At 39.1% G+C, this 121,896-nt stretch overlaps 7 protein-coding genes across 9 annotated transcripts in view; 5 read left to right on the forward strand and 2 right to left on the reverse strand.

The window, feature by feature from the left end:
* LOC135474937 (uncharacterized) overlaps positions 1–18,911 on the forward strand; it is a 26,274-nt gene extending 7,363 nt beyond the window's left edge. The window contains exons 2-4 of the mRNA XM_064754632.1: positions 11,268–11,419; positions 16,299–16,449; positions 17,476–18,911. Of these exons, the coding sequence (XP_064610702.1) occupies positions 11,268–11,419; positions 16,299–16,449; positions 17,476–17,674 (502 nt within the window). The 3' untranslated portion in view covers positions 17,675–18,911. The remainder of the gene's footprint in view (positions 1–11,267; positions 11,420–16,298; positions 16,450–17,475) is intronic.
* Positions 18,912–21,943: 3,032 nt separating this feature from the next.
* LOC135475329 (sperm microtubule inner protein 8-like) lies at positions 21,944–29,274 on the forward strand. 2 transcript variants are annotated; one of them, XM_064755181.1, is made up of 8 exons: positions 21,944–22,212; positions 23,154–23,799; positions 24,633–24,694; positions 25,220–25,278; positions 26,698–26,783; positions 27,369–27,430; positions 28,076–28,140; positions 28,593–29,274. In XM_064755181.1, exons 2-8 carry the CDS (start codon positions 23,577–23,579, stop codon positions 28,660–28,662), a joined length of 627 nt encoding a protein of 208 aa, XP_064611251.1. In that variant the 5' UTR covers positions 21,944–22,212; positions 23,154–23,576; the 3' UTR covers positions 28,663–29,274. The 2 variants fall into 2 exon arrangements, with proteins under 2 accessions (XP_064611251.1, XP_064611250.1); XM_064755180.1 differs by lacking the exon at positions 21,944–22,212 and having other exon boundaries at positions 22,625–23,799.
* A 1,161-nt stretch (positions 29,275–30,435) lies between these two features.
* On the reverse strand, positions 30,436–41,073 carry LOC135475846 (uncharacterized). Its single transcript, XM_064755787.1, has 11 exons — positions 41,025–41,073; positions 39,749–39,926; positions 38,585–38,754; positions 37,392–37,465; positions 36,639–36,688; positions 36,020–36,086; positions 34,802–34,894; positions 34,171–34,242; positions 33,445–33,500; positions 32,593–32,696; positions 30,436–31,606 (listed from the first exon to the last, which is right to left on the reverse strand). Exons 1-11 carry the CDS (start codon positions 41,071–41,073, stop codon positions 31,416–31,418), a joined length of 1,104 nt encoding a protein of 367 aa, XP_064611857.1. The 3' UTR covers positions 30,436–31,415.
* A 7,905-nt stretch (positions 41,074–48,978) lies between these two features.
* On the reverse strand, positions 48,979–70,927 carry LOC135474938 (heat shock factor protein-like). Its single transcript, XM_064754633.1, is given in 15 exon segments — positions 48,979–49,911; positions 50,119–50,176; positions 51,568–51,612; positions 52,354–52,492; positions 53,288–53,417; positions 57,176–57,362; positions 59,017–59,151; positions 60,078–60,242; positions 61,492–61,567; positions 62,115–62,242; positions 62,897–62,928; positions 62,931–63,020; positions 65,641–65,734; positions 65,736–65,750; positions 70,673–70,927. Coding segments are annotated over 15 exon segments (1,629 nt in total). The 5' UTR covers positions 70,784–70,927; the 3' UTR covers positions 48,979–49,687.
* A 291-nt stretch (positions 70,928–71,218) lies between these two features.
* LOC135474939 (ribosome biogenesis protein bop1-like) lies at positions 71,219–89,185 on the forward strand. Its single transcript, XM_064754634.1, has 18 exons — positions 71,219–71,290; positions 72,687–72,965; positions 74,312–74,463; positions 75,809–75,926; positions 76,802–76,903; positions 77,390–77,500; positions 77,885–77,995; positions 78,808–78,969; positions 79,996–80,076; positions 80,456–80,525; positions 81,235–81,367; positions 82,025–82,211; positions 82,651–82,761; positions 83,218–83,292; positions 85,475–85,577; positions 85,868–85,952; positions 86,575–86,682; positions 87,090–89,185. Exons 1-18 carry the CDS (start codon positions 71,219–71,221, stop codon positions 87,241–87,243), a joined length of 2,214 nt encoding a protein of 737 aa, XP_064610704.1. The 3' UTR covers positions 87,244–89,185.
* A 1,945-nt stretch (positions 89,186–91,130) lies between these two features.
* On the forward strand, positions 91,131–100,681 carry LOC135475245 (uncharacterized). Its single transcript, XM_064755069.1, has 2 exons — positions 91,131–91,227; positions 95,212–100,681. Exon 2 carries the CDS (start codon positions 95,284–95,286, stop codon positions 99,898–99,900), a length of 4,617 nt encoding a protein of 1,538 aa, XP_064611139.1. The 5' UTR covers positions 91,131–91,227; positions 95,212–95,283; the 3' UTR covers positions 99,901–100,681.
* Positions 100,682–105,248: 4,567 nt separating this feature from the next.
* On the forward strand, positions 105,249–119,813 carry LOC135475139 (low-density lipoprotein receptor-related protein 12-like). Of its 2 annotated transcripts, none has more exons than XM_064754904.1 (11): positions 105,249–105,893; positions 107,802–107,870; positions 108,406–108,553; positions 109,241–109,437; positions 110,692–110,823; positions 112,173–112,340; positions 113,205–113,546; positions 115,515–115,634; positions 116,230–116,352; positions 116,962–117,087; positions 118,748–119,813. In XM_064754904.1, the coding sequence occupies exons 1-11, from the start codon at positions 105,878–105,880 to the stop codon at positions 119,752–119,754; spliced, it is 2,448 nt and encodes an 815-aa protein (XP_064610974.1). In that variant the 5' UTR covers positions 105,249–105,877; the 3' UTR covers positions 119,755–119,813. The 2 variants fall into 2 exon arrangements, with proteins under 2 accessions (XP_064610974.1, XP_064610975.1); XM_064754905.1 differs by having other exon boundaries at positions 118,751–119,813.
* The last annotated feature ends 2,083 nt before the right edge of the window (positions 119,814–121,896 follow it).

Here is a 121,896-nt window from a genome sequence, read left to right on the forward strand (position 1 = left end):
TCTGAAGACTCTGCGACCCTTAAAAAGGTTCTGTCCTTGGTTTCGTAACTATCTTCTTCCTTTGAAGCCCATAAATCTTCAAAGAATAGTACCAGTAAAAATAAAGTTGACATGGGAAGAAAAAAAACATCAAAAACTGTCCAAGAAGATAGTTTGTTCTATTTTCTAAGAATTTGGAAACATATTTGTTGGATTTGTTAAAATGTTGGATTCTATCGCTGCCTGTTGCAACTACAAACCCAAGTGAGGCCATAAGAAATGTGTTTTTTTTTTAAACCTCTTGTTACTTGGATATGTTGCTTGCAACAGGCAGCTGTAGAAGATGATGTTGTCAAGTATCAACAAGTTTTAAAAACCTAGCTACTTTTCTAGACAGCTTTGGGTGGCCTTTCTGTCCACATAATCTTGTATTTTTGTGTACATGCACGTGTGCTGGTAATTTAACGCAACAGATACACATAGTGAACTTCTATTGTGTGGCTTGCTGTTTGTGACGGCCAGAGGGACAGAGATTTAAATAGGCTAAGTTGAAATTTCTTCGTTTCCCGTCTGTTTAATACCACATTCAGAATGCCTCACAATCTTTACATGTACAAACCTAGCACTGTAAATGTCTCATCCCGTGGAGAGTGGTTGAGTTAAAATGCTGTAGTGGGTTCGTGCATTCTTACTTTCCTGTTCATACATGAAGTGTTGTCATGGTAACGTCAAGGATTAAAATCTGGTGAACTGATGTGATATTGGTATAAGTCCTTAACACTGCCACACTTTTCAATGATAAGATTCCTCACTTTGTTGTGAGAAGGTCAACAACAAAAAAACACCTGATCACATAGACGAAGGCACAGCACTATATGTGCTTGTTGGTTATGATTATAGTGTGAGTTTTCTTTTTATGCATGTAGCTCAGTTAATAGAGTACAAGATTTCAGATCAGGAGATCCAAGTTCAAATCCCAGTGTGGCAGAAAATTTTTTCACCCATTAAATTTGAGTTATGGTTCAGTGTTGTCTTGACAATTTTGCTGTTCCATCTAGAGGCCAGTATAGATAGGTAGTAGGAAATATACTATCAACCCTCTGATTACAACCCAGGATCACTTGTTTTTATCTGAAAGTACTTAATAAGACCATGAGAACAAGGATTCTGACAGGCTGTTGGATGTGAAATGCTTGATGTTTACATTGATTATTAAAATTGTTTAAAAAAAAATGAGTTTCTCTTCAGCAGTCAGTATTTGAACATTGGATTTTTTGATGACATGCATATTACTTGAAACAAAAACGGCTGCTGTACACACATATCATCAGATATGTGTCGCATACACGATACGTCCCGTATAGATACATGTACCTGCTTCCCGTGCCAAATTCAGCCCTTAATTCTGTCATAGTTTAGATATACAGAGGATCCAAGACCCGTTGCTGAGGGCAAAATATCCCATTTAATTAGCACCACTGTATACATATTCTCCCCCCACCCCCTCAGTCATTAACCAGTTGTATTGACAGTTACATGCCTTACAGTGGCTTACTTGCACCAGTTGCTTACTTTCAGCAGTTACATATCAGTGGTGTGTGTATGCTGAGCCTTATATCCAAAACCCATGGGACAAATTGTTTACATGTCATGTCTACATGTCTTGTCTACATTGAGTACAAACAGTCTGTCAGTGACATAACAACTAAGCCCCCATGCATCACTGAGATACTATTATTATTGTTTTGCCGCGGAAGCCTGGAATCAAGTGTCAGGACCAGAACAGTCTGTACTAAATAGTGCTTCAACCAGCCAATTGTTTTGTGCAGGACAAAATTAAATATTGTATGTTTGGTTTTACAAGCCTTTTTAATAGCAAATGAGGGTAGGTAGGTTTTTTTTTTAACGTTTTTGTTTTTACTTTTTTGTTTTTGTGGGGGGGGGGGGGGTTTCTAGCAAAAGGGAAGAACAGTCCCCATTAGGCTCTTTATGTGGTGTTGCGTGAAGATTGAAGGATGGAACATATCAGCTTTGTCTTTGTATGTGAGCTTCCCTGCATCCATTCAGAAAGGCACCAGCCCTTTTTAGTGTCACTGCCTTCGTTTCCACTTCATGACAGTGTATCAGTAAACAGATACAGTCTCTGTCCACCAAACTTTTCTCAACATCTGGCGGTGGTGATCTCATCGACAGTTCAGGAAATGATACCATGATATTCCCAGCTACAGGTACATGCTCCTAAGCATGGAGTTTTGATGGGGAGAAAAGGTACCCACACACCAGGCTAACCTTTTTTTTTTAAAATTTTGGGACCTCCAAGGGTGTCTCTTCATGTCAACAGAAGGGGCTCATGTGGGGACCTCCGATACATGTGAAATGAGAGTAACACAATAGTGGGTGCCTACATAAAAGGGGCTCTGTTGGGGATTCTTAGGTAATGTTGGTTTAAAACAAAAATCTTATGTTTTGATCCTGCTTCAGCAGATAGTATTATGCAAGGTCTGACCATCTGCATTTGTCACCATGATTATGCCAGTCCATGACTGAAGTAATTTAATTCACAAAAAAATAAGCAAGGGGATTTACTTAGAACATAGAATGTCGGCTAAACATGTAGCTTGGGCGACTTGTCCTTGAAGGTAGACCTGTAGGCCTGTTATTAAGTTTTGTCAGTGTTTGTAAACATTTCATGCCGGTCATAACCAGAGCCACACAATTCTCAGCAATTCAGTTTCGCTAGATTAGGTCTGTTTTTAAGGTATAGCGTGACGAATATAATTGTATTAGGAGAACTCTATATCTCGTCATTGAAAGATGAAGACAGCTGTGATGTTTACAAGATTTTCGTGAACATCTATTCTTACAACGATTATCTCATAAAATGAGTATTTAATTTGAAATCTCTACTCTTTATGGAAAAAAAGCTGTTCTATAGATTGGAATACTTAAATAACGTGATGTATTTTTACATGGTGTCAGATTATCAATAGAAATCAGCGTGATAGACGTACCAATTTTGGTTAGTCAGGTAGACAGCATCACATGGTGAGTAGCTCAAAGCAGATTTTGAATTTAACTGAGATTTTCTGTGGAAATATCAGATAAAATATCAGTATCAATGGTTGCAAAAGGCGCATAAGTATCTTAGCCATGTATTGAGTGGTTTTGGACAATAAGTATGCTAGGAGATATTTGTTGATGGGGTAGCTGATTACAGATACAATGTCCTAATCGGGTGCACATGTCATCAGGGCTAAGGATGGCTGCCATCTTTGGGTATCAGTAAATATAAACCATCCTTGTTAGACTGGATTTTTGGAAATTGTATATCTCAAAAAAAGTGCCAGTCAGCTTTATAAACAGAATGACAGTTCAAACAATCTGCAAAAAAACATATATTGAATGAAACAAAGTAATTTGGCATGTGTAAAAACACGATAAAAGAATTTTGGTTGGGGATCTTTTTGAAAGGTCGTTCGTGTAACATTAAACATATAATACTTTAATTTTGGCCTTAATGTAACTCTTTTAATAATGTTAATATCTGGTGGATTTTCGAATTTCCATTGTGTCCTGCACCTGAGTTAAAAACTATTTCCGGCTTGTTGTTAAAGCTTCCATCAAAACTGTACCAAAAAAAACTTGTATCATTGATCAGTTTGTTGCATGTAATAATTATTTAGTTTAAGGGTAATAGTGTCATAAATCTGTTTAATTTTGTACAGTTATATGAGATATTATGATTGAGATAATATGTACAATTTAAGATAATGTAGGATTTGAGATAACATGTACAATTTGAGATAATGTACAATTTGAGATAACATGTACAGTTTGAGATAATGTACAGTTTGAGATAACATGTACAATTTGAGATAACATGTACAATTTGAGATAACATCTAGTAATCAGTCATTTATTCACCCAACAGATACAGTTTCTGTCCACCAAAGTTTTCTCAACATCTGGCAGTGTTGTGGCATTATTGAAACTGCCTGGTAGGCTCTCTTAGCATTTTTCTAGAGTTATGGTGCCTTCAGTTGCTCCCTATCTTACTTCAGCAACCATGCACATGGACTTGTAATTAAATCCCCTTGACAAGTTGTATTGGGTGCACATTTCTTTGTTGGAACAAGGACTCCAAACACTGGTCCATGGATGTGAGACCAGACTGTGGCATTTTGTTTTGGCCTGTACCTGCAACCATTGGCCCAGTAGGGCTATGATCTATCCACGTTTTATTTAGATACAAGTGACCATACCACATTACACTTACATTTACGACCAATTTTCTGTAAAATATCACTTCTAGTGAATCTTTCATATTCAGATGAAAAATTAATGCGGCATTAAACAGCTTTATATTGTTTTCCATCTATTTGAACTGAAGGACCAGTAAATGTCGAAGGACAAAATTCAAACACACTTGCAATTAAAATGTTCTCCTACAGGAAGCTTACAAAGAGTACGCTGATTGCAGCAGAACATTGCGTCCATCACATTTTGAGTTATTTCTTGTTTTGAGTTTGACCTTTTTAGCACTTGGAATTTATGACTGAAGTGTTCAGTTGCTTAGTAAATATAAGCCCTGGTATAGGGCATTTTTGAACCTATCAAAAGGGCTTGGATGTCAAAAGTATGGGATCCAAAAATGATAAAATTTTCAAACTTTTGTGTCATTTGCATACATTAATTTGGGGAAATTAGTAGCTTTGCACATCCCATTGTTACCCTGATGCTCTATAGCTACATCAACCCCTGCAGGCATATTTTAGTTATGGTATCAACTTAATTGTTACATAGAAGTCATGCTGGAGATAAAGGACAGAGGACTGGTTATGTTTAGTGTTTATTGACCAGTATGTTTATTCAAGTTATCAGGTTTTGGACTAGCCAGTACTATTCAGTTTTGTTGTTCAGGGGTAAGGTTTTATGTTTGGGTCAGATATTCCAAACATTTTCTCATCATCTTTATGATACTTGGTGAGATTGATGAACTGGATTTGGGCATTTACTCATTTTGAATAATTAGGTAAACTTGCATATTAAGCTTGCCATTACGAAGTAAGTTGTTTTGTTTGGGTCAGCTGTTGTCAAAGTTTTCACGATATGTTCATTTAACTTATTGGGCTTGATATCAAAACATGCTTTGAAGATGTTGGCATTATCCACCGGGCATAAACAGAGGTACAGTGCATCATACACTCCAAGAACTCTTGGTTGTCACATGATGAAAAATTGGTAAGCCTTCGTTAAACCCTGAGGACTCACTCACTCACTCACTTACTTTAAACATGGTGCGTGCACAAGTGTTCACACTATGTGCACACCATGAAGACACTGCCTGCTCAAATATGAATTAAAATTCTGTTTGAATCTGCCTGTCAACTGACTCAGTACATACTGCAAACAATGTATGGTGTAAAAATGACACCAAAATTAGGTTTAACCTGTGGATTACCGTTGGTTAATTTCCCCCATGCTCTGCCCGGTACACTACTGCTCCTCTATAAATGCTACTGTCATTGTATACAAGAAATATTCTTGAGTAGGTGAAACACCAGTGAAATAAATAAATCACTCTGTGCTTGTTTTAAGTATTAATTCACAGATATGAAAAGTCCTACACCGTCATTCAGATTAGAAATCTGTGCCTGTTAGCACAGGAGGGTCTAAACTTCTGCAGTAATGTGAACATTGTATTGTGCATAAAGCCAGGTTCATGCATGGCAGCATGTTAAGACCATTGTACTGGGTGTTATAGCGGCTGCAGCTGCTACTGCTGCTGCGACTGCTAGTGCTGCTGAAGACTGTGTAGAACAGACATTTGCATGTTACAAAACAGTCCTCGCTGACTACAATAACTTGAATGAAGGTTTACTTCAGCGAATGGGTGCATTGCACAATAGGTGTATTCTTAGAGCTTAGCCCTGCAGTGCATGGATAACCTCTAGCTCCATATGACAATCTGTCACAGACCAAACTGTTATGTCTACGGCGGCATTAAAAGCCCCACTGCAATTGCCTTCAAAATTTGCAGGAAAAAAGGCTAATGAAAGGTTATAAAGAATTACTTTTAAGTGGGAAAAAACACATTTTGCCCGTGGAATATCATTGTACCTTCCAAACAGACTATACACAATGTTTGTAAGATAAATTGGACTCTCAGAATAAGACAAAATAAATAACTTACATGCAGTGTAATCCTGTTGTAAATTTTGAAACAAATGCCAGAGATAAATGCAGACGCAAGTTCATACGGACCAGGGGTAGTTACAGTCTGGAAATTTCTCCAAAAATCCAGCCTTGATGTTTCCCTTACATTGATAAATCTCCTTTAAATAGTCTTTCAATTTATTTGATGTTGGAAGTTTGTCATCTTCTTCACATCAATTCTTGAGTATGGTGTCACACAGCAATCAAATAAATAAAATCTTGCTAAGATCTTGTATCTTGTATTTCAGTGCATTTTGACAGTGGAAAATTAATAAAATAATACATGAGATATAGTCCTGTATTTGCCCCTAACTGTGTGAAGTATTCAGAGAAAGCCCTGTATTTGGCCCTGAATATATCTGTACATGCAGTATACACAGGAAAAGCCCTATATTTGGCCCTGAATATATCTGTAGATGCAGTATACACAGGAAAAGCCCTATATTTGGCCCTGAATATATCTGTACATGCAGTATACACAGGAAAAGCCCTGTATTTGGCCCTGAATATATCTGTACATGCAGTATACACAGGAAAAGCCCTGTATTTGGCCCTGAATATATCTGTACATGCAGTATACACAGGAAAAGCCCTGTATTTGGCCCTGAATATATCTGTACATGCAGTATACACAGGAAAAGCCCTATATTTGGCCCTGAATATAGCTGCACACGGCCAGGTGTGTGTCAGTCATGTCAGAAACTGACTGCCCATTTCATTCATGTCATGCACATGCAGTCAGCAATTTGAGAGGAAGGCAGCATAAGCTGGACTGGAACTCCCCGCTGTCACATCGACTCCTCGATCCTTGTGCTACGCTAACCACTAGGCAACCTCCTAGCAACTGAAAGACATGCAGATAGGGTGTGATTAGCGACATAGTGGGGTTGGGGTAGGGGTGAGGCTCAAACCAAGTATTTAACCTAAATGTATGTGTGTAGAAGTCTGCAAATCAGTCTGGCTCTCCCAATGTAGGGACTGTGTAGTAAGGCTGTAGCTTGGATTTGGCTTCCCGCCTTATTGGCTACACTGATGTGTTAGCTTTAAAGACTTTGGTGAAGAAATTCATCATTAGTGATTCATATTAGATAGGGGATATTGCATATGACTGTGTTCGTATTAACTTGTACTTTGTCGTCATTGTTATCAGCTTGCAGGTGGAATGGTGTTTAAGAAGTTATTGAGAATTTACAGTAAAATTAAATAGTGTGGTTTCATAGCGTTTAAATGAGGTTTAGTTATAAAAGTCGAGGTACAGGTAGTAGGTTTTTCATATTTTGCATACCTCTGGAGTATAAATAGTGGATTAAGTAGCAGTTAAATGTTCTTACATGTACCTTATAGACTTTTTTTTAAATGCAGTGTTTCCAATGTTTTGGCAACACAAATCTTACTTAAGTAATGCACAGAGTAGACACCCACAGCTGGGTAACTAAATGCTTTGTCTCAGGTCCCCACTGGGGCTATAAAAGACCAGCCCTAATGTGAACAGTGTAGTGAGGAGTTAGTCACCACCTTGGAGGGTCATCAGCCTGGCTGGTCACCCAGATGGCAGCAAGACATATCACTCACCCTGCTTTGGTGTTTGTGTCAGTTATTTGCCTACCACCCAGCATCCCCTAATGTTAGTCATAGCTGATGTGTTACCTCGCCTGGAGCAAGGTTACAGCTGCATGGTAACTACAAATGTGTTTGTGTGGATAATTATAAAACATGGTGTAATGCCAGATACATGCGCAGAAATTACAGGAGTGAGGGTCACGATATGTGGGCATCGCAGAAGCATTTGCTGGCTTTATATGTCTGTGTATTTATTTATGCTGAAACGGCTCACTCAAGTGAATTTCATGTCTCTACGACATCGCAGTACATAGCGGACTTAATATTTTCCAGTATTCCTGTCTAGATATCACAAGCTGGCTGACCAATGAGATGGTTACACATTCTGGTATCAGTTCCTGCATGGATTCCAATGACCAGGAGTCTGGGATACAGATTGTTACCTGTGGGAAGTGCAGCTCTCCACAGTTCAGTACTTAACATTGTGTTACAATACTTAACATTGTGTTACAATACTTATCAGATATACAAGAGGGTCATAAATTGTCGTAAATTTATTGCAGTATATAAATAATGCTTAAAGAATGCATTATACCCAAATTTCTCAACTTTATCGCATACGAAAGAGCAACTTTCAATGCAATTTATACACATGTTTAATTTGATTCTGGAGACAAAACTACATGGTCGGGTTCACCAGTTTGAGAGCTTCACCAGAAGTCGAATTTTATCAGTGTACGCAGAATAACGCCTTGAGGATATGCTTGAGTAAACACCTGACAAACATGCGAAAAGGTTGAATTACGCTAATACAGACAACATCATTTAGAAACCAAGAAATTGAAACTTTCACATGTTCCTGTAAATACAGCTACCTTTACATAGTGGTGTGATGCTGGCAGTATCATTCAAATTTAGAAGTGAATGACTGGCATTTGGTGGATGTACGCCTTGCAGTACTAAATACCACAGCAGTCCGGACAGTGGCCCAAGTGCGGGTAGAGTATGTCTTAATTATGTTATACCTGTGACTTCTGTGGCAAATAGCAGTTGATGCATTTACAAAATTAATGACTTGGTTCATATGTATTTTATGTAAATTGAATAAAAATATTCTGATTTTTCCTATTCTGAGCCACTGATTCGGTGGTGTAGTGGTTAGTGTCCACCTTAGTCAGAAGACCTCCAGGTTGGGTCATACCAAAGACTTTAAAAATGGTACATGTGATTGCTGATGCCTCGCTTAACATTCAACACGCAGAGGTTAAAGCAAGGAGACATTTCAGAGACAGGGTGGGTGTCATGTCTGCATGGTGTGTTTGGCATGATGCTTCAGTGGCGGCAACAATTTGTGGAGAGAGATACATGGTTATTCTGTTTCATAATTACTCTGTTGGATCTTTTTATAGGGATACATGGTTGTTCTGTTTTTTAATTACTCTGTTTGATCCTTTTATAGGGATACATGGTTATTCTGTTTTTTAATTACTCTGTTGGATCCTTTTATAGGGATACATGGTTATTCTGTTTTTTAATTACTCTGTTGGATCCTTTTATAGTTGGTACATGTAATAATGTACAGACTGTGAAGGCATGGTAAGTACATGGAGTCTGTGTGGTGGCCCTGAGAGGATGAGTCAGAAGTCTGACCCAGAAAGCCATACCCAGCTCACAGTAAGCTCAGTTCCCATCCTAGGGCATCTGTTTGATGCATACATAAATTGAGGGTTCCTGTCGAGATCAATTGAAGCCTGAAGTCTGTGCTTTGATAGACTGCCAAACTTGAACTAGGCCATCAGTGTATAAACAAGTGCTCAGTGATTGGGAAGGATTTTTAGTGAGAATGAAAGTGCTACAATCTGTCAATTTACCAACATCCATTCATGGCCCATTTTTAGTGAAAACAGTAAATGATAATTGCGGCTGTAAAAAAGGCAGAAAACACAAATTGTCATTACAGTAATTATCCCACACAGCCTATGTGGATAGACCTACAGTAGTTGCCTCTGCCATTATGATAATTTCATTATGTTATGATCAACTGTAACATAATTAACATAGTGATATTTTGCTTGGTAGAAGTAAATTGATTGGTCTCGCAGGGCAATACTAGAAGGCACACAAACAAATATTTCACATGTGCAATGGGCGTTGTCATATGACTGCAAAATTGTTAAGTACGACTTTAAACCCCAGGCACTCCCTCACTCCCATGTGCAACGGCTCTAGCCTACTTACAGTATACCCGGCATCATGTATGTTTGTTCTATGAATACTAGAACAGGGTACTGGGTTGGGGCGAACTTCGCAGGCTGAATCATGTGGTAGGTTGTTGCAGCAGCTTATTGGCTCATGATCATTTAGGTCACTGGCTTGAATCCACCACTCACTGGTTCAGTATCGGATTCATGTTACAAAGAATATCTGCTTCTTTTGGGTGTTGCTGTTTACAAGCCAGTCCAAAGTTCCATTAGCAAGTATTTATTGTGGAAAAAAAAAAAAAAAAACACCCCTTTCTGTTGTAGTCCAAAAGCTAGTAACCATTAATCTCACGCTGCTAGATTAATTGTGGTAATAAATTCATTGCACCAACCCATCACTCCACCCTCCAGCTTTGGGAACCTCTGTGGCGGTGGGGGTTAGCATGCCAGGGTGGCATGATGAGCCTCTCACAAATGCAGTCGCAGTGAGTTCAAGTCCAACTTATGCTGGCTTCTTCTTGGCTGTACTTGTGAAAGTCTTGCAGCAACCTGCAGATGGTTGTGGGCTTTCACCGGGCAGAGCCAGGTTTCCTCTCCCCATAATGCTGGCGATCAGGTGAAATATATTTGAGTGTGGCATGAAACACCAATCAAATAAATAAATAAATCATTGCAACTGCAGCCTTTTGTCAGTTTGCCTCAGTGAGTTTTATTCTTACTGTTTATGTAAATGCTAAAATAATTGCAAATTACACGCCTCCTAGCACCATGGCTTAAGCAGAATTAGGTAAAAGAAATGCAGTGCAGTCGGTTGCAATTTATATTAGGTGTCACTGGTCTGGCTATACGAGGGGAGACTGAAAAGTTTGACCTGAGGTACTTAAAGAAGATTCGTCTGACTCTGTGATGTTTCTTGTTCAATTTCTCAGAGTATAATGATATTAATGACTTATAACTTTCTTTATATATGGGTAAGGAGATGCTTAATTAGTAACCTACATGTACATAATGAGCTTATGGTATGACTTCCAGTACTTCAGGCTGAGAACTCCCCTCATACTCAAATTCATCACATTTTAAACATACAGTAACATTAAAACAATGGCTAGGAACTTGATCTTGGGGATGCTTAGTCCACCACAGAGTTCTGGGTTATGGAGGAATACAATATAATTTAAGACGTACAGCATAGAAAGTAAAACCAAAGTATTGGCGACAGGGTAATACCTGATCCCACATAACCAGTGAAGTATTGAAGGCAGTTGACTGCGTTAACTTTTGTTCACTTCCACTTTCATTTTGTGTTTGTAGTGATGGTACATTGGACAGTGCACTAGGATGTGTGGAGGAAATCGTGAATGATTGCAAGGCTGAGAATGAACAACTGGCTCAAAGCCTTAACAACGCCATTAGCATCAGCAGGCTGAGAAGTGGCTTGAAATACATGTGTGACAACATCCAGTGTAAGTCTAGTTTCATTTGTGTGTGTCGACTTACCATGCAGTTCAAGCAACAGTTTAAATGACAGTTCAGTTACATGTGTAACAACTTGCATGGCAGTTCCAGCTTCTAGTGTATGCATGTGTAACAACTTGCATGGCAGTTCCAGCTTCTAGTGTGTGCATGTGTAACAACTTGCATGGCAGTTCCAGCTTCTAGTGTATGCATGTGTAACAACTTGCATGGCAGTTCCAGCTTCAAGTGTATACATGTGTAACAACTTGCATGGCAGTTCCAGCTTCTAGTGTATGCATGTGTAACAACTTGCATGGCCGTTCCAGCTTCAAGTGTATACATGTGTAACAACTTGCATGGCAGTTCCAGCTTCTAATGTATGCATGTGTAACAACTTGCATGGCAGTTCCAGTTTCAAGTGTATACATGTGTAACAACTTGCATGGCAGTTCCAGCTTCTAGTGTATGCATGTGTAACAACTTGCATGGCAGTTCCAGCTTCTAGTGTATGCAAGTGTAACAACTTGCATGGCAGTTCAAGCTTCTAGTGTATGCATGTGTAACAACTTGCATGGCAGTTCCAGATTCTAGTGTATACATGTGTAACATCTTGTATGGCAGTTCAAGCTTCTAGTGTATACATTTGTGACAACTTGCAAGACAATTTCAGTTTTTAGTGTATCCATATGTGGCAACTTACATGGCAGTTCCAGATTCTAGTTTGGCCATATGTGACAACTTGCAGGACAATTCCAGATTCTCGTGTGTCCATATGTGACAACTTACATGACAATTCCAGATTCTAGAGCATACATGTGTGACAATTTACATGACAATTCCAGATTCTAGTGTGTCCATATGTGACAACTTACATGACAATTCCAGATTGTAATGTGTCCATATGTGACAACTTACATGACAATTCCAGATTCTAGAGCATACATGTGTGACAACTTACATGACAATTCCAGATTCTAGAGCATACATGTGACAACTTATATGACAATTCCAGATTCTAGTGTGTCCATGTGTGACAGCTTACATGACAATTCCAGATTCTAATGTGTACATATCTGACAACTCACATGACAATTACAGATTCTAGCGTGTCCATATGTGACAACTTACATGACAATTCCAGATTCTAGAGCATACATGTGTGACAACTTACATGACAATCCCAGATTCTAGTGTGTCCATGTGTGACAACTTACATGACAATTCCAGTTTCTAGAGCATACATGTGTGACAACTTACATGACAATTCCAGATTCTAGTGTGTCCATGTGTGACAACTTACATGACAATTCCAGATTCTAGTGTGTCCATGTGTGACAACTTACATGACAATTCCAGATTCTAGCGTGTCCATGTGTGACAACTTACATGACAATTCCAGATTCTAGTGTGTCCATATGTGACAACTTGCATGACAATTCCAGATTCTAGTGTGTCCATATTTGACAACTTACATGACAATTCCAGATTCTAATGTGTCCATATGTGACAACTTACATGACAATTCCAGATTCTGGTGTGTCCATGTGTGACAGCTTACATGACAATTCCAGATTCTAATGTGTACATATCTGACAACTCACATGACAATTCCAGATTCTAATGTGTCCATATGTGACAACTTACATGACAATTCTAGAGCATACATGTGTGACAACTTACATGACAATCCCAGATTCTAGTGTGTCCATGTGTGACAACTTACATGACAATTCCAGATTCTAGAGCATACATGTGTGACAACTTACATGACAATTCCAGATTCTAGTGTGTCCATGTGTGACAACTTACATGACAATTCCAGATTCTAGCGTGTCCATGTGTGACAACTTACATGACAATTCCAGATTCTAGTGTGTCCATATGTGACAACTTGCATGACAATTCCAGATTCTAGTGTGTCCATATTTGACAACTTACATGACAATTCCAGATTCTAATGTGTCCATATGTGACAACTTATATGACAATTCCAGATTCTGGTGTGTCCATGTGTGACAACTTACATGACAATTCCAGATTCTAGTGTGTCCATGTGTGACAATTTACATGACAATTCCGGATTCTAGAGCATACATGTGTGACAACTTACATGGCAATTCAAGTCTCTAGTGTGTCCATATGTGACAGCTTACAGGGTAATTCCAGCTTCTGTTCTTTACATGTGTGAGAACTTAAAGGACAGTTCCAGCTTTGAGTGTTTACACGTGAAATTTACTGCCATCCTATGAGTAAAAAATTCTCGAGTGTCATCAAACACTCCAGTAAATACAGTCACGGAAAAAATTATTAGACCACCCTTGCTTTCTCCCATTTCTTGTTCATTTTAAAACCTTGCACAACTGAAGGAACATTTGTTTGGGCAAAGAAAGTGATGAAAACAGAAATAGTTCATAAGGGTTTTATTTAAGAGGTGATATCTATCAGTTCTCTATGACTTTCATGACCAAAATCACTTAAGTTCATACATCTGTAGATGTGGCAACTGTATTCTCAAAAACATTTTGGCATTTCATTTTTTCTCCTGTCTCCTAGTCACGTAGTCACATGACTCTCAGTCTCACACGGGAGTTAGTACTTGATTGCATGCCCATTGTTTTTGATGACTGCAGCCATGCGCCTTGGCATGCTCTCCACCAGTTTGTTACATTGCCCTGCAGTCACAGCAGCCCATTCCTGTTGCAAAAATTCGCCCAAATTTGCTTTGTTTTTGGGCTTGTGGTTCTCCATTTTGAACTTGATAATATTCCACAGGTTTTCAATTGGATTCAGATCAGGTGACTGAGCAGACCAATTCATGGTTCGAATGTTCCGGTTCTCTATCCAGGTTTTAACTGACCTTGCCGTGTGGCAAGGGGCATTGTCTTGTTGGAAAATCCAGTCATTCGAGCCAGGAAAGAGTTTAGCAGCTGATAGAAGAAGACTGTTTTCAAGAGTAGCTCTGTATGTGACTTGGTTCATTCTCCCTTCACACAACTGCATCTGTCCTGTTCCACCCATACTGAAACAACCCCAGATCATCACTGATCCACCCCCATGCTTTACAGTAGGAGCAAGGCAGTCTGGTTTGTAGGTTTCCCCAGGCTTCCTCCTAACCAGTAAGTTGGCTGGAGTAGGCATCAACTCAAAATTGGATTCATCACTGAAGACAACTTTAGCCCAATCATCAACAGTCCAATTCTTGTGATCCCTCGCAAAACGCAAGCGGGCCTTCCGCTGCCTCTCGTTGATGAAGGGCTTCTTCCGTGCCCTGTGCGACTTTAGACCAGCTTCAAGAAGTCGGTTTCGAACTGTTCTTGCTGAACAAGTCACATTTGTTGACAATGCCCACTCATTTCTAAGGTCTCTGGAGGTCTGACGACGATTCTTGATACAGGACCGGATGAGTGCTCGGTCATCTCCTGGGGTAGAAAGACGTTTCCTGCCTCGACCAGCTAGCAGTTTTGTAGTACCATGTTCGGCTTGCTTTCTCTTGGTGTAATGAACTGCTGTCTTAGAGATCTTCAGTTTTTTGGCCACTTGTCACTCGCTCAATCCAGTATCCAGCTGTGCCAAGATGGCTGCCTTTCTGGCTCCACATAATTCTTTCGTTTTAGGCATTATGAGAGCTGACAACTACCGAGTTGTGCTGCGTCTTAATATATAAACAAGAGACCCCTATTTATGTAAGCCTACATGTAAACAGGAAACCACTCTTTATGTAAGTCTGCATGTAAATGGAAAGCATGAAATTGCCTCGCATACACCCTAGGAATACAACTGACCTTAAAGCATATCAAATACGACAAAGTATTGTGGAACCAGCTGGATTTTTGTCGTATTCATTGTAATCTTCGGTTAATACACCTTTAGGGTTGCCAGGCATTAAAATGAACAAGAAACCAAAGAAAATATGAGTGGTCTAATAATTTTTTCCATGACTGTACATGTAAATGTTGAAGTAATGACATCCATGTGACATGCATAGCTTACGTCACACTGTGATCATCGGTGTTGTTGTCCAGTAACCTGGAGAGCATTGTTAAACAAAATGTTGGGGCTGGTATCTTAAAAAGTACTGCCGGTATTGAGATCAGGTTTAGCACATGTATAGAGCACCCAGGGGGATATTCCATTGTTGATTTGGGGTGTACATATTAAATGCTGTAAATTACTGAATTCCTGATTTAGTGTGTTGTGTATTAAAACAAAATGTTAGATGTGGCTTCTCTAAAAGTGCTTCATATATTGATCTCGGGGGTTTGCATGATGCAACAGGTGTGTGCATGTTAAATTCCGTAAATTACCAAATTCCTGACTTAACATATTGTGCATTAGAATCAAAGTTAAACAAAATGTTAGTGGTATCTCAAAAAGTACAGCATGAATTGACATGCATTTTTAACATACATATAAAGCATGGACAGTGACGCTAGGGGGGATGTTCCATGGCTGATGTTCTCTGTGCATGTTAATTACCATAAATTACCAAATTGACGATTTCAGTGCTTTTATGTATTGAGCTGAAGTTTTGCATTCATGTGTCTCCTACAGGCAAGCTCTTTGCTAGACTTGCTACCAAATCTAAGTTTGGACCTGAATCTAAGACCTGAAATTTCATTCAAGTTACTGTTTTTGGCCTAACCAAGTTCTTTGGATCATAGAAAGGTAACATTTCTTTGGAAGTTGCTATGCAGGCATGGTATCCTGATGAGAAAATATGAGTTATATTAAGATATTAGTACTATTTTATGGCCTTCCTTAATCTCTAAAAGGGATCTTGAGCAAAATACCTAATCTCTAAAAGGGAACTTGAGCAAATTTTAAGTATTAATAGTTAAAGGAACTGTGGGATGATTGGTGTAATCAATGTGCTTGTCTACATTTCAGTGATTATTGACAACTCAGAATGTATAGGGAATCAGGTGGGTCCCATCTCGAGCTGCGTCGAGCTGGAGACAAAGTGGTTCCAAGCAGAGATGCAGGCTATGCAGGCCAAAGGTCAACCAGATCAGGACGACATCTGGAGAATCACTTGCGGGTTAGTATTGCCGTCCGATCTGGCTCTTCTGGAATTCACTCACTTATCAAGTTTTACCTCCGGATTTATGATAGCCATCTTTGATTTCATTATCTTGTTTTTCTATAATCTCGGTTTTCATATCGTTTGACATATCTATTTATAAATTACTGTCATCAATTCTACACCCAATCTTAAGTGATCTAACTTCTACACAGAGATTTGCTGCTCCTCTGACACTAGTTCTACACCCAAATTGTACATGTCTGACACCAGTTCTACACCCAAATTGTACATGTCTGACACCAGTTCTACAGATTCAGTACATATCTCTGACACCAGTTCTGTGTCCATATTTGGCACAACCCTGGCGCCGGTTCTGCACCCAAATTGTACATGTCTGACACCAGTTCTACAGACAGATTCAGCACATATCTCTGACACCAGTTCTGTATCCATATTTTGCACAACTCTGGCACAGGTTCTGCACCCAGTTTTGACACGTGACACCAGTTCTACACCCAGTTAGGGCACATGTCTGTGACACCAGTTCTACACTCAGTTTTGGCACATCTGACACCAGTTCAACTCCCAGATTTGCATTAGTTCCACAGTACATGAATCCAAAACACATGTGGTAGTTGTATGGTCAGAATAAGATTTTGATGCAAATTTTTTTTTTAAATCACTTTATTTTTCATCAAACAGAATTAGAAAAAAAGAAGCATTCTCTACTGACCTACTCACTTTATTTATAGGGTTGGGTTACGCCTGCAGAATTCTTTTGAATTCATGTGGAACTTGTACTGGCAACGCCTTAGCATATATGCAAAAAGAAATATATATAAAGCTTGCAGTTTTAGTGACACAAATAAGTCATTATTAGTGTCATTTTCAGAATAATTGTATGCATAAATTCCATTGAATGAAGTGCTTGTAAATTTATAGTACCTCTTTTCTCTCTCTCTCTCTCTCTCCCTCTCTCTCTCTCTCTCTATATATATATACACACACACATATGTATCTGGGTTTGTGAATTTCTCATAGGTTCATGGACAGAATATTTGGATGCCAACATAAAGTGTTCAAAGAGAACTGTGGTCAGGAAATTGCTGATGTGATGACCAACTTCATGCAGTCTGTCAAACCACCAGTATGTGCAGATTACTCGGGGGCCGTCACTGTTTCTGTGTCTTGGACGCTGTTGGCCGGTCTGCTCAGCCTGCTTATGTATCTGCGAGAGTAACATCATCAGCGCATCCTATTCGAAATGCTTTTCTCCCACTACAGCCCATTAATGTACCAAAATTGATGCTGTAGAACCTTCTTTAGAACTGACCTTATATCTGGAGTGTTATGAAAGTGTATGCATTTTTCTTTTTGTTTTTCTTTCATCAGTTTTTTCCAAACCATGTTGTAAAATAAAACACTTGGAATTGACATGTACGTGTAAGTGTTTTGGTGAAAACCATTTCCGTAAGGGTATCTGTTAAATATGAAGAATGCTCGAACGCAATAGTTGGAACCATCCCAATAGGGGAATGCTCAGTGTCACTAAGCCCAGACATTATATAGATCACCAGACTAATTGCTACCTATCTCAGTGTGGTTCACCAGCCGTCTTAAAAGGAAAGCAAATCTTGTAATACACCATTGCCCTATACCTACTTGAATAACAATAACAGCCATGATTATTCATGATCGAAATCTCTTGTACTGTTATTCAAATACTTGTAGGCAGGGGGCGCTGCTGTTTTATGAGTTGGAAGATTTGCTTCCGTTTTGTGGAGAAGTGGTTGGTAAACTCCAGTGGCCATCTGTACTATATTGCCAGTAAATGCGTATGATATACAGTATGTAGATTTTCAGAGAGGTATTTAGTAACATTGTATACTCTGAGTATAGAACAGTCATTAACTGTCATGCTAATCCAGTAGTCCAGCGTACCTATTTAATCTAGCAATTAGTCTCAAGCCACAGGGAACCTGAGCAATGAATGCCCTCCAATAATGTGAATGAAAAAGGACCCTAGCAGATGTGAAGAGAGATAACTCTCTTGTATAAGGTGGCTACGGAAACTCTTGTGGGGATGCAAGTTTTAATTAAACATATAAAATCCTCTCAGGGATTGGTATTTTGTATACATGTGGCGCTGTTATTAACAGTTGTACTTTGAACGTTAATTTGTTGATACTAAAACTTGGTGTTATTGTTTGAGTTGGTGCCCCTTTTTCGGGTTCTGCCTTTGACTTGATATCTGTATACCCAGACTGCTCATGCAGTCGTTTTCACAACTTCACAGTTTATGGCAAATGCCTGATATTTTGTAGCTCGTTTGGGTTGTATTCATTAGCAGATTTTCTAAGCTTGGCAGTAATTCATTTATAGATTGATGGACCTAGCTGGTATACATTATCTCAAATTGCTGAAGTTCAGTGCTATTGGAAGGTTTTATCCATTTTTATTTTGTTCAGGGATCAGGGAAGGGTGGGTGGGGCGTGAGGGGGGGGGTTGTTTTTTTTGTTTATTTTCTAGAACATCTGAATCTACACTGTTTTGATGTAAAGTTTGGTCATATGATGTCTGTTAGTCTGGTTGCCCTTTTATCCATAACATGGTCCAAATGTCACTTATTAAATTTTTAATTTGGAACACTACTGTCACCATGTAGATAAAAGTGTTAAACAAGCTAAGCAACTGGACTTGTTGGCTGATGAGTCCTGATTCATTGTACAACTTTCTTGATACCATGGGCCTTGCCACTTGTCAAACAAAGTGTACATGTAAGTATCGGGATGCTTAATAATTGCTCACATGGATGGCAGTATTTTAATGAACGGCATATTAAAGTTGTGCATAATTAGAAACATTAAGACATTGTACATGATGTGTAGGAAATTTCATCAGGGATGGCGCTTCCCATTTTTCATGTCTGTTTTCTTTATTAAGTGAATTATTCCTTAATGCTTGTTAGTCACATTTTTCTTTGAATAAATGTTTGTCTTAGGTTTGATAGGCGTAAAATAAACTTTCTGTTATTAAAAAATGAACTGACTTTTTTTTTTTTTTTTCATACTGGTGACCTACATGTACCAGACAGCCTTCTCACTACCCAGCCCAGTCTGTACGTCTGGGACAGATAACCTTCTCACTACTTAGCCCAGCCTGTACATCTACCGCAAACAACTTTTCCACTACCCAACCACAGCCTGTACCTCTACCACAGACAAGCTTCCTACTACCCAGCCCAGCCTCCTACTACCCAGCCCAGCCTGTACATCTACCACAGACAGCCTTCCTGTTACCCAGCTCAGCTTGTACCTCTACCACAAACAACCTTCAGACTACCCAGTCCAGGTTGTACCCCTACCACACCCACTACCCACCCCAGTTTGTACCTCTACCACAAACAACCTTCCCACTACCCAGCCTAACCTGTACCTCTGGCACAGATGAACCTCCCACTACCCAGCCCAGCTTGTACTTGTACCAGAAACAACCTTCCCACTACCCAGTCCAGGTTGTACCTCTACCATAGACAACCCTCAACCCTAACCTGTACCTCTACCACAGACAATCTTCTCACTACACAGCCCAGCCTGTACCTCTACCACAGACAACCTTCTCACTACCCATATACGACGGTCTACTTAAAATCGTAAGGTACTGGATCCAACTAGACAAAGTCATTGTTAAAAACTTTGACGAAATCTTGCCGAAATGAGCAACTCTCACCAACTGGATGGATAGAGCAGTATGTTTAGAGTGAAACATGTTCAACTCCGAGAAACTCCTCGGTCAACAGTTGTCCGTGGTCTGCTTTGATCGACTGAAACCAGCTCCTGATCGGATGACGATCCCGTCAACGAAATCACTGTACCGAGGACAAAGGAGTTTATGGGTAAAGCCAGAAATTGCCAAAAATCCTTCACACAACGTCAAAACATTTAATCAAAATTGACTTTTAAACCTATTCACCGTCTCTCTAGAAAACAATCTGCTAAATTTAACACAAAGTTGTTATCTGAGAGATGCTACAATGTATTGTTATTGCAGTAGATTATTCTGTTAAATAGAACACATTTTATAATTCAACATAATGATTCTATTAGTATGTTGTAAGGGTACCACTATGGAAGAGCAAAGATGAGAAACAGCTGGCTTGTTTTACTCTTAGATCAGCGAAAGGCCCTACACAAGATAAAACAATTCGGGACCAGTAGATCCAGGATCAATCCTTGATAGAGTCACACCTAAGACTTTAAAAGAGGAAGTTGTAACTTCCTCGATTGGCGTTCAGCATGAAGGGGATAGTGCAACAACTGGTTGACCCGTATCAGTATGATGGCTCGGGCGGGGCGACTTGCTTGCCTTCACTAAGTCGTCTCAGTGAAGCAGCACTAAATTAAAGAGCGGTGGAAATCCGTCCTGCAACAAGGAGGCACATTCCACGTACGTGCACCCTAATGATTCCTTCTTCGTCATATGACTGAAAAATTGTTGAGTACGACGTTAAACCCCAAGCACTCGCTCACTCAAGATCAAACAAGGACGCGCGAAGAAGCTTGAATAAGTTCAGTACATATATTTGAACCAAACAGACAATACCACTGATAATAATGTACAAAACAATACAAATAAGTACTAGTGTTTATATATAGTATCTCTTAGCGTCTAAATCCGGATGGAATTTTCAGGTTTCCAAAGGCGAGACAGTCCACGTAAAAAATGTTGAATCCACAGTTAAGATGAATTCCTCAATGTGCAATTGATAGTCCGATAAGGGCTTCCCACGTTGGACGGGTTGACTGAAGCATCCGTGATGCCGAGCTGTATGTTTCCTCGGAAATATACACAGGTAAACTGGAATGAAATGTACATAACAGCACAAAGAGACAATGAGCGATACCAGCTCATGGTTTCCAAAAAATGGCATCTGGGGAAATACAAGCTCGCAAAGTGCTTTGTACAGAAAATGGAGTACGAATGTCGAACTGCATGAAAGCCGATATTTGCAAACGCAGCAAAATCCTTCACAGTGACCGACAGTAAATATGCCTGCTCTCAAATGGACTTGAGTAAATAAATGCTCACAAGTAGATGTGAATAAATGACTGCGAACTTCACAACTCCGTCGCTCACATTTATTGACTAACGTAAAAGAAAATTCTGCATGGTTTGATCTTAAAAAAGTTTACAACACCGATACATATTTCCAGAGTGTACACTCTATTTACAATAAAACTAAACTCGTGAACACCGAAGCTTCGAGAACGTTGGACCGAATTACAGGCTATATCGTAAGCAAAAGGTGAAAACGTAGGTCAGACAATGAAGAAAAAAAAGATAATACAATATAATACAATGTTTAAAGACGAGGTTCGTAACAATGTTGAATATGACTGAATGTTGTGTTAGAATACATTCTAGCATCACTTAAACAACAGACTTCCGGTTAAATTTAACAGATTATAATTGAAACTCGTATATCTCACTTCCATTTATTTTTTATGACCTGTAGGTTTGCAGGAGTAGGACTGTAAGCTCTCGTGTACATGCTGAGCTTAAAGACGCCACCTATTGGACACTCCCAATTCCAGTTCTTCACGTTTCTCTGAGTTGCTTGCAGTCGCAAAAAACCCAGCCGCAAGGTCGATCTACACCTGCCTGAATTCCCCACTCCTCTGCACCATACATGAAATCATTACCACATATACGCGCAAACGACATTCAAGTTCCGAGCAAATGCTGGAAATATGTAACCGTACAACGACAAAGTAGTATGTAAGTATATGCCAAACAGACTACTACACAGTATTAGTGGAAACTGATAAAATGCCCACAAGGACTTAAAAATCTTGTCTCACAATTTGTATAAGTATATATGTATAGGCCTACAATCGTTCACCACTACTTCTTGTTAGACGAGGGCGGCGCTGATTAAATTCTTATATGCCGATAGAGGCACCCGTTCTCGATTACAACAACAATGTGTTGAACACCCCAATATTTATTTATTTATTTATGTATTTATTTGATTGTTTTTTGTTTGTTTGTTTGTTGTTTTTTTTTTTACGCCATACTCAGCATGAGCTGGAATTGAACTCACAGGGACTGCATTGGTGAGAGGCTTCTGGGTCATTGGGTCGCGCTGGTGAGCCAATCTCCTTCCCAATATTAAATCTAAAGAGATTTTGAAGGCAGTAAATGAGAGAAAACTACGTAAAAGTTCTAGTGAGGATGTCATTAGCAATGAACTCGTCAGTTCTCATTAATATATATTGAAGTTCCTGTTTATTCAGTATTATTATAGAGCCCGACATAACTCTACTATGATTCCAAAACATCCTGGTATACATTTCTTGGTAATGCCCTTGGCAAACTTTGTTTTCACCAAGATTATAACAAGAAGATGATGCAGGCGAAGGCCTACTAGCTGTAGGCCTATACTGGATGCAATTGTCCTACCTCGGATCATTTACGTGTATTTACGTTGAGAACGGCCAATATTACATGCATGCTTTGTTGACTTTTTTAAACCTTTTGGCTTAAGAAATAATTGGATATAGACCTGTAATATTAGACTAGGGTTCCGCTAGACCTATATGTAACATTTAAAATCACTGCACAGAGACAGGCTAGGCCTATATTTTAAAATGAATCTCCGATATAGGCCAAGGCTTACGCATATCGGTTCAACAAGCCCAATCAATTGCATTATATAGGATATCCTCCCACAGGCGAAATATCGAACAACTTAGCCTACAAGGAACATGCAGAGTATCGACTGCGGAATAAATTGCTTGTAAATCCCCCCAACATAAGCCATAATGTGCTGCATACAACGTCGGCCCCGACAAGACACGCCAAACTTTTTTTGTAACCAAGCAAAGTGACAGGGGAGGTAACTCGTCCATGACGCGCCACAACACGCTTGTGCGTCGCCAGGGGAAACGTTTGCATTCACAGCGGTGATAAATGAGGCGACTTGACGAAGGTCGTTCACTTTATGAGCTAGAGCTGTGTTGGGACATTTGACCTGATTTTCTTTTTAATATACGTTACGCAAAGGACAAACCATCATTTTTTAAAAAAAAGTCTCAGAAGATTCGGCACTGACCTGTTGCACTGAAGTTTTTGTCTGCACAATGACGACGATCGGGTCTGAGAAGCTCTCCCAGGATCGGCTGTTACCGATGAATATGCCGAGCTATTCCTTTAACTACCCAGGATTCAAACGCGTGCAGTTAGCAGCCGTGAAGGAGGGTATCTTTCACCCTAACCTGCCTAGTTTTCGTCGGATGGACATGGATGCGGCTCGACACAAACTTCCTGATGAACATTGCCGCACCACAACTACGAACGGACCCGGTAAGCTAGGTTTAGATTTAGCCCTATCAATCTATCTGCCTGTAACCTGGGACAGATTCCACCAGGACATTTCTGACCTATATTAAAATGTAAAGGCTCATTCCAAGACGTAGTCTTTAGAAGTTTGAAATTTTTATGTATTTGCCTTAATATAACATTTGTAAGGTGGTCCAAATTTTCATTTTAATGACCCTCAAATAAGCTCTAAATTCATATTTTAATAATTTTGAATTTTGACCTGGACCCAAATCAAAAATAGCTTTGTGGAATTGGCCCCTGAAACTGAAGGTAGTGTCGTTGATAGTTGTACATGTATAGATACAGCTAGTTAGGTTGTATATACTACATTTTACGCCATTCCCAAGAATACTTCATTTATATTTTAGTTTTAAGTGATATGTTAGTCGGCCTATGTGTACAGTAGATAAGAACGGCTTATATGTAGTCTACCCGTATACATGTACAGTAGGTGACCAGTATTTGCCCTGTCTGCTTTTCTTCGTGCCCTCGCTATCAATTTAATTGTTACTGTATATTAAAAGTGTGGCACAATTAGGCTTCATATGGACAATATGAATAATTTATAGTTCTGATTTGACACCTGTTGCTATTTCCAGGTTCTCTGTTCCTTGTCGAAAACTATCTAGGCTATCTCTCGATAGAGGATATCGCCCAAACCATGATAAATTTATAGTGGTGGTGTAAAGCCAAATAGCCAATGCATCGATCCCGGTCAGCCACAGTTTCAAGCTGATGTTTTGAAACTGTTAAATATACGACTTGTTTATATGAATAATTTGGTAGTTTCGATAATTTTCTTTTTAACCCTACAGGCGATTTCCAGAAGGCTACAAGCACCTTATTTACCCCGCCATCTAAGAGGCTTTCCAGTTTGGTGAGTAAGCCTTACAATTAATTACGGCTTTATGTGCGTTTTTTTATCTGACCGAATGAAAACAAGCACTCACATCATTTGACCATATGTATTATAAATGCTATATACTGCCAGTAATTTAACGTATATAGACCTGTTCATGTTACCGTTTGTAAAATAACGAAACGTTTAAATGGAAACTGAAGCGACAGATCTGAGGGTGATACGGCTGTAATCACGAAGGTCTATTTCGATTTACCTAAGAAAACACGCTCAAAAGATGTTATATAGTTGTAGCAAGATCACATGATCAATCATTATAGATTATAGTGGTAACTCTATTTATTACGTATGACAAACAAATTGTATTTCCTAAGGTATAAATGCCAGTACCCATTTTGGCTTATTTAAGCAGTTGTTGCTGTTGTACGACTCCTGAGAGCACGCATTAAATTCCAATCAAATCATTGAAGTAGGCCTATACAAATAATATATATTTGTAAGCTTATATATATGTAAGCATGGAATTTTTCCGTATCTTTGTAGGGTATCACAGAAACTGGCAAACAGATACATCGCTATTATACAACTCCGGACGAACTCAAGTAAGTATAAAATAAAAAGCCTCCTGGAGAGTTATCGGAAATGCATGTAGTCTGAAATATATCCTAAAGAGCAGCCGGTCTCTTTCTTCGGGCCCTACGTTATTGGGCACTTGGCGGATTCCACTAAATCTAGGCTCATCAGTCAGCTTTAGGTCTGGCCTGAAACCAAGTGCGGTTAACATTTGCAACTGTTTAGGTACGAGTCCCAAAGCCGTGATTTAAGCTGTGATATGAACTCAAAACAACCTCAAGTGAGATTTATACCGGCAACCTGTTGATTTTTATACTATGTAGTGAACATGTTTCTTGTCATGTTGTGGACTGACTTTGTCTTCGTAAAGATATACCCTTTTTGTTTTATAGTCCCATGCATGAAATTGCTTCATTCACGAAAGAAATTCTTCATAGACGAAATTTGTGGCAATTTGCCCGAAAAAATGTTGGAAGACCAGGGTATATTATAGCTTTTTACGGACCTTTCCGTTGACGTTATAGAGACCAAATTGTTCGCAAATAATCAGAACAGTCGCGTCTTCATCTAGACGTTAGACCAAACAGACGTAAATCAGTCGTCAACCAAAATGGTCGTTCCGAATCAATAATCGCAAGATCAGGTTTAGAAACAATGTTCAACATAAACCACCAAAGAACTAAGAATTAGGACGGATTCATGCAAAGTGTAGCCGTCAGTAACGTTGGAAAGATGCAAGAAATGTTCCACGTGAATGAATTAAATTGGTATCCATATTTATAGACTGTTTAAACCATTTTATAGACTGTATGCTATGTAAGTTGTGTTGATGGCTAATAAAAAACACATGCGTAAATAAGCATGTATAGCCAAATGCCACCAACGTGCATGATGTCAACGGGGAGATATAGTTATTCTTTGGGATGTATTTGAAGAATATGAATGGGTTTTTGCTCTTTCCTTGGAATGTGTTTGGAGAGTATAGAGGGCTTTGCACTTTTGCCTTGGAATGTGTTTGGAGAATACGAATTGATTTGTGCCTTTGTCTTGGAATGCGTTCGGGCGTGCATACGTTTTCCAGCATATGACCATGGCTTAAGGTTTCTCTCAGTACTATATATACGCGTACTGTTTGAAGAATACCGATGGGTATAGGCCTACTCTAGACCACTGACGTCTAATAAATTGCAATTAACTTCACCGCATTTGTTTGGGGGGGGGGGGGGGGGGTTTGGGGGGGGGGGGTTGTTTTGTTTTGTTTTGGGTTTTTTTTTGTTACCAACTTTGCTTAAGCCATGATGCCCGGTCGTCGCTGCTCTGGTCTTTACTGTCATTGCGGTATGTCTTTAATTATATTATATATACTTTCGCCTAGGAAATGTGTTTGATCTTTAAGGCGTTTCCCAGGTTTTGCGATTCTCTAAGCATAGATACATTTCTTATTTTAGGAAAACCCGACAAGAGTGGTCAGATTTCCTGAACAAATCCCCAGAGAGATATAACATCAGGCTACCAGAGTTACCCGACAGTAAAGGTACATCTCACCCCCAAGCCAACCCTGTCTGGGTGTATATGAGGCTAGTCTCGCTAAAGTCTGCAGTCATGCTTTAAAATCCAACAAATCTCTTGCATACAATTTACCGTTCAAGTTCAAACAGTTATGACAGATTTTGTCTTGGAATAAGATTTGTTATATGATCCTGATTTTAACTTAAAGGATGCAAAAATAAACATTCATGTTGAATTTGAAATTTTGACTCTAGTCAAACCAGGCTTTGTATACGGAATATGCCGAAGATCTAGTATAGGTGCTTCATGTCCCAGAATTGTAGGTGACCACATCTAAGTAACGGTTGACCCTATTCGGTCAGTGCGCTATAAAGAGGCCCAAGCTTTGTTCCAAACAAATGAAAGACCTCCACTTTCCAAAATAGGGATGCCAAATTTATTTAGGCCCCAGCCAAGGGTATATAGAGGTTTCTGTGGATGTCCTCAGCGACAATTAAATCACCCCCACTCTACTCCCAGTTTTATATGGTAACTTCCCAAACCAGAATGGAGTTGATCTTTCTACAGGGTCACTATATCGTCTCCAGCATGTCTGTGTCTTGTGTTGCAGATTTTCACTTCACTGGTTATGCCGTTAGGTACCTCCGACCCGAGGTGACTAAATCCTGGAAGGTAAGCTGCGGTCTACCCGACCCAGTTGATCAGAAGTGTATCAGCAGTTAATCCCAATATTAACTTTACTCTTTACTTTAAAATGCAATTAGTTTTGAACAATGTATTGGTATTACCTTTACTCTTTACTGTAAAGTGCAATTAGTTTTGTACAATGTATTGGGATTGATATGGAGATCTAAGGCTGGCTTAATTGTTAATACACTTTTGAACATGCATGGAGACGACTCTTCTCATTCAAGACCATTTGTTCTCCATGAATATAGCGTGCAAAGTCACATGTGCGCAATTGACCTCCACCATAGAAATAAAACATTGTGCAGTATAGCCTTAAACAACCATCAAATAAACGAATAAATAATTGAGGTAGTTGCCATACGCAAGTGTGATATGCATGTGTGAAATCTGATCCCACTTTCACAAAATTGTGTAAATCAGTTTTTCGGAGCTTTTGTCGTAAATCACGTCGGTTTATGGCGCGGTAATCTATTGACAACACCTTGTAGCAAGATTTTTTCGAGAAATATGACGATGGGAGGTTTGTAAGAGTGCAGTTGTAGGCCTACTCTCGTCTGTTCGTAACTGTGTTTTACCATTATAACTGTTGTATGGGAAAAGGTTAATGACATTTCCTTCACGTTTCAGTACACCCTCCGCCAAGAACCAATGTTGAGCCAGTATGACCAGAGGCCCATTCCAGCTAATATCTAGTAAGTTCTAGCTTTTGAAATATGTGATTTATTTAGTTAGCTTTGGTTATTTATTTGAGTACTCTTTATAGAGGTGTGATGATTTTAAGATTTGTATATATATATATATATATATATATATATTTTCAATGCACGATTGCCAAAGATTGCCTGTAACTTGTCAAAGACTTCCTGTAGTTGTTTACTTAATTGATTGGTCGTCATAAATATGATTTGTGTATGTATGTGCGTGGCTTTTCACTGCACGATTGCCACAGAAAGTCCAGCCTTCAAACTCTTTCCTTTATTTACTTGATTCTTCTTCACTAATACTTGAAGGTTTCATGATTTGTATGTTAAACTTTGTATTTACTGTATAGCACATAATGTCTCGCTTGTCAAATTAAGTGTTATTTGTTATTTGATTTGCCTTCACAAAGACTTGATGGTTTTATCATTTTGTGTATTTTTAGTGCACGATACCGGGACAGCCACCCTCAATACAGCAGGAATATTAGTACAGAAGCCTGGCGTAACCCATAGGCAGAGATTCCACTAATACATCCGAGTACAGGGGTGGGGCTTGGGTATAGGGATAGGGATAATGATGTATATTCAGTCGAATTTAAGGAAGTGTTATAAAGAAAAGTATCAGTTGATCGAAATCCACCCGAACGTTGTTCAAACGGTAAACCTCTTCGCTCACTTAAAATTTAGCCTGGTGAAAAAAAGACTCTTTCTTTTCGCGTTTTTTTGTCTTTCACCATTGGTCATAATGAAATTCAGTATTCCACACGATGCCTAATATAAAGCGTGTGGATCGATTTACTGCGAGTGGTAATATTTGTGTACTCTGCTTTGTATTGATTGTTTCGTTTTTTTACTTTTTATTATTATTTTTTCGTTGATTTAATTTTGGGCAGAAATGTCGAAAATTTCGCGAAGGTAGTTCATGTTAGCACTCTTATTATGGTTGAAGCAATGTTTGAAAACTTTACCTTCAGAGATTTGCCCTGCTCAAATGTGAAACAACATTAAGCTTAAATGTAAAGGTATAGGGTAAGCAATTTTTGAAGGGTAAAGCTTAAGTGGAAGGGAGTATAGTATATGTTTATTTATTTTGCCTATTAAGTCTTATTTGTTCTGTACATGCAGTGGACGACGTCATAAATGACTTTTTGTTTTGTTTTGTTTTTTTTGTTTTTTGGAGGGTGGGAGGGGGGAAATACAGTATTAAACAGTTCATGAAAATGACCATTCCAGTATTAAGGTATAGCACAGCTATACTTGTTCGGGTTATGCTATACGAATGTTGTACTTTGCCATTTTCCTTACCAAAACCCTTTATATATATATATATATGCATATACATTTTACACCCTGGCAATAAAATGTTTTCCTTGTATACGTTTATGTGTGTCGTTCTTTTTTATGTTATTTACATATGCTAGTGCGGCTACTGGGTCCATAGTTACCACATGGGGTAAACTATGACTTGTCCACTTCTTACAGTTTGCCTCTATGACGGTGTTTTCCTTTTTTTATGTTATTAACATATACTAGTGCCGTTCCTGTTAAAAATAGTCCATATCTCTCACATTGTGTAAATGGCATATCCACGTGAATTCGTATAGTGCTAACTCCACTGCTGAAGAACAGAGATTCATCCGTTTTGAGGTTTCAGGAATATAGGTTTTGTTTACATTCCTGGTGTGTGCCCGTTGAACAGATTTTCTTACCAGTTTTTATCTGTAAAATGAATATAACTTTTCCCCCTATTTTTGCCGCAACATATCTGGTTGTGAAACAGCAATGAAGTTCCGGACCAGTTCAGCCAGACGAGTCACATAGTTGAATATTTGGCCTCCTAACCTTAATCTGCCAGCCGAACTATCAGGAGGTGAGTTCGAACCCAAGTATACCTGCATGAAAAGGGCTGGTGTAAAGGCATACATACTTCAGTTTGAAGCCTTTATTCCTCTCCTCCAGCGAGAACACCAGTTTCCACTCATAAGCTACTAGCCACCATAAAGTTAGGATGACGTCAGAACCTGAAGTCGCGTTGCACTGTGGGATTAGAACGTCTGACTAATGTAACTCCTTTTCCGTCAAACATAGTAGTACTTGGCTTTGTAGTCAACGGATTTGTGAAAATTGTATAATTTACATGTACAAGTCTACATGCTTATGAAGTTACGCCTTGTATGATGCACGAGCAAAATTGGTCGCTATGGAAACTACGTGCAGGGAAAACCGTGGTCTTTATTTCAGACATGGTCGATAGCTAACACATGATTTGAGCTGACATTTGGATATATTTTGTAGTACACAACACGGGGATATAGCAAGTCAGAAGACATAGGCTATATTCTATATACGGCCATGCATTCATTTACATATAGTTGAAACCACGTCTTTCAGTATTATCACTATAGGTATATATAGGAACAGGGAATGTAAATGGTACAAAACAGAGCCAAATCGCACGGTGGTCACGTGATTTTAGTAGAAAGCTCTCGTCGTATATGTTCATACAATCAGTTCTTACTGTAAATCTAGCAAGTAAACACAGCGTAACGAAATACTTACACACGAAAATGGAACACATCTAAATTCTTATAATTATGAAAATTCCCTGAATTCAGAAGGATCCACATTCTAATGAGCTGAATGGTAAACTAGAAATGTATCGATACATTATAGGCTACGTGTACCGAGGACAGTATCTTATAGAAATGACTGGAATTATATAGGACGGTGAATTAAGCATGCGTAATAAAGCCATTACTTGGCACTTTATACTTCGCCGATTATGGCGGCATGTAAACACATTAAATTATCTAAGGCCCGTTTACAGGGTGTCTTACTTTATTGTAGAACCGTGTAACATCTAGCAATCAACCACGTGTGAAGAGCCATTGGAGTCCATTGATGCGAGTAATAACGATGAAGCAAATGACACAGGCATGCACCTTTTAAGCATATGCTTGGACGCAAAAAAAAAAAGACGCAACTTCAAATTTTTAATTTTCTACTATTAAATTAAACAATTAGAAACGCATCCACACATACATGTACATGATTTTACGTACACATGCCTGGAGCAGAATCTAAAACTTCAGGCTGTAAATGCGCACGACCGTTTCTGATTCAGAAATGAGTATACATATATCCACTGCACGATATGAGACATGATGTTTATATGCACACAGATGTATCCCTGCCCTTAAAAATCGTCGAGTTGCATGATTCAAAAACAATAAGTCTATATGTATATACGCTATGTAAACTACACGCTACAACTCTTGATGGAGATCATCGTGTTGAACGTGATCGGATTTCTTGGCCTTGTTTTGTTTGTTTCCTCTCACAACCCTGACGGTTTCGCGATCCCCATCGATCAGCCTCATGGCCATCTCATCCACAAAGCGATGCAGAATATTCCTCTTTCTCATCAGATCATCCTTCTGCTTCGGAGTCAGTTCACCTGCAGATAAAACAATTATATATAGCATCTGAGGCTTTGATGCAAACAATGTTTCATAAGAATGAGTGAATTTTCAGTTTTATGCATGGTTGAATCACCGATCGTTGGAAAGACCAATTTTTCCACATGTGACGTACAAATATGCACACAATATTGATGGAAAATAACTAACCTAAAACGTACGTTAGACAGCACAAACGGTTAAACGAGCGGCGTCGTCTGCTTATTGACCCCCATACCCCGCAAGCAGTCAGAGAGGGAGAATGTTCAAACTCCCATGTTTCCTCACCAGGTTTGAACTCACACCTCGTGTAACAGTGATAAAAAGACAAATATCTTAACCATTATACCACGCGGTTAGGTCTCTCAGATACGTCATCTGCATTTAATCAAGCTACACTCCAAAAACTGATCTGTTAATATTAACAGGATGTCTGTTGTCTGAGTGATGCTAGAATTATTTTGTTACTGTAACAGAATATTTTGTTACTGTAACAAAATATTCTGTAATATTCAACATAACATTCCTTTTACTCTAATAGAATCTTTATATTAAATTAATAGAACATGTGTGTTACGTTTAACAGAACAAGCTGTTGCAATATCAGAATACATTCTAGTATCACTCAGATGACAGATTTTCTGTTAAAATTAACAGATTATTTTTTTTTAGTATATAGCGATGTCCAATACCTATAGCACGGTATCACCCTTGCTGACAGGAAGATGCATGAGTGCATGAGTTGTATTTGGTCGATTGTAGAATTTGAAAACAATGAGAGTTGACGACAAAACAGAAACGAAAGTAACTGTGTGATGAGACAGCACTTAACATTATCACGTCCAGTTATTACTGTCGTTCACACATGGGCCTATTATAACTACCGCTTCTAGTTATTACCGTTTCCGGTCCTTATGATCGCTTATTATCGATTATTATAGTGCATGCACAGGCGAGGTTTATAGCGGAACATGGCGATACTGACCTATTGTTAACAACTTGACCTGGTGGTCTCTCTCCTCGTCTATCACTTCCACTTTCCCCGCATCGTTGATCTTCTTCAGCAGAGTTACATAGTAAGGAGCGTACCTAGGAAAACAGTGACCAGGTTATACAGGCATATGTTTCTGATTGATTTATTGATTGGTTGTTTGGTTGATTGATTGGTGTCTAACGTGACTTTAAAATTATATCGGTCATATCACAAGAGCATTTACTTACATCAGTTAGGCCAGTTCCAGTGTTGACACGTTTAAAGTGCTACCTCACTGGATTTCTATGCTGAAGACACAAGAAATGACAATCCCTCAACCGGTAAAAGTACACTGATCATCGACGCACAAATACCTACCCACGGCCATTCATGATTGGTGACAAGCGAAGAACACAGGTATTAGATTGTCGCCAATTTCACATTTTGTGGTATGACCCATATATGCATGTACAATCCAGTAATGTCAAATCAATGTAAAATCAACCAAAATGTATAGTACAGATGAATAGAGCTGCTTTTGGGTGTGCCAGTTTACATATTCGTGTAGACGTGCTACATATTCTGGTAATTCTTTTGCATTTTGGGGGGATTTGACATTTTCTGTTAGTTTGGGTCATAGCCTTCAGTGCCGTTAAGACTGTTTACTAGTTTGCTGCTCTAATGATTCGTTTCCGGTTTCATTGTTTGAAAGTCCCCTGAAGGTACACAAGTATACACAAGTAGGCAAATACGTTTGACTCATTGTCCTTTTAATATGTTTAGCCAAGATGTAGATTATAATCTAAGGATAACATTTTCGGCAACAGAATTTTCTTTCAAAAACCATCATTGTACGAAACTCACTTTCTGTTGATTTTAGCGTTCTTGGCGTATTCCTTAGCGTCAGCAATAGCAGCTTCCTGTGATAAAATACAGAACGAAGATGTTGGGTAAAGGTTTAGAACTCCTAAACGCAAAATCATTGCTCATTGTGTGCCAAACAAATTTATAGTTTTTTCGCCACCTTTGGTTCTTCATTGAACAGCGTGGCTGACACCTGGCTGCAATGACAGATTGTAAACGGACATCAACGATACTTTACACGATGACAAATACATTTAAAATAATGCCTATTTAAACCAAAATTAACACCCGTCCTTACTTACCATTTCGTATATGTGGTTTAACAACGACAGGGTGGTTTGGAAGAAGTGCTTGATATGATGCTATATATAACTCACGTGTAAAATTGGGGAAGTATAAAGCCTGAGCACACATTGGACAACATTTCTGACATAAAGCTATTGAGATGCCAGCTGCAAGTGGATTCGAGCCGGGGTACTACTTCGTCGGTGAATACAGCTCTGCAGTGTGATGCGTCTTTATTGAGAGTTTGAATTATTTCTGCGTTTATTAAACTGGTGTTTTAAAGCTTGAATTTTTCACTTATACACCTGTAGGCTTTATTGACGGGAGACAAGTGGTCTTCACCGAATTCGAGCTCTTATTCTAACCAAAAACCCATGGAGAGTGGTATAGTGGAGTGGAAGAAAGGGGATGCAGTGTTGGCTACTGTATATCAGCCCTTACCAATTCTACGCCTTCCATGATGTCATCGATGTACATTGCCACCAGTGTATCCAGCTCTGGGACTCGACCGGCCTATGAATTAATAATATAAGCAATGACAATAATTTCACTGACACAGGTACATGTAATCAATTTTCTCGTTGTTGTGTCGTTTAGTACCGTAAAGGAAAAATACAAAAGATATTATTTCGTTTTGAAATTTTCTTTGCTTTCCCATCAAATTTCCATCAGCTACATGAGCTATCCCAATGTATAATGTCTATTTATTTATTTGATTGGTGTTTTACGCCGTACTCAAGAATATTTCACTTATACGACGGCAGCCAGCATTATGGTGGGAGGAAACCGGGCAGATCCCGAGGGAAACCCACGACCATCCGCAGGTTTCTGACAGACCTTCCCACGTACGGCCGAAGAGGAAGCCAGCATGAGCGGGACTTGTATAATGTACTAAGCCTTTGTTCTGTTTACCGGATTCTTAATTGTGTCTCCGTGTATATATATATATATATATATATGTATATATATATATATATATATATATATATATATATATATATATATATATATATATATATATATATATATATATATATATATATATATATATATGCTTGCTATTGCGACTTACGGATTCCATCAGTTCTCCGCCCAACTTCCGGTCAAGGTTTGTCTGGTCGTTAACAAATGCGAGCAGCTCATCGATATCCATTCTACCGCCATACTGGAGGGAAAGAGGAGACGGGTCAGTGATGCGAGTAAAATGCCAAGATAGGACACATAAGACAAGAGATGACAGACCATCGGTGCCCATTCTACCGTCATACTGGAGGGAAAGAGGAGACGGGTCAGTGATGCGAGTAAAATGCCAAGATAGGACACATAAGAAAAGAGATGACAGACCATCGGTGTCCATTCTACCGTCATACTGGAGGGAAAGAGGAGACGGGTTGATGGTGCGAGTAATAGGTCAAGATAGGACACATAAGACAAGAGATAACAGACCAACGGTGTCCATTCTACCGTCATACTGGAGGAAGGAGGAGACGGGCCGATGGTGCGAGTAATAGGTCAAGATAGGACACATAAGAGAAGAGATAACAGACCAACGGTGTCCATTCTACCGTCATACTGGAGGGAAAGAGGAGACGGGTCGATGGTGCGAGTAATAGGTCAAGATAGGACACATAAGACAAGAGATGACAGACCAACGGTGTCCATTCTACCGCCATACTGGAGGGAAAGAGGAGACGGGTCGATGGTGCGAGTAATAGGTCAAGATAGGACACATAAGACAAGAGATAACAGACCATTGGTGTCCATTCTACCGCCATACTGTAAGAAAAGAGGAGACGAGAGAAAAGAGATAAACAGTCAAGAACAAACAGAATGGATCATGCAAATGGGGGAAAAATGTTAAGAATAAACAGAATGAATCGTACAAATGGAAAAACAATGTCAAGAACGAACAGGACCGATGGATTATGCCAATGGAAAAGCAATGTCGAGGAAAAACAAGATGGATTATGTAATGAAACAATGTCGAAAACAGTCAAAATGGGTCATGCTGTAGGAGAAATAATGTCGAGAACAATAAGAATGGAACATGCAAGTGGAAAAATAGTGTCGAGAAGAAACAACGGATCATGCTAATGGAGAAATAATGGCGAGAACTAATTGAGTGGGTCAGGCAATTGGTGGAACTATGACTAGGGCAAACAGAATGGATCTAACAATAGAAGAAATAATGTCGAGGACAGCCAAAATAGGTCAGGTAAAGAAAGTGATATTGTCTGGATGAGACACTGAAATTGCTTATATACTCGAATATAATGCGAGGAAAACATACCCGTTTTCGGATTGACTTGTCACCTTTCCCATACCAGTAGAACGCCGGGTACCGTTTGACAGCGAAACTGAAAACAATGATTAATGGCTGAATTATATTTCAGTCCATTGTTTTGACCCATGTAACCAGAGGCGTAGGCAAATATTCTTGAGTATTTTACACAAAATTGTTAAAAGACAAGAATAAACCAAATGTATGTGAACCAAAGTTGATGTTTGGACGCAGCTGTTTCCGCTTACGTCACCAGCGTTATGTCAAAAGTGCTACGTCACCAGTGTTACGTCAAGAGTGTTTTGCCATTTAACCACATGTACGAAGGGTATACGAGTGACATGAATCGTGCTTCCGGTTGTTTTAATATAGCGCACCCTACGGCTTGGTAAGAATTTCTGATTAAAAGTTGATTTATTGAGTTACCAAGTGTCCACCCCTCTCCCTAAATAATCCAGGTTATATTATTTGTTGCACAAGAATGTATTATGCTGACATGGAACTTCTAGGACAACCGCCATTCCTTTGAATTTGTACAAGCAAACGGTAAAACAAGTTTACGTTTTAGAAGAGAAAAAATATTAAAATCAAACTAGTCAGATTTTATATAATATGATCAAATACTTACTCTCCCGCAAGCTTAATCTCTTTTGTAGCGTTGATGCTGCCAATTAACAACTGAAATTTAGAGAAGATTAATCTTGTTTTTAAAAAGGTGGGTCTATGTGGTATATGAAGAATTTTACCTGTAACAGAAGGGCGTTGTTACACATCATCAGTTGATCCATCAATAATAATGTGTGATGGTGACAATGGGGCATGTACTACATATATATATACATATTTTACCTTTTATACATTATTAAGGGTAGGTCTCTCTGCTGTACCTTAATTATACCACATGTATATAGAGTACCTACTTTCTCGTGGTTATCACACCGTGTAAATACGTTAGCCTACTCTCTCATAGTTGTCATTCGTCAACACGACAGCCTAATTCCTCACAGTTAGCACGTGTCAACACGACAGTCTACTTCTAATAGTTACCATGTATCACCATCAGAGCATACTTTCTCATAGTTATCACATGTCAACACGAGAGCCGACCGTCTCATAGTTACCAATGTCAACACGAGAGCCTGTTTTCTCATAGTTATCATGTATCAACACGAGAGTCTACTTTCTCATAGTTACAATATGTCAACACGAGAGCCCACTTTTTCATAGTTATCATGTGTCAACACCAGAGCCTATTTTCTCATATTTGGCATGTGTCAACCTGAGAGTTATTATTATCCTTATCGCAGCTAAAAGACATCTTTGATATAGAATGTGTTGAAACAAACGACTATATAGAAACCAACAGCACCTATTGGCCTACCTCTTCGTCATGCTTAAACGTCATTGCAAGATCTTCAAAAAGTTTTAGTTCCGCTTCAGCCGTTGACGCCGAATCTACAACGAGAAGTTGCAAAGACCGATATACATGTACTAAGATGCACTTGCTTCCAAAAATTAACGACATTTAAATTAAGCAGGCATTGATTGAGTGCTTGGAGTTGAACGTCGTACTTAACAATTTTTCAGTCATATGGCGACGAAGGAATCCTTAGAGTGTATGTAATGTTTCTCTTTGTTGCAGAACGGATTTCCACAGTTCTTTTATCTAGTGCTGCTTCACTGAGACGCCTTACCGAAGGAAAGTAAGTCGCCCAGCCCGAACCGTTATACTGATACAGGTCAACCAGTCGTTGCACTATGCCCTTCTTGCTGAACGTCTTACAACTTCCTCTTTTAAGATCTTGGGTGTGACTCGACCGAGGATTGACCCTGGATCTATCGCTCCCGGAGCGAACGCTCTACCAACTGTGCTATCGGGGCAAGTCCATGGATTATAGGAAATGATTACTCAAACAAAACAGATCAATGTAAACTGCACCTGAAAACACCTTCAACCATTTTCTTTTTAAAAATATTACAAATCTTGCTTCACGGTATGCTGATTTGATGGAAGAAAGTGGGTGACTCCGATGGTGTCATTTATAGACCATAATATTTTGGTAGTGCTAAAGGCATCTCCATTTTACTTATATTTGCGAATTCTCGTGAATAGTATTCATGTAATACATGCAAATAGGCACTCTGTTAAAAATCCTGAGTCACGGGGACTATCAGTATGGTAGAGTTTTCTGCCCATCGCAGTTTATCGCAATTTCATTGACGTTAATTGTATTTTAAAACCTCATTTTTAAAAGTGGTCTCAGGGTTTTTTAACGTACAAAAATGAAGTGTATTCTGAGTGGCCTTTTGCATCACGCAAACTAACCCCTATTTCTTTCAGGCAGGTGTATTGTAGTTGACTCGGTCAATTTTCAGCACAAGAATATGTGCTTCAGCCAGGAAGTGTAATTGACAATGGAGGTATTCAAGTGCATGTAAACACAGTCAGAATTGAAGAGGAGAATTCATTTTACTTTGTTTTATTTATGACAGTTCCGTTACAGTACTGTCAATTTGGACAGTTAACCCTCAGCAGTATGGGATTCTGAGGGACAATACTGAAAGCCCACTTACCTTTGTCATAGACGATGATAAAAGCATGTTGCCTAGGATTGGCGATACACTCCTCAAACGTACTGTCTGTTAGCGGTACGGTGTATTTTATTTGGATGTCAGAAAAATCACCTCTCATTCCCTTCTTAACCGTGCTCACGAGGTTGTCTATACTTATATCACCCAACAGCCTGGAACAAAACCATACTCATATGGGTTAGCGGGAACAGGGTTAAATTAATGAACCGAACAGCTGGCAATCAAACGTGACCTCTGCACGAGATCGACTCCACAAAAAGCCATTTCTAACCTAAGATTTTAGAGGTTATACAGATGCACTCAACCTCACAATACAGATGTGCCCAACCTCCTAAACCATATGTGCCCAACCTCATAATACAGATGTGCCCAACCTCACAGCACAGATGTGCCCAACCTCACAATACAGATGTGCCCAACATCACAAAACATATGTGCTCAACCTCATAATACAGATGTGCCCAATCTCACATTACAGATGTGCCCAATCTCACCTTACAGATGCGCCCAGCCTCACAATACAGATGTGCCCATTCAACCTCACAATACAGAAGTACTCAACTTCATAATCTCATAATATTGATTGCTATACATGTACTTGAAAGAATTTTTGCACGTTTTCTCTCGAACCATCGGAAGCTGAATTCGAACACGTGACCAAGTCTTCCGAGGAAACCATCTAATATAGTTCTGCTGGTGATGGTTACATACATATGGCCTATACTTGTGAGTTCCTATTGATCTCTCGAAGAGATGGATCAATAATGACCGCTTGTCTCCGCTGTTATAAACTGATATCAGAAATGGTCCGAATCTTGAATGTGTACTTGTTTATGCTAGGATATTATATCTGCTGGGCAACATTGCAGCATCTCAGATAATAAACAAAAATGTAGGCTACATCAGCTTTCGTGTAACTTATGGCAGGCAGTTGGTACTGACCGGCAGATTCATTTATCGATTAACTGATTGATTGATTGATTGATTATTTGACTAGTTTGATTGATTGGTTGATTGATTGTTCAGTTTGATGGATTGATTGATCAGTTTGACTGCTAGATCAGTTTGATTGATTGATTGTTCGATCGATCGATTTATTGATGGATTGATTGATCAATTGATTGATTGATTGATTAATTGACTTACGGTTGATGGGAAGCACTTCCATGCTCATAATACACTACGGATGGAAACTCCTTAATATCCAGCATATCAATGAGCTTAGAGTCTGATACTTTACCAAAGAATATGTTCTTTTCTCTGGCAAATAAACTAGCTACAGTGATAAATTCTGGATACAGATCAGTACAAGCGTCACAGTATCCTGTCAACAAGAACAAAAATAATTATAGGATGAACCGCATACATAGATCTCTATAGTATATTTCTGTTAGAGAGTCGCCTATTTTCAGCAATCATACTCGCTACCAAAATTGCCTTTAGTCAGTGACACGTAACAACACAAGCTCTACACATTGATATATTTGAAGTTCACATTATTGCAAGGATAATGAAATCAGAGCACTTTTTCTAATTCCTAGTCCATAAGCTCGGTTTCAACGGCAAGAACCCATTGCATCGAGTCACGTCATAATTATTAAAAATCCAGTGTAGCGTAGTTGTGTTACTGCATGGAGTTTGTTCCCACCGTATGTTGGTGCACCTATTGTAAAACAAATTACTCACCACGCCCATTCCCTCAGAATGCCACTTCTTTTTGAGTAATTATGACGTTACCCGAGGCAACGAGTTCTTGACGTCGAAACTGAGCTTATGCAGCTTAACGTTATAAATTAGAAAAAGTGTTCTGACTTGATTTTCTCTGGAAGAATATGGACTTCCAACATATCCATGTGTGGAGCCTGTGTTGTTACGTATCAATGACTGAAGGCAATTTTGGTAGTGAGTGTGACTGGTTTTACAGACAGCTGAATATAGGTGAATCTCTAAAAGGAACAAACAATAAGAAATAGAGATAGAAATTTAGGAAAATGACATACACATATGTACAATATAATATAGCATGCAAACAATATAAATCTGATCTGATTGTTGTTCAATGTCGCATTCAAAAATTCCTTACCTTTACGACACAGAGGTCAGGTTTGTATTTATTTGATTTATTTATTTGATTGGTGTTTTACGCCGTACTCAAGAATATTTCATGCCGGCCAGTATTACGGTGGGAGGAAACCGGGCAGAGCCCGGTGGAAATCAACGATCATCCGTAGGTTGCCGCCAGACCTTCCCACGTACGGGTCAGGTTTATAGATGTGCAAGAAGTAATTAAAGAGTCAAGAGCTGGATCTGAACCATTTACCTCACTGGTGAGACCGTGGGTTTAGCCGAAAAGCCAAGAAAACTTGGGAGAAGTAGGCCTACAATACAACAATCAAATCAGCTAAACTTAAAATTAACTTACCATCTGCTGAAACAACATATAAAAGTATAAACTTCTTCCCGTTTGTCATCTGGGGATCAGAAACATACAAAATTGTTTATACACACGTATATATGAGAAGTGTTTTTATCATCAGATACATCACTTGAGGTTTTTGCACTACATACCACGGCATGGAGCTAAATAGTTAAGGACACCAATAAAATTCCTCACTACGAAGAGGCGTTTGTCTTGGATTGTTATACATGAACATGGGATATACAGTTTGGAGCAAAAGTCTGGACCCATAGGCAATTTACTATATAACAATTTACAACAAGAGTTCGAACTGACTTCCACCTTCCTCCAAACACTGTGTTACTTTCTTACATTTCCAAGCATAGAGTTATTCCATGTTATAGTTTCAATTTCTTGTGTGATGTTATCTTTTTGTGCTTGTAATGTTCTTGGTTTGTTAGCGTAAACCACACTTGCCTATGGGTCCAGACTTTTGCTCCACCCCGGCCGTAAGTGGGAAGGTCTGCCAGCAACCTGCGGATGGTTGTGGGTTTCCACAGGGCTCTGCCCGGTTTCCACCCACCATAATGCTGGCCGTCGTTGTAAAAGTGAAATATTCTTGGGTACGATGTAAAACACCAATCCAATAAATAGAGGATATTGAACAGTGAAGGTTGAATATCATAAAAAAATTTTCGAGTGATAGGTGAAAAGGATAACCCACGAGACGCGAAGCGTCGAGTAGATCATCATTTCCACCTTTCACGAGAAAAGTATTTATGATATTCAACCTTCACTGTGCAATATTCTATTTAGTATTTATATTTTGACAACATCATGATTTTGTGCATTTGAACAATGTTTAAGCAATGTTTTTAGCTGTAGGCCTTCACCGGCTTATGTAAATAGCATGACGTCGCACACGACATCTTGTATAACGTCGAAATGTTAAAGTTGACTGAACTTGTATTATGACGTCATTCTGCTAAGCTCGGATTGCTCCACCCTGTATGTGAATTCATGTCTATGGTGGATGCATGGAAAACTTCAGTTTGAATGAATATCCACGTACCTGTATGGTTAATTATCCGGTTTATGACTACATTTCTGAAGTGAATTTGCCGGTTTATGACTACATTTCTGAGGTGAATTTTCCGGTTTATGACTACATTCCTAAGGTGAATTTGCCGGTTTATGACTACATTTCTGAGGTGAATACATATACACAAAGTGAGTATATATGAACATACACGAATTTATCGTCAACATGTATTTATTATTTATTTGATTCTTGCTTTATGCTGTACTCAAGAATATTTCACTTATATATAGTGAACATGAGTTTACATGAATACATACCGGTATCTATAATCAACACATATACATGACGTGAGCAGATACAGATTTATAATTATGAAGAAAACACGCAAAACCTGAGTATAATTGAGACTGGACGTCTATATGGCGAATGTATGTATGGACAACGTGCGTGATTTATATAGGCTTACACATATATATGTACATAAATATTTGTTTTATTTATTTATTTATTTATTTATTTATTTATTTATTTATTTATTTATTTATTAAATATAAGCCCACACAAGACAGCCCCATCGACCGCTTCTTGTTACCGTGGCCAGAGAATTAACAATACAGAAGCATGCAGGAGGATCTTAAAAATCCGCTGACAAATTGAACCCATTTCTCGAGTGCCTTTTTCTCCGTTTTAAATGATTATTGTGCGGGTAGAATATAAGGACTGGAGTGCAAGGGCTTCATTGAATTTTCGTGTAAATTTTCTTTTGAGTGGTTGGTAATATGAGGGTGAATTTGACTGAAATGTCATGCAGTGGGTGGTCGTGCAAATAGCATCATTTTGGTGACTTCAAGGCGTCTTGCGTTCGTTGAAGAACAGTAATATATCTTGCAAGTCTGTACGTCAGAGAGGAAAAGTTCGTCAGTAATTTAACAGGGGTGAGTGTTTAATCCAGTGTGCTTTATACCCCCATCCTACCCATAAAATGCGCCACTGCCTCACATGTATGTAAGAGACATACCACATTTCTGTACCAACACCTACTCGTCAAATCAAATGGACTTGTGAAATTCCTTGCTAGCTGAATACATACAAACTTATCCGCTACACTTTGGTATCAGCATTTATTCGGTCACCGGATGGAGTTGTGCAGGTTTACTTACGCCCTGTACTCGCCCACCAAATGAAGTTGTACAAGTGCAGATTCACTTGCGCTTTGCACTAGCCCACCAAATGAAGTTGTATATGTGCAGATTCACCTGCGCCCTGTACTATAGCCCACCAAATGAAGTTGTACATGTGTAAATTCACTTGCGCCCTGCACTAGCGACCAAATGAAGTTGTACATGTGTAAATTCACTTGCGCCCTGTACTAGCGACCAAATGAAGTTGTACATGTGTAAATTCACTTGAGCCCTGCACTAGAGACCAAATGAAGTTGTGCATGTGCAGGTTTACTTGCGCTCTGCACTAGCCCACCAAATGAAGTTGTACATGTGTAAATTCACTTGCGCCCTGTACTATAGCTCACCAAATGAAATTGTACACGTGCAGATTCACCTGCGCCCTGTACTAGCCCACCAAATGAAGTTGTACATGTGCAGATTCACTTACGCCCTGCACTAGCCCACCAAATGAAGTTGTACACGTGCAGATTCACTTGCGCCCTGCACTCGCTACCAAATGAAGGTTGTACACGTGCGGATTCACTTACGCCCTGCACTCGCCTACCAAATGAAGTTGTACACGTGCAGCTTCACCTGCGCTTTGTACTATACCCCACCAAATGAAGTTGTACATGTGTAAATTCACTTGCGTCCTGAACATAAACATATTTTGCCCGCTACATTTTGGCTTTAGCATTTACTCGTCCACCATGTGGAGTAGTGAATATCTGGTTGTTCCCTAAATACAAAACATAACTGTCTGCTATGTTTTGGTATCAGGGTTTATTGGTGCACTAAATGGAGGTTCGTTTTACTTTTCTACTATAGACGTATTATATAGCACGTTTAACTGAAAAAAATGAGAGAGCTAAAAGCAAACCATCAACATTCAAAATGTGAGTTTAACGTTTGAAGTACAATAAAAACACAGATCAAACTGGGAGTAATGATTGGAATATGACGCTACAATAGTATTTCCAATAATTCCGCCGCATCATGGCGACCGATCAAATAAAATCAATCAATAAATTAATCAATCAGTCAATCAATAATATACCCCTAGGTCTTATAAATAAATAATGACACAGTAGTTGTATACGAACACGAACATTGTTAGCAAAAATGACGCCACACAGCATTCACAGGCCACGCCTACATACATATATACGGTTGGCACTGTTACTCCATGTTGTGGGCCCAGTATACAAAGCAAGATGACTTTTAAGTACTAATCATGGTACGTACCTGTTCGAAGTTGCATTTTTCACCTGCTGAATATCGCTCAGCACAAGAGCTGTGAAGCTCAATAAAACAACCGTGATGAATTGGACGATGGGAGTCATATTTTGGCACGACGATTAAAATTTGATGATTTTTTCACCCCCGAATGGATTATTGAGCACTCCGCTCAGATATTGTGGCCAGTTTTTCTTGATTTCCACGGAATATCACTGTGTGTATAAATACATATATAAAATGGCTTGTCCTATAACGGAATTCTTCTCATGGTACTATAACATCCTATATAATGTCCGCTGCGTCCGCCGGTCTTCTCGTCACTGAGATATACGTGGAGAGCGTGAGCTCAGAGGGGCCCTGTTGGGGACGGTGGGTGGTAGGTGCCGTACGATAGATCTATGCCCGTCACAAGAACAGCTTCCTCAGAAGTGTGATATATGCAAAAGTCATTAATCTACAACGCAGAATCGCTGATGTTTTTGTCTACCGTTACCTTATACATTAATTGCATTCATTTAGGGCTGGCGTTGAAATTTTGCAACAGTATATATACAAGTAGATATATATGAATATGAAGCAAGAAAATCTCGATTATAACATTTACTTTGTACGGGTGGTCCTTAACCCTATATGCTAAACCATCTGTTACACGGCTGGAAACCCCCCTTCGGAGACCTCAATAGTCAAAATATCGACGTGTGAGAGGGAGGGCTGATAGCTTCCTGACGGGCGGGCCACTTAATTCGGGATCAGCTGTTACCCGTGGATTCGATCTGTCACCGATGGGCCTTCTACCGACGCCGTAGAGTGTGTACAGAAGGTACAGGTATGACACTGGCATTCTCTCCGCTCGGTCTTAGACACGTGGGATAACCTTGTGTATTTATAACAGTCCTGACAATAAGCATAATGGATGTGAATATGCTTTATCCGACATGAGTGAGCTTGAAAATAATGACTTTTCATCAAGTACAGTATACAAAAATGTATATTTATACACAAATGTCTTAGTTATGTTCACTTAAAGAAAATATGAAAAGTTTGGTTTTTATTTTATAATATGCAGCTTAGGATGTGTGTGGCATGCGGTAGCAATCTGAAGCTTTCCTGTCTAGCTTACATGCTTAAACGTTCGTCAAACGACCGAATATCAAGTAACGACTGATAGTATATTTATTTATCTATTTATTAATTACATTGCTGTATAACGCCACATGCTGAAGAACTTTTCGCTTTCACGATGGTGGGCAATTTGTAAGGGTGGAGACCGGAGTGCCACCGTGCGTAAACCAACGACTTATGGCAAGTTACTAACAAACTTTCCCATACGTGATGTACAGATACGCACATGTATGCACTATTCCATTAGAGGAAAATAAGTAGACTGCACAAACTACCGCAAAAGCTTCGCCCAGTGGTTATTGTCATCAAGATCTCGCAAGCTGTGAGAGTGAGGGAATCTACAAATTCCCTATGCCAACAGCCAGGTTTGAACCCACACATCGCGTGTCACCACCAGACCATACTACTCCAATGACGACTTTTCGTTATCATTATGAACGACGACAACAACAACAACAACAAAGGACTCTTTAATGTTGAGTAACAAGTTTATTTATATAACAATCGCACTGTTCAGTACACATGTACATTGGAAAAGCCCTGTGAGCGTTTCCTCAAACACGGAGAGGAATACAGAGAAATCACTGACCGTTCTACAATACTCAACTTTCAAGACAGAACCAAATAATACGATTTACAGAGAAACTTCTTACCAGTAAGCGATAAGACAAAAAGTATGTTCTCAAACTGTGGCCCACCCCTGGATCTTAGTACTAATTGTTGACAGGGCTCCTTGTTGAATGAATGAACAATTTTACGCCATACTTTACAGCAGTATTACAGATCGGATTGAATTTATACCCCATGTTGAATGGTATCAATGCTGCCGACAAACCGTACGTGAAGCAAAACACCGATATACAGCGCCACTACACACCTATACATGAAATAATGGCAGATTAAAGATTAACTGGCGGACTTCCATTAGCGGTGATCGTACATGTACTTTGCAGATTTTGTGTTTATTACACACAGGACGCCAGTTGTTTATTTATTTATTTGATTTGTGTTTTACGCCCTCCTCAAGAATACGTCTGTTGTTAATATTACAATTATTTTCAGAAAGCTTGGCAAGTACACGTTCTTATGGTGCACAGCTTTTGCATGCTTCCAGCGAGCTACAGCAGATATATACACACTTTAGTCTCTTTGGCTTACAGGCTAGTGTGCATTTCATTCTCTTAGGCTTACACGCCACCTTTAACTTACACACTTCAGTGGCTTTAGCTTACAAACTCGCGTGTACTTCAAGTCTCCTAAGCTTACAAACTAGCTTCAGCGCACACTTCCTCAGTCTCTTGGCTTATTAGCCAGCTTCCGCACACTCTTCCTCACTCAATGACATGCCTCATCGGCTCGAACCCTTTCGACCACACAACAGTTTCAATGTAATGCTATACTTCTCCAGTCGACTACACACACATTTTTATCAGTCTGTCCATCCGTTAATCTAAGACATATTTTTTTCTGTGCATCGGGAGACCTGAATACACACTTCATCTGATCTGGTCTTAATTTACATGTGCGCACATAGTTTGAAAACTTTATTACTTCTGCCACAAATGACATTTCACGTTGGGTATGAGGTCAGCAATGTTATTTTTATGAATTAACCAACACTTGCTTTGAAACTTGAAGGTGTGCATTTCCTTGTTTTATACTATTATTGTCATATATACATATGTGACGACTCAATGCCATAAAATATCAGCTGCATTGGTCCAAAGTACAAACAGGACCAATTTACATAAATTAGGCTACAAAATGCTGTTACGAGTCCCAATGAAATATGGCACTCTACATAACACGAATCATTGAAATACATATGGGATAACACAAAAACAGATATACAAATATGGCATCAAAGAGGAAATGCAGAATGAAAAAGTCAACTATTTAGCTGAGTACAAGTTGTCTTGTCTTGCCAGGTCAGTTAGTGAGTTGGACGTGTCATGGAGGGGGTTTGAGGGCTAAAGTGTTTGATTAGGACATCCCACAAGCTTTGATCACTTCATTCTACTTTGCTAATGCAATTCTGTATATGGAAAAACATTAATCCACTCATGATTTTACAGACCTACAACGCAAGGAAACTACTAAAACCTGGGGCAAATTTACAAACTAAAGAAAGTGGGCACATGCAGTGAAAGGAATTTACAACAGGTGTTGCTGTTGCATTTTTCAAAAATATATTCAAACAGAGAAATGACATTTTAACTTCAGACTAGTTTTACTTCACAAAACTAACTAAACTAAACAAAACATTAGAATAATATCCTAAATACTCTTTATTTTATACACACCATGTATACAACGATGTTAGACTGAAATTATCATCTCTTGGCTTGAAATGCAGCGCTTTACGTGTTATGTCTGAATAAAGAGGCCGTTCCTGGGAAGTGTTTAAAATGTGGGAAGTGTTAAAATGTGGAAAGCAAAACCAAAGAATTTCCAAAACTGTGACTACATTAACCACCGTTCACTTTTAAACACACCAGCTCCTGATGTACATCTGGCAAGATTTAGCTTCACCTTTTCTTCCCAATTTTTTTTGTCCTCACATCTACCTGTCTGTTTAATGGATTTTCTTACCAGTTATCTTCCCTTTCGACTACCTCAATGCCCACTTGCCCATTTAATGGGTTAACCCACGAGTTAGCATTCCTTTCAGATAGCTCAATAATTATCTGTTTATTTAAGGGGTTTTATCAACGGTTATCCTTCCTTTTACCAAGCTCAGTGTATGCCTGCCTATTTAATGGATTAACCCATAAGTAATCTTTCCTTTCAGCTAGCTCAATGTCTGGCAGAGTATTTCATGTGTTTACCCACAAATTATCTTTTCAGCTAATCCAATGTCCACAAGTTATATTTTCAGCTAATCCAATGTCTGCTAGTTTATTTAATGGGTTTATCCACAAATTATCTTTTCAGCTAATCCAATGTCCACAAGTTATATTTTCAGCTAATCCAATGTCTGCTAGTTTATTTTATGGGTTTATCCACAAGTTATCTTTCCTTTCAGCTTACTGAATGTCTACCAATCTACTTAATGGTTTTTCCAACCATCTTGTATCATGGTCACTTTTGCGGGGCAATTTTCCATGTACCTGTAATAAGATCCTCGCCACACTGTTGTGCGTGTCCAGCATGAGATTCTGCATATCATTAAAAACACAGACCACAATCAAGAACGCGCTAGTTATCAGAATTAATACTACACCCATACAACAGTGTAGCACATACAGTTTAACAGGATTAAATCAAGTCCTGTGAAACAGACAGGGGCGTTCTTTTGATCACCCCTATACAGCATATCATATAATGCTAGGGACTAAAGTTATGCATCCGCATGCGAGTTACAGGCATGTGGGGTGTATGTGTATATATATATATATATGTGTGTGTGTGTCGGTGTTTTGTACATGTCGTGTTAATATAATGGATAAAACATGTCGTAATGTTTGGTAACATGGAAAAAGGGTTGTAACTCTGTATATCATAGCCCAAAGGGGTTGATTTCCCAAAGGGTAAGTCGCTGAAATTTTGTAACTATACTACAGGAGTCTGTGGGTAATGATACAGAGAAAAGGGCTATAACTCTTGTGAGATTTGGCATGAAAGAATAATTCAGGTCTAATGCTACACTTGTGTATTTAAGCTGTACTGTGTCAAGAAATTTGGCCTGAAGAAGTCGGAATTCCAAACAACAATAGTCACTAAAGATAAATTTCTTCTTGTTTGCTTCATGATATCATATCCATTAACATGAAAATATTTTATAACAAATATGCTATGATTTCCTTAACATACTTTCTTAATTTCTACCTGTTATTCAGATGTCATCAACTGCACCTTGGATGCTGCACTTCAATCAATTAAAGCTATTTACAGTAACGATAATAAAACAATCCAGTAACATTTTAAGAGCTGCTGTCGAGGAAATGCATCTCCAATCCATCCCACAAAGTAGAAACAAACGTCACCCATTAACATCCCACCTGAAGATCACAAAGACGAACTCCATCACACACCCAATGCTTGTTTATTTACAGATCACAATGAGGGTGCCAAGAGTGTGGATACCTGGCAGGAGGGTATCGAGTGGGGGTGTCGATGTGCTAGTCCAAATCATCCGCGCTGACCCCTGGATCAGGTAGGTTCAGTTTGAATTCCGAATTATCCTCCGCCGGCATTGGCGTGTTGAGGACCATGTCAAAGTCTATAAAGGGCTGGGTAGAGCCGAGGACATCACTGGAGTTGGGGAGGAGATTGTCGCTGTCATCTGCAAGGTCCAGTAGCGAGGGCACATCATCCAGTGGTGTGTACTGGACCAGCTCATTGCCTGAGGGGGGAGGAAAAGAGGACAGGTTTGAGAGGGATATACAACTGTCATGTTGATGAATACAGCTTGTCTGTCAGAAAATGGGACATGACCCTGTCAGACAGAAGCCTGTAAACAAGTAGTTGACATCTTTTTTTTTTAACACACCCATCTGAGAATTTGGTAAGACCCATGTTATATTTAATATGGTTAGCATGGTTAACTTACCCACTGGCTGCTCTGGGACTTGTAATGATGATGTGGAAGGTGATGCATGATCCTTTGTCTGTAATCAGAGCAAATACTATTAAAATTACATGTTTAATATCCAACAAATTACTGCAAAGTGTTATCAATAAATAATATCCTCACTCCTCAACCTTTTTTCTGCATGAAATAGCTACTTTCAGGGCTTCACAAAACGTATAATTTTATCAGTTTACACAGAATGCCTGCAAAAAGGTTGAATTACAGTTGTAAAATACAGCAAATATCTTCATCAATATTAAATAACATTCCTTGATTTATTTGTTTATTTGATTGTTGTATTACGTCATACTCAGGAATATTTCAGTTTCAGCAACCGCATTGGTAAGAGGCTAATGGGTCACCGTGCTGTGCAAGCAGGCTAACGACTCAGCTACGAAAAACTCAGTACATTCAAACAGAAAACATTTCACTACTGACTTTCTTTTTCTTTATGCAGCTGCTTTTACCACAACAAAACCACATAACTTTCTTTTTTTTTTCGTATTTTATGATTTGGAATGTACACACTACCAGAGGGAGTTTCTCTATTTCATTTAATAGCTCTATTAGCTTTGATTTGACTGCAAATAAACATCCTGAACGTTGCTCCTCTTGGACCCATGATTCCTAAATATTAACAATTTCAAATTTCTTAGCTCTTTCCAGGTCCAGAATTCACACTCAATAGGAAACTTGGAATAAATCTTTAACAGTTATACAAGTTTAAGAAAATGTAAAAGAGTCATAATTTTTATTAGTAGAACTTCCACATAAAGCTGTGCATCAGGGAATACAACAGAGAATTTGAAGGCAAAGACCTCTCCAAATCAAAATATGGATCACTTAACAGACCACTTAAAACTATGCATAAATATACTTTCATTTATTTTTTCAGATTTTCATTCAAACATTTGAATTCTAAGGTAGGCTTTAAGGCCCATACTATCAGAGTTTAGGAAATCTGATGTCACAGGAAGTTTTTCCAACGTTAATCAAGTTTAAAACAATTTAAAACTATCAGTACAAAGAGATTAAAATAAAACCAGCAGAACTGGGCAAATGTGTTAAACTTTAGATGTAGACTAGTCCATAAATACACTATTCGTCCTCCTCATCACAACGTTGTTGATGGGGGACAAATCCGCCTACAGTGTGATAAGTAAAGCGCATTGTATGAAGTTTGTTAGCTACTGAGTCTGAGACATGCGTAAGATGTTTTACAGGCATATTTGTAAAGCCAAATCAGTATGATAACTAAACTTTTGAGTCCAAAATATTAGCAAAATCATAAAAGTTTTCTCCACAGGCATGACAGGAACAAAAACCTCATGAAAAATCTGACCCATTGAGTCACGAGTTGTAATAAAGCGTGTTATAACGAGGAAGAGGTACACTGCCACATGTATGTGGCCTAAGTACATTACTTACCTCATTGGTGCCTAGTGGAGAGAGCGGGGAATCTACATCAAACAACTGAAGAAAAAAACAGACAGGTGTATCAGCCTTAAATGCAACAGGTGAAACAAATACAGGTAGGATCACTGGAAAAAAGTGCTAGAATTGAGACCAAAATATCTGGAGTAAAAATATGAATTTAGAGTAAGTTTCTGAAGTTACCCCAAAACACAAATGTCAAACATCTGTAGTGAAAATACGAATTTAGAGTCAGTTTCTGAAGTTACCCCAAAACATAAATGTCAAACATCTGTAGTGAAAATACGAATTTAGAGTCAGTTTCTGAAGTTACCCCAAAACACAAATGTCAAACATCTGTAGTGAAAATACGAATTTAGAGTAAGTTTCTGAATTTAGCCAAAACACAAATGTCAAACATCTGTAGTGAAAATACAGATTCAAAGTTAGTTATTGAATTTAGCCCAAAACACAAATGTCAAACATCTGGAGTGAAAATACAGTTTCAGAATGAAACAGAAGCCAGCCCAAAACATCAGTTAAACATTAGGAACTACACTGTTCACAGATTTTAGAAATTTTCCGTGGACAAATAAAAGAGTTGGGATCAGAAGTATCATTTAAAAGCCCTTAAAAGCACTAAACTCAAGGTGAAATACAGAAGTTTTGTAAGCCTTTTTGCATCACATTTTGAATGGCACGGACACATTTACATTCGCTTTAAACTTCCAGCTTTAAAATGAGTGGTTGACACTAGCCGGACCAGTGCTTTCCCAAACTAACCCATCCCTTTGTACTCACCCCCATCAGAAGATTTGGGTCCAGGTTATAGGTTGGGCTTCCGAGAATATCCTTCAGGTTGTTGATGTCCATCTGAATGTCTTCAAGGTGGTTGGACATCTCCAGGCTGAAAACGAACCAGATCAAAACATCAGACAAGCTGAAGCCCACGAAAGCTTAGTGTGACACCCACTACTGTGCCTCACCCTGGGTGGTGAGGAAGAGAGGCAGGACTTCTGATACACCCGTTTTTACCAGCAGTGGGCATTTCTAACATTACATTCAAGTACTTGAAAGCTTACCACCTTTTACTGGTACCCCATCAGGGTCAATTCCAGAAAAACAATTCTTACTTCAGTTAAAAATTTAAAACCTTTGTCACTGTGCTAAATTTTCGGTCATGGAAGTTGAAAATTTTGAATCTTTTTGAATAAAGATAACATTGATGAGGTGGTCTCAATTTCAACTCACAGGGTCAAAAAAAAAACATTAAGTCCACAATCCTATTTCATATCGTTTCATATCCCTCCCCCCCCCCCCCCCCCTCATGACTAAGATGCAGGCTTTGCTTGATTGTGGGAGTTCTATTGATCTGAGAAAGGCTTTTTTTTGAGATTTATTTGGAAGATAACATTTTATCCTCCTGAGAAAAAATGTATGTTTCAGCACCAAAAATAGTGTTTTTTTTAGCCTCTAAAAATGCACTCCATAAGGTGAAATTTCAGGTCATTTTCCAGGTAATGTAATGGTTTTTCACACATCTCCCCCAAAGGTCCCCCCCCCCCCACACACAAAACCTCATCCTTACTAAATAGCCTGACCAGAAATGTGAAATCTTGAGACAAAAAAGAAAAACAAACTAATTTTGAATTATGGCACAGCGATAAAAATCTGGATGTACCAGAAATCCTGGACAACTCGTCCTACAGCCAGCTCTCAACCACAAAAGCTTTACATGGCAAATTTCTGGTTTTCACAATGATAACGACGAACGCGTATGAAGAACGATCTAGGTCCACGGAAATAATTACCACATTTCAGGAGGCACAGGGTGATGAGGAGGTAAAGACTCTGTCTTGTAAAAGCTAAAACACGAAAACATCGCAAAGGTCAAATAATAAAGGTCACCTTCATATATGCCACCTCGCATATCCAGCAACTATATGTATGTACTTAAACGCTATGAACGTGACATATCTAGCTACATGCATAGAGTCACCCTGGATATGATCCGACCACTTCCATAACCACAACCAAGTGCATGTAAACATTATGCATTATGAATGCCACATGCCTGTATGTTAGAGGATTCTTTGTAATTTCAAAGTATCAGGTCGAATCTTTCAACTTTAACAGAATTCCTGCCATTTCCTCTATTATCATTCCATGAGACACTGAACACATCCTACTCTTTTGTCGACCTGAACTTGGAATATACGTTGAACTTTCTTTGACTTTAGAACAGGAAAATTAATACAGCAATATATATATACATATTATATATATATATATACATACATATATATATATATGTATATATATTATATATATATATTTATATACAGTGTAGCCTCGTTATAGTGCACTGCTTTGGGGACAGGTTCCTGAGCGTGTTACAGGCTACCTCGTGCTATAATGAAATCACCTTGGGATCCAGTATATACGGCTACAGTCTATCTTACAGGTCAGGATTTTGATATCAAAAGAAGTTTTATCAATGCAAAATATGTTTTGTCAAAGGCGTTCTTATTGTTAGTTTAAGAAGTTAGCCTCGTATCACCGTAATCACAGGCCTGAGCTGATCTGAACTCCACAAGCTGAATTCAAATAACATAGTTTCAGTCACTTTATTTTCAAATAAAAACAGCTACAACGCATTTGGTATCCAATTCGTCCATGTCTACTTATATCAGAAGTAACTCATGGAACTTACAAGCCTCAGATTCAAAATGGCGGACTGCAGACGACTGCTAATCCGATCACGTTACCATGTTATAATTACTGCACAAAAAAAAAAAGACAATGTTCACCATTTTAATGTATACCATGCTAAATCAATGTCTTAAATGAAGGAAAGAGGAAAAAAATTTTTAAACACTTGAGTGAGTTCATCTCAACTCTTGCATGTCAGCATGCCATGCCCTGCATGGAGGTATATATGGAAGGAGGAACAACTCGCCCAGTAAGTCCAGCAGGCCAGCCAGACACACCTGCTGTGTCTTTGAATGATCTCTCCCGTGGCGCTGGGTTTGATGTCCAATGTATGATACAGTGCCACACAGGGCGTCCACGAGCGGAGCTTAGGATGAGCTACCCCAAAAAGGATTCCATCATGCGCGCTTATTTTGAGTAAAAAGCGTCAACTCTAAATTCAGCACACAACAAAGATGTAGTAAAGTCTTATTTGTGCGTCTAAGTGGACAGTTTAATCACATTTATAGGACTATTGTATCAGAAGTTATAGTATGTAAAGGACAGCGATATTTACTGAGGAATCAGCAACACTTTTTATTTTTTTCATTATTTTCCGGCATACACAGTGCGATACAATTATGTTTGCAGATAGCATTAGTTTGTGCCTTTTACCTGGTCTTGACAGATTATTGGCCCCGGAGATCATTTTTTTTTTAAAGGATGACTGAAAATAAGCAATTTCTTAACAAGTTTGATTTTTGAAAAACACTACATTCCTGTATTTCTCGAAAAACAAGAAGAGTGGTGAATTGAAATGGAATATGGTCAAATCCAACTCCCATTGGACAGGAATGTCATCCCTGTTTAAACCTCCACAGTCATAGTATATGTATTAGCCTTCCTCCCCGGCCGTACGTGGGAAAGTCTGGCAACAACCTGCGGAAGGTCGTGGGTTTCCCCCGGGCTCTGCCCGGTTTCCACCCACCTTAAAGCTGACCGTCGTAGTATAAGTGAAATATTCTTGAATACGGCGTAAAACACAAATCAAATAAATAAAATAAATATGTATTGGTGGCATGTTGCATTATGATTATTCAAAAATGGCTCTTTATGGTGAAATGGGACAAGGGAATTCTAATTAACAGCATGAAGTTGAGTTTTCTCTGTGATGTAACAAATTAGAAACTGTTGTCTTTATGAGACATACAAACCATGGATCTGCGGTCATTACTAATCAACTACCGACAACATGTGCTTGTTTATAATGTTATTTACTTTTAAATATGATATTCCCAAGGAAATTGGCAAATTGGTTTGACATTCATTCTGTTGTTCTGAATTTATTATTCACCAGCTGAACAGGGTGGCTCTGTTGTGAGCAAGCCACATTTTAAGTACCTTTTGCCCCAGGTGTCAAAAGCTGCGATAGTCTCACAAGCACATGCGCGAGGACCCGCCACGTGGCAGACAACCTAATCCCCTGTAAAAACAAAGTCCTGGCTGTGTCGGTAGCGTACAATGAACACTTTGATGAGCCTGAGTTGTTCCCCCTTCGATATATACCTCCACACTCCCTGCAGTTTCACCCCTCGCTTTATAACCATTCATTTTAAGTTATAAGCATGTTATGAAAGTGTACAAACATTACTCCATTCATGAAGTATGCCTATCACAGTGAGCAAAAGGTATTCTGCATTGCTGACAAAGCCACATACAAGTGGAAGTAATGCAGCGCGACAACAACGCCACACTGGCGTTTGGAATCAAACTCACTCGCAAGGAAATGTAACCAGTTACAACCTCGTCCATTACTCATAGAAAAATCCATTTCTTTTTGCTTATACACATGGTTCACACCAACAGGAGGAAATGAAGCAAATGATGTTGCAGGATTTACGTATATTTCTTTGAAAAGTCTTTATTCGTCTGCAGTTTTAGCTGTTCTCTCACAAAAGTACATCACAGAGTTTTGGAGGACACGATTTGGGTCGTGTTATATCCGATTGTGCGCTATATCGAGGCGTCTTATAGCGAGGCTACACTATATGTACATACAAAAACTATTACAGGCAGAAATCAAATACAATACAACAAAAATATATCTGAATTTTCAAAAAAAACATAAAAGTCACAAATAAGAAATCACTACTGTCATGCACAACTTGGAAGCACTGCTTAAACTTGAATAATTAACAAAAAGCCAATATTACTCCGTTAACTCAACTAAAAACATGTATTTCTTTTCCTTGTCACATCACTTCACACCACACGCACATAGCAATGCAAGCCAGACAATACATGAAAGGACTCATGTTGCCGCACCAGTTATCTCCCCTGATTAACTCCACAATACACTTGTGCCCACAAGTATTTGTGATAGCATTCTATTTCTCAGAATCACTTTGCTGCCATATCCACGGATAAGCTTCACAAACTAAAGTGGCGGCTTGGAATTTCTGAATTATGAACAGCGTTCCATGTTGTGTGAGAGTTACCAAAATAGAGTTGCTACTTCAGCAGACTGGACACTTACGGTTATGTTCCAACACTGAATACAGTAAATGACCTTCAGGAAATTTCGCCTATGATTAACGGCCACATCTTGTGTGAATCTCAGAAATTCTATTGATCTCAGAATGGTTCATTGATGTTTAATCAGATGGTAGGATTATATCCTACTAGAAAAATATAAATTTGAGGATCAGAGATCATATTCAAGGACATTTTTTAACCTCCCAAAATGCAATTTTTTAGGGAAAATTTATTTAATCATTTATCTACAGCATTTTCTCTTGCATTTAAAGCTGCACTTTTGGGGCAAAAAATTAGATCGTTTTTAAACCCTGTCTAGATCTATGCCTATAGGATGCTCTCTTTATGCATCTTTATCAAGTGACAAATCTCCCTTGGCTCCTTCCACACAACTCACCTGGGGTCACTAAATCGGGGCAGTGAATTGGTGTTAGGCTGAGGGTTAGGGTGGGTGTGGCTGACCGAGACTTGATGGGTGTGGTTGAGCGGGATCTGACGGGAGAGTCAGGCACCTGAATACACGGAACAGACTGTACAGGCACAGGGGCACTGTTAGATGTAGAACTGGACTGGTCTGTGGACTGCTGACAGAAAAATCAAGAAAAATTAAAAACGATCCTCTTGAAAATAAATACACAATTTTCATCAGTGAAATATTTATCTGACTGGAGTTATACTTAACAATATTTCACACGTAAAATGTACGATGGCAGCCAGCATTAGAGTGTGAGGAAACCACACAGAGCCTGGCAGAAACCCACAACTATCTCCAGGTCGCTGACAGATCTTCCCATGTACGGCCAGAGAGAAAGTCAGCATGAGCTAGGCCCACTTGTACGAAGCCCACTTTAATTTATGAGCATGTAATGGCCATGGTGATGTAATGTCTACACAGCTGGTTGCTATGGTAGTTACATGCTCATAACATTAAGTGGGCTTCATACAAGCAGGTCCTGAACTTGACCTCACAGCGATTGCACTGGTGAGAGGCTCCTGGGTCACTGTGCTGGGCTACTATGCTAACCATTAGGCCATTGAGACGGTCATCAATGAAATACATTAATTTTGATTTTTTTTTCAAGAGTTCTTTTCACTCTTAGCTGGGCAGTCAATTGCCATGTCCACTGCCAGGATTGAACCTGCACCTCATGGGTACCAGTGACTCAAAGACAAGTGTCTGAAAACCACTTTCTTAAAACGGTTCAGAAAACTTTCAGCAATTATGTCATACCAACAAGAGATAGATTCAACACTGCCAGCTCACTGGGATACAATTGTTATGAGTACAACACCTAAGCTGAAAGACCCAGGTTGTGCTGACAATACCAGTACAGTACTGCCTTAATTCCTCGACCTTTTCACACAAGAAAGCAACTTTCAATGAAATTCATGCACCTTTTCGATTTGATTTCTTGGAGATGATTTATCAATTTTACTGCTACACAAAAGTACAATGTCATAGCTCACAGAACAATGCTCTCTGAATATGCATTAGTACTGCAAAAAGGTTGAAGAATGACATATACAGTATAGCCTCGCTATAGCGCACCATTTGGGTGGGGGGGACAGGTTCCCGGGTGTGTTATAGGTTACCTCACACTATAATAAATTAACCACTACAGTTCATGATTCTGAACTAGTATCCAACCGCCTAAAAGTTTTCATGTATAAAACACAAGCATCTCAGCACCACCCTACCAGTCACAACCCGCGAAGCTACATGTACAATGGTATTGCGTAGTCACGGGCCTAGGCTGATCTATCAATCTCAGGCATGTTAACCATTTCTCAAACTCTAACATCTGGGTGAGTTCATCGCATTTCTGACATGGCAAAATGCATGTAAGCCAAATCTAACTCTTTGCAGTTTCATATCTTGCTTTATAGCCCTTCAACAATCTCAATAAAGTTATTGGCATTTACTGAAAGCATACAAAAATAGCCCCAACCCCCCTCCCCTTCCCCCATCTTCCACCCCACCCCACGTCATTTCAGGGAAAATATTTAAAGTTTTCTCAAACCAGCAAACAATTTATGTCATTTTCCATATACACTTAATACTTATCGCAGGACGTATGTCCGCTGGGCTTTTGTTTGCAGGTTTTTGTCTGTTGAGGCCTTTGTTCGCACTCCCATAAAAATGATACCACTTTACAGTGAGGCTACACTGTACATGTATGGTAGTCATTAGAAGTAAACCTTTAAACACTGTAGTTGATGACAGAGATGAGCACTTACAGGAGTAACTGTGATGGTTGGGCTACTAATGTTACTGTTAGAAGGAGCTCCATTATCCACTTCGCTCATGTTGAGGAAATCTGTCACATCATGAATAATCGGGCCAGACGAAGTAGGGGACGAAGATGATTGGGGCTGAAAGCATGAAATAATTAAACTCAAGTCATTAATACAGGACAACCACAACAAATGGTGCCAGTGAACATGTGTTGGAGAGTGAACAAGTCTCGCAGAAGTACACAAATAAAATTGTACAGCACATCGCCTATAAATTCAAGGAACTTTTCACTCACTAATAGCCCTCTAGCACAAAATGTAGTGCAAAAAGGTGATTAGCGGGTGATAAGCCATGTGAAGTTTTCTGTGAACTACTGTCAATCTCACAGAATATATGTCTATATGCTTGGGGTTATACATTGTACTTAACAACTTTTCAGTCAATATGACAACGAGGATTCAATAGGTGGGCTTACATATACTGTTTCTTCATGCGGCATGGCGTATCTATGACACCAAAGTAGTGCTGCCGCCACTGAAGTACCATGCCAAAGACACCAGGCATGACACCTTCACCCAGTCACATAATATTGACACCTCTAAGAGGTTTTAACCTCTCACTGTGAGGCAGCAACAAGTACCATATTTCAGGTCTTTGGTTTGAGTTTATCACATAAAATTTTTCACAAAAACACATACAGGGTGTATAGTTGGTGAAAAAAATCATAAAATTAATGATGATTTACTGCATATGAACTTTTTTTTCTAAAAAAAAAAAATCATCTTTAAAGCCTCATTTTTGTTCTATTCTCAGTAAGTGGTGCACCAATCTACAACAGGAGCTTACACCTGTAAATCGTACCCCAAGCCCAAAATACATATCTCAACAGTTGCCGGTACACCATAAAACTTTTATTTATAGGGTTCAAAAGCTCACATTCCAATTTTTGACAGAAGCCAGATTTGGTTTTATGGAATAGGCCCCTTGAAATTATGTCAGCCTCTATACAGGCGATTCGGTGTGAGCACAAAACATCGGTCAGCCAACAGGCAAAATCACTCACAGAATCTATGTTGTATTCCGTAGGGGTCTCATCGATGCTGTAATCTTTTGAGAATTTGGGAGACTTGGCTGCCACCTGGCTGGCGTCCGGTAACATCAAGGGCATCTTTCTTTTGAGACCTGCCCGATGGCTTCCTCCCACCAAAGTAACAAGGAAGCCTATCAGCTACAAAAAACAAGGGGCAATTGGGGTTATTCATTTCCCTATAAAATTAGGTGTTTTGTGACATGCTGTACTTCTGAAGTACATACAGAAACTATTGATGAACGCTTAAATGATACATGAAATGCTTTGGTTTTAGTTCTTAGTGTGCAGTTTAACAGTGCATTAACAAATTTCAACCTTCTTTTCGGGGGGTAAAAATGACATCAAAGTATTGTTTTCTTAAGGCCCCAGCAGTCAGTCCGGAAATTAAGTACCTTGTAGTGGCGACCTCAACGATGATCCCCTTTTAAAAGTGGGGACAGACTAAACGAGGTGTGGGGGGGGGAGGGGGAGGGGGAGGGGTGCTAAGCTGGCCTGGCAAACCCCTGCAGTGTCTGAGTATATCAGCTTGCCTACACTGTCTATACATGTATATAGACGTACATACAGTCAGCCAACAAAAAAATCAGGTGCAATGTATATTAGCATACAGAGACCACTGAATGAAATGTCACTGAGTATACAATGGTATCAGTTTGAACCAAAAATCTACAATCTATTTGGGCATGACTGAGAGCGATCGCTCACCTTTCATCGAAAGGACTGCTATAAGGTGGATGAATCAAACAAAATGTGTTCTTCATTATATTTTTGAAGTGTTTCTACAAATATACTAAATGATATCAATGAATGAATGCATGCTTGGTGTTTTAAGCCGTACTTAGCCATTTTTCAGTCATATGACAATGAGAAAGCGTGTGTATGTACATTGTGTCTTCTTGTGACGGGGAGTCCAGGGCAAGGCTGCCTCCCTCAATTATCAGGGAGGATATTACACCAGACACCTCCCCTCAGTGTTGAGAGCCAAGTAAGGCAGCAACAAGTACCATTTTAATGTCAATGGTATGACCAGACCTGGGTTTGATCTCAGTCCTCCTGATTTCAAGGCAGAGGCTCTAACCATTTAGCCACCTAAGAGGGCCCCTAAAGAATATGAAGGAAATCTACACCCAACATCATCTGTGGATATACGTCAGTGATGTGTTTTTTCCAGGCGTCACACCAGGCAAAATGGAAACAGAAAACTTTTTTCTGTATTTATATTGCGAGAAATTTACATTTTTTTTTTTGAACAATTTAAAAAAAAAAAAAATACTCAGACTACCTTGACCCTGATTACTTAATCATGGATTTTAAGAGGCCAAGGTTTTGACACTTTTCTAGGTCAGTAAGTTTCCCAAAAAGGACGACATACTTCAACTGGCCATACCTTGTTGATAATCTGCTGCTGTTTGGAGTGTTTTTGTCTCAGGTTGGCTACTTCTCGCCATAATGCTTCGTTCTCTCTGGAGCAAAAAATACCCACATCATTAATAAGTGATGTTAGGTTACACAAACATACACGTACATTATGGGCAAATAACGTCTGGATTACATGTATCAGGTAAGGTCTTTATCAGTACAATTCTACCACCGTTCACAGGGTCCTTGCTGACAACAGCCATTAGACTGCACTTGCAGGGATATTCGTGCAGTCTTACGCACGTCGATGACCAGTTGTCTCCCACCAATAGATAAACAGCCCATGTTTTAAGCAGATTATCCCTGGGTTATGACATAGAAAGGCGTGTCCAAAATAAGACATGCCCAAATTACACATACAGAAGCAAAAGAATAAGAATACTTTGTAAATTTAAAAAAATAAATAAATAAATAACTACTAACACAACATGTGGTCATTTTAACATTACGTACACAGCTGGCAGGTCCAATTTGGCTTGGAATATAGACATTGCCTACTACAAATGGGAAATGAATATAGTCGTTATGCCCAAATTAAGATAACCTTGAGCTCTGACTGACCTTCAGTTTACATATTTGCACAGTATCTACCTTTTCATGTTGTCTATTTTGACATTCATATGATCCTGTTTGCCCCGTAGGCTGGTAACATCTGTCAGCACTTTGCTGATATCCTCGGACTTGACCTTCATCGCATCTACAGGTGTCAAACTCACCATCTACAAATTCAGAACACTGGCACTTTTACATTTCGTCATTTTCTTACAAACATTTCAGACCACATTGTTCTATGCATTATTTCCCCCTGCAATTGTACTGTAACTTTTTTTTCCAATCCCAGTTATTACATGATTCTAATCCTTGTAGGTTTAGACAGTATTACAGATTCTAAGTTCATCACATACATCCAGATTCGAAGTCCATCCCACACATCCAGATTCTATAAGTCCATCCCAAACATCCAGATTCTAAGTCCATCCCAAACATCTAGATTCTAAGTCCATCCCACACATCCAGATAATAAGTCCATCCCATACATCCAGATTCTAAGTCCATCCCACACATCCAGATTCTATAAGTCCATCCCACAAATCCAGATTCTATAAGTCCATCCCAAACATCTAGATTCTAAGTCCATCCCACACACCCAGATAATAAGTCCATCCCACACATCAAGATTCTAAGTCCATCCCACAAATCCAGATTCTACAAGTCCATCCCATACATCCAGATTCTATAAGTCCATTCCACACATCCAGATTCTAAGTCCATCCCACACATCCGGATGGGATACATGAATATAAAGCTCTCTAAATTTCCAAGCATATGTACATGTATGTCAAACTGACACTCACATCATAAGGTTTGTGGACCTTCCTCTTGATATGCTCTAGCAGGTGCTCCTCCCCCTCAAGAAGTAAGGGTGCTGAAACTCCAGATCATCCTTCTCCGACTTTAACCCTCCCTGATCCACATTCAGCACTTTGCGGAAACCATCTGACACAAAAGTAAACATTCGAACATTAACAATGGGTGATCTGGGGAACCGCTTGCATAAAGGGATCGCACGCCTAAGTTGATTGTAAATCATTAAGTTTTATTTGTTTCCCTTCATTTGATTGGTGTCTTACGCGGTACTCAAGAATATTTCACTTATACAACGGCGACCAGCATTATAGTGGGTGGAAACCGGGCAGAGCCCAGGGGAAACCCACGACCATCCGCAGGTTGCTGGCAGACCTTCCCACATACAGCCAGAGAGGAAGCCAGCATGAGCTGGACTTGAACTCACAGCGACCGCATTGGTGAGAGACTCCTATGTCATTACGCTGCGCTAGTGCGCTAACCAACTGAGCCACAGAGGCCCGTTGTAAATCATTAAGATCACCTTTGTAGCTCTAACTAACACTTTCACGAATGGATTGTAAGCTGCGATAGTTGTAATTTACAATCCAAAATCACAATCGGGTCGACCCTGTTGTAAATATTTACTATTGCCACAAAATTAATCTTGAGTACAAATATTTATGTTAGCTAGCCTTAGATAGACTCCTGGTTATTAACTTCCGACTCGATTTACAAATGTGAGCAAATTAATTCTCAAAAAGATGTTACAAGAACAACTTCACATACGTTGTTTTTGACTGATGCATTTTCCATTTACACGGACCACAGTCGTAAATGTTAAATTTGGCATACGATCCCTATCGTAACTCTCAAAAGTTACAATCACCATAAAATTCCTTCGCGCATGCGACTTATTTTTCATAAGCAACTTATTTTTACAATCAATTGTAAACTCAACTGTCGCCCTTGCAACTGATGGTAGCTATATGTCAAGCACTTTGTGCCCAGCTACAATTTTTCATACATAAGGATGAATAATAATATTTACATTCAAAGACAGAGGTGTATGTCTTCACCATGTGTCATCATGGGCATTTTGCCAGGTGCATGTTGTGACAGCTTTGAAAGAAGCGTCACAGTTTTAAAAACATCACAAAACTAAAATCAAGCATCATCATAAACTATGGGGTTCAATTACAGTAGAAAACCATGCACAGGCCAATTTATACATCTACAATAAGGGAGTTTAGAATCTGAACTCTTTATCGCTGAAGGTAAAAAGAAGTATTAATGCATCATGTGACCCATCAGAAATGTCAGGTAATTCTTTGTGATTACATTTACTATAAACATGTCTTTACAACTAGCAAAACTGCATTATTAAATACAATCAGATAAACCACCTCATTATGTTGAACAATTGGTGTTTAGTGCCATCCAAACAAAGATAGAACAACTCCAACGTTGAGGCAGTTATGAACTGCTATCGGAGCTTAATGAAACTAAGCCTAGATTAAAAAATACAGGCCTTTATTCTGTAACATTACAACTGAAAATTTAGGTACAGTTGAGCTTTGCAGCTTAGGATTGCTTTTCCTGTTCATTAGATTACTACCGCTGACTCTGAAACCAGGATGTCTGAGTATCACATGTAAGCACATGTCAGGGCCATCCTTATAAAAGTCTCTGTTGGGCATAAGAACCATCACAAAAAACAGACGGTAAATACAGAATCCCTTACTAATTTATTATGTATTTTATTAAGTGTGATCATGGAGTAGTTCATACATGTACATGAATGTGAGCAGTGTTCATAAGTCCTTATGAACATTGACCATGATGAAGTTCATATGAACACTAGCAGTAGCAAGTCCTCATGAACACTGATCATGATGTAGTTCACATGAACACTAGCAGTAGCAAGTCCTTATGAACACTGATCATGATGTAGTTCATAGAGTATGAACGCGAGCAGAAGCAAGTCCTTATGAACCCTGATCATGATGTAGTTCATACAGTATGAACGCGAGCAGCAGCAAGTCCTTATGAACACTGATCATGATGTAGTTCATACAGTATGAACGCGAGCAGCAGCAAGTCCTTATGAACACTGACCATGATGTAGTTCATACAGTATGAACGCAAGCAGTAGCAAGTCCTCTTGAACACTGATAATAATGTAGTTCATATGAACATGAGCAGTAGCAAGTCCTCTTGAACACTGATCGTGATGTAGTTCACATGAACATGAGCAGCAGCAAGTTCTTATGAACACTGATCATGATGTAGTTCCTACAGTATGAACGCAAGCAGTAGCAAGTCCTCATGAACACTGATAATGATGTAGTTCCCAGGAACGTGAGCAGCAGCAAGTCCTTATGAACACTGATCATGATGTAGTTCCTACAGTATGAACGCAAGCAGTAGCAAGTCCTCATGAACACTGATAATGGTGTAGTTCATATGAACATGAGCAGTAGCAAGACCTTATGAACACTGATCATGATGTAGTTCCTACAGTATGAACGCAAGCAGTAGCAAGTCCTCATGAACACTGATAATGATGTAGTTCATATGAACATGAGCAGTAGCAAGTCCTCATGAACACTGATAATGATGTAGTTCATATGAACATGAGCAGTAGCAAGTCCTCATGAACACTGATAATGGTGTAGTTCATATGAACATGAGCAGTAGCAAGACCTTATGAACACTGACCATTATGTAGACACACATACCATATTAATTACTTTACAAATGCTATACTCACACATGTTTAGCTGCCTGATAAAGCTGGCTATGTTACTGTGCTTGAAGTATAGAGGTAGAACCTCTTTGGCAAACTGAGCCTGCTCGTAGACATGGGAAACTCTGACCAGTCTGCAAGTAAAAAGACATTGTTTATAATCACTGTAACCCACCAAATTTGTAAATATTTTACCCATCATGTCTATGATACAATGACTGATCAGGGGACATAAAAAAAACCCTCAACCAGATACATGTACATACATACACATATATATGACTGATTGGTATTTAAAGCCACAGCAAAAGCAGATACATGTAGAGCCTGGATTCAAAAACTAAATCTGGGGATAAATAGAAACAACACATGTACAAACTGTAAAAGCACATCTTCAATGCTGAGTTTGATCAAAGGCTACACCCTAAAGTTTTTGCAAAAAATGATTTTATATCTTTATTCTTTACTTCTTTCTTTTTGGGTTAACTTTTGTGGTCATTTTTGCCCAGGCCTACACACTTTGCCTGTTGTATTTTTCCTCTCCGCTGTTTTAATACTCAAGGTTGTTGAAACTGAATTCTTGTTCAGAACACCTCCGTCTGTGACCCATCTGCTGCACTTTAATTTGTTTTGATGCTGATATATTTATCATCTGCCCGATAATGTTGACCTAAGTTTTAATGGCATGGAAATTACAAGGAATATCACACGGTTCAATCTTGTAATCCACTGACAAGAAAGCCATGTGAAGCAAAAACAATTTTTACATATTTCTAAATTTAAACTGAATACTGACAATCCTGTTGATAATGCGAATTTTGGTATGTTTGCCTAAAACGGCCAAATGGAATGTTTATTTATTTGTTTATTTTAAAATTCATGCTCTTTTATTGTTCAAACCATCTGATTGATAATCTATATAGTTAGACCATTCAAAACAGCGGTTAGCACGCTAGCGCAGCGTAATGACTCAGGAGCCTCTGCACCAAATGCAGTCGCTGTGAGTTCAAGTCCAGCTTATGCTGGCTTCCTCTTCGGCCGTAAGTGGAAGGTCTGCCAGCAACCTGCGGATGGTTGTGGGTTCCCCCCGGGATCTGCCCGGTTTCCTCCCACCATACTGGTGGGAGGAATACTGGCCGCCGTCGTATAAGTGAAATATTCTTGAGTACCGCGTAAAACAAAATCAAATATATAAATAAATTCAAAACAGCTGTTCAGTTATGCTTGGAGTCAATTCCAAGCTACCTGGATAGGACATCATCCATAACATATGTATGGGCATAGGCAACCAAAATTACTCACTTTAGTAATCAAGAAAGCCATAAAATATGAGCACTGCTTATTTTTAAGCAATGCAGCTATGAGAAATATAAGGAAAAACCAGTATTCCTCAGTTTTCTTTAAAAAGAAAATGCTATGAAATGCATTACAACACGTTAAAACAACTACAAGCCATAATGTGTTCACAAGGTAATGCAGACTTGATGACCTTGGTCAAGGTCAATGAAAAATAAAAAAAAACAGAATTTTAGTGCATGACTTCCCACAAGATAAAAAATTTATGAAAACTGCTTTATAATTTTAAAATACTTAGCTGACAATCTTGTCAAAAAAGAAACTTGATTGATCAAATGACCTTGAAGCAATTGGCCAAGGTCACCAAACATGAACAGGGTTCTTCATTATGCTTAAGTGTACAAGACGTGTAAGTTGTGCTTGGAAAAGCTGGCTATAGGCATTCAACAGGAGGCACAGGCCCAATGACCTTGAAAAAATCAATGTCAATGAAAAAAATCTAGTTCTCTTACATGACTAGACTGGGACCGCAAATGTTGTTTAAGTTACTTAGAAGTTGACAAAGTGGAGTCATCAGGTGTGAGTACACAAAATGTGTCTTCTTTTGGCAGGGCGAGTCCATGTCGCCAAAGTATTGCCACCACTGAAGTATCATCCCGAAGACATTAGACACGACACCCAACCCAGTTACCCAGCTACCCAGCTCATGTCAGTTTCCTATCTGGCTGGCATGCGAAAGTCTGCCAGCAACCTGCAGATGGTTGTGGGTTTCCACCACGCTCTCAGTGCTGGGTGCCAAGCAAGGCAGAAACAAGTACCATTTTGGGGTGATCGTTGGTGCTATATCAAAACAAGTAACATTTTGCTATTGTTATTTTGGTCTTTGGTGTGATCCAGCTCAGATTTGATCCCAGGTCTCCTGATTTCAAGCCGGACACTCTAACCATTAGACCACTAAGGTGGATAACTTTTACTGGTGTAATGGTTGAAGATTAGACATGGATTCAAACTCGGGCCTCTGCAGCCGAAGTCCAGGGCTCCACCAACTGAGCTAAAGGGAACTGAGCTGGAAAGCTGCTCCTGTTACACTCCTCCCCACTTAAATCCTTCCCCCTCTCCCAAAACACACCCACGTTGACAGGCCCAGAGCTCCACGCTTCTTGGAACCTGTTAGGTCACGGCACCAATGTAATGGTTGAAGGATTTCACTATGTGGGTCACACAAGGATTCGAACTCTGGTCTCTGCAGCCGAAGTCCAGAGCTCTACCAACGGAGCTAAAGAGAAATTCCCGCTAGCTACTGCTAGTAAAAGCACTGGAAAGCAAGTCCTTATGAACACTGACCTGTTACACTGGTAAGAAATCATATTTTTGTTCAATTTACTTAATTAGTTTGCACACACAAATGTTTTCCGGAACTAAAATGAGTCTAAGTGCGGCCCTGATAAATAAACCAGGACTCAATGAGTTTTGTTTTAAATCTTCCTTTTCACCTACATAACCCAATCTCATGTTAATTAAGGCTATCCTTAACAAAGTTGTTTGTGGAAGTGACCTAACAGTGGGAAAACATTAGGTCATTTGAGAGATATACTTTCTCTTTTTTTACTCTGGCTACCAGTAATGAAAAAGACACAGAATTTAAAGACATTAACAATGAGAGAAAAATAAAAAGAAGAAACTCCATCCAAAGACAATGACAAAAATTTAGAATAGAGCTCTTTTATGTATGGTCGATCAGGTGAATGGGGACATACTTTTTATGATGGCTTCAGCCTTCTGTACATGGGAAATTGTGACGGTCACTATTATCTTATTTAAAACACCTGAAACGATTTTTATGACAGTCAACATTAGGCCATAAAACTTTGATTCCTTGCTTCCCTGATATTATTTTTGGTCAGCAGGCCTCAACGCAGAAAATAAAAATAAGCACATGAATGAGGGTTTCAGGGAAATGATCAATTCGTTTTCGTGTCAGTTCCCAGGTTACAAATTCACGGAACCAAAAGTCTGTTTTTCACAAAAAAAAAAGGCTTTGCTACTCGCTCAGTAAACAATGAACAGAGTTAACTGTCTTCAGAATTGAATCATGAGCCTTCAATTTGTGGCTAAGGTGTCACTGGTTACTTGTACTTTGTTGCCAGACTGGTCTAAGGAAAAATTTACCTTTTTTTCAATCACTTTGTGTACAGTCGGCCTGCAATGCTATCTGACACAATGGACAAGAATTAGCACAGCCGATGAATTACATGTCGGACAGATGGCCAATCAAGGTCCTTAACCAAGGAAGTGGTGATTCAAATGAAATTCGGACTCTGAGATTAGTTTGATTGCAAGGCTGTTGAGGAAGTTGTATTTAACACATGCTGCATTGTACTATCACACACAAAGACACAATGATGTGTGAAGTTTTCACTAACTAAACTTAACCACTGAATAACAGATGACAGGATGACCAAAAATTTATAAATCGGTTTTGTTCCCCTCTTAGAAAACCAATGTGCCTTTAATTTTCATACAGGTTTTTTTTTTCATTTGATTGGTGTTTTAGAGTACTCAAGAATATTTCACTTATACAACGGCGGCCATTATTATGGTTGGAGGAAACCGGGCCACCCGCAGGTTGCTGTCAGACATTCCCACATACAGCCGGAGAGGAAGCCAGCATGAGCTGGACTTGAACTCACAGCGACTGCATTGGTGAGAGGCTCCTGGGTCATGACGCTGCGCTAGCACACTAACCAACTGAGCTACGTAGGCTCCTTTTCTCACAGACTTTGCATTTCTTTCCTTACAAACTCCATTGTTGGCAGCTGACGTCTAACTTTCAAATTGTACATTGCGTTTTTATACACCCACATTAAGTACATTTAAAGGCTGATAACTTATCTGTTTGAAACCAAATAACACATTCGAACAATCTAGTATTACCTGTATACCAGCAACTTTGTTCAACCAAACTTAGAATTCTTTCCATACATTGTAAATATATTTACAGTCCTCAATTCTTGATTGATAATGTAAAGTTGCATCCGATGTAAGCTGGGGTCAGAAGATGGAAAACAGATTTGTCATAGAAAGACAGGTTCTGCCTTCCTAACTGCTAAATGCATGACCTCAAAGGAGGTCTCATTTGCAATACCTGATACTATAGGGCTTATGACAGATATGAGTTCTCTGCGGTACACAGCCTTCGCGTATAAGCGTTGTGTGAATGGAGCATTTTCTTACCCCAACTCCCGTTATATGTGCAATTGCCCCCACACAGAACTCCCAAGAACTTGTATCTCTCACAGGCCCTATAAATAAGACCTATACACAAAATATACCAGGAAGTGATACCACATAAATACATTTTGAAGCAGCCTCAACTCTGCATAAACATAAACTAACACACAGTAACTGTATGCTCTAACAATTATAATAGGCTGCAATGAATGATCTGAGTAAAGTAGTACACCAGGTCAATAACCTGTGAGGATACTGGAGTTAACTCAGATAGGGCGAGTAAATAAATGCAGCCCGAGACGTTTTACACTGCAACTATAAAGTAACTAGACTAGTTTAGAAGGAAATGGTATTTTTAGAATGGGGCAGAAAAAAGTAGGCAGTGTTTTGAACACGTCATACGGCTGACATTTGATTCAGGACGGATGGACATTTAGGAAGGTACATCGTTTGTTTTACCGCATGTCTTCTCGGCCGGGCGGCATTTACCCTGCGGGCAAACTCAAGAAATATAGGGCGGTGAATTTACCTCATCCCACCGAATCAAATGGTTGTAATTTGGATCCTCAACCAACGTCCAAAGCTTCGACAAGAAAGCTGGCACTGTTCCGTGCCCGACAGTTTCGGTAACAGGATACATTCCTCTTAGAATATGAGGACCACCTCTCACACATGCAACAACACCGTTTGTCAAACTCTTCTTCTGGCTCTTTGGCGCATGCGTAAACACAACTCTGACGTCTTTGATGGGAAATAGAGATCTCTTCTGAAATGGAGGCGAGAAAAGGACTTGTACAGAAAGTACAATTCATAAATAATATCTTTGAATACTATGAGAAAAATGTTAGTCAAAAAATATAAGAATGTACCTGAAGTCCTACTTATTCCATTCCAAAACGTTTGTAAAAAGAAACAAATATATGAAACAGCAAATCTAGTCTGTTAGTTATTTTCACTGTCATCGACTGTAGATTACCCAGTCCACATGGCATTGTGTATGCTACATGTACTTGCTAGGCTTTACATGCTGAGCTTATGGTAGTAAAGGAAACTTGTTTGAGAGAGTGGACTAAGGATGACGGGCAAAAGGAAGGACAGAGAACCTACCATACAGAATGATTCCTCAAATGGAGTGACAGATGACGTGGTATTGTTTTGTTTTTTTAGCTCACAAATCACATTAGACTTCCCCAAAACAGACAAATTCACATGCTATTGAAACAGAAGTGCTTGCGTTCAGTTCACTTCAGTTCAGAAGTCGTACAGCAGCGTTGGTTGTAGATTTGTGACACTAGTAGTTGTGTCAGAAGAAATGACTTTCCACATATGCAGGCAGCAATGTGTCAACAAACGTTAACGGAATTTGGGGGCTTTTCACGAGTGATACTGATTATGAGTGTCACACCATACATCGTGTTACCTGGTGCGGACTCCATCCGGGCTCAATGATTGGGTACACCTGGATGGCTACGCCACTCTCCTTTACATTTGTACTGACCCTCAGGTAGTCATGGCTGGGTCCCCTTCGCCCCGGTGGGAAGAATTGTAAAATTTCGGAAAACAGTAGATTACAAATCTACCATGTCCGCCCAGTCACTCCTTCAGGGCCTGTTAAAATCCTGAGATGTCGATCATCCCAAAGGTAAATATCCATCCATATTTATTAAAGCATCTCCGTTCTCAGTTGGATACGAAACTATCCCTCCCTTCTAATGCTAGGTATGATTTCCTCTGTTGTTATACAATGGTCAGCCGTTTCGTATTCAGCTGCCTGGTGGCGCCTGCGTGCCATGGAGATGCTGGACTTCAATAAATATGGATGGACATTTACCTTTGGGATGATCGACATCCCGGGATTTTAACAATCAGGTGCCCAAGGGCCCTAAGCATTGTAAAGAAGTGACTGGGCGGGCGTGGTAGGTTAGCAATGAACTGTTTTCCGAAATTTTACAATTCTTCCCACCGAGTCGAAGGGGACCCAGCCATGAATATGCAAGCATCAGTATGAAAATAAAAGAGCATGGCGTAATCATCCAGGGCTAATAATTGGGCAGGGAATATGTACATGTACACCCAGTTCATTTCAATTAAATGTCGATTGTGGACGTTAACAAACAGATTGTTAGATATCGTTGGGAGATTTTAAGATGTTGCTGGTAAACTGATGTCAGTCCACTGAAGAACCTGCCTTTCACAATGAACATCTGAGAAGGGGTTCAGAGACTAACAAATGCACCAGACTAGTCTCTAGAACTGCCTAGCATTCATGGTACCGTTTTTCCAGTCATGGATTTATCTGGTCTTCCCTTGATATGCTGTGTAAGTCACCTTAGTTTTGTCAGTAACTTGCCAAAGGTCGGCGGTTCTCAAAGGCCATTCTAGTTTCCTTCACACTTAAAACTGACCATAAGCAAAAAAGTCTCGAGATAAAGGTGTTCAACAACAACAAAATACATGAGTAATTCCAAACAAGACACACCATTAGGCAATAATTTTCGAGACTGGGAACTTCTTTAAACTAATGTTCATTCATTATTTGTCAGGGTGATTTATTACTGGAACATCTGTCTGGCGATGAGGAAAGTGGTGACTCCACAGACTCTGAGGAGAGCGTGTATTCTGGGCTGGAGGAGGAAGAAACATCCTCCAGTGAGAATGAGAATCAGAAGATGGCGGAGAATTCTGATGAGGACGAGAGTGATGTGAGTGAGGAGCAGCAGGAGGAGGATGACAAGGACAAAGATGAGAAGGACACACCAGGGACTAGTACAACAATACAGAAGACATATGACGAATATGAGCATGACACGTCTGATGAAGAGGTGAGAATTGTGTGGTTTTGAACTCTTTTCCAACTGTGGTTTCAGATCCAAAGCCTGGCTGCTCTGCTCGTGGAAAGCACATGGGTTTAACTTCAATTCTATACATTTGTTAAAAATTTTATATAAAGTCAAAGGAAACATGAAGACAAATGATTCCATAGACTGGTTAGCTTCACTTTTTTAGATCCAAAAAATGCTGGATTTAACCCTGCACTACCAGCTGTAGCAGTGGATATATAGGCTAGGTTCCATCACTGTTCTAACCATTGCACTCTGTAGCAAGACATTCACACTTCTAATGATTCCTTGTCGTCATAGGACTGAATTGTAGGACATGAAAACCAAAACACACGTGCATAAAAAGTATAAAGTGTCACTATCTCAGACACCAGGCTGTATTGCCAGCTCTTTTGTAGGATAGCATGGTGGGTGTTAAAGGACTATCATTGCCATACTGTATAATCAAGAAGTGAAAATTACAGTTTGATATAATACACATTTTATTGTGGGACTAGATCTGATTTTGACGCAGTCTTGCTGCAGACATCATGTTTTTGACCAGAAAATCACTAGCTCTGATATAGCGTTTACTGCAGTACGATCCAGCACCTGGCCCCAGTATCACAAAACGTTCGTAGATTTAATTCAAAATTTCAATCATGAATCTTAGTATGTTCCTTTCTGTTATTTTAGCTGAAATTTGTTTTGTAACGCCTGTCATACTCTGCGGCTATTCAGTTGAACAGTCGGCCTGCCATTGTGCAATCTGCCTCCTCAGTTAAATCGTTTAAAAATTTGCGCCAAAAGTGGCAGAAAGCGCCAAACAAATAGCATAGCAAAGCCTTGTATCTCTTCTCTCTCTCTCTCTCTCTGTCTCTCTATGTATGTATGTATGTATATATATATATATATATATATATATATAAGTATAACTTTAAATTGATTAATGCTTCGTGTATTTTTTTTTTTTTTTTTTTAATAACCCGTGACTGCCAAGTGGTTTTGTGAATGATTGGAGGGCCTCAGGGAAGATCAGTACTGTCATATTGACTGAGTTGGTTACCCTCTTAAAATAAAGATATCATTATTATTATTAATAACTTTCTCAAAATGTACATTGTTAAGAAATATTTTGACCTTCTTGACATCATATTTTGACATCAGAAATAGCAAGTTTAAAGTGATTTGAAAATTTGAAAAAAGCCTAAGACAGCTTTGTGGCCCCAGAGCCTGATCAAGTGCCGTGATTTGTACCGGCTTGACCCCAAAAAAAACGCAATCAAATAAAATAAACAAACCAGTTTCATGATATACCTAGTTCTTTATGAAATTAATTTTCATTGCAGGACATTAGAAATACGGTAGGAAACATACCGATGGAATGGTACAGAGATTTCAAACACATTGGCTACACAGTTGATGGCAAAAAGATCATCAAACCGAAAAAGGGAGATGAGCTGGACAACTTCCTTAAAAGAATGGATGACCCAAATTATTGGTAAGTAAAAGCCATATTCACATTTCAGATAGCTGCCATTTTTAGTGGAAATATCGTGAGATCTCGCAGTACAGCTGACAAAATTGTATAGCCTACTGTAAATCTGCAACCTTTTCAAGCATTAAAGCAATGTTTTCCTCTGGAATTTATGTATACAGTTATCATGAAAATGATGCTAAAAATGATGTGTTTGTGTCATTCAAGGTCCAAGCTTCATAAAACTGTGTAAATTATTTCTCTGGAAAGACAAGGATCAAGTTAAACAACCAACCTCCAGGATAATTAACGCTGTTTGTGAGGTACAATTTGGTATAAACTAGGGGCTAGTCTGTGGTTTGCTAATTCTCCTTGTAAGGTGTCCATACTTGAGATAATCTATTCTCTGGCCCTAACACAAATCGTTAGCAGATGAAGGAGGGTCAAATCTGATGTGTGACATGGGAGTTGTATTGTATTGTATAGCCTGAACATGAAACTTTATTTATATTATTTTTTGTTTTGACGCCATACTCAAGAATTTTTCACTTGTACTATGGCAGTCAATTTTTTTTTTCTGGAGGAAGCTAGAGTGCCAGATGAAAATCACCATCCTTTGGCCAGATACTGATGGTCAAACTTTCGCACAATTGACATACAGACATATGTGCACTTTATTGGTGAAAGACAAAATTAACTTTAAACTGTGCAAACCACCACACGGACTGTATCAACAGCTTATTGTCACCCAGACCCCACAAGCTGTATGAGTGTGGAGAATGTATAAACTCCATGTCCAAGTCTGGGTTTGATTGATTGATTGATAAACTTTATTTACAAAGGTTGATACACTCAGTCAGCAAACAGGTGATCTTCCCGAAAGCCCTCTCATTCACAAGTCCACTCAATCTCTCACATTTAAAACTTGTCTATAAAATTAGGTTAACTGTTATTTTAAAAAAACGCCTTTGATTTATTTATTTATTTATTTGATTGGTGTTTTACGCCGTACTTAAGAATATTTCACTTATACGCAGGCGGCCAGCCTTATGGTGGGAGGAAACCGGGCAGAGCCCGGGGGAAACCCACGACCATCCGCAGGTTGCTGGCAGACCTTCCCACTTATGGCCTGAGAGGAAGCCAGCATGAGCTGGACTTGAACTCACAGTGACCGCATTGGTGAGAGGCTTCTGGGTCATTACACTGCACTAGTGCGCTAACCGACTGAGCCACGGAGGCCCCTAAAAAGCCTTTGAAGGGCAGGGGCTTTGAACCACTAAACCACTGCATGCTGTCTGAATATATCTGTAGACATGATGTGAATATCAAATCGTAAGACAAACATAGGTGCATGACTTTGTGTTGACAGGAGAACAGTGACCAATGAAATGACAGGACAGGATATCCTCCTCAGTGAGGAGGATTTGAGGACCATCCAGAGGATACAGGCAGGCAAATACCCATCTTCTTCGACGGAGACCTACGAGGTACAAATATGGGGTCGGTCGTAACTTTGTGAGAGGTGTGGGTTAAGCTGTTGAAGTCATCAGAAGGTGGTTTGAAGGACATGAAGAGCAGACAATCTGTCTGACTAAAAATGTACTGTAGCGCTCAGTTTTTAATGGTGTCGTGTCTGGAAACTTTTTAACCATTTCTAATCTTTTTGGTAAAAAAAAAAAAACAAACAGCAAATTCTTGCTAGATTGAAAACATCACTTTCACTGACCTATGTTGCTGTTGACATTGCACACTAGATGAAGAATTTAGAATCAAGCATGCAGCTTCGCTTTATAGTCTTCTGGCCTGATATCACAAAGCGATCTTAGACTTAAGGTGAAATTTCAGTCATTAAATTTGGTGTGTTCCTTTCCTATATTTTAGTTGCAATTTCTGGTACAATAACTTACTCAGAAAGTAAGTTTTCAAGCAATATTTGGACCTTGTTACATAATTAATAGCAGTTTTAGAGGGATTTGAAAATTTGACTGAAGTCTAATATCACTTCGCCATCCCTGTGCAGGGTCTACTTGTTAACCTCGGCCTCTTTCCTTTCTGATCATTGGAAAGCAAATTGAGGGAAGAGTGCACGTACATTGAGACAAATGAAGGCAGTGGGGCAGCTAGAAATGTTTTTAAATGTTTCTTGAACTATTTCACCATTGTATGTTTTTAAGAAAATAATTGCATTTTTTTCTCATTTCAGTGAAATGTTGCATATAGTGTAACATTATAACATGATGGTTAAGTTTTCTGTGATAATAGAGTTGTATATTAATAAATATGTACATCTGAAATAATTGAAACATTGAATACATTGTACATTCCTTACATTAATTATGACCTTATTGATTTGTGTTTTCAGCCGTGGGTTGATTTCTTCAGTTCTGAAGTCATGATTCATCCTTTGACAAATAGACCAGAGCACAAAAGAAGCTTTATTCCTTCAAAATGGGAGAGGTTAAAGGCAAGTATCAGTTCTGCGGACAGTTTTGAAATTCTCTGCAAGTTGTTGTCCTTCTCGTAAAGATGACATCTAATTCCATGTTAAAGCATGAATAAACCAATCAAATGAACTGAATTGGGATGTAACCTCTTTCTAGATCTGAACTGAAAGAGCGCTTTTGTGGAGGCAAATACATCCTGTTTGGTGTACAGATACATATTGTCCAGTAGGATGTCATCTTTCTAACTTCAAAACACTTTTCTAAGATTAATAGAACTGTGAGGATCGGGTGATGTTTTTGCCAGTGAAGATGAAATGCATTCTCAAAGTAACTTTTTTGAGAAGATTTAGAAGACATCCTTTAAAATCTCCAGTGTTTAATATTCGTATCATAACTGGCACTTCAGTATGAAAATGACAATTTTGAGCTCTTTTATAGTATTTGCTTGAAACTTTCAACACCTGTGGATTTATATTGAATCTACAATGTACATGCTCATAAAACAGGTTGGTCAAATGGTGCATGCGCTTAAAATGGGATGGATGAAACCCAGTTCTGAGAAGAAGGAAGAAGATAATGAACCGAAGTATTACCAGCTGTGGAAGGATGATGAAGAAGTGAGTAGAGTTCCGATAAGTTAGGACCTGAGGCCTGTTTAAAAAAAAATATTTCAGGGTTTGGGCTAAAATTGAATCCTGCTCTCGCTATTTTGGATGCAGCTCGAATTCAAAATGGTTGTCAGGTACCCAGCAAAGGTCAGTGGCTAACTCTTGGCACTTCAATTCCCTCCATCCATTAAACTGACAGCATATTAAGGAGAAATGCTTGAGCATGACATTAAATTAATCCTGCCTTTGTTTCCTTATTTTTTATTTTCTAGATTTAAAGTACAAGTTTATTTAAATAGCTTACCACAAATGTTAATGATCTTCAAGGTGACCTTGAATCTTTCATCCTCTTTGGAACTAACTTTTGTGTGCTTGCATTTGGTATTTCTACAGACTGAGATTACCAGGAGATACAGACAGCACATCCCTGCCCCCAAGCTGTCCCTGCCGGGCCATGAGGAGTCCTACAACCCACCCCCGGAGTATCTGTTCACCAAAGAAGAGGTGAGAAACTCTACCAAGAGTTTTGATAACACCATTTGGAAGGGTCCGCAAGCAACCTGCGGATGGTCGTGGGTTTCCCCTGGGCTCTGCATGGTTTCCTCCCACCATATTGCTGGCCGCCGTCATATAAGTGAAATATTCTTGAGTACGGCGTAAAACACCAATCAAATAAATAAATAAATAAACCAATTGGAAGTCGTGTCACTATACTTGACCGGTAAATCCCTTTCAATACATTGAAGTTTTCATGCTCAAATCACCCTGGAACATCTTTAACAAAAAAAAATTATAAATCAATATTTTGTAATTTTTTTTTAAAGTGACGTCTTATGGTACTGTATCCAATGTAACACCAAATTACAAAAAAAATTTTTCAAGAAATATGACTTACAAGGATTTTGTGAAAGCGGCCCCTGCTGTATGAACGGTAGTTAACTAGCGATCAGCTAACCTTTGTGAAGACTTGTGTGAAAGAATATTTGATTTTTGCTGTAAATCACATGTGTGATTTTTCACTTGGGTGATTAGTTTGTGAAAGATTTTCATGAAGAATCACTGTAATAACTTTACTGTACCATTTTAGTTTTTTCTGTGCCTTCAACTCTACTTTGATGACTAAGTTGTTACAGTGACCACATCATCAGTCAGTGACCCTAGCTCAATCTTGAGCCTGGTGATATCTAGGACTTGAAAGTTGGAAGTCCAGTGGTACACTTGTCATTTTACTCACACCTACAAAATAATATTTTAAGTGATACAGCTCACTTAATATGGAGCATTGCTAAATAAGAAGTTCTTTTTCTTTTTTTCAGGAAGACGCATGGAAAGAGAAAGAGCCAGAGGAAAGAAGGATCAACTTCATCCCTCAGAAGTACTCTTCTCTGCGCCTGGTGCCAGCCTACTCGCGATTTATAAATGAGCGGTTTGAGAGATGCCTGGATCTGTATCTCTGCCCTCGTCAGCGAAAAATGAGAGTAAGTCAGTCCGAAACCTTCCCAGCCTCACCCTAAGATTGTTTATCGACAAGTCAACCAGAGTGTGAAGTAAATTTGTCAGAAAGCTATGGTTGTGGTCACACTTTGTTTGTCCATCTACGAGTAGTGTTAGCTTTTAATTCTGACTTTTGTCATGACATTAGTATATTTCTTTTGAAAAAAAACATGTCACTGATTTCAAACTCCAAATTTCTTTACACCTCTTTGGTTCATTTCTGTGTCATTTCTCGGTTGAATCTTACAAAAAAAATATCCTCATAATATACTACCTTCACTGTCGACACAAATAAAACCTCGCAGTTTTCTGATCACTTCAAGAACTGGCTGTCAATAGCCATTTGGAAAAATCGTGTGAGTTATGTGTGCTTTCTTTTAAACATCTGAGTTTTACATGTAGCATTGAAAACATCCTGAAAACTTTGTTATTGTCATTATCATCTCTTTTGAACAAATATAGTCTTCATAATCCAAGAGAAGAAGATAAAAGCAAAAAACAAGTTGAGGTCAGGTGCCATGAGAGCAGACTTAGTACAGTGAATTTGGTGTTTGAAAGCATGCGACGATTTATTTGAGATATTCGAATGGACTTTGTCGCCATGAATCTCAGAATTTTAAAACAGCGTTCTGATTATCTACTGAAGAGGAACCTTTCTCCATCTATTTTCTTCATGTTTCAACATGCTCAAAATGGCTTCTGAATATGCGTGTGTAGTGGATTAGATTGCTGTGAGACTACGAAGCAGTTTAATCCAGTTTTATTCATTGTAGTATTTTATTATTGGATAAAGTTGGATTAACCTCCAATAGCTGGTATTGTGAGTGCATGATGCAGAACATCCAGAAGTTAATTCCTGGAAAAGGTCATTGAGCTTTTAAAAGTGCCTTCTAGGCTACCAGTATCTTGTTGTTGTACCTGGCATGTCTGACTTTGTGACCAGATGAACATACCTTCACAAATTTGTGTAAATGTACTGGCAGTTTTGTGATGATTATTTGTGTTATTAGATGAACGTCAATCCTGATGACCTCATTCCTAAGCTGCCTAAGCCGCGGGAACTACAGCCCTTCCCTACCACCCAGGCTATGGTAAGTCATCTCCGATAGTTCGTGAAGTGAAAACCCGCTCACACCAGACCTGACAATCATAACGATGACTACAACACAATGATATCGTCGCATGTTCAGTTAGCGCAAAGATGCGGCACCTCTTGGAAATCATGTTAAAGTTGGCTAAACTTGTTTTATGACATCATCCTACTCGGCTCAGATTCGAACGTCATAAAACAGAATGTTTTGGGGGTTGTTTTCGACACAATGACAAGTGGGTGTGAAATATCAAAATGTAAAAACAAAAGCGAATTCTCACGTGCGAAATTCACATTTTACATTTACTACATAAGCAATAAATGATACATTTTAATAGTTGTTTGTGAAGCCTGTTTACTGATACAGGTGTGTATTGCAGGTGTATGAGGGTCACAGTGACATGGTTAGGTGTATCAGCGTGGACCCCTCAGGCCAGTGGCTCGCCTCAGGTAAGTTTGACCATAACCATCTACTTTTATAGTAAAAGATGTTTTTGACAGACAAGTACGTAAATGGCATATTACCTGTTTAAACCCAGATAAGATTAGTGAATATTCCCAGTGGGTTGGCATGATTTAATCTTCTGTCACTTTAGTTCCATCAGTACTTTGCCAAAGGTCTTTATGTACTATGGCCACCATTCTGGAAGTGACATATAAACAACATACAAGCAAATAGAGCAGCTTTCTCCGCCCATAAAACTCACTGCCATCAGCTGAGTGAAAAATTTTCTAATCTTTGCCTTAATTGTACCAGAGTGAAGAGGATCAGTATTATCAACGTACCTTAGTTGAAATGAGAGAAATTACTTGTCTTAGTTGAACTGCTAGTTAATCATTTTTCAATTCGATTTGCAAGGCTGTGTGATTTAATTGTCGCAAACAGTTTTTCCAAATGTAGTTTTAGCCGCTGAATCAACTGTTTTCAAACTGAAGGCAAGAAAAGTTATTGGCTGGAACACTATTGACAAGTGCCGTTTTGTATTGGTGGCACATTATTCTGTGCACAGGTATGTAAAAAAAATATCCAGTGTGTGAGCCTATATTCCTCTCGTTTGGGCAGTCTGGTAGGTTATCCAAGCCAGGTTGACCAATCAGAAGCCTCAAATTTTCTCTTGATTGTGATAAATATATTTAAGCTGTGTTTTGTTTCACACAGGTTCAGATGACCAGACAGTCAGGTTGTGGGAAATCGCCACTGGGCGCTGTATGAAGACGCTGAAGCTAGGGGGTGTGGTGAAGAGCCTAACCTGGAACCCCAACTCCTCAGTCTGCCTCATTGCTGTTACTGTGTAGGTATACTCACTGAGTATGTCTAGTGATCTGATCTAGAAACATTAACAGTGACCCACACCAAAAAATTTCTCTTGATCGCTTAGTGAAGTGTATGGTATAGACTTTGGGTTTGCCACCCTCCAATAGCCTGTCACCTTGTTTACCCGAAGGTGTTAATGATATTGAAATGAAACTCGATACATGACTTTCACGGTACCGCGATAAGTTACAGATCGAGTTCCAGGTTGTTGACAAAATTATAGTTGTTTGACTTGTCAAAATTTTGGGCCATGTCTTCCATGTTTGACAAAGTTATGGCCACTTTTGTTTTGTTGTGTTCTTTGAAATAGCTACTATTCTACCCTTTGGCAGAGAATTTGTGAATTACCTCACTTTACTCTGCTTGCAGGGTGAGTGACACTCCTGTGGCCTTTTTCTCACAGTCTTATATTTATTGAAGGACACTTATTTTTCACCAAAATAATGCGCATATCTGTACATCATGTGAGAAAGTTTGTCATTAACTTGCCAAAGGCTGGTGGTTTTCCCTGGGCACTCCTGCCCATCATCGTGTAAGTGAAAATTTCTTAATTATGGTGTTAAACAACAGCTGAATGAAATTCTACCATGTTCAGTGGAACTATAAATGACTCGTACAAACTGCCTTGTTTCAGGGAATCATCGGTAATTTTACTGAACCCACATCTAGGAGACAAACTGTTGTACACAGCGACGGACAACATGCTGGCAAACTTCACCAAGGAGGAGGAGGAGCCTAATAAAGCCCCGCCCACCACCTGGACCAGATGTACTGGGGAGGAGTATGAGAGCGGGCTGAGGTTACGAGTGATGCACCCTAAGGTACGCACAGTTGATAACTTTTAGAAAAAAAACAAATTAAACTAGTGTATTAACAGCTCTACTGATTTAAATCATGGCCAAACAAATTGCCAAAATATTGAGTCAAATGAGTGTACTGCTTTTCAGATTGACACTATTCATGTCTTACCTGAATGATAAGATAAGGTAATTCAGAGAATGTAATTGTTAAATTCACAAATTTGTACATTTTTGTGAAATTCTCAGTGTTGATTTGTTACCTAGCACAAAATAGAAATCCCCAAGATGGATTGCTTGAAATGTATGGAACATGAGGATTTTGACTTTAGGAAAACTGACAATTTGGGTAGAGTGTACTTTCATATTGTGCTCCACGTAAATTTCTGTCAACCACACCTTTTAGTTACCCTAATTATTTTTTGGTCCATCATGAACAGTTTGACTCAATGATTTTTACCAGGATGTGAAGCAGGTGACGTGGCATGGCAAGGGAGACTACTTTGCCTCGGTGATGCCCCAGGGAGAGAGCATGTCTGTTCTTATCCATCAGCTATCAAAGCAGCGATCTCAGGTGGGTTGTGACAAACAGCTGAAACACTCACAGATCAGAGCTGTATCATTCTCATTGTTTGGTGGACCTTGGGAACAGTAAGCAGATGACGATGCTTGTGTGTGTGGCAGATTGTGCTGTCTGACGTTCATTGAAGTCCAGTTGTCTTCCTCCAGTATGATGTGCATGTGCGTTAGTAATATTAGAGAAAGTTTCACGATAGCTTGCCAGTGGTCAGTGGTTTACCATGATCACTCTGGTTTCTTTCAACCATGAAAGTGACTGACGACGCGTATGCAGAAAATTCATGAGTACAACATTAACAACAAGGAAGGCTATACAAATTTTATTATGGATTTTGTTCCACTTATGCACTCTGAAAACCATCTTTTTTACAATAATTATTTATTTATTTATTTATTTAATTGGTCTTTTATAATCGGTCACAATAATTATCATATATTATGCTATTTTCAGAACCCATTCAGCAAATCCAAAGGACTGGTCCAGTGTGTTTTGTTCCATCCAATCAGACCATTTCTGTTTGTAGCCGTAAGTAATAACTTTAAGAGTATAGCTATCCTTTTCGAGTTCTATTTCAGCTTATTATCTTAAGGCCACACCAATTCAACTTTTTGTTTGATGTGCCAAGTGAATGGGGGGGGGGGGGTGGAAAATTAAAAAAAAAAAAATGAAAATCCATCTGATTTGTGGAAAATGCTGGTCTGTCCGAGTAGTTCTTCCTGTTACTGACATATTTACGTGATCTGAAAGCATTGAAAAACAAGAACATCATGAAAGAACATGAGGATCAGACGAAATAAAAAGCGGATTTGCAAATTAAATTTTTTTGTATTTTTTAATATTTTAGTGTCCATTCACCCATAAAGCACAAAGTTAAGTTGGTTTCAGTTTATTTGGGTTTCTGAATGGTAACTGTGGCTAATATACATGTAGAGACAGTGGGCTGAGATTGCGAGATTGACCCTTCTTCTCAAAAATTTCCACACAAGGAATGATTTTGTTAGATGATGAAAGCATCCATTGGTAAGGTGTGAAGACGTATGTATGATTTGATGCAAACAAAGTGGGTGAAAATAGACTCTCGTATGAGAGGAAACATGTAATGCTGAGTGTAATTTCTGTGTTTAAAGGCAGAGCAGTGCAGTGGCTCATTTTGAACAATGTTGTGTTCAACCTGCTGGAAAAAAAAAATATGCTTGGGTTGGACCGATTATGGGGGAATCAATCGGATTACATGCAACAGACAACTAATTTCACCTCACGTTGCATCGGCTCACATGTTATCAAGAATGACCAGGGTCTGAGTAGAAATTTAGTGTCTCACCAACATGTTCGCTGTAACCTACACGTGTTGTGGGTTTGCTGCACAAATTCTTACAGATGAGCTTATATAATAAATTAAGTTTTGTAACAGGCTATTAAACAGCTTGGCATCCATCATTGCCGTAAGTGAACAGATGCTAGTACACAAAGGTCCATGTGGCTCGGGAAATCTCCAGAGCGAAAGGGCCTACATTTTTGCTTTGCGTGTTGACTCAGACTGACCACTCAAAGTCTACGCTGCCCCTTCACTGGCGAGAGTGTATCCATGCAGATCGCAAGCCAGTTGACTCGTGCCAACTTTCAGTATTGTCTATAGTCATATGGGTGTGAACCATCCACCACCCATGGTACGATGTTGAACTTCTCTGATCAGATTCCCCTACAACCCCTGATCCTGTTTCGTCAATTTTGCCTCGAGCAGTCCGACCACGAGTACTGCTCAGATGGCCGAAAAGGTTAACGAATAATTGTATGCTATATACTGTTTCAGACCCTTAGTTTTACGTGAGTTCAGTGATAATAAAAATTAAACAGTTTCTCCTTTCATGGTTTTAATAGTCCATCTAATGAACAGCTTATACATTATAACAATAAAGTGGAGACATCAATAAATACATGTAAGTGTAAAGGTTTCACAAGCTTTTAATCCACATGTCAGGATCATTACCAAGTGACTAACCAGGTTATTTCAGATAAATAATGAACTTGATAATGATCCCGGCATGTGGATAGAAATCTTGTGACACCTTTTACATTTACATGTACGTGTTGATGTCTTGACTTGGTGATGTACTTTGATGCATATTGCTGAGGGGCGCTGTATAAGGTATTACCTGGATCTTGTCATACTAAACACTCATTTGGCACCCAGGACTGACAGCTTAGAGCAAGGAAACAGGACTGCTTGGCCCAGTGTTCATATACTGTGACTGGGTGATGTGGCGTATCTGGTGTCTTTGACATGATACCTCATTGTGGGTGTCACTTCGGCGGCATGGAATCATGCTGCCAGAAAAAGGCACAGTAAATGTACACACACATTATGACTCCTCCTCATCAAATGGCTACATGTACGGCATAGAAACCTAAATATTCATTCATTCATCCATTAGATAGACACCCGTCATCCAATCAAAATAGCAGTCATTGTACTGTCCTAGATTGGAGCTTAGGTACTGGTCAATTCAGTGTTGGTATGATGCTACATGTTGGGTGGTTCTGTCCGGTGTCTTTGGGATGGTATTGTAGTGAAGCAGCACTTGGATGTTGGCATTTATGCAGGGAGACATCATTACATGGATAAAATAGAAAGAAGCGGTAAACCACAGACAGAGAAAGAGCTCATGGACATTTACAGCTGTAGCAATCTTTCACTGTTTAATTGCAGACCCAACGCTATGTTCGTGTGTATAATTTACTGAAGCAGGAGTTATCCAAGAAACTGATGACCAACTGTAAATGGGTGTCCAGTATGGCCGTTCACCATGCAGGTATGGTAGATAACAAATTTCTTTGGGTCAGTCAGAAGCTTGTGGTACATATTTGTGCTTGTGTTTAAATTTAGAACATGGCATGTTGCCACAATCAAATCTTTAATAAAGATAGAGTCTGCTAAATGTAAGCATGGACATTTAACCCGTTTTCAAACTGTGTGAATCGTGGTATTGTCAAATGAGAAATGAGTCAAACTATTTCCTCCACTCCTAATGCTGACTGGCAGCTAATAAATAAAATATTCAATCGATCTGTCAATTATTCAAATCTTTTTCATTCTCAACAGGTGATAATGTAATTGTGGGAAGCTACGACTGCAAACTGAGCTGGTTTGACCTGGACTTGTCCACAAAGCCATACCACACCTTAAGGTACATGTTCCTGTAAACAAACATGATATTCTGTATATTCGTATTACATAGGTTACTTCCCTTTTCAAGGATTTAACTCCCTTGATGGTAGTTATCTGTCCTTCGTTTCAGTATTAAAGCATATGGGACTGTCAAAAATATTGCCTTTTAATACTTCATCAGTTGCTCAGTGCACATAAGCAAATTTGCAATGATTCAAAAGTAGTTAACGTCACAAGAAATTTTACACGCAGATTAGTTACAGTTGATCACTGTGGTTGTTAAAATTCCATCACACCAGTGCTTCCAAATGGTACCAGCATTGGATAGTTGAACTGATACCTGCCATCAAGGGGGAATAATCCATGAAATGACAAACTGCAGTAAACATCGTATGCTGTTAAAACAGATTGTAAAAATATGCATAGTGACAAAATAAAATCATAAGAGTGCAGTGCCATTTAATCTCAATATGCTAATCAACATTTATCTGTAATATTTCCCCAAAAAGTTGGCATTACAAGTTGGCATTTCTCTGAGAGGTGAAAATATATGTAAAGAAACAGGTAATTTCACTGCCAGTGGTCTTGCAGATTAGACAGAATATACCATCAGTACAGTGATTCATCAATCTTGTTTTCAGGCATCACAAGAAAGCTCTGAGGCAGGTTGCCTACCACAAAAAGTATCCTCTGTTTGCCTCTGCCTCTGATGATGGAGCTGTTATTGTATGCCATGGAATGGTATACAAGTAAGTCTGTTCACTGTTTTCCTGTGCATGGAGGTTCATGCGTGTCAAAGGTGTTGATAATAAAAATAGTTGTCGTTAATTTGATGATATAATAATTTTTTAGTTTGATTGTTTCTTTACCATCATGTACATAATATGAGGTTATGTAGTGATCTACATTTCTGACACGCCATACAAGTGTATAGATGTTCATTAGGTTTTTAGGTTTCTTATGAAGGCTACTTAATATCAGTTTCCTTTGGAAATCTATAGTTTAAAGCCATTTTTACCCCAAAGGAGAAGTCTGTTTTGGTAACATATTGAGCACATCCTAAACTCTATATTACGAAATACATGTGAAACAAACTATTTCATGAACCCTTGAAACACACTTACATGTATAAAACTTTTTACGATCTTTTTTTCAGTGATCTGTTGCAGAATCCTTTGATCGTACCTGTGAAGGTGTTAAGAGGTCACCAGACCAGTAAAGGCCTCTCTGTGTTAGACTGTGTGTTCCACCCCTCACAGCCTTGGGTGTTCTCAAGTGGGGCAGACACAACCATAAGACTCTTCACGTGATGGAGCTCACAAAGACTTGCAGACAGGCGGTGGCCTGTTACCTTGGTTACAGATGAGATAATGAATGGTGGCTTACTGCCATGATTACATATGAAATCAAGGGCTCATGGCCTGTTACTTTTGCTTACAAATGAGTTCATCAGCGATAGCCTGTTGCCTTGGTTACAGATGAGATCATAAGTGATGGCCTGTTGTCTGGCTTAAAGATGAGATCATAAATGGTGGCCTGTTACCTTGGTTACAAATGAGGTTATAAGTGATGGCCTGTTACCCTGGTTACAGATGAGATCATGAGTGATGGCCTGTTACTTGGTTACAGATGAGATCATGAGTGATAGCCTGTTACCTTGGTTACAGATGAGATCATGGATGGTGGCCTTGTACCTTGGTTACAGATGAGATCACAAGTTATGGCCTGTTACCTTGGTTACAGATGAGATCATGGATGGTGACCTTGTACCTTGGTTACAGATGAGATCATGGATGGTGACCTTGTACCTTGGTTACAGATGAGATCATGAGTGAGTTATCATGGTTGCGAATGAGGTGACATTTTGTGTACATGTACTGAACTGTACTGTGATAGTGATTAAAGACTTGCAAACACTAACCTATTGTTGAAACAGAATAATTTCAGAGTAGCCTGGAGCCACAGTGAATACGCTGTCTGACATTGAGAACAAATGACAAGCGATGTCCCCATATCGGACAGTGAGTGGTAGTATTGGTTGCATGGTTGGTCAGTGAAAGGATGCGCAAATATCCGGTACCTGTTACGGACATATCACTGAATATCTGTGTTTCAAATCTATCTGTGCCTTTGTAGCTTATCAGTGTAGCATATGGAATGTGTCAGACTGCATTCCTTCATGCGCAGTCAGATGTGGAGGCATATATTCAGTCAAGTTATCAGAAGGCTTTCTGGATGGCTACATTTAAAATCTCTTATTTTTATTTGATTGATGTCTCTGACAGCACAGTTCTGACATTGTGAATTGAGAATAGGAAATAAAGAAGTCAGGGGACAGTACTCTGAGCGTCTCAATACATGGACACGCTTGTATGATGGTTGCTTGCTGATGTGTTTATAAAGGCTGAAGATCAGGTTTCATACAAAGTGATGAATAAGTAACTATGTCAGGTTTCATCCCAAGTGATGAAAGAGTAACTATGTCAGGTTTCATCTCAAATGATGAATGAGTAACTATGTCAGGTTTCATCCCAAGTGCTGAAAGAGTAACTATGTCAGGTTTCATCTCAAATGATGAATGAGTAACTATGTCAGGTTTCATCCCAAGTGATGAATGAGTAACTATGTCAGGTTTCATCCCAAGTGATGAAAGAGTAACTATGTCAGGTTTCATCTCAAATGATGAATGAGTAACTATGTCAGGTTTCATCCCAAGTGATGAAAGAGTAACTATGTCAGGTTTCATCTCAAATGATGAATGAGTAACTATGTCAGGTTTCATCCCAAGTGATGAAAGAGTAACTATGTCAGGTTTCATCTCAAATGATGAATGAGTAACTATGTCAGGTTTCATCCCAGGTGATGAATGAGTAACTATGTCAGGTTTCATCCCAGATGATGAATGAATAACTATGTCTCTACAGGTGAACAATGCAAACAGTTCCCACAGATCTACATACATATTTGTTCCATTTGTCATTTAATATGGAGTTTTGTCTACATATATACACAAGTTCAGTTTCATGGTTGGAATTTAAATAAAGACATGATGCTGGTTGACCATTTCAGTAGATGGAGTTTTTGTTATGTGGACGCTGGGTAAGCCAGTTCTAGCTGAGTCTTTGACATGCTGGGGGTTGCTTACAAAGACTGACCTGCTGGACAATGTAAGATGAGACTGTGAACTTGTGTATCATGTACTTGTTTACATTCAGGCTTTATATGAGAAATTACAAGGGCTTCATGAAGATATACGCCATCACTTGATTTTTTTCAAGGTCGAATAAAGGTCTTGATTATTAACAACATCTCTTTTGTGTTTCATATTTGCATTTGTGTGAACATGAAGGATAATTTTTCATTCCAAGGACAAAGGCACACTGTCACCAGTCTGTTTTACAACTCCTTGCTGCATATTTTTATGTAAAGGACTTTATACATGGGTTACAGTTCCTTGAAGTCACCGAGGTACATTTTATTTTTCTGCTTGTAGAAACCATAAAACATTGATGCTTTGTTACATTAACTGTAAGTGACCTACTCAGGCCTACTCAGAATTCTTTGTTGAGGGTTTCCAAGCCCTGTAAGAGAAAGGAGGCTAGGCTAGGTTTCTTATTATTCTTTAAAAAAATATTTTTGAAAAGCTCTTTTTGTGATGGTAGGTCAGGTTACCCCCAACAAATATATATTTATAATGGCCTTATGGCAATGTTTCAACAGAAGCGAAATGTACGTTTAGCTGCGAAAAAAAAAAAGGTCCTGATCTAATCCATAAATGATAATAGTATGCTACATTCTCCCCATTTCACACTGCCACTCACTGATATAATGACAGCCCCCAGGGGTAAAGCCCTGAAGCATGTCTGAAAATAAGAAGCATTGTGGTATATCACATTGTAAAACTTCTCTTCGGGTACTAATTCATTTATCAGATAGATCTGCCATCTTGGTCTCTAATGTGCAGCTCATTTAGTTTTTAACCATAAAGGGATAGGCCATATAGGTACACTATGATGTAATCATGAGTGACTGGGTGGGGTGTTCTGTACGGTGTCATTGAGAAGATATTACCGTTAGGCAGCACCATAAAATGCAGTTACCAGTTATGCTGGGATTTGCTGATATGATATACCCAGAAAGTTGATACAGATATCTTTCAAAGAATGGCACAAAAACGGCCATTGTTTGAAGTAATGACAGTTGTGTGAAATAATGTTGACAAGTAGTCAGTAAGTCATGTGAATGAACATGAATGAAATGAATGTAAACTGGTGTCTCAGATAATTAGCCAGTTTTGGTCATTCTCATTTTGTACTTCTACTATTTTCACTGAGGCTAAAACACCTCTCCCTATGTACAACCAAATTCTGTCCAGGGAGTATGAAGGTAGTGACCTCTGTGAATCATTACTGTGGCTTAAAAATTATGCACCAATGCGGTCGCTGCGAGTTCAAGTCCGGCTCATGCTGGCTTCCTCTCCGGGTGTACGTAGGAAGGCCTGTCAGCAGTCTGCAGATGGATGTGGGTTTCTCCCGGGTTCTGCCAGGTTTCCTCCCACCATAATACTGGCTGTCGTCGTAAAAGTGAAATATTCTTGAGTACAGCCAAAACACCAATCAAATAAATAAATAAAACAAAAATTATGTTTGCAAGAAAAGTTGCTGATATTATGGTCTAGTTAATGACAAAGGCAAGTTTTAAGATAAATACTTCAAAGCCTGTTTCTGGGCCAGAAATCCACAAATATTCATTTTCAGAGTAGACCTATATTGTGTCAAGAAATACTGTAATTAGTGACTAAATTTGATTCTGTGCTTCAGTTATATACTTCATGGTAAAAATTAGATTCTAAATTTTAAAGTTTGCCTTTTGGAACAGCTTTTAATCCATTCAACAGATCTTTCTGCCTTTCAGGTGCAAATTACATGCAATCACATGCCCACTGAGAATATGTACATTTCAATTAAATGGTCATTTTATATCTATAGTACTACAGAGTAATTAACATGTGGACTTTCAAATGGTACACTTGGTCAAAAACAAGCCATGTTAAAGTTATTCACAGTTGCAAATCTCTTCTCACAATTAAAGACATGTTACAACGTGTATTGCAAATTCTCATCTAGTGAGTTATCCCCCCTGGTAGCAGCATTCTTCCTTTGGAAGATGCGGGGAGGCTGGAAGGTTTGTCAGCAACCTCTTCAGAAATGCCAACTCCAAATCATCAACAGCGGGAATTTTTCTCGAATTTCGTCCCCGATGGCATTACTCTGGGGCAATGGTGGGTTCAAGTGGTAGGTATTTGGCCGCTGTCTTTCGATGTTTTTGTTTCATTGATCGCAGGTGGGTTACAGCATTTAGTTGCCGACGAGTATCCTGTCAAATTCCAAGACATCGTTCGGCCTTGAACTTGATAAATCGATCTGCATAGCTACAAATGATATGATAATTTATATTTTTTTGCATTCATTCACGAATAAAAAGGGCATTTTACCCTACCTTATTAGCAATTATACAACAACTGCACTGTCGAATACTGCATAATCTGTCAATCTTGGTTTGTGCATGTATTGATTTGAAATAACCTGTATTATTCTTGACATGTTCATCATATCATGAATCGAGCAAGCTCATTTGCATGCAGAGGCCTACTAACTGCATATTCTAATAGTCCCTTAGTGCCGTAATTTTCAGTAAGAGAATAATTAATCTACCTGTAGTATTCATGAGATCATGTGAACAATTCAACTACTGGCCTAATGCTCTTACTCGGTCAAAATTAAGGAAAACGTGAATAGTAATGAAAAAAAAAAATGTAAATAAAAAAAATCATTGACAGCTAAATCTGCAAGTAATGGAGTTAACAGAAAGAAATTAGAATAGAAAGACAGGTACTCAATTTTACAGTATTTTTTGTTTTTAATTATTTGTTCTGGAATAATAATTCTGCTGGCTAATTAAAATATATTTTTGTACCCTTTAGATTAAATGGCGTTTTTCTAAATTTATTATAAAAATTTTTGTACACATATCATTTCAGTTTCTAGGTTAATAGAGTCATGGATATTTTAATTAGAACGCTGCAACATCAATCTACAGTGGCAAGATAAAATTCATCTTCAGAAAAGCACTAGAAAAGGCTAAGTTACTAAAGTTGCTAAATAGTTACTAAATATCACTTTGTCTTTCAGCTAGAAAATTGCACATGTTTGATATCCTGAGAATACTTAGTGTTTTACACCACTATATAACACTTTTACAGAAGCTTCATACATGTATGACTTGCCATGGCTGGTAAATTTATCTGTTGAAAGATAAAATAGACCTGTCCATTGTCCCCCGAGCCCATTTACCTCCTACCATAATGCTGCTCGCCGTCGTATAAGTGAAATATTCTTGAGTACAACGTAACACATCAATCAGATAAACCTATCCATTGTCATGATTGTGTGCTTTGGTGAACTTATTCCAGTGTTTCCTTAATATGACATGGTCTTCGAAATTAACACTGATAAACCTGTATGTTGCTAGATTGTAGATGTATATACTTCGTTACATTCTTTGTTTCTGATTTAATGTTTTATAAATGTTACGAGCACTGCAATATCTGTGAAATCTGATCACATTGTCAGGTGATGATACCTTGAAGTTTTGCTGTAGATATTTAGTTTTATCTGCTCAAAACAAGATTTCTGTACATGTACATCACGTCAATGGTGGATGGTTTACCCTAGGCACTTTTGGTTTCCTCCAAACATATTACTGCCTGTCATCAAGTAAGTGAGAAAATACTTCTTGAGTATGGCGTTCTGCAAGAATCAAATACATAAATTAATCAAAACAACATTGTGCAAGCATTTGTCTCATTACCCTATTTTTACTCAAAGCAGTATCACATGTATAGATTTACATGTATTACTTTAGAAATGGTACTTGGTGCCTCTCTTGGTACTAGGCACACAGGTGAGAGCAAGGAAACATGACTGACTGGCTCGATGTCAGTATGGTGTGACTGGCTGGGATGTCATGATTGGTGTTTTTGGACTCGCACCTAATGACTCGTAGTCATATGAATGAAAAAGCATGACGTAATACTCAAAGCTTACATGCTTACATACATATAAGCCTACACAGCATGAAAATGCAGCAGCCTACACAACATTTTCCAGTCTACATGATATGCACCAGCTTAAACAGCACGCACCATCCTACAGACCATGTGCCACCTCACAAAATTTGTACGAATCGGCACAAACTATTCTAGTCTACATGTGCCAGTCTAAACATGTACCAGCCTACACTGCATGAATATGTACCAGCCCACTCAGCACGTACCATTCTACAGAGCATGTGCCAGCTTATGTACCAACCTAAACATGTGAATGCCTGAACACATACCAGCCTACACCACATGTACCCTTCTAAACAAGTACCAGCCTACACTACATGTAGAAGCCTACAGCAGATGTACCAGCCTATGCCACGTATACCAGTCTACACCAGATGCACCAGCTTTCACCAGATGCACCAGCTTACACCACATGTACCAGCCTATGTCAGATATTCCAGCCTACACCAGATGCACCAGCTTACACCAGATGTACCAGTCTACACCAGATGTACCAGTCTACACCAGATGCACCAGCTTAGACCAGATGTACCAGTCTACACCAGATGCACCAGCTGACACCATAAGAACCAGCTTACACCAGATGTACCAGTCTACACCAGATGTACCAGTCTACACCAGATGCACCAGCTTAGACCAGATGTACCAGTCTACACCAGATGTACCAGTCTACACCAGATGCACCAGCTTAGACCAGATGTACCAGTCTACACCAGATGCACCAGCTGACACCATAAGAACCAGCTTACACCAGATGTACCAGTCTACACCAGATGTACCAGTCTACACCAGATGCACCAGCTTAGACCAGATGTACCAGTCTACACCAGATGCACCAGCTGACACCATAAGAACCAGCTTACACCAGATGTACCAGTCTACACCAGATGCACCAGCTTACACCACATGTACCAGCCTACACCATGTGTACCAACCTATACCACATGTACCAGCCTATGCCACATATACCAGTCTACACCAGATGCACCAGCTTACACCAGATGCACCAGCCCACACCACATGTACCAACCTGTACCACATGTACCAGCCTACATCACATGCACCAGTGTATACAAATGTAACACCTCATGTACTACACCTCATGTACTACACCACATGTAACAGTCTACACCAGATACACCAGCTGACACCAGATGCACCAGCTTACACCAGATGTACCAGTCTACACCAGATGCACCAGCTTACATCACATGTACCAGCCTACACCACATGTACCAACCTATACCACATGTACCAGCCTACACCACATGTACCAACCTATACCACGAGTACCAGCCTACACCACATGCACCAGTGTATACAAATGTAACACCTCATGTACTACACCTCATGTACTACACCACATGTAACAGCCTACACCACATGTACCAGCCTACACCACATTTACCAGCCTACACCACAGTTACCCGTCTACACCACATATACCAGCATGCACCACATGCTACACAAAATGTTCCAGCCTACACCACATGTACCAGCCTACACAAAATGTACCAGCCCACATGTACACAACATGTACCAGTCTACACAATATGTACTAGCCTACACAACATATACCAGCCTACACAATATGTACTAGCCTACACAATATGTACTAACCTACTCAATGTGTACCAGTCTACACAGTATGCACTAGCATACAGAAGATGTATCAGCCTACACAATATGTACTAGCCTATACAATGTTTACCAGTCTACACAGCATATGCCAGCCTACATGTACACAACATGTACTAGCCAACACAATATGTACAACACAGCGTCCCTATAAGTTTGAACCATAATTTGAACCATAATTTGAACCATCACCTCAAATTTCCAAAATTTTAATCCCTCAGTGTGACATTTTGTTAAAAAAAAAATACACCAGTAATAACAATACTGATGTGCATGGTGTCACACGTTTGCTATTTTCTAGCCCTTTTATGCTGGAAATATTTAGTAGTCTGTTAATATCATGTCATCATAATGTCAGGTATACAGTGGAACTCCTAAACTGTGTAACTGGAATATAATTTGGTGAAGTCACTAATTTTCATGCGCATGTTCTTATAAAACCATGTCTGTTGGCTCCAGATTGTAATTTTGTTTTTATCTTTTTTTTTTATTTTTTATTATTTATTTTCAGTTGGCCCTAGACAAACTGGTCTCCGTACAATCTCTGTAAACCACTGAAGCTGACACATGGCTGTTGACTAGCATGGCTAATCATTTAGACAGTTTTCTCTCCGATCCTTCACCAGTACCCCTGTCGACACAATCTGACCTGGTGGCCATCACTAACACACCTGACCCAGCCAGTAACAGTGTGCCAGAGCAGCCAACTTGTATCGCCGTGAAAATTGCTTCATCAGATAATCCAGATCCATCCTCCTGCACACGTAGTCTACCTGAGGTTAAGCCAGAGGCTGACACAAACCCAGGCCCGGTTAGTGACGTACAGAAGACATGTTCAGCAGATGATTCAGGAGAAGTTAATGCTAGTTGCAGCCCAATTCCAAATGGCAGCCCCCAAGAACCTGCCGGAAACAATCCCCACACCTCAACAGATATTCACCACAAGGCAGCAGAAGACCCTCATCCCTTCCCCTTGGGCAGCAGTTTGGGGGCAGGTGGGGAGAAGAGTCCTAAGAACTTTCAGGAGGCATCTTCACAAAACCATCCTGACCCGGAAAAAAATGTACAAGGGTCTGCTTGTGAGAAACATTCAGAAAAGAGCCTGAATCCAGGGCGAGAGACTAATGCAGCTGATATTCTTACCAAAGATTCCAGTGAGCAAGCTGTTTCAAATTCCACAGAGACAAGCTCTCGACGATCGGAACGTAAAGCCAAGGCATTTGCCCGAGTTAGACTCGTGCTCGCTCACGAACAGTTGATTGATGACGACAATTTTCTGGGATTCACAAACAGAAAAACTTACCTACCTCCAAAGAAAAGAAAGAAACTTTGTCAGTTTAAGGCTGAACACCACCAAGTTAAGCCCAAACTGCCCAATTCCACGGCTGTGTCTGGGTCAAAAAAGGGCTCTAACAGGCAAAAGGTAGAATGCACAAGCACTGGTAAGGCTTCACAAGTGAAGGATAAAATCAAAAAAAAGCAAACCGATGAATCCCTGAAGAAAACATCTTCAGTTTCGACTGGTGAAGAAAACAGTTGTGGGACTGATAACGCAGCTAAAAAAAATAATATCAAACCCAAACGCACAATACCCAAGTTGGAATGGTTTAACTGTGATTACTGTCATTACAAAACCAGTAATAAATATTACATCAGACGTCATGAAATGACACACGAAAAACCAAAAATCTCCTTTGAATGCCATTATTGTGATTATGTTACGAAAAGCGTCATTCGTTACAAAGAACATGAAGCGCAGCACACACATGAAAAACCCTTCAAGTGTCAGCACTGTGACTATTGCTCACGAAGCTACACAGATTTTAGAAGACATCAAGCAAAGCATGCATCGGAAAAGAAGTACAAGTGTCCACACTGTGATTTTACAACCAAGTGGTCGCGCAATGTCAGCCATCATGTGCTCAAGCATACAACTGCTCGCCCTCACAAGTGTCATATCTGCGGATTCTCCTTCAAACGAATTCAAGACCTTAAGTACCATTTGTATCGCCACAACGATGTGAAGCCAATATCATGCGACCGTTGCGACTTCAAGTGTAAAACGAATTACGAGTTGAGGTGCCACAAGTTGAAGCACAGCGATGAGAGATTCTTTGCTTGCACACATCCAGGCTGCGGGCAGAAAACCAAAACCAAATCGGATCTGACAAAACACATGAACATTCACAACGTGGAAAAAAAGTACATATGTGGAGTGTGTCAGAAAGGGTTCAATGCCAAGTCAACTTTAGCGAAGCATGTTAGGATTCACGGAGACCGGGTGCTGCTTAAATGTGACATTTGTCAGAAGAATCTGAAGACACGTGCTAGCCTTCAAGGTCATCTGAAACTTCACCAGGGTCTTTATCCATTCGCCTGTGATATCTGTCACAGACGCTTTGCGGTCAAATGGAATCTTTTGAAGCACCAGGAAACTCACACTCTTGGCGGCCGACCCTATAGGTGCCCCATTTGCCCGTATGGGGCCAGAACAATGGAGCACCTTCTCACTCATATCGGTTCCATGCATGGGAAATCCTACGCCTACTTTTGTGAGATTTGTCGAAAACCCTTCAAGAGGTATGGTCAGCTTAAAATACACATGGGCAGAATGCATGAAACAACACTCAGCCAAACTGCACCTTTGAATATGGAGTCTATGCTGAAGGAAGTGGAACCAGATATTAAAAAGGGAATCAAAGAGGAGGAACTTGCGTCAATAGGAGAGGGAGGCTTAGAACTTGTGGAGGTGAAACAGGAGCCAGTTGAGACGCTGTCCCTGGATCCCACAAATGTGGCTGCCTTGATAACAGATAATAGTTCTCAGTGTACAGCCAGTGAGACGAGAAGTGAACCAAGCATGTCACGTGGTACAGTGGACCAGTCAGACATTGTGGGCACAGAACTCAAACCAGAAATGAACCCTTCTTTGATTGAGGAAGGTAAGCCTGTGGCGACAGTTGGTATTTATAACGGCTTTACTTTACCACTTGCTACAAAAGGATTCGAATTCAATTTGGAAAAACGGGGTAAAAAGCCAGACTCATGGTTTATGGATCTCCAAAACATGCCAAGTAAAGCTGCAGACAAACACAAGCAATACTTGTACAAAAAAGAGCATGGATTACTCGTCAATCACAAGCCAAGACTACCCAAGGACAAGGCAGAGCGGGAAGCTGAAAGACGGAGACGTAAATTGGAGAAATTCATCATTTCCTGTAGAGTCTCCACCAAAAGCGACACAACTCTGATATTCCAAACAGAGAAGCAGAAGAAAAAATGTCTTAAACTGAAAAAGAAAGTCTTGTATAAGTCGATGAAATGTAACACTGTAGCAGCTCTGCTGCAGAGATCGGAAAAAAATAAAGGTTGCTCATCAGAACTATTCATCACTGATCAGCCACGCAAAATAAAGAGCCAGTCAAAATGCAAGCGTAAGAAAAAGTCAGGGGTGCAGGCAGAGAAGATACAATCTTCAAGTACGCGGGCGTATGCTGATGTTAAAGGTAAGGAAGAGGCAGATAATGAAGCAAATGTTGGATTGCCTTTAAAAGAAACCTTCCCAAATACAGACATATCTGAATCTCCTCAGACATCAGTTCCATGCAGCACTGACCCCAACCGTTCTAACAATATGACAAGCCCTGCAGTTATTTGTGAGACAAATATCTCCACAGGGAATGTGCCTGTAAAGAGAAAGCGAGGACGTCCAAAAGGATCGAGGAACAAATGCTTACAACCATCCTCACAAGACAAAGCCTTAACTCACACAAATACTGAAGGACCAGTGTGCATAACTAAGCAGCCCCGCAAATGTGCAGTGAAAACAAAAGTTAAACGTACTCTAAGGAGTGGAACAGAGACGTGGAATTCGGCTGAAAAAATCAAATCAGATAATGAGAAAGGTGTTGGTGATATTCAGCCGATGAGTTTGGATGAAATTCCTGAAGAAACAGCAACGTCCTTTGAGTACCAGAAAGATGAATTAGCAGACAACAGAAAACCCTTTATGATTAAGAATGAATGTGTCATGGCACCGACATTGAATACAAAGAAACCTACATCCGCAGAAGAATCAAAGAATGTCTTGTCAGATGCCTGTATTGTGGTTAAACGAAAGAGAGGAAGACCCAAGGGTTCGTTGAACAAGAAAACCTTAGCCCGCATGGCCTCCACGAAAGCCTCTACCACCTTGATAGGAAAAGGTGAACAGAGCGAGAAAGAGTTGGAGCTCGCCTACACAGAAGCTAACCAAGATTACCCAGGTCCATCCCCAGTGTGCTATCCAAATTTCCCATCATCAGAGACACCTGATGTTGTAGCAGAGGACAATGCCACTGTTCAAACACAGCCAGAGCTAGAGGTTAAGTCACTGGAGAAGAGAAAGGAGAAATTCCACAAGGAAAGTGAAGCCCAGGCCAACATACGCCAATGTTCTGTCGCATTGTCAGTAATAAGAGACAATTCTCTAAAAACAGGATGTCTGCACTTACCCCCAGAAAATCCTGTTGAGACTGTTGTGTTGAAGAAGGATGGGAATTTAGAGGCCAAACTGGAAGATCCTGCCATCAGAGACACAGGTGGCCTGGTTGAAATGTCCTCCATACCAGATGCTTCAAGTTCATCAGATGACCAGAAGGGCAGCCATGTTTCAGCAGTTGGAGATTCTAATGTACCGCTTAGTGCCCCTGCCATCTGTGGTGGAAATGAAACGTCAAATGTGGGCAGGAAAAGAAGGAAGCCGAATAAGAGCGAAATACGACGAAAATGTAGAAAGCCAGGAAGTTGTCAAGTTGGTCTGTTCTCATGTGTTTATGAAGATGGAAACGGGTCATTGACATCAACAGGCCCTACCCACGCCACTTCTGAAGTGTGCATTAAAGCAGAGGTTTTGTCTGATGATGCCGATGGCATATCAGTTAGGAAGCCTTCGGAGCGAACCTTCCAGACCAATGCATCAACCACTGTATCTATGAATGCGTCTCCCAAAACTAACGCAGCATTCCTTGAACCACATAGGGTTTCCGATGATCACAGCAAGACGAGATCAAATCCAAATATACTGACAGCAGGCAGTGAGAATCTGGTTAAGCAAGAGCCAATGTGCGTGGGTGTATCTGTTGGAGAAACTTTTCATGACAATAGAGGCGATGACAATTGCCCAGACAACCTGACATTGGACAACTCTTTCTTCAAGTAGAGTTTGCCCTTTTCTTTATTAGTCTCAAGGTCATTGTATCATTTTTACAGATAATTGTAATAAGATTGAACCTATCTGAACCTTTCTAGTTCCAAATTTGATCAAAATAGGATTACACCAAACCAAATTGAATGCACTTTATTTTCAGATTTTATCCAAACTAAATTTGGTAGCTGTTTCAAAGGTTTTTGATATATATATTGTCAGGAAAAATAGTGTACTAGATCAAAGAAAGGTATGACCGATGTAGCTCTGTAGACAACTCCTTTTGAATAGGTAGAAGTTAGCAGAGAGAGCATATTTGTAACAGCTCATTAATCATCATTTCATCAGAACCTGTTTCTGTACAGATTCAGTGTGGATTTTTTTTTTCTTGTAACAAAGTTAATTTTAGGATCAACACCTCAGCCCTATGTCTCAGACTTCAATCGTCATTATTGTTTCTCAGAATTGATCATCACCTACATGTTGTATTTAACATTTTGTTCTCTCACTTTTATCTGAACCTGTTCTGATACAGATTTTGAGTAGGCTTTTTGTCTTGTAAGAAAATTAATTTCTCGACTAAGACCTAGTCCAAAGTTCAACATATCTGTCTCAAACTTTTCCTCATGGTTGTTTTTTTTTTCAGAATAGATCAACATCTAGCCTCTTAACATTTTGTTATCATGCTTCATCTCATTTTTTGATTGACACACAAGTTTTATTGTGTACACTTGTATACACATTGTCACTGTTAATTGCACCCAGATGTTACTGCCAACAATAATTTACATTTTTTGTGGTATATGTACATGTGTAATTAATACTTTTTGAGAATGAATAGTCAGAACAGCTTTGTCTATTCATGCACAGACATTTTTCTCATAGTTAGGTGACCAGGAATAATATGGAGCAGACATGATTTCAAATACAAGCACTGGGTGTATAGTGTGGTTTAGGATATAGTGATGGTATTTCTTTTAATAGAAAACATATCAGAAATCATAACAAGCTGGAGCAAGCATTGAAAATGTTGCATATAAATCATGTCACAAAAGAAAGAAATAGTGCTTGGTTCACCGATGTTTCGTTTATATACTGTTGATTATGTCCCCTTGTGTATTATGACATCAGTGATTGATTTACCGTGTTGAAAAGGAAAAGTTAAACGTTAAAAGATGGTAAATGCCAAGCATTAATATAGTGGTTGCTGTTTCTGATTACTTCTCAAAGACATTTACATCAATTTGCCTGTTATATAAATTGACATCATTTCATATCAAAATTTACACGCTTGTAAAGCTAATGTAGTGATATTTTGTATTTTGGCGAATTTTATGTGTGTGTTGTGGGTTTACTTTGTGATTCGGGTAAAATGTGATGGTATTAATTACGAGGTGTTATATGTGACTTTTTCAGAGAGGGTCTATATACAGAATATATCTACAGACATAAATGATACATAAATGTTGTTGGTGATGTTGATAGCCACATCCATCCGTTTCATAAAGAAGTCATTTTTTTTTTTCATTAATCTTCTAGAGTATTATCAATATTTTGTTCTCGACTTTTTTGTGCATTGGTTATGTTTACAAGGTTAAATATACGTAGTTAAGTATTTTTTATGACTAATTTGTCATAATTTTCAGAGGGCTTTCTTTTTGATTTTTTGTATAAATTTCTGACATAAAATTGTATTAATATGGTAGATAAAGCTTTTTTTATTAGTATTTATACTCATTGAGTTTCTTCCTTTATGCCAGTGCTGCAAGGTGCCAAAACTATGTTTTACTTATATGAGTTTGTAATCAATTACCATAAAAGATAAGTGTGTCCAGAGGAAAAATGTATAGACTTACATTATGGATGTATTAATTATAATATGATTGATTTATTTATACATCGGTTTCATTTCAAATGTTAGCATCACATGTGCTCTCACTTCCTCATATTTTTTCTCGGTTATGTTGTCGGTAAGAGTTTATTGACGAGGGGGCCGAGGTGGTTAGCGGCCGCTGTGAGTTCAAGTCCAGCTCATGTCGGTTTCTGCTCCACCGTACATGGAAAGGTCTTGCAGCAACTTGTGGATGGTTATGGGTCTCCCACCTCACACCATAATGATTGCTGCCGTCGTATAAGTGAAATAAATTAAATTGCAAATAAAAATTTATTGACAAGTCTGCTCTACATATAAAAGTGTTACTGCTCATGTAATGGGCATAATGGTCTCTATCATGAAGAAATGAATCTCTCTAAAAAACTTGTACATTTCTCAACTTAACATTATTATGCCAAACACACTGTGTATGTTCTGGCTTCTATTTATTTTTTAAGTTGTTTATTGGTGCAATGAATGGCTCAAGTAACCCTGTATTTCTTTTAAAAAGGTTTCCAGAAGGAAGTCTTACACATATTTTATTTTAGCATTTAAAAAGTATACATACTCTTTATGACATGGGAATAATTGAATTATCAGAATGATATATCTTGTTTTTTCCTTGTTCCCATGTGTGTTGTTGCATTGTTTTCTCGTGATATTCAAAAGTGCTTTTATGATTTATTGTTATGGTTATTTGTCATGTAAGTTTGTTTTTTTTTATTCAAAGTCATTCCGGATGGTAATGTTGACAAAGTGAAAGATTTTACAAAGTCATCTAGTTGTATATGTTATAAATACTTAAATGTGCCAATATAGACCCTGTATAGTTGTTAAAGGGTCAGACTTTAAATATCTTACCATATCTATTGTCACAGTGCTGGTCTTGTGCTATATTCCATACGGAGTGCAGGTGATTCCCATCAGCCAAGTCTATGTGTCGTTGTTCCGTCAGTTTGTGACTCTTGAATTCATAGCATATCTGCAGATCATTGTGCAGCGGTTGGTAGTAAATCTGACATGTTTGTTACTATCTTGCACATATTTGTATCATGTTTGTTAAGCTCTTCATTGAAAAATAGAATAGTGCTAATTTTCTGGCTGAATACCGTGTCATGCATTTCTGGCTTGTGTTGATTAGAATCAAGTTACTAGAGATACAGAATAAACCAGTTGATATATGGCTCGTGACTTTTCTTCTCTGTCTTTATGTATACAGCAGTTGGGAATTTTCGACATTCAAATTACAGTTGGTCTGTATGTATATGTGCCTGGCAGGGTTAACTTCATACTTAACAGTTTGTCAGTCACATGACAACAAGGAGTCATTAGGTGTGTGTATATATATTCTATATCTTCTTGCAGCAGGGCAAGTCCATGTGTCGCCAAAGTGAAGTATCATGCCAAAGACACTACTCATGTCACCAACCCTGACCCAGTGACATTACACTAACACTGGGCCAACCAGCCCTGTTTCCTTGCTCTAACTTCTCAGTAATGAGTGCCTAGCGGACTGTAGCAAGTACAATTAAAGCTGTGCACATATAGAGGACAGAGACATGCAGTCTTTGGCTAAGAGATGAGCTTTTTTCAGTCAAAAATCATGTGAATAAGACTGAAGTTATATTGAGTAGGCCAGAGCTTCTGTGCACACTGCAGGGGCAGAGAAGAGTGTTTGCTTTAAGCACTGAATCACAGTTCAGAGTCAGACTCCTGACCAAGTAAAGACAAGCAAAGTGTCTTGCCTTCCAGTCGCTACACATAGTTCACACAATATGTGGGTTCTACATTTTGCTCACTTGTCTTGTCTTACATGAAGTTTTCTTGTCTTACTACAGTTCAGTGTACAAGTGTATAATGTTAAATGAAAGAAAGTTCACTTGAAACTTGCGAAAGGTTGTTAGTTTACTCCTGGTTTTCTTCCGCCATGGTGTAAAGGAAAATTCTTGAGTATGTTTTATCACAATAATAAATGAAAAAATGAAAGCATAAAGTTCTTACAGCTTACCAGGTCACTGGATAATCACTCAGCATGAAGTGAGATGTAAAGTACTTGTTGACCCAATATCGGAATAATGTAACAGGCAGGGGCATTCTGATGCTGCCGTGTGTCTTCAATAAGACATTCAGGCTTTCAGACTAACCTTCCACAGTTAAGGTTTTAATGGCAATATACATGACATAATACATCAGTGGGTCTAGTCTGGGGGCCAAAATTATATATTCTAATATAATAAGATACATGTAGAAGCCAGTGAAGATTTGATGGCACCATGTTAATAATTACATTCCCATTTTGCCTTCACTGGCTCATTCAGACAAAGTGCCTCTCATTTTGCATCCGGCCAGCCCTTGGATGATGAGGTCATGCCGAAATACATCTCAAACTGCAAGCTGCAGCTGAAGTCAGAAGGATTGCCAAGTAACTGGCAATGGGTGGTTGTTTCCTCCGAACTCTACCAAGTTTCCTCCACTCCTAAACCTGACAAATGTCACATTAATAAAGTACAATGTGCAGGCTCAAAAATAGGCAATGGACATGCATGGAATCTGTAGATATTTCCTTGCTCTCACTATTTCTGGTACCTTTATAGTGACAATAAACAGGTGACACCAGACATGTGGGTATTTATGCAGTCTCTGATTTACATGTAGTCCACCAATAAAACTGACCATCCTCATATACATACGTAAGTCAAAATTTATTGAGCTGGCATTAAATAACTATCAAATAAATAAATAATGATCAAATTCCCGATATGAACAAGGTCATTCCTCAAAGTTCTACATACATATGCAGCTCTTCTGGCAACATGCAGAAAAAAACAATCAAAAATTTGATTTGCTTGATCTTTAATTACTCTTGAGAATTCAAGACCAGCTGATTCTGGCATCCTTCAGTCGTTTGATGGAAGGTCTGCCAGCTGCCAGCAACCTGTGGATGGGCATGGGTTTCGACCACGCTCTGTCGTTTTTCCTACCACGTTCCCACCAAAATGCTGCCAGAAGCAGTGAAATCTTCTTGAGTATGGCGTAATAAATAAATTAATCTTTCCTTCTTTATTCTGATATTTGCCGATTGCACTCGTGATCGTCAGATATAAGAAATAAAGCACCAACACTTTTCCTGACCAAACGCTCGGCTAACTGTCGTTTTCTCTCATTTACAACTAATTGCGTGTTGTCCTAGCTGCACACGCCTCGGTGTAGTATGTGGGGGTCTCTCGGGGAATGGGAGCTAGTGGTCGGTCGGACATATTACAATTACTGCTACGGATACCCTGTTTTACACCTGCTGGATATTCTGCAAAGGTGGGGAAAGAGATCAGATTCTATGTCTTCAGAATGAACGCCTTGACTTATCTCTGCTGAAGTATTCTGGTTTTCCAAACTTGACGTGACCGAGGGTAACCCTGGGGAATCCCTTCTGTCGGCCTCGTTTTCGAGGTCAATGACGTCATATCAGTCGGGCTCGTGTGAGATAAATATGGCGGAGGTGGAAATAGGTTTGTGTAACTGTTAGGAAGGTTCGGGAAGTTTGTTTTAAATTTAATTTTTTAAGTTAAAGACAACACATTATGTCATATCAGAGGACTTTGCACCTATTTGCTGTATTCAGGAATCAGAGTCTTTCTTATACCTAATTATATCAGCGATAGGTAAAAAGAGATTTGACAGCGATCAAGTAGAGGTGCGAATCACTTCCTCGATTAGTCGAGTTCCACACGACGGATAAGCACAGCCAAAACAACAAAAGCAGACTGACAGAGAAGCAAGACTAAACTGTTAGCACTGCCGGCGGTGTTGACATCTTGAACACGGCGTATAAGTGACAGTTGTGGCTTGAACAGTGTGAGTTAGAACTGAATTTGCAGTTTTGACGTTTTTCCAAGATGATTTTTTTCTGACAAGACAAACCTCGGTGTTCTTGGCAAACAAGCACTTCCGATAAAAGCATTAGGACAATACTGCTGTATATATGGAGACGATGTTGCAATGACGCAACTGTCGGAAGGGAAGTGAAATAAAAGAAAACCAAAGATCCTGTTCATGTATATACAGATGAAGGTTGTCCTGCCCAGTAGGTAGTCAAGAGGATGCATTCCATGTGATGACAGCATGGTTCAAGTGAAATGTAAGATGGTGTTTCAGATGCATTACAAATGTACTGTAGCTATATTATGTTCGAGACTGTGGACAGCAAGGCATTTGTCATTTTACTTGTGCTGACACAGTGGGTGAAAGGTTACGGCTGAAGCGGGTTGGCATAAATGTTAGTTTATGCTTGTTCCATGGCGGTGCTCAATCATGCATATCCCAGAAGTTGGGAGACTATCATAGCGGTTCATAAATGGTAGTAGGTGCCTCCGTGGCTGAGGTGGTTAGCACACCAGTGCAGTGTAATGACGCAGGAGCCTCCCACCAATGCGGTCGCTGTGAGTCCAGCTCATGCTGGCCTTCTCTCCAGAAATATGAGGGAAGGTCTGCCACCCATCTGAGGACAGCCCTGCCTGGTTTCCTCCCACCATAATGCTGGCCGCCGTCATATAAGTGAAATATTCTTGAGTACGGCATAACACACCAATCCAATAAATAAATAAATATAAATGGTACTTGCCTTTTGTGATCAAAATAAACTATTCATACATATTTATATTGTCACAAAAATTCTCAAGCAACTTTAATGACAAAAAGTATGTTAAGAAATGAAAATGGCATGTCCATTTTTGGACTGAAAACAAGCTGGATTTGCCCAATTCACATAATGTCGTGTGTGTTTTGAATTGCTAAGCTATTCCACCAACTTGGTGTAAATGCTTAAGAACTCAGAACTAACTTGAAATAAAGCATAATTTGTCTGCATAAATAACAGGGAAGTTAATACAAAAAAGTAAACTATGCTTCATTGTGACATAACCAAAAAAAAAAGGCAACAAGAAAAAAAGGAGGAAAAAAAATTAGCCTTGTTGATGCTGCACGGTCAGCAAAGGTTTTCTGTTCATTCACAGTTCTGTGGTGTAGCATACTTTAGTGTTTATTTAAGGATGAAATATCAGCATTTCCTTCACTGATAAAAGTGAAATTTTACTGTTAGATTTCACTTTTGTTATTACATTTTGATATTTCACAACCGGACACCCTGACATCTAAAAAGAAATATTTTGTTTTATGATGTTTCAATCCGAACTCAGCAGCATGACGTCATAAAACAAGTTTGATCAACTTTTATCATCATTAACGTCATAAAACAAGTTTGATCAACTTTTATCATCATTATGTGGATGTTAGATTATGTTTTCAAAGTGTTCTTAATGCTTGGGTTAAATTTGTTACAAATATCAGCTTCTATTGAAAGATTGATCCAGTTCAGCCTTTTAGTCTTATAAAGTAGGATACATGTACCTGTGGTCTACTTGTATTGAATTGTATTATTATTGAATCATATTAAATTACCAGGATCATATCTGGAAAAAAATTGAAAGTTCTTATCTCAAACTTTAAAGGTGATATCGTGGCCATAGATAAACAAATTTGATAAAATGTTACTCAAAATGATGCTTTCTGAAAAGCTTTTAAATCTGTATAGGAGTGGAATTTGTATGAAGAGTCCTCTTTTTTATTGGTTAACCGTCATATTTTTATTTCAATTTACATGTTGGTTTTAATACAGTTTGGTCAGTTTTGGTAACCAACAGCTTGGGAACAAAAACGTTTTTCAGAAATAAGATCAAAAATGACTCTTGATGTAGCCCTGATTATATTGAGGTACATGCATATACATCTCATGTTACTGACAGCAAATCCCTAATTAACTATTTGAAGCATGTTCGCTAGGATCAGCATAGTTGAAATAATCTCTGTCATCCAATGAAATGTTTGGGTATTCCTTGAAAAGTCTGCAATGGATTCCTGTGTATACCTGAATTTAGTACTTTCACATAAGTAAAGGTACATGTCATTTTAGTAAGCAGTGCTGTAGGAGGAGGCCCGGGCGAGTTTTAAATTATGACAATTTAGAATGTTTGATGTTTATTTGTAACAGATTACACCCTAATCTTGGTTGTGGTGGTTACCCTTCAAGGATGCCAGACCAGGAATATCAGGGACATAGGTAAGTTGATCTGTTTTGACTCATCTCCAATTTTGTCCACCCATACTAAAACCTGACCAAAAGTTCTTCCAATAAATGTTACGAATGCTGTTGTCATGTGTGAAGACTTAAGAAAGACATCTAATACAATGTAATATACTGCTTCCTGTACTGTGAATATTCTTGACATACTTGTACATGTAGTTATAATACATTACAAGAATTTTTACAAGGGGTCTCTGTGGCCCAGGAGGTTAGCACACCAGCACGGCGCAGTGACCCAGGAGTCTCTCACCAATGTGGTCACTGGGAGTTCAAGTCCACTGCATGCTCGCTTCCTCTCTTACTGTAAGTGGGAAGGTCTGACAGCAACCTGTGGATGGTCGTGGGTTTTCCCCGGGCTCTGCCTGGTTTCCTCCTACCATAATGCTGGCCGCTGTTGTATAAGTGAAGTATACTTGAGTACAGCAAAAGAAAAAAAAAAAACCATCAAATAAGTAGATAAATTGATGAAACTGCAGTCTTTAGTGGCATATGTTTTTATCTATTTCTGCAGCTAACCAGCCGAAATGCGAATTTGTGAGACCTCCACGCACAGAACATGCTGGCACCATTCTAAGCCCGGACTACCCTCTGTCCTACCCCAATGGGATCTGCAAGAGCTGGCAAATACGTGGGGAGCGTAAACAAGTTATAACTATACAGTATGTCATTGCATAAGTTTCACTTTCACTTTAACAAAGACACAAGTAATAAAATAGCCTTTCGCAGTGTGTGTGTTAGAATCAAACATCGCAGTTTGTCGCATTATCAAACATCATTAGCCTAACAAAAACAGGATAACTGTGACATATTCATAGAATTCGGCAAATCACACCCAGTGAACACAGTTTATGTGTCTGTCCTGTTTTCATTTGACTAATCAAACTCAACAAATCAAGCTGCGTGAAGATTGCTTAAGTTTTGTATTTGACGTTGGTGTTGATGTATGGTTTCAAAGATTTAAAAACCTATAGCGTTGATGAGACTGTTCAAGATGTGTTCTTATCCTATACTCTCTCTCTGTCAACTATGGCTGTATGTCAGGAAATCAGCATGGAACTATTTTCAGCAAAGTTCAGAGATTTTCTCCACTGTCTCCTTCACTAGTAAATCTGACCTCTATACTACAAAATAACATGTTATTCAGGAGTATAAAGTAGGACAAGTATTAATAAATAATTAAACCCATTGACTGTGATATTAAACATTTTTGATCCCAGAAAACTTGACAACAATATCATTATGAGTGAAAAATTCCTAGGTCTAGTATTATGTAAACCAGTCAAAGAAGTAGGCAGGTGTGTATCTTGAATAGCCTGTTATCTAGAATGGTTATCCCCTTTGCTCAGCTTCCAGACTCTACAGATAGCTGTGAGCGACGGGGGCGATTGTGAGGAGGACTTCCTGGAGATTGGCCCTCAGCCGGAGGTCAAGATCTGTGGGAACCATTCCAGCCCTTATATCTCACAGCTCGGCCATGTCTGGATTAGATTTCGGTCTGATTACCGACGGTCGGCCCGAGGCTTTGAACTGCTTTATGTCATGGGTATGTACAAAGTGAACTGTGACATTTGTTCTCTTTTTCTTCAGACTTTTTGCCCCTTCACCTGATATTTTTTAAGCATATTTTGAGGGCATTTCTCTGTCTAAGCTGAAAAAATTATGTGTTCCAAGCCTGATGCTGGCTTAGCAACCAAACTGAATATTATAGGTACATGTACAATCGAAAAGATTAAGGTGAACATCATTGCCTACAAAATTGCGTTTAAACTTGCTTAAAGGTTGAAGAAAATAGGATTCATCAATACCCTACCTCAGAAGAGTTAAAAACAATATATTACAATAAGTGATAAGTTATTATCCTGTGCGCTTTCTTTAGTGTCTGTCATTATATAACATTCGTCATGAAGCAGATAGTATTATTAAAAGTGATGTGAAACAATCTAACAAACAAACCAGTCCAGTCTCTGTTATGCACCACAAATTATCCAGACCAAGGCTTAATTCCAGGATTTACTCTAAAAGGTGGAGAAAACTCAGAAATGACAAATTTCAGATGAAAGAGTGCAAAAAGTTATCCCGAGTTGTGGTCTTCAATATTTTTTCCAATTTTTCCTTTAGGAGAAAAAGACGCTTGAAAATAATTCATGTATGGTGGGTATTTGGGATCACCTTTTGTTATTTTTAGTCTTTGTTTAATAATGTCATAAATGAGGATGTAGCACAGGTTACAATAATAATTTAAAAAATTTTTGCACTAGAATTTGTTCTTTTCAGCTAGTAAATGTATTATACCTCAATTTGGATCATATTTATATTTTTAGTATGTTCATAAATATTATCATAGTTTAGGTTAAATGCATATGTTTCGATATAAACAACAAATTTACATTCAAATAAATTTATTAGACAAGCATCACATTCTTATTTAGAACATTATTATGCAACAACAATAAATACCAAAAGTTGGTCCCAAATACCCACCATACAAAAATATTTTCAAATACCCTTTTCTCTTGAAAAAAAAAAGAAATCCAAAAAAATATTAAAGATCATATTTGCAAGTAAGTATTGATGCTCTTTCATCTGATTTTGGCATCATTCTTATGTTGTCTTCTCCTTTAATAAGACCTTCAGGTAGAGGCTTCACTCTTTGTGTTCATGTAATTGGTTCCATGGCTGACGGAATTAGCACACCAGCGTGACGCAGTGACCCGAGAGCCTTCCACCAATGTGGTCGCTGTGAGTTCAATAAGTAATGATTGTATGTATATATAACAATCTGTTGGCTCCCTTCCAGGACCACTACATGTAGGAACATGCCAAGAGGGAGAGTTTAGATGTAATAATGGTCAGTGTATTCTTCAAGACTGGCAGTGTGATGGCCAGTTTCATTGTCTTGACCATTCTGATGAACAGAACTGCCAGCATGGTAAGTTTTCAGAACATAATTCATGTTTTTTTTTCTCAGCCAATGAGAGAGCTGCAGAATATGTGTGTTTGTTTGTAACTTCTTCGCTTGGAGTTCAGCAATAAGGGGATAGTGCAACGACTGGTTGACCCGTATCAGTGCAATGGCTCGGGTGGAGCGGCGTACTTGCCTTCGGTAAGTCCTCTCAGTGAAGCAGCATTAGATAAAGGAGTGATGGAAATCCATCCTGCAACAAGGAGGCATATTACATGTACTCTAAGGCCTCCTTTGTTGTCATAAGACAAAAAAAATGTTAAGTACAACATTAAACTCCAAGCACTCACTCACTTACTCCATTAAACTGTAGGTGATTTAGTGTACCTGTAAGTGGCTAAAGCGTGTATTTTATCTGTATAGAGTTGAGCATGTTAGAACAAGCAGTCAAGCAAAGTATTTCAGGAAAGAACTGAGAATGTTGCCCATTGAAGTGCTCTTTACCCACAGAATGTTGCCCGTTGATGTGTTCTTTACCCTCAGAATGTTGCCCATTGAAGTGCTCTTTACCCACAGAATGTTGCCCGTTGATGTGTTCTTTACCCTCAGAATGTTGCCCATTGAAGTGCTCTTTACCCACAGAATGTTGCCTGTTGATGTGTTTTTTACCCTCAGAATGTTGCCCATTGAAGTGCTCTTTACCAACAGAATGTTGCCCGTTGATGTGTTCTTTACCCTCAGAATGTTGCCCAGTGAAGTGCTCTTTACCCACAGAATGTTGCCTGTTGATGTGTTCTTTACCCTCAGAATGTTGCCCATTGAAGTGCTCTTTACCCACAGAATGTTGCCTGTTGATGTGTTCTTTACCCTCAGAATGTTGCCCATTGAAGTGCTCTTTACCCACAGAATGTTGCCTGTTGATGTGTTCTTTACCCTCAGAATGTTGCCCATTTGAAGTGCTCTTTACCAATAAAATGTTGCCCGTTGATGTGTTCTTTACCCTTAGAATGTTGCCCAGTGAAGTGCTCTTCACCCACAGAATGTTGCCCATTGAAGAATTCTTTACACGTGGAATGTTGCCCATTGAAGTGTTTTTACCCAAAGAGTATTGCTCATTGAAGTGTTCTTTACACATGGAATATTGTCCAGTGAAGTGTTCTTTATACTCAGAATGTTGCCCATTGAAGTGTTCTTTACCCACAACATGTTGCCCATTTAAGTGTTCTTTACTCACAGACTGTTGCTCATTGAAGCGTTCTTTACACATGGAATGTTGCCCATTGGAGTGTTCTTTACAAATGGAATATTGCCCCAATGTCTGTGAATAGGGTGACAGCATGACAACTATTTCTCAACAACTTGCGTTCTATTTTCAGTTAACCACCGTTCAACAACAACTAGCATATCCAACCAGTGTGAGAGTACACAGATCAACTGTATCTCCACACAGACGAATGAGCTGGTCTGCGTTAACAAGGAGAAGATGTGTAATGGATTTGCAGACTGTTTGTACGGAGAAGACGAAAATTCACCCATTTGCTTTGGTAAATACTCCATATACTAAAGCAACTGAAGTTAATGCTCCATATAATATAGCAAATAAAGTAAATATTCCATTTAGCAAAGCAACTGAAGTTAATGCTCCATATAATATAGCAGATAAATTTAATACTTTATGTAATAAAGCAACTGAAGGTATTACTCCATATAATAAAGCAACTGAAGGTATTACTCCATATAATAAAGCAACTGACCTGACTGAATGAAATACTCCATACAATAAAGCAACTGACCTGACTGAATGAAATACTCCATATAATAAAGCAACTGACCTGACTGAATGAAATACTCCATATAATAAAGCAACTGAAGTTACAGGTCACTGATCTCGGCCATATTTCTCTATCAACAATTTGACATGCTTTCGGTCTGGGGTAAAACAACAATAAAAGAAATATCTGGTGGTATAAGTATGGTATTTCTAAAGAATTAATGTCACCTTTTTTGAGCAAATAGAATGCAGAAATTTGTGACAGCCATTTTAGCAATAATTCTTCTTCTTTTTAACCTTTCGGCCAAAATTGGCCTGGGTGTATTGTTGTAGTGGTCAGTGTCTTTTTGTGTGTCCATTTCTTCAAGGTCATGTGTCATGTAAGCCACATGTATATTTTCTAACAGGCTTTTTAGTACGATGTCTTTTGAAGTCTGAAAGCAGTTTTCATTAAACTTATACCACTTGTGCACCAACTTGTACATGAAGCCATATAGAAGAAGATTTTTGATTTTCATTGACCTGGACTTCTTATTTCAAGGCTGTCATAGAGGTAATCTGAGTGTGAAATCTGGTTGTATTTTTTTCTGCATGTATTCTGGTTATTGTTATGTCATGCTTGTGTCTTTCTTATCAGGTCGGTGTCACCACACTTTGGAGGAACGCAGCGGATCATTCCACTCTCCAAAGTATCCAAGCTTTTACCCCAATAACGTAGACTGTACCTGGACCATTCATATACCAGATGGAACAATCCAGCTTCATATTGTGGACTTCAAACTGGAAGATGGAATAGGGACCGATTTTCTGGAGATCTACGACGGAAAAAACGAGGACAACAGTAATATTTTGGGACGGTATTACGGCAAGCACAGACCACCGCATGTTATCAATGCCAAAAGCAATTGGATGATTCTGCGTTTTCACTCAAACCACCAGTTCAGGGAAAAAGGGTTCAATATAACTTACCAGAAGAAGGGTGAGTTATAACGTACATACTTTCACATCTGGCTGTGATGCAACCATAGACAGGAGAGAATGCCTGGTTGTTGTGTTATTCAGATAGTAAAATTTTGCTGTTATAAAGTTGATCTCACTCATGTGGGTTGAGTAAATTAACTCCTACATGTTGTTTAGCACATGTTAAAGGATATTAAGGGTTTAGTGTCCAGATTTAGCTACTTGTCCTAAGTATAAAGATTATAACCTGTTTAATAGGATGTTACCAGGAGGGCCTCTGAGAAACATAATTGTGGCTTTCCGCGAAAAACAAAAAATTTACTACACTAACCGATCTCCAGCCAGCCCCCGGTAAAGCTCAGTGGGTGAAGTCATAGATGTCCAACCCATGTGTAGCTGGCCTATATAACCTGGGAATTCATATCAAAACTGTTTCATTTTCAAGATGGATTCTAACTACATAGAAGCAAATATACTACCGTATCAATTTGAACCCACAGTGCACAACAGTTGAAGTTCTGATTTATGATACAGACATCTATGGTCAGACTCTAGATTCTGAGCTTTTCAACGTTGAATCTTTTGCCCAGGCATTTCCAACAGCACTGGCAGTACAGACTATTAAGCTATCCTTTATCCGTGTTATACTGTAGGTCTACATTTCTTGTGTATATCAGATTTAATATTTACTATTCTTTCCTTCTGTCTGCTTCACAGTAAATATCATTCTATTCCCAGAGTTGATTGACTTCAAAAATGGGTTTGTGGGAATTGATTTTCGTGCATTTAATCAAAGCAATACTGAAAAATTGTTATAGGTGTTTAGTTTTCCTAGTTATATTATGGCCGGAATTACTCAAGCACGTCAACCAGGTATTATGAAGGGTAGCTTTAATCCTCTTGGTGTCCTGTGGTGTCGCTAATCCTCTTAATCTGGATCAGAGATTAAAACAATGAGGAATGGGTTAGCACTATGTAAGTGCTTTATCCACATACACTGAGCAGCATTCAGAGAGATGGGGCATCACCTGTTTTTGCACCTTTGATGAGTAATTTAGTCAACAATCAGTATTTCAACTTTCAGTCATTAATTCTTGACTAACACAGTCAAGCAACACAATTAGTTTTGGATTGTTTTCAGTTTTAATAGTCCTCTGTAGCTGGTTAGAAACTGCTAGCATTGCCATAACTGTCAAACAGCCATTGCATTGTTGTACACAGTTCACAATTTATTAAGAAGTTCACTCATTGGTCCACAAGAGAGACGCATCCATTGGGATAGTGTGTAGTGACATTCAGTGAAAACCATCGTGTGGTTGTATCTGCTCTTCTTTCACTTTACCGGCATTCTGAAGATTGATCAAGCTAATGACGAATAAACTTCTGCTTTGTTTTACACCCACCAAGCCCTGTCACCAGAGTTTACATACATACATACTATAAGGTACCTCTAATGTCAAAAGAGCCCCACATATTCCATGGAGCTAATGTTTAAATAAGTTGCTGGGTGGAGTATTTAAGCTGCTTGCCTTTCAATCACTAGGACACACAGGGTGCTAGTTCATACCCAGCCTTTGATGGAAAATTTGTAGGTGCTGCGGATGTCATTGTTTGTGGGGCCTTGGTGACAGTAAGCTTTAACTTAACATGGGAGAGATTGGAAAATTGGAGAAAATTGGAAATGAGACGGGTTGATTTCCAATTCTGGCTAAATCTATTATGATACTTGTGTGACAGTTTGCACAGTCTAACATTTATTGAAGAGTACTCACTTGTTCTCCATCAATATGGCATACATATCTGTATAAAATTACACATGGAAAAATTTACCTGGGACACTGTGGTTCCTTCACCCTTAAAGCTGACCAGCTTGTAAGTGAAAAATAATTTGATTATGGCGTTAAACGTTAATCAAATAAATAACTAAATAAATTGTTGGGAGATGTGTAATATACCTTGGTGGTGAATCTCTGTTAAATGTTCACAGGGGAGTGCCTTGCTGACCAGATTTCCTGTGGGCTATCAGAAGATGACTGCTACCACCACTCACAGCGTTGTGACGGCAAATGGGACTGTAAATGGAGGGGCGGAGACGAAAGAGGCTGTGGTGGGTTAACACTTTTAAGTTCTCCATATCAGTGTGGTGACAAGATTTGTTCCTAAAATGCTGTTTGGATAGATCTATCCAAACAGCATTTTAGGAACAAATCTTGTCTTGTCATAAAAGACATCTATGTCTTTTTCAACGCCTTTTTCAATGGACCTGTTGCCATTGTTCGGCATCAGTCTTGTCCAAAATTTTGTCTTGAAAGATTTTTTTTTTTGAACCCTTAGATCACATGTATGCTCATACGTTGGGAAGAAACCTATTCATTATGGAGTACCTTGGTCTGTTTTTTTCAGGTCGTTGGGGTCGTTTTGGTCATATTTTGGGACAATGTCATGAGCACGATTTCTCTTTGAACATTGAACCATTTTCATCAGTCTTGTAGCATGCACCCAGTCGTGTAGATAAAGCCTGTCACTTTTCATTGACCTTGACCTACGTTTTAAAGGTTGTTCCTTTGCATGTATTTGAGATGTATGAGTATTTAGTGCATTGCATGGTAAATTTTTTACTGTTTTTCAACCATCAACAATAATGTAGGTAAGTTTGTTGACTGTTGTTACTGAGATAAAAACATCCTTGGGCCTTGCTGTAGGTACATGCCACCTGTCTAGCAGTCCATACCCTTGTGGAGGGGACACTGCCCATTGTTACAAAGAGGAGGAGAGGTGTACCGGTCAAAGCCAATGCATCAACAATGCTGATCAGATAGGCTGCCGTAAGTGACTCTTCTGAGCTAGTATATATGGAGACTTACTGAGCTGATTTGCACGCTATCAGACCATACGTAAAAATGTGTTTGTCAAGTTTAATGAGCAGTGATTCAACTTCTGCTTGATTCCAAATGCCCTCCTGTTGACAGTGATATAGATCCAGTGTCCACATCTATTGTATACTTTACACACACATTAATGCAAAAACATGCAGCTTTTTTTATTCACATTTTTGCTTTTACCCATAGATCACTAGAAGTGTGGTTGTATAAGCTGGAGTCTGTTCTTCCCTCAGTTTCCTTGTCATCTTTTGAACACTGTTAGCCAGGTTTACCAAAATTGAACCCCATGTACGGTTAGGAATTTGGAGGAACAGTTTCCATTTTCTGTTACCTGGTTAAATTTTTTAAAAGATCATTATGTATTTTGTAACACTTTTGTAAACTTTTCAGATATGTCCTGAACGACATGAGTTTATGTAAGCAATGTTCATCAAGCAGGAAACATCAGCATCTAAAATTGTTTCACCTTTTATTTTTCATTGGCCTTCACCCATTTTCTCAAGGTAGGCCCTGTGCCTTAAATGTGTAGGCCTATTTTCTGTCTGGTTTCAGTTCCTGAGCAGTGTGGTGCACATAATGGCACATTTCTGTGCAAGAATTCTCGTTGTATCTATGACAACTGGCGGTGTGACCAGACAGATGATTGTGGAGATAGTAGCGATGAAGATAACTGCTCGAGTAAGTAGACGTCAGGGAAACTGACTGTAGCAGTAGTTGCGCACATTTGTACGGTTGTGGAAAATGATGTAAAGAGCTGTATTCAGCAGCATACGTTCACTTTACTTCTGAGTGAGCGAGTGAGTGCTTGGGGTTTAACATCGTGCTCACCAATTTTTCAGTCATAGGACGGATTTCCACCGCTCTTTTATCTAGTGGCACGTAAGCCGCCCCGCCCGAGCCATTATACTGATACGGGTCAACCAGTCGTTGCACTATCCCCTTGATTTTACTTCTGAGATAGCTATTTAAATTAAAGCTGTTATCCAACAGCATTACCGGGGTCCACGCCACTAATCTTGTACCACTTCTGGTAGACTGGTGTTTATAAAGTTCATGATAATGAAAAAAATGTGAAAAAAAGGGAAAGGATTGTACTGGATTTGAACCCCCTAGACTTCCGGGCATCATTTACAATGGACCAAGTACTGAAGACTAGCATAGAGATTAGCCAGCTTTGATCTTTGGCTGATAGCCCAAGACAACAGGGAGAAAGAACACATTGTTGCAGGACTAATGCCCATTCCCACAATAAACTGCAGTCAATGGTTTCATGCAGTCTAGCACAAAGCTCTCGTGTTATTTACATAGGACAGTTTTGTCAAATTTTTGCTGTTGTTTTGGTCATAACATAAAAACGACACAAAGCAGAAAAAGAATTCTTGCAGATGTGTAATCGTGATGTCAAGGGGCACCAGATAGTGTGAGTGTTTTATGACTTTAAGCAGTTTTAAAAATTGACCTACTTTTGAGCCGTGGTCATTGGTCAGTTTTGGCCTTATTTGCGTACCGAACTAAAAGCTTTTTACAGTCTGGGTAGGGCGATCCACCTTTAAACTGAAAACGAAACGTTTATCTTGATAGGTTCAGCCGTTTTGGAGAAGAAGATTTTTTTTAGCTTATCAATGAAATTCAAAATGGCTGCTAAATCACTTGACTGGTAAAACAGCACAAATCATCAAAAGCTGCTTCATATGTTCCTACATAGGACTGTAAAGTCTGGTTTTTTTTACCTTGCATAGTTTTCGAGATATTGCAGTTTTTTCAGTTGACTAAGAATAATAATATTAATCGGAAGGATTTCAAGAGGTGTCCCGCTAGGAAATAAAGTGGACCCCTAATGATGAGCCCAGCCATGAACAGGGAATTTGTAGATTCCCACATTGTCACTTCTTGTGGGGTCTTAGTGACAATAAATAGCCAACGATGGCCATTTACAGAGTATAACATTCATTGAAGACCACTGGTTCTTCACCAATATGGTGTGCATATCTGTACGTCACATGTGGGAAAGTTCATTGGTAACTCTGCCAAAGGCTAGTGGTTTACCCCAACCCTCCAGTTTCTTTCAGGTATTATTCTTGAGTATTCCTTTAAGAAACAATTTAAATAAATAAATATTTAGGAGGGTAGTTTTTTATATTGAATTGAAAATTATAAAAAGATATATGCTGTAATGTTCAAGTGATGCCCATTTTTGTTTAAACATCTCTGTTCTGTTTTGGATCTTTGTAAAACTGTTTGTCATAAACAAAATGATCAGGAAATTAAAATGCTTTGGGCTTTCACCTGTACAACAGTTCTGTAAAACATGGCCTCACGTGTGACTTTGTTTTGCCAGCAGTATCCAGACGAGTCATCATCGCAGCAGTGATGGGATCCCTAATCTGTGCCTTACTCCTTGTTGTGGCTTTGGGCTGCACCTGCAAACTCTATGCTCTCAGGCTGCATGAACACTATGGCTCACACCATGAGACCCCCATGTCTCGCGTCCAGGCCGAGTTTAACAGACGACCTGCCCCACCTACTTACAGTGAGGCAATGGCAACGTCGCAGCCCTACAACAACTCTGACCAAGTGTCCCGGTCGACTCAGCAGATGAGGCGGTCCAGGGGTAGACGAGGATCTCGCTCGGGTAGGCCCCCGAGACCCCCACCTCCACGGGGTCCATCCAGACAGAACAGTCAGTCTGTCGTCAGCTCTGTGGATGCGACCTCTGACAGGGGAGCTAACTCCTCCAGAGAGACAGGTGCTGCTGGCCAATCCCACAATGCGTCAGCCCGTGATTCTCAGCCTACTGCAGACAGGAGCTCAAGGAATAATAGAGCTGCCGGCCATGGCCCGTCCCAGTCTGTCAACAGTACCAATGCTGCGGCAGACCTCGGTAGAAACAATTCTACAACTTGCCTCATTCCTCCATCCACCACCAGTGACTCTGAGTGTGACAGCGATCCCGATTCCACGGAGATCAGCATGTCTCATGCCTCGGGCGTGACTGTGCAGTTCCGAAGAGGGTATGACAGCCGTGTTAAGTCTGCGAATGGAGACAGCGTCTTTCAAAATGCTCCCAGTACTGGTCCTTTGCACAGTGCGACACAGACAGATTCTGTCAGCGCAGACACTGTCAGCGCCTCCTGTGATACAGACAGCGCCTTGTTGTCGCTTGACGAGCCCACAGAGAAAGAGGAGAATGTGACAGACGTGCCATCCCAACCTCTCACCAATCGTGTTGGCTGTAACATCACACTGACGTCAGAGGAAACCAGAAGAAACAACAACAACAACAGTTTGAACAATTCTGAGGAGTCTTTGAATTCAGCGGGTTCTGATGTGAGGCTGATTCTATAACAGAGTGATAGGAAGAGTGGTTATTGTTCAACTTTTCCTGCTTGAAGTAATTCAGGCCTGAGCTGTTCATTCCTGCCTTTTATGGGCAAACTGGTAGGGCAGGTAGGTAGGGCATGTTACAAGTGAACAGTGGACCAGAACCACCATTAACATGTTAAAATGTTCCCCATGTGAAACGACTGATGATCGTTATGATTCGATTGTGAAAGGTGTTAAAAAAGCTACTTGTGTGATGTGACAACACACGTTTTTGTACAAGTAAATACATATTATATATATATGTGTGTATATATATCCACACATTGTGCTTGTTACATATGAAGTGTCATCATGTATCATAGTGCTGTCAGGTTGCTGTGTTTTGTGAGATGAGGTCAGTGCTATACTCCCCAAGTATGACCTTGTGTAAATGATACAGTTAATGAATCGTCAGTTGTTTAGTTTTTAGTTGTTATTCTTTTTTTTTTTTCTTCTCTTTTTAATCTGTTGTCCAAGGAAGACTGTAATTCTTCAACCTTTTTGCGTGTTTGCAAGGTGTTTATTCAAGCATATTCTTATGGCATGATTCTGTGTAGACTGATAAAATGATACTTTTTGTGAAGCACTGAAATTGGCCAACACACACTTGTCTCCGGAATCAAATTAAAGATGTGCATAAATTGCACCGACAGTTGCTCTTTCATACGCAATATTGCCGATGTGGCGTTAAGCCATAGTCGTTCATTCATTCATTCATTCATTCACATGCAAAAAGGTTGGAGTAATGCTGATACTTTCTTTCTTTAAACTACGTGGCATGTGTGCCAAAGATCTGTTTTGCATATATGTAAGAGTGAGAAGTATATAAGGGAGGAAATAATTATCACACTTGTATAATATATAGGGACATGCACGTGGTATTAATCGGCAATAACACATCCATCTGTATGCACTGTACTCCGTTATGGGTTTAGAAGTGTTCGTCTACTTTCCCAGTTTGATTACATGAGAAATGACATTTTGCTGAGTCAGCAAAATAAGCACCATTGGAGTGTGTAGTGTTTAAACTTTTATGTGAGCATTGATGAGCCTTGTCATGCTTGTTGTTAATGTTATTTTGACTACGCAAATGTGTTTGACTTCGCTCTCCCATTGCTCCCACCCCCATAAAACAACTGCGGATGTCCTTTTTACACTTCTAATACAGACCTGTCTGTAGAGTGAGGTATATTTCTCATTGTGTAGAATCTTCTCAGTTAACTACATGTATCACTATACAACTTTTTAGAACTTTTTACATTTGGTCTATAATTGGCCTTTACAATTTTCACTTTATATATTCTTTGTTCAACATGATTTAATGAAATTTAAGAAATTAAAAAAGTTAAAATACAGTGTGACTTAATATGCTGTATATGTAGGTTGAGGTGGGAGAGTTTAATTGGATTATCAGGATTACGACTACATGTAAATATTAGCCTCTAACTGACCCATTCACCTACAACACCGCCCCCCACATTCAATCCGCTAACTCTCCCCACCCCCCATACACCTTGCCATTTGGTTTCAACAAGTCAAGGGAAACATGCCCTTGTATAATTAAGAATCAAATATGTACCCTTTGCCTGTTATTCAGGAGCAGAAACTGGTAATCTCAGCTAACAATGTTTACCCCAAAAATTAGCATATATTATTAAAATACAATGGTGTTATTTAAATATATCTAGCAAATACGCATATTTTCTGGTTCTGCATAAGTAACAATACATGTATGTGTTTATTCCACATTACCTTCACTTATGTTATTGCAACCAAAGTAAATGTAGAGGTCAATGTTTCTTAGTTACAAGTATGTAAGTTTGGCAGTATGCAATGGATGGATAAATTTCTCATTGATTCAAGTACTGTTGTAAGTTCATGCATGTTATTGAGGCTGGGCAATGAGTTTCTAATTACATGTTTCTATGCATCTAGTCCTGCAGAAGAGTCCTGATGTTTGGCACTCCTAAAGATTTTATGATTACTGATGTGTAATTGAGCTACTCTGCCGCTGGCCTCTGTCTTGTAAGCGAAATATTCTTGATTACGACATAAAACACCAATCAGATAAATGAATAAATACTGTACCAGTAATCATGCACATGTATCTGATGTATTGGAACT

Source organism: Liolophura sinensis, chromosome 9 (genome assembly GCF_032854445.1).
Source record: "Liolophura sinensis isolate JHLJ2023 chromosome 9, CUHK_Ljap_v2, whole genome shotgun sequence".
Classification (NCBI taxonomy): domain Eukaryota; kingdom Metazoa; phylum Mollusca; class Polyplacophora; order Chitonida; family Chitonidae; genus Liolophura; species Liolophura sinensis.

Excerpts from the sequence above, each read along its gene's own strand:
- LOC135475846 (XM_064755787.1), bottom strand. The coding sequence starts at position 41,073 with ATGACAAACGGGAAGAAGTTTATACTTTTATATGTTGTTTCAGCAGAT. Across the intron at positions 37,466-38,584 it reads TATCATCGTCTATGACAAAG|ATTCGGCGTCAACGGCTGAA; the intron begins GTAAGTGGGCTT and ends TTCTCGTTGTAG. Across the intron at positions 31,607-32,592 it reads GGTCAAGTTGTTAACAATAG|GTGAACTGACTCCGAAGCAG; the intron begins GTCAGTATCGCC and ends TTTTATCTGCAG.
- LOC135475245 (XM_064755069.1), top strand. The coding sequence starts at position 95,284 with ATGGCTAATCATTTAGACAGTTTTCTCTCCGATCCTTCACCAGTACCC.
- LOC135475329 (XM_064755181.1), top strand. The coding sequence starts at position 23,577 with ATGACGACGATCGGGTCTGAGAAGCTCTCCCAGGATCGGCTGTTACCG. Across the intron at positions 26,784-27,368 it reads AGAGTTACCCGACAGTAAAG|ATTTTCACTTCACTGGTTAT; the intron begins GTACATCTCACC and ends CTTGTGTTGCAG. Across the intron at positions 27,431-28,075 it reads AGGTGACTAAATCCTGGAAG|TACACCCTCCGCCAAGAACC; the intron begins GTAAGCTGCGGT and ends TTCACGTTTCAG.
- LOC135475139 (XM_064754904.1), top strand. Across the intron at positions 112,341-113,204 it reads AAATTCACCCATTTGCTTTG|GTCGGTGTCACCACACTTTG; the intron begins GTAAATACTCCA and ends CTTTCTTATCAG. Across the intron at positions 115,635-116,229 it reads CGGAGACGAAAGAGGCTGTG|GTACATGCCACCTGTCTAGC; the intron begins GTGGGTTAACAC and ends GCCTTGCTGTAG.
- LOC135474939 (XM_064754634.1), top strand. The coding sequence starts at position 71,219 with ATGACGGGCAAAAGGAAGGACAGAGAACCTACCATACAGAATGATTCC. Across the intron at positions 80,077-80,455 it reads TCCCTACCACCCAGGCTATG|GTGTATGAGGGTCACAGTGA; the intron begins GTAAGTCATCTC and ends TGTGTATTGCAG. Across the intron at positions 82,762-83,217 it reads TATCAAAGCAGCGATCTCAG|AACCCATTCAGCAAATCCAA; the intron begins GTGGGTTGTGAC and ends TGCTATTTTCAG.